Source organism: Nipponia nippon, unplaced genomic scaffold (assembly GCF_047370975.1).
Source record: "Nipponia nippon isolate SJK-2023a ecotype South Korea unplaced genomic scaffold, ASM4737097v1 scaffold_34, whole genome shotgun sequence".
Classification (NCBI taxonomy): domain Eukaryota; kingdom Metazoa; phylum Chordata; class Aves; order Pelecaniformes; family Threskiornithidae; genus Nipponia; species Nipponia nippon.
This window is the reverse complement of record NW_028262352.1, coordinates 2,681,906-2,803,801: the sequence shown is the minus strand read 5'-3', so window position 1 is coordinate 2,803,801 and position 121,896 is coordinate 2,681,906. Positions and strand designations below refer to the sequence as shown.

Genomic DNA, 121,896 nt, shown 5'->3' with positions numbered 1-121,896 from the left:
CATCAATACAGGCTGGGGGACGAATGGATTGAGAGCAGCCACGCAGAGAAGGACTTGGGGATACTGGTGGACACAAAATCGGACATGAGCCGGCAATGTGCACTTGCAGCCCAGAAAGCCAATCGCATCCTGGGCTGCATCAGAAGAAGCGTGGCCGGCAGGTCGAGGGAGGTGATTCTGCCCCTCTACTCTGCTCTCGTGAGACCCCACCTGGAGTATTGCATCCAGCTCTGGGCTCCCCAGCACAAGAAAGACATGGACCTGTTAGAGTGGGTCCAGAGGAGGGCCACGAAAGCATTCAGAGGGCTGGAACACCTCTCCCATGAGGAAAGGCGGAGAGAGTTGGGGTTGTTCAGCCTGGGGAAGAGAAGGCTCTGGGGAGACCTTATTGTGGCCTTTCAATACTTAAAGGGGGCTTCTAAGAAAGATGGAGAGAGACTTTTCACCAGGGCCTGTAATGACAGGACAAGGGGCAACGGTTTTAAACTGAAAGAGGGTAGATTTAGATATTGGACATAAGGAAGAAATTCTTTACGATGAGGGTGGTGAAACACTGGAACAGGTTGCCCAGAGAAGTTGTGGATGCCCCATCCCTGGAAGTGTTCCAGGTCAGGTTGGATGGGGCTTTGAGCAACCTGATCTAGTGAAAGATGTCCCTGCTCATGGCAGGGGGGGGTTGGACTATATGATCTCTGAAGGTCCCTTCCAACCCAAACCATTCTATGATTCTATGATTCTATAATTCTATGACTTTTACATGTAGCTCAGTGCTGCCAAACAAGTTCAGCAACCGTAACTTTGAGTAATAATGCAAAGCAAAAGAGCCCTGACAGACAAGCAATTCATTATGTTTTAAAACTAGATGTCTTCAATCAGTATTTATTTATGTCGTGGTTTAACCCCAGCCGGCAACTAAGCACCACACAGCTGCTCACTCACTCCCCCCTCAGTGGGATGGGGGAGAGAATTGGAAGGGTATTTTTATTGCTGAGCATGACATCATATGGTATGGAATAGCCCTTTGGTCAGTTGGGGTCAGCTGTCCCAGCTGTGTCCCCTCCCAGCTTCTTGCTGTCACGGATGAGTGGTTAGGTCGCTTAAATAATCACCACCAAAGATATTTGCAAAAAGTGATTTTAATAGAAACTTATAAAAGTGTGATTTAACAAAGTTCGATGGCAAGGTTCACTCTATCACTTATTAAATGAATGGAATATATGGGCGGGGGGGGGGGGAGATTGAGATAGAAGGAAATACAAGGGGGGTAAAGGAGGCCCTCCCATTGAGTCACGAGGTTCAGAATGGACCCCCTTTCTTTCTAAACTCCTTCTCAGAGAGGAGCCTAGGTGCGGCTGGATCCAATCCTAGTCTCAGACTTGGTCAACGGTTTATGGCTAAGGATTATATGTATTTAGCAGCAATTTAGGGTTTGTTCACACTAAGGAGAGAATCACAAGAATTTAGCAGTGACTAATCATTGGTTACTCTAGCATCTACAAAGTGATTAAATAAAGTTTACTACAATATTTGAATCGATTCTCACACACACAATCATACGATAGGCCTAATAAAGGCACCTCTTAGAATCTCTCGAGAGTCTGGTATGCGCAGATAAAGGTACCCATCAAAAATTCCCCTGGAGTTCAGTGAAATACTCACTTCAAATGATTGTCTCAACGGGCGAAGATCGAGCCTCAAGGAGTGAAGGGCACCGGAGATCAGCCCATGTCCTGTTGCCAGGCCTCCGTATGCAAACTTAAGAGTTCGCAGCTCTGAGAAGCATCCCACTCAGAGGGAGATACTGGCGCAGCCCGCTGCGGCCCAGGAGAGCTCAAAGGGTCTCCCGTGGTACCGCTGTTCATAGAGTTCTGAGTTGATTGACTTTAGGCATCAGTAAATTTCCATCCTGGCCACAGCTCCGGTCGGTAATTGCTGAGTTCTCATTAATCTCAGCAAGACAGGTACGATCCTCCCGTGCCAATCCGCCCGAGTTATGATCCACAATGATATGTCCCCAAGCTGTCAAGGGGTGACTGATTATGCCAGGTGGGATCAAGGCATTCTTGTTCCCCAGCTCAGCCATGCAAGAGTGCCTGGTACGACCAAGGGGCACCTAATCGCCAGCTTGACTAACCTGATCTCCTTCTATGACAAGGTGACCCGCTTAGTGGATGAGGGAAAGGCTGTGGATGTTGTCTACCTGGACTTTAGTAAGGCCTTTGACACCGTTTCCCACAGCATTCTCCTGGAGAAACTGGCTGCTCGTGGCTTGGATGGGCAGATGCTTTGCTGAGTAAAAAACTGTCTGGATGGCTGGGCCCAAAGAGGTGTGGTGAATGGAGGTAAATCCAGTTGGCAGCCGGTCACAAGTGGTGTTCCCCAGGGCTCAGTGTTGGGGCCGGTCCTGTTTAATATCTTTATCAATGATCTGGACGAGGGGATCGAGTGCACCCTCAGGAAGTTTGCAGACGACACCAAGGTGGCCGGGAGTGTTGATCTGCTGGAGGGTAGGGAGGCCCTACAGAGGGATCTGGACAGGCTGGATCGATGGGCCGAGGCCAGTTGTATGAGATTCAACAAGGCTCAGTGCCGGGTCCTGCACTTGGGTCACAACAACCCCATGCAACGCTACAGGCTTGGGGAGGAGTGGCTGGAGAGCTGCCCGGCGGAAAAGGACCTGGGGGTGTTGGTTGACAGCCAGCTGAATATGAGCCGGCAGTGTGCCCAGGTGGCCAAGAAGGCCAATAGCATCCTGGCTTGTGTCAGGAATAGTGTGGCCAGCAGGACCAGGGAGGTGATCATCCCCCTGTACTCGGTACTGGTGAGGCCGCACCTCGAATGCTGTGTTCACTTTTGGGCCCCTCACTTCCAGAAGGACACTGAGGTGCTCGAGCGTGTCCAAAGAAGGGCAATTCTTTACGATGAGGGTTCCACCCTTGGTATGACATTGGAACAGGTTGCCCAGAGGAGTCGTGGATGCCCCATCCCTGGAAGTGTTCCAGGTCAGGTTGGATGGGGCTTTGAGCAACCCCATCTAGTGAAAGATGTCCCTGCTCATCACAGGGAGGGTTGGACTAGATGATCTTTAAAGGTCCCTTCCAACCCAAACCATTCTATGATTCTATGACACAGAGAAGATGGATCCAGACTCTTCTTGGAGGTGTGCAGTGATAGGATGGGAGGCAATGGACACACATTGGAACACAGGAAATTTCAATTAGAGATTAAAAAAATTTTTTTTTATTAATCATGAGGATGGTTAAATACTGGAACAGGTTGTTGAGAGAGGTTGTGGAATCTCTGTACTTGGAGGTGTTCAAAACTCAGCTGGACAAGGCCCTGAGCAACCTGATCTAATTAGACCTCTTTTGAGCAGGAGTTTGACTAGATAACCTCTGGAGGTCCCTTCCAACCTAAATTATTATTTCTAATGTTTAATTATATACCTCTAAAAAAAAAAAAAACAACCTAAAAATAACAGTATAAATAAGCCCAGAAAGAAAGACTGTCTGCTTCCCATATACAAATTCCAAAATAGCAATTTATATTTTTAAGTTTAAGAAGGTAAAACTTATAATTTTTACATTTACTTAGTAGGCTTACGAGCCTACTAAGTTTTCTTATTCAGTTTTTCCTTTCCCTTTTTGTTTTAACGATAAGCTGTAATAGAGAAAATTCTTAACACGGTCACTGATATCACCTTGATATAGATGCTTGCAAGTCCAACACTTTCTTCATTTACAGGTTTAATGGAGCATGTTGTTCTTCCTTGTAATGCTATGTCCCCTTCACATGTGAGCTTCCTCTGTAAGAAAAGTCAAATATTAAATTGAAACAAGCTATGCCTCAAAGACATAATAGTTATTCAGATTCACATTTCTTACTCAGTTTTGTTTTGTACATATACCAGACATTCACCTAAACATTGCCAAAAGTGAAACTAACCACCTAGAATACGATTTTGTAGTACATTCATAACATGTTTAGTCATATGATCCTAAAACTATATGTATGCTTATCATAAATGCTTATGAAAACATGCAAGCAAAATAAGATAATGAACAGTATATTATAACTGTCAATGTGTTTTGCAATATTTTTATTTTAGTGTATGCATACTAAAGTAATGAAAAGCATATTCAGTGAAATAGTGTAATTAATGGAACTGTTCATATAAGTTCAACACATACTTAGCCAATCTTAAAAACATGAAGATTCCATTTTTTTCAAGTGGATAATGAAAAAAAAGAGCCTCTTCAATTCATTCTTTGCCAAACAGCATTATAGATATTTTAGGTAGAAAAATGCTTCAGTGCTTTTTGTAGGATCAATGTTTATACTACTAATTACGCACCACATATCCCAAAAGATAGGTATGCATTATAGTAAGTCATAAAAGAAGTAAAAAGAATAGATTTTCCATGGCAAATTAACAATAAAACAAGAACCAGCAAGAAAACAGAGGACTGCTCACAGATTCTCTTTCTCTAAGCAGACCATCACATTTAGCATCTTAAAGATGCAGAAAACTGCCGATATAATTTTTTCTCATTTGAAATTTTACATAAAACTTAATGAAATGCAATTATTTTAAACTTCAGTACAGGATCATTACAATTTCCCCTATTTTCCTAGTTTCCTTGGCTACCAGAGGTATAATTATTTTGGTTAATGACAATATTTTTGTAGAAAAGGGACCTATGATCACCAGCATTGTAAAAATCATATAATCTGGTGTTGAGTACAACAATATACTAATAATCAAAGCAAAGGTTGCATGACAAAAGCATTGCAGACTGTGGTGGGTTAACCCTGGTAGGCAGCTAAGCACCACACAGCCGCTTGCTCACTCTGCTCTCCCACAGAGAGATGGAGGAGAGAATTGGAAGGGCAAAAGCAAGAAAAATTCATGGGTTGAGATAAAGACAGATTAATAAGTGAAGGAAAAAAAACAAAACCAAAACAAGTTATGCACAAGCAATCACTCACCAGCAACATACTGATGCCTAGCTAGTTCCCAAGCAACAGCTACTTTGGAACCCACCCCCCCAGTTTTATTGCTGAGCATGGCATTACATGGTGTGGAATATCTCTTTGGTCAGTTCAGGTCAGCTGTCCTGGCTGTGTCCCCTCCCAACCTCTTGCCCACTCCTAGCCCACTCCCTGGGAGGTGGGCAGAGGGAGTAACAAAAGTCCTTGATGCTATGCAAGCACTGTTCAGTAACAGCCAAAACACTGGTGTGTTATCAACACTGTTTTGGTCACCAATCCAAAACACAGCGCGATGTGGGCTGCTATGAAGAAAATTAACTCCATCCCAGCCAGACCCACTACACAGACAATTGGAGTTAAAAGCTAAGCCTAGCCTCATTATTCAGAAACAATAGATATGTACACATATAAAAGTCATTTTTATCTGGACTCTTAACGGCTAAAACATTTCTTTGCTTTTTCAATAGAATAGCCAATGCAACTGCTTAAGACATACTTAAGACAAGTCAAAATGACCTTTGATATGCTAGATTTAGCAGAAGGAACTAGTAAGATCTTTCCAGAACAAAACTATGGTGGCCATGAAGGATTTTAGCAAAAATGAGAACAATTACTGTGATGACAATTAATTCATTGCTCACAGATGGTACACCTGATTAAAATGTTTGTTTTGCACTTCAAAAGAAAACTACAAGGGAGTTGGGGAAAGGATAGATCTTTATGGAGGCTAGCTATCATGGAGTGACAGAAGATCTGAGACTAAAAAAAAGGCTCATTAGTTAACACTAGGGTGGGGTGGGTTTTTGTTTTGTTTTTATTAAGTTGTAAGAGACTGTACTTCTTTAAGTCAATGAAGCCAAATCCACCTGATTGGTCCTGTCACCTTTTCAATCTAGGAACTTCCTACAGAAACAAAAGAAATGCCATACAGGATTAATTCCTTCAAGACTTACACCTCTCAATGTCATTATGTGCAATGCATTATCCTGAGGGGAGGGGAAGGGGACAACAAACAATTAAAAAATACCCAAAATACCACAGGTGTTTGGAGACTTGTACCTTTCAAGGCATGAGGACACAAGATTTTTTTTTTTTTTGGTCCAATGGCACATGAGAAGCCCACTGACTCTGGATTGTCATCATGCTGAACAAGTAGCTCTCCGGTAATATCATCAATGCCCTATTAGTGTTTAAAAGCAAACATGGGTTTCTATATCTATTTAAAGAGCTGTTGTGTTATTTTCTACTGAAATTACAATCAATTACTGAAATTACAATCAATGGGAGACTTCAACTTCCCAGGCATCAACTGGGAATATCATACTGCTGTGACGAGCAGGTCTTGGAAATTCTTGAAGTTTGTGGGAGATAACTTCTTGTCACAAGTACTCTATGAGCCAACTAGGAAAGAGGCCCTCCTAGGCTTGTTGTTTGTGAATAGAGAAGGACTCGTGGGAGATGTGATGGTAGGTGGCTGTCTTGGCCACAGTGATCACAAAATGGTTGAGCTTAAAATTTTCAGTGTAATGAGAAAAAAGGACAGCAGAGTTGCTACCCTGGACTTCAAGAGAGCAAACTTTAAGCTATTCGGGGAGCTACTTAGCAGAGTCCCCTGGGAATCTGCTTTTGAGGGCTTAGGAGTCCACGAGTGCTGGTCAGTTTTTAAGAACCACCTTTTAGAAGCACAGGAGCAGGCAATTCCAGTGTGTCAGAAGTCAAGCAAGCGGGGCAGAAGACCAACTTGGCTGAAGAGGGAACTCCTCGAGGAGCTCAAGAGGAAAAAGAAATTGTATGATCTCTGGAAGCAAGGACAGGCTTCGCAGGAAGATTCCAGAGCCATGGTTCATATATGCAGGGAGAAGGCACGGAAGGCCAAAGCTCAACTAGAGTTGAAACTGGCCAGTGTTGTGTCAGACAACAAGAAGGGATTTTTACGTACCCTAATAGCAAGAGGAGGTCTAAGGAAAACATTGGACCGATACTTGTTGAAGATGGTCAGCTGACTAATAGGGATGAAGAAAAAGCAGAGGCATTCAATACTTTTTTCCCCTCAGTCTTTAATAATACTGATAGACCTTGGGCTGCCTGGTCCTCTGAGTCAGACGACCACGACTGCTGGAGCAGTGACTTTCCATTTGAGGACACTGAAATTGTAAGGTACCAGCTGTATCAGCTGAATGGTCACAAGTCCACGGGGCCTGATGGGATTCATCCCAGAGTACTGAAGGAGACAGAGGATGTTACGGCAGGGCCCCTCGATCATCTACCAGAGATCGTGGCACAGTTCAGCCAAGAGGTGAGATTACCAGGCAAGTTTGTGGTGATGAAGCGGGTCCAAGGTCAAGGCAGGAAGCCAATCCACAAGTCAGGATCAGCTCAAATGATTGCTGTGCAGGTCCATGGTGACAAGTCAGGTCAGACCTGGAAGTCAGGTCTCCAGTGTAGTAGGGGCCTCCTCCAGTGTAGTAGGGGCCTCCCAGTGTAGGCCCAGGACTGATTTTAAATGGGCTCCTGGGCCCAAGGGCAGAAGATGTGGGTGGAGGCCCGAGTTGAGGCAGGTTGGAACTATGTAGACAGAACCTTCATACATGAAGGAACAGAAGGGTGTCTAAAATTGTTCCAGTGGGTTCATGAATACTGGCAGGTGAGTAAGAGATTGACCTGACCTTTGTATGACAAAACTGAAATGGGGAATAGAACTTGATGAACATTTGGTTGGAAGTTAGGCTGTGGAAGAGATATCATACAGTGGCAACTGCACACAAAAAAATTACATAAAAGCCAACAGAAGAGTTTTTTCATGACTGAACAAATAAAGGTAGGATCCTAACATGGCAGCTATGGCAACTCTAACTGCACCTTTCAATTCCAATTTGTTAGAAATGCCTAACATGATTACTGAGCTTGAAATTGTTGAAACAGCAATGATGTCCCAAGAAATGGTTTATTGCTGGCATAGCAGAAGTCATTAAAACTCAGTTCAGTAGCAATCAGTGGAATGAAATTTTGCTCTTGCTTAGACCCACTCCGCTCATTCGAGTCATTGTGCAAATAACAGAATTTGGCCGACCAGTGTCATAAGGGACTCTTGGTTACTTCATACATATTAATCAAAAACTTGTATGTGTATTAATGCACATTGATAAGATCACACACACACCCCTCCCCGAACTTTCTCAAGGCTAAACAGTCCCAGTTCTCTTAGCCTCTCCTTGTATGAGAGTTGCTCCAGTCCCTTAATCATCTTCATGGCCTTTTGCTGGACTCACCCCAGGATGTCCATGTCTTTCTTGTAGTGGGAGCCAAGAACTGGACACAGTACTCCAGATGTGGTATCATCAGTACTGAACAGAAGGGAAGAATCACCTTCCTCAACCTGCTGGCTATGTTCTTCCTGATGCAGCCCAAGATGCTGTTGACCTTCTTTGCTGCAAGGGCACAGTGCTGGGTCATGTTCAACTTGCTGTCCACCAGGATCCCCAGGTCCTTCTCTGCAAAGCTGCTTTCCAGCTGGTTGGCATCAAACTTGTTCTGGTGCATGGGGTTCCTCCCCAGGGGCAGGACTTGGAATTTCCCTTTGTTGAACTGCATGAGGTTCCTGTCAGCCTATTTCTCCAGCCTGTTGAGGTCCCTTTGAATCACAGCACAACCATTAGGTGCATCCACCACTCTTTCCAGTGCTCCCAGGCCTCTGGCTGCTGAGAGTGCCTTGGGCGTCTGCCTGGGACCAGGGACAGTGGTGACCTCACATGTAAGAGATGTGCTCTGGTTGAGGCGCTGAGTTGCCAGGTAAAGGAGCTACAGGAAGAGGTAAGCAGGATGCACACCATCAGGGAAAATGAAGAGATTGACAGAGTCTTTGCAGAAAGATCTTCCTTTCACCTCCTAGCAAGGGAGATGAAGGTCAGCAAGAAAGATTTCTCTCACTGGGAGGAGTGGCTGATACACCAGAGGGTCATGCTGCCATCCAGAGGGACCTTGACGGGCTGGAGAAATGGGCTGACGAGAACGTCATAGAATCATAGAATCATAGAATGCTTTGGGATGGAAGGGACCTTTAAAGGTCATCTAGTCCATCCCCCCTGCAATTGGCAGGGACATCTACAACTAGATCAGGTTGCTCAGAGCCCCATCCAGCCCGACCTTGAGTGTTTCCAAGGACGGGGCATCTACCACCTCTCTGGGCAACCCAGTCCAGTGTTTCACCACCCTCATCGTAAAAAATGTCTTCCTTATCTCTAGTCTGAATCTACCCTCTTTTAGTTTAAAACTATTACCCCTTGTCCTATTGCTACTGGCCCTGCTAAAAAGTCTGTCCTCATCTTTCTTATAAGCCCCCTTTAAGTATTGAAAGGCCGCAATAAGGTCTCCCTGGAGCCTTCTCTTCTCCAGGCTGAACAACCCCAGCTCTTTCAGCCTTTCCTCATAAGAGAGGTGTTCCAGCCCTCTGATCATTTTTGTGGCCCTCCTCTGGACCCTCTCCAACTGGTCTATGTCCTTCTTGTACTGAGGACCCCGGAGCTGGATGCAGTACTCCAGGTGGGGTCTTGCCAGAGCAGAGTAAAGGGGCAGAATCACCTCCCTCGACCTGCTGGCCATTCTTCTTTTGATGCAGCCCAGGATACGGTTGGCCTTCTGGGCTGCAAGAGCACATTGCCGGCTCATGTCCAGCTTTTCGTCTATCATCAGTACCCCCAAGTCCTTCTCTGCGTGGCTGCTCTCAATCCCTTCATCCACCAGCCTGTATTGATACCAGGGATTGCCCCGACCCAAGTGCAGGACCCTGCACTTGGCCTTGTTGAATCTCATGAGGTTCACACAGGCCCATTTCTCCAGCCTGTCCAGGTCCCTCTGGATGGCATCCCATCCCTCAGGCGTGTCGACTGCACCACTCAGCTTGGTGTCGTCTGCAAACTTGCTGAGGGTGCACTCGATCCCGCTGTCTGTGTCATTGATGAAGATATTCAACAGCACTGGCCCCAATACGGACCCCTGAGGGACACCACTCATCACTGTTCTCCATCTGGACATTGAGCCATTGAACACTACCCTCTGGATGCGACCATCCAGCCAATTCCTTATCCACCAAACAGTCCGCCCATCAAATCCATATCCTTCCAATTTAGAGAGGAGGATATTGTGGGGGACCGTGTCAAAGGCCTTACTTCATGAAGTTCAACAAGGGGAAGTGCCAAGTCCTGCCCCTGGGAAGGAACAACCCCATGCACTTGTACATGCTGGTGGCCACCCAGCTGGAAAGCAGCTTGGCAGAATAGGCCCTGGGGGTTCTGGTGGACACCAAGTTGAACATGAGCCAGCAGTGTGCCCTTGCCGCAAAGGCGGGTAATGGTATCCCGGGCTGCATCAGGAGGAATGTTGCCAGCAAGTTGAGGGAGGTGATCCTCCCCCTCTCCTCAGCACTAGTGAGGCCACACCTGTGTCTAGTTCTGGGTTCCCAAATAGAAGAGAGATATGGAGCTACTGGAGAGAGTACAGAGAAGCCCCACAAAGATGATTAAGGGACAGGTGCATCTCTCATATGAGGAGCGGCTGAGAGACCTGGGACTGTTTAGCCTAGAGAAGAGATGAGTGTTACCTTTTCTTTTTGTCCATCATAGCATATCCAGCTGCATGTATCTAGGAACTATATCTGGGAACAGTACACGTTCAGGTCATTCCAGCATGTTCTCTGGCATTGTTACATACATAGAGCTATACAGCAGTCACTCATGCTGACATCTGGGTTACTAGGCCTAATATGGCTGACATGGCTTGCCCAAGATCACTAACTCCTCAAATAAAGTATCTTCTTCAAGATTCCCAATACACAGTTAGACTATGTTTTTTTGTCATGTTATCCCATTTGAAAACAGACAGGATTTTTAAGTGGTATGTCTCTCCAATTATTGAGTCTTTGTCGTCAATGGAAACAATAACGCAGAAGCTTCCATAAATGGGAATAATACAGGGTGGATGCCGAATCCTGAGTTGGCAATAAGTGACAATTGTATTGGAAGTACTGTCAATACTTCTCCCACTATAAATTAAATGGGTGGATTCTGTTTTGCTTTCAGACTCTTGAGTATGCAACAGAATGAGAGAGAAAGGCTAGTCTCCTTGGGAGTAGCATTTGCCTGTATTTTGTTTGGTGTGATTACAGGGAATTCACTTAATCTCCCTTTATCTCCTTTGTTTATCTAGAAACAGTACGGTCCTAATGCACAACAGGAGGGATGACTCTGGCTTGCTACGGTGAGAGAGACTATATCAGTAGATAAGACAAGATGGATGTACCATGCTTTTTTGCATCTGTAAAATATAGGACATGGTTGTCTCTATCCTCAGGCCTTTGTATGTTGCTGTTATAAAAATCAGTGCTATGATATACATTATGAAATGAGAATATCTTCATGCTAATGGTAAAAAACCATTTGAACTGCCTATAAGCATAGCAAGTCCTGTAGTTGGAGTACTTGTTACTCAAACTCTCATTTGCTCCTTCAATGAGTTTCAGACTTCCTGATGCATCTGGTAATAGTAACTATTGCTCCAGATCATACCTACAAATTTTGCGATTATCTTGTTCATTCAAGACAAAGTAAGATTTTATCAGCCCTATAGAGGGCACTGTGTTGAATGCTTGAACCAGTATGGTAGGTTCATACAGTTAAAACCAGAAGAGCTGCTGTTAGAGACAGGAATGTTAATAGGAATTAGATTACAGTGGAACTGTTATGTAGAGAAGGTGTCTCCTTCATTGCGATGTATCCTGTGTTACATGGAGTGCTGAGTTTATTTTAGAAGGACACAATTGAGAATTTTGATACCAAAGTGATATCACATTGAAAATTAAGCTTTCAGTAACTCTTCTTGGAAAGTTTCTCCTTTCTCCTCTCTCCGTCTCAGTAAATGCACTCAGCATTGTTGTCCCATCGTTGTGGTTTTTTTCTTGTGTTTTTTAATGTATTTCTGTATTGGCTTTACGTGGCAAGGTTTTGGTACTGGGGGGGCTGCAGGGGTGGCCTCTGTGAGAAGAGACCAGGGGCTGCCCCTGTGCCAGACAGAGCCAGTACCAACTGGCTCAGTAACGGACCCATCGCAGGCGAAAGCTGAGCCAGTCAGTAAAGTTAGTGGCACCTCTGTGAAAACATATTTAAGAAAGGATAAAACCGCTGCACAGCAGTGTGTGTGAGAGAAGAGCGAGGGAAAAAAAAAAAAGTGAGAGGAACAACTATGCAGACACCAAGGTCAGTGAAAAAGGAGGGGAAGGAGGTGCTCTGGACACCAGAGCAGAGATTCTCCTGCAGCCTGGGGAGAGGCTATGCTGGAGCAGGTTTTCTGGCAGGAACTGTGGCCTGTGGGGGACCCACAATGGAGCAGTCTTATCCTGAAGGACTGCAGCCTGTGGAGAGGACCCATGCTGGAGCAGGGGAAAAGTGTGAGGAGGAAGGAGCGGCAGAGATGAAGTGTTATGAACTGACCATCACCCTCCATTCCGGGGGGGGGGGGGGGGGGGGCAGGGGCCAGGGGGAGGAAGTAGAGGAGTTGGGAATGAAGGAGTGAAGTTGAGCCTGGAAAAAGCAGGGGAGGGGAAGATGTGGTTTTAATTTTGTCTTTGTTTCTCCCTACCCAAATCTATTTTAATAGTCAATAAATGAAAATATTTTTCCAAGTTGAGTCTGTTTTGCCCGTGATGGTAATTAGTCAGTGATCTCCCTGTCCTTATCTCGACCTATGAGCTCTTTCATCATATTTTCCCTCCCTGTCTTGTTGAAGAGGGGTAGTGAGAGAGCTTCTTTGGTGGGTGTCTTGCAGCCAGCCAAGGTCAACCCACCACAATGAGTCAGTTTCACTATTTCAGTTGCTTTGAACCTTAAGCCAAGGTATACTGCTGATAGAAGCAGGAAAGAATGTTTGCTCGTGTGTCAGCAATGACTGCCTGCTACATTTCTGTTGAAATTTTAAGCAACTCAGTGTTTCACAACTGAGAGGAATGACCACATTCCACACTGACAAAAAAGCATGCATCTGAAATAAATATTTTTATTTCAACTGCATTTGCATTAATATATATATGTAAAAATTCTTTCAAGAAGTGACTTTGCGCTGGTGGATGGAAATTATATAAGTCAAATAATCAAAGATCCTTTGTACGTTATTGCAAATTTTAGGTCTTAACTAGCTTATATAACTGAAGACCTGTCAGCAGCAAAACTCAATTTTAGAATAACTTATTTTATAAATTGAATTTGAAGATGTTGTCCTAAAACATAACTAAAAGTGGGAATAAATCTCTTCAGGCTTTGAATTGAGAAAAATTCTCATTACATGTGTGATCCAAAGAAAACCCTGATGCGAAAACTTTTTTGTGATATGGTAAAATACAAGCTTTTTAGGGGAAAAGTTTCAGATGTTTTATAAATTTCCTATTCCATGTGTCATAGGTGTGTATTGGGTTTACGTGGCAAGGATTTGGTAGCGGGGGGGCTACAGGGGTGGCTTCTGTGAGAAGACACCAGAAGCTTCCACAATGTCCAATAGAGCCAGTTCCAGCCTGCTCCAAGACAGACCCGCTGCTAGCCAAAGCTGAGCCAATCAGCGATGTTGGTAGTGCCTCTGTGATAACATGTTTAAGAAAGGGTAAAAACTGCTGCACAACAGCAGCTGGAGAGAGGAGTGAGAATATGTGAGAGAAACAACTATGCAGACACCAAGGTCAGTGAAGAAGGAGGGGGAGGAGGTGCTCCAGGTGCCGGAGCAGAGATTCCCCTGCAGACCCTGGTGAAAACTATGGTGAAGCAGGTTGTCCCCCTGCAGGTTAACGGTGGAGCAGATATCCACCTGCAGCCTGTGGAGGACCCCACGCTGGAGCACATGGATATGCCCTGAAGGAGGCTGTGACCCCGTGGAGACCCCATGCTGGAGCAGACTCCTGTCAGGACCTGTCACCCTGTGGAGAGGAGCCCATGCTGGAGCAGGTTTTCTAGCAGGACCTGCGGGGGACTCACACTGGAGCAGTCTGTTCCTGAAGGACTGCGCCCTGTGGAAAGGACTCACACTGGAGCAGTTCTTGAAGAACTGCAGCCCATGGGAAGGACTCACGTTGGAGAAGGTCATGAAAGACTGTATCCCATGGGTGGGACCCCATGCTGGAGCAGGGGAAGAGTATGAGGAGGAAGGAGCGGCAGAGACAACACGTTATGAACTAACCACAATCCCCATTCCCCATCCCCCTGCTCTGCTCGAGGGGAGGAGGTAGAGAAATTGGGAGTGAAGTTGAGCCCAGGAAGAAGGGAGGGGTGGAGGGAAGGTGTTTTCAAGATTGTTCTTATTTCTCATTATCCTGCTCTGTTTAATTGGCAATAAATTAAATTAATTTCCCTGAGTTGAGTCTGTTTTGCCTGTGATGGTAATTGATTGCTGAGTGATCTCCCTGTCCTTCCTTATCTCGACCCATGAGCCTTTCGTTATATTTTCTCTTCCCTGTCCCGTTGAGGAGGGGGAGTGATTGATAGTGCAGCTTGGTGGGTACCTGGCAGCTAGCCAAGGTCAACCCACCACATTTATAGACTTCCTTGAGTTGTTCAGCTTATTGGAAAGTTACACTGTTGAATAAAAGTTTACTCCAAATTTACTTTGCATCAAAAACACTTCAAGTTAATTAAATATACACTTCATCAATTGCTGTTGTGTAGGTGATGATTATTATTATTATATATTATTATTATTTAAAGATCAAAACCTTTGGACATGCTAACTTAATTCTACTGAATCAAAAGTATTGTAATTTAAATAGGCTGGGAGTGGACACAACCAGGCAGATGACCCAAACTAACCAAAGAGATATTCCGTAACATAATGTCATGCTCAGCAATAAAAGGAAAAATAGGGCGCTTTAGAAGGGTTAGCCATTTTTTGCTTGGGAACTGGCTGGGCATCAGTCTACCTGTGGGCGGTGGTGAGTGACCGCCTTTGCATCACTTGTTTTATTTTCTTCTCACTTCTTCCACTTTTCCTTCACTTATTGAATTTTTTGGGTTTTTTTTTTTGTTTTGTTTTATCTTGACCCCCAAGTTTTCTTACTATTATTCACCCTTTCCTCTTCCCCTGTCCCATGGGGGGTGGGGGGGAAGTGAGCAAGTGGCTGTGTGGTGCTTAGCTGCCCACCAGGGTTAACCCACAACACCTGGAAATGGCTAAACGCCTGCCTGCTGATGGGAAGTATTGAATGAATTCCTTATTTTGCTTTGCTTGCATGTATAGCTTTTCCTTTAGCTATTAAACTGTCTTTATCTCAACCCATGAGTTTTCTCACTTTTACCCTTCCGATTCTCTCCCCCATCCCACTGGAGGGGGAGTGAGCGAGCAGCTGTGCGGTACCTAGCTGCCTACCAGAGTTAAACCTCAGCAATCTGGAAAAATCCTCCTGCCAACAAGGCAGATATCATGGTGGTAGTCTGTTATAGACCACCCAACCAAGATGAGGAAACAGATGAAGCATTCTACAAGCGGCTGGCTGAAGTCTCACGATCTCTAGCCCTTGTTCTCGTGGGAGACTTCAACTTACCAGATCTCTGCTGGAAATACAGTACAGCGGAGAGGAAACAGTCTAGGAGGTTCCTGGAGTGTGTGGAAGATGATAGATAACTTCCTGATGCAGCTGGTAAGCGAGCCAAACAGGGGAGGTGCCCCGCTGGACCTGCTGTTTACGAACAGAGAAGGCTTGGTGGGTGATGTGGTGGTCAGAGGCTGTCTTGGGCACAGTGACCATGAAATGATAGAGTTTTCAATTCTTGGAGAAGTAAGGAGGGGGGTCAGCAAAACCACTACCCTGAACTTTAGAAAGGCAGACTTTGGCCTGTTCAGGAGCCTGGTTGAGGGAGTCCCTTGGGAGGCAGTCCTGAAGGGCAAAGGAATCCAGGAAGGCTGGACATTCTTCAAGAAGGAAATCTTAAAGGAGCAGGAGCAGGCTGTCCCCATGTGCCGAAAGACGAGCAGGCGGGGAAGAAGAACACCCTGGCTGAACAGGGAGCTTTTGCTGGGACTCAGGAAAAAAAAAGACAGTTTACTGTCTTTGGAAGAAAGGGCAGGCAACTCAGGAAGACTACAAGGATATTGTTAGGTTATGCAGGGAGAAAATTAGAAAGGCAAAGGCCCAGCTAGAACTTAAACTGGCCACTGCAGTTAAAAATAACAAAAAGTGTTTTTACAAATATGTCAGCAACAAAAGGAGAGCCAAGGAGAATCTCCATCCTTTGTTGGATGCGGAGGGAAACATTGCCACAAAGGATGAGGAGAAGGCTGAGGTACTTAATGCCTTCTTTGCCTCAGTCTTTAATAGTCAGACTGGTTATTCTCAGGGTATTCAGCCCCCTGAGCTCGGAGACGGAGATGGGAAGCAGAATAAAGCCCCAATAATCCAAGAGGTAACAGTTAGCGACCTGCTTCTCCACCTGGATGCCCACAAATCTATGGGGCCGGATGGGATCCACCCATGGATCCTGAGGGAGCTGGCAGAGGAGCTCGCCAAGCCACTTTCCATCATTTACCAGCAGTCCTGGTCAACTGGGAAGGTCCCAGCTGACTGGAAGTTAGCTAATGTGCTGTCCATTTACAAGAAGGGCTGGAAGGAGGATCCGGGGAACTACAGGCCTGTCAGCCTGACCTCGGTGCTGGGGAAGGTCATGGAACAGATCATCTTGAGTGCCATCATGCGGCACGTGCAGGACAATCAGGGGATCAGGCCCAGCCAGCATGGGTTCATGAAGGGCAGGTCCTGCTTGACCAACCTGATCTCCTTCTGCGACAAGGTGACCTGCTTGGTGGATGAGGGGAAGGCTGTGGATGTTGTCTACCTGGACTTTAGTAAGGCCTTTGAAACTGTTTCCCACAGCATTCTGCTGGAGAAACTGACCACTCATGGCTTAGATAAGTGCACTCTGCGCTGGGTAAAAAAACTGGCTGAATGGCTGAACCCAGAGAGTGGTGGTGAATGGAGTCAAATCCAGTTGGCAACCGGTCACGAGTGGTGTTCCCCAGGGCTCAGTGTTGGGGCTGGTTCTGTTCAATATCTTTATCAATGATCTGGATGAGGGGACCGAGTGCACCCTCAGGAAGTTTGCAGGTGACACCAAGTTGCTTGGGAGTGATGACCTGCTGGAGGGTAGGAAGGCCCTACAGAGGGACCTGGACAGGCTGGATCGATGGGCCGAGGCCAAGTGTATGAGGTTCAACAAGTCTCAGTGCCGGGTCCTGCACTTGGGTCACAACAACCCCATGCAATGCTACAGGCTTGGGGAGGAGTGGCTGGAGAGCTGCCTGGCGGAAAAGGACCTAGGGGTGTTGGTTGACAGCCAGCTGAACATGAGCCAGCAGTGTGCCCAGGTGGCCAAGAGGGCCAATAGCATCCTGGCTTGTGTCAGGAATAGTGTGGCCAGCAGGACCAGGGAGGTGATCATCCCCCTGTACTCGGTACTGGTGAGGCCGCACCTCGAATGCTGTGTTCACTTTTGGGCCCCTCACTACAAGAAGGACATTGAGATGCTGGAGTGTGTCCAAAGAAGGACAACGAAGCTGGTGAAGGGTCTAGAGAACAAGTCTTATGAGGAGCGGCTGAGGGAGCTGGGGTTGTTTAGTTTGGAAAAGAGGCTCAGGGGAGACCTTATTGCTCTCTACAACTACCTGAAAGGAGGTTGTAGTAAGGTGGGGGTCGGTCTCTTCTCCCAAGTAGCAAGCAATAGGACGAGAGGAAATGGGTTCAAGTTGTGCCAGGGGAGATTTAGATTAGATATTAGGAAAAATTTCTTCATGGAGAGAATGGTTAGGCATTGGAACAGTCTGCCCAGGGAAGTGGTGCAATCACAGTCCCTGAAAGTGTTCAGAAAACATGTGGATGTAGTGCTTAGGGACATGGTTTAGAGGTGGACCTGGCAGTTAGGTTAACAGTTGGACTCGATGATCTCAGAGGTCTTTTCCAACCTTAATGATTCTATGAGTCTATGCTATATTACTGTTTATTGTAGTTGTTTTACTTGTACTGCTGTTGGTTATTCTGTCCAAACCCTGATTTTGAATATGCTGTGGATGCTGTTCTTAGAGACAGTCCACCAGGGCCTTGCTGGTTGGGATTCTAACTTGTTAATTCGCACATCTCGGGTGCTGGCGAATGTCAGAAAGGGAACTGACTGTTGGATTTGTACACAACATCCTGCATCTGGGCACCAAGGGGTTCCCATGGTGGGAATGCCAGTATCAGTGGAATTGTGGGGCCATGCACCTAAATCTTTAGTCAAATATTACTCTATTTGGGCTAATCTCTCAACCACCACCTACTCATTGCTGCCTTGGTGAAGAACAGATCAGAATTCTACATTCTCCAGAACTTTATGGGCTATGACCTGTTCCATGACCAACTACAAACCATGCAGCAGGGGCCATCCTACACCATGCAAACCTACAGTGCCAATATTGACAATTGCCTGAGAGGCACTACTCACTTCCGTTACCTTAGCACAATAGATGCACCTGGCCTATAATGGCTGTGTGGCAACCATGCCATGAAAAACCTCACATGGAGGTGGGAGGAGACCTGTACACTCAGACAAATAGTGCCTGGGATGCATGTTGAAGAAAACTTCTACGGAACTCATGTCCGCAATTACCCTGATGCCCTGCAACACTGGCATGGTATTAACCCTTTGGTAGAATGAGGATCTGGATTTCACCAGTTTTCCTGGACCCTCCCTCCTTGGCTAGGAGGTCTTCGAGCTGGAGAAAGCGAGCGTCAATCTCTCTGCTATCCTGGAAAATATAGGAAACACAACAACCGATGCCATCCAAGCACTGCAGCAAGAAGTTACTCAAGTATGACAGACTACCATGCAGAACTGTCTAGCCTTAGACTACTTGCTGGCCATGCAAGGTGGCATTTGCACATTAGTGCATAGTGTGTCTATGTCAACTAAGATCTACGTGTTGAGACCAACCTTAAGAAAACCTGGGAACAACTAAAGCCCTTGCATCAGGCGGCAATCAAAAATACCAATTGGGGAATTGCCAAATTGTGGTCATGACTTACCTCTTGGTTCCCAGATATCAGGGTAGCTGTCAAAAGATTTTTGCTGTACTTTTTGGAATTATCTTGTTTATTGTAATTGTTTATGTTTTGTTTCGTATCAGCAGATGGGGTTGTAGATTGTGTTGTAAAGCATTTTCCCAGTCATGGTCAAGCCACTCCCTGACACAGGTTGGGGGCCACTAGATATAAGCGGATGCTAATCCTGAACTGTAATCTCTTTCACAGCCTCTCTCATAGTGATTGGGAAGATGCTGTAGTAATCACCTCCCGGATACCTGTGCAACTGATACTTGATAGAGGTCATTCTATGGTACCCTTCTCGTGATGCACCAGCTTTCAACCTCTGACTATGTAACTTATAACCTGCAGGTGTCAAAACACCAATCTCGCCTAGCTTATTATATAGCTAATGACCTGCCAAACTAACACCCTAGCCTATAACTCCATGTCAAGTGATGATTTGAGAGAATCAAGGGGTGGAAGTGATACCCTGCCCACTGACACCCTGCCCATTGACCAACATCAGCAGCGTAGGCAGGGTGCTGCCCACATTCCATATAAGGTATGATTCTCTCAAATCACACTACCACTGGTAGAGCCAAGGGGCAGCATGAATCTTACCCACATTCAAAAGACATTTGCACAGTTGGCTGTTGCTGCCAGATGACACGGACACTAAGTGTCCTTGGTAGTCCGCTGGAGCAATGGCATCACTTATGATCCTGTGTTGGTTATCAGTGATCAGGTGAATCACTGTATGGGTGCATTGTTGCTCATCTTTCCCACTGCCTCAATAAAGCTTTGTTTCATAACATGTTGTCAGACTCCATTACTGTTCGGACCACAGTCACATGCATAAGCCATTGAATATAGGGGGGTGAATATCTCTTTTTCTGCCAGTGATAGCCATCTGGAGGGAAGAGTGTTAGATTTAAGGAATATAAACTGGTATGTGGACATGCAAGTAGGGGCCAGCATAGTATGCTGAAAGGGATCTATACAGTGCTAAACCTTCACCTTTTCATCACCCTCTTTCTTATAGAATGTGTGACAGGTCATCACCATAATTTCATTCCTGTATGATCGGCAGGCCTCCCTCAGAATTTTTGCATCTTGTTGGCAATAATAACTCAGTTCTTTTTGCAAGTCAAAAATCTTCTCCTGATTAGCTGAGTGCCATGCCAAGAACTGCTTTTTCTCTTCAAGCATCATGCTGTCCCCCCTGCATTATATTCCAGTGGTGGAAAAGGGCCCACATAAATTTGATTTTCAGCAGTGTTTAAAAAATGGGGGAAATAACCTTTGAAGTCCTTGATACCTAAAGCTTGGGGAAGGCTGCTTAGTTTCATGGATAAAAAATGTAGAGTGCTTATGAAATGTATACTCAGGCTGGGTACTTCTACATGAGTTTACCACCTTGGGTGATTAATTGCACATCCATTTTTTTCCTTCAGAAGCTGACTAACAAAAAAATAGCCATCATAGCCTTTAGCATTATGCACTAGGAAAGTGCAGCCCTGAAACTTTGTGTCCATAAACAACTGAATAAAGTCCATGAGACCTGTGGCCCCTTTAAACTCACATTCTCGTTCAGTTTTCCTTTCTGCCCCTTCTTCTTCATCCCAAGGGGAATTTGGAGCTAACTCAATGGCAAAAATGTAGTTCAGGATATGTGTCCCAGTTTCCTGCATACATTCCATGTCATAAATAATATAACCCTGCCCTTCTTCTGGACTTTTGCTCACAGGCATGAAACACTGCTGCTGGTTTACATTACAGATCTATTTATAGCACATTCCGTACTTCCAGACTTTACATTTGTTCTGGTTTTCTACATAGGCCTTACACTTTTCACAGAAAATCATAGTCAAACAATCAATTTATTTTTTTAATACCCAGGGCCTTTTGCCTCTGTAAGCATGCCTCAGACCTGCACAGCAGCCTGCAGCTGGGGCACCTTATCCTTGTCCTCAAGTTAATTGCACAGTCATGAGACTAGCAGAGCCAGCAATAATATTTACAGCTATGGCCATGGTTGTACGATGTATGACAAAGCTCACAAAAGTTTCTCGCCTCAAATACCTTCCTGACATCCTTAACACCATAATAACATTCATCATGTAAAAATAAGAAACAGATCTTGGAATATCTAAGATTGTCATTTGGCCTAAAAATCCCCCAACCCTTTTCCCCTGCAGAGAGGAGGATGGTGTATATATTAATATGTAGCAGATCCTCAAAGAAGGGGATGCCACTCAGCATGACCTTCCTGTGCAGAGACCACCCCAGTTTGTCATGTAGCTCTTATGCTCTGCTTAACTATTCTGCATGTCAGATCCCTCACTGCTGTAAGTGCTGTGAGACTCCCAGCAAAACAGAGATTATTGTTGTTGATATTTAGATCAATTAAACAGTGCTTCTTTTTATCTATAATTTTGGAATGGGGGACAGACTGTAGGGTTCTGTGAACCCCACCCCCAACAGCCTTTAGAATAATGATAGTCAAGTGGAAAGTCTAATCAAAACACAGCACTCTTACTTTGCAGATGAGTGATGACTCAATCTAAAAACTTCTCTGCATCCATATTGCTTAAATTAATAGTGGGAGGCTGTAAAGAGTTGTGCATGCTGACAGCTTCAAGGTGGAATTGAGTGTAATCACCAGGTCCAAACAGGTGGCATAAATGGTCAAAAATTTGCTCTGCTCTCAGAACAAATGTTTCATATGTTTCATGTAGTGATACCTGATCTAAATGTGTCTATATATCACCTAGCCCCAAACCTCTGGATCAGCCATTCCCACTGCCACACATGCTCCATCAAAGTCACAGAATGGTCTGCCGCCACCTCTACCTCCTCTGCTAAATTTGAGGGTGGGGATAAAGCTGGGCTTTCAAATGTACCCACGGGGTTTGGGAGTGTGGCCAGTGGCCCCTCCTGGGAGACATCCTCATTGTGGACTTGCTGGGGCACAGCTTCTTGCAGGGGGCTGCAGTAACCAGGAAGTCCCTTCCAGGGGGTCATCTTCTGCCCTAGCAGGAGACATTCACTGCCCCATCAGGTTCAGAAAAACAGTTTGCATTGAAGGGCTCTTGTGGTCCTTGTAATCCCTTGACAACAAGATGCTTGCAGCAATGCAAAATTCATTTATCTTCCCCAATTAGCACTCTTTGTTCTAAGTTGTTTCTGTTTCACTAGCCTGTAAGCCAAGGCCCCAGAACTAACAAACAGCATCACTAGCCCATTTATTAACTCCATCCTGCCTGCTACTCCTCTGTGTCCAAAAATAATCATGGTCTTTCTGCTCTGCAACACCCCCATTGCTCTTACTGATCCACTTGTTCTTTCTGCAGTAGCTGTGATCTCTAAGAGCATGGGGCTGCAGAATGTGTCTCAAAGCCCAGGTCTTGCTGCTTCTGCAGCAGTCATGGCCTAACAAGGCTGTCTTTATTGCATGCTCTGTCTTCTGTCTCTTATTTGCAGCATTGCCCTAGGGATAAGGAAACACATTTAGCACAAGCCCACACCCCATAATGGTCTTACAGGTAAGACCCCCTAAACACTACCATGGGCAAAGAAAGGGAGCTCCCCACCATCACCCACCCTCTCTATGTGACACTTACTTACTTACTTACCTCAAAATTCAGTTTCCAATTCACGGGCCCATTGACCAGTTCTTCTGGTTTGCATGGTCTTTTTCAGAAAACCCTTTGGGACTTTTTCTTATTGTCCCCACACATATGTTCTTCTGATGCTGGAATTTTGTTCTAGTTTTCCATTTTTGCAGGCAGTGTTGCAGCACTGTGCAAAGCCCAAAGTCTGCCCCAGTAATACTGCATGGTCATCTTGTTGGACTGGACCCAGATGCAGGGGCCTCTCAGTATGGCTTACAGGATTGGTCTCTTTGCACAAGGCTGGGGATTGCGGGGGGGGGGGACGGGGGACGACACACGACGGACGACACACGACTTGATGGGCTTCCTAGGAGGAGTCCATAGCCCTCAGGAGTGTTCTAACTTGTTCATGTCTCCCACCTTTTTGAAGCCACTCCACCCTCTTGACCTTACCTCCCCCTAGACATGTTAAGACTTTTTCAACAGACTTGTGAAGGGAGGGGGATAAACCTGCTTTTTATTTTGTTTAATTCCTTTCTATTTACATTTAAACTTTAATTATTCCTTTCATTAGCTCTTATTAAAGAATGTTGTCTACATTTTATACCTACACCATTATGAACACGCATATATATTCAATTTATATATCTTTACATATATATGATATATATGCAGGTATATAAATAAATATATATTTTAAACATATAGAAAAATATATAGGTTTATATATTTGTACACTCCTTTATATTTATATATGTATGTAAATGTATATATTTTTATATATGAATACTTCCTGGCCCAAAGGAAAAGGGCAGCCAATCAGAGGGTGCTCTTAGATCATGTGCACATGATGGTTTAAAAAAAAAAGGAAACCAACCAATCACAAAGCAGTATGAAAACACATGGGGAATGACACTGTCAAAAATGGCAGCCTCTGTCTATGTATTGGGTGGTGGCTTCCTTTTCTGACATACTTCCAGGTAAAATGGATGGTGGCAGCTGGTCCTGGCAGCCAATCCCAGGGCAGTATGAAAACATGTGGGTCATGACATTGTCAAAAATGGCAGCTACCTGCCATAAAATGGAGGCTGAAATAAAATGGTGGCCCCTGTGTATTCAGTGGGAGGGGGCTTCCTGCTTTGACATCCTTCTGGGGTAAACAGGAAGGGGTGGCTGATCCTGCCAGCCAATCACAGAGGTGCCTGAAAATACGTGGGTTATGACTGTGTCAAAAACAGCAGTCAGCCAATCACAAAGCAGTATGAAAACAAGTGGGGTATGACATTTTACAAAATGGTGTCTCCCTGCTATCAAATGGTGGCTGAAATAAGATGGCGGCGCCCATTTATGTAGTAGGGAGGGACATTCTAGTCCTTACACTGGAAGAGAGGAGGGACTTCCGGGGCAAGTGGAGCACGTGGCTGCCTGCAGGGGGTGGGGATTTTGCCAGAAGCTGCAGGTGGGGCATCTGTCAGTTCTTATCTTGGACATCAGTGGTCCTTATATGACTGGCCACATTTTTCTTAAAAATGAGGCATGGGGTGTGCCTTGAAAAGTATACATCTAATTGAGCTAGGCTTTTTGCATATATGTAGGGAGAGAACCAACATTGCTCACATCACATGCACCCTGATACTTCAGAAATATGCATCCACTTTTCATAAAGATCGTATGTGAAAACTGAAGTAAGACAGACAACAATTTCTCATAAGAAGTCCATTGTTTTGATGTTATGGGCTGGTTATATTTAGGCTGTGAACTCTATAAATCACTTTTTTGAGCTAGCAATTTACTTTGAGGAGCAAGAGCGGAAAACACAGAATTATGAATCTGCATTAATATTTGATTTCTGAACTCTTCTTGCCCCACAACTTCAGTAAAAAATCTCAGCACCGAGGTTCAGATTTTTCAAAACTACTTCAGACAAATTTCATTCAAATCAGCAGAAAATATGTGTCAACCACTAAGACTACTTTGAAATTCTCACCCTAGTGCCACACCTTAATGCATACTTGAACACAACTGGAAGGTCATTATATGATATCTGCGAAGTGCGTTTTCTAATGTAGAAATACAAGGGCTGTAGGAAAAGATAAAATCTCTTATTTGACCAACAGATACTGTTGGAAAAGATAAAAAGGTTTTGGGCTCAGAGTCCTTTCCTCAGATACAACAAAAAGCAGAAATAGCCATTGTTGCACAATTTTCTGCAGTCAAGTCAAAATGAAGGCAGGAATGATAAAAGTAAGTATTAAAAAGTATAGTGGTGGAAACCTCCTGAAAAATACCTTAATAAAGACAGTATTAATGGGAAACAATACTGTAGACAGTAGCCAAGTCAGAGCCACCTTCCAACGTTTCACATTTTGCATGGACCCTGTAAAACAGAACAAAATAACGTCCATTCTCCATAGGAAAAAAAACATATCCTGATATGGACAAGCAGTTAGCAAACAGAAAATTGAAGGAATAGTTACAAAGTAAGAGGATAGCAAGAACAAAGGCCACATTTCTGTTAGTTCAGAATCTGCTTCTGAAAATTTACAGATATCTGCAGATATCTAGTGGTGTCAGAGAGAAAAGAACTGAGGAGGGTGTAGTCAGCAGACATCCTTGAATTTTGTAAAGTGATAGTAGCTTTGGAGGACAATTTCAGTACAGAGGAAATATTTCAAATTCAGACCAGAAAGTAGTGAAGAAGCAGTGAGGAATGAGGCAATCAAGATATTGACACTAGGCAATTGGTCAAGGAGCATGGAGACAAAACAAGGGAGGATGATAGTGTGACAGAGAGAGAAATTAACTCTGTTCAGCTATTAGGAGATTTGGGACAGTAGCATGTTTGAATGCTAAGAGTAGAGAGCTCACCAAAAGAGGGGTCAGTATAAGACAGGGAAGACTTTAAGAGAAAACAGGGAAGAAGAAACAAGACATTAGTGAGTGGGCCAAATGGACAAGTCAAGGAACCTGAATTAGAGAGAACTTTGGAAATCTCAAAGTCCAGCAGAGGTTGAAATCAGAAAGAGAAAGGGCAATAAAACAAAGAGGGAGACAACAGGCAGAGAGCTCCTTTCAGATGCTGTCAATCTGTTTTTCAGGGAGTTAATAAAATCCCAAGCAAAATAAGAGAGACACAGAGGTGAAGAAGAAGGTAGAAGAGGAGAGATGAGATTTTAAAGTAAAAGGTCAGATGTGGCAAAGAGCTTTTACAGATTAGAAATCTCCAACCAGATAAGAGAAGAGAAATAGAATGGCCTGGTCAGGGAGGAGACAGAGCCAAAAGGAGAAAAGGTCAAATTCACAGTAGAGTGAGCAATGTCAGAAAGACAGACATCTCCCTGATATCCTTAGCACAGCAAGAACAAGGGCCATCTGAAAGCTGAGGAAAAAAACCACATTTATTGATATTATGGTAGCACTGGTTCCTGCTCTTCTTCTCCACTACTTTGATATTCCTCGGGTCTTTGTGAGGACTTGGATTAATCCATTTTTCTTTCCAAACCTGTCCTCTCAATTTGGCAGTGTCAGCAATGACAAAAATATATTGAATATTGTCTCCTGCAAGCTGTACAGAAGATTGATGAAAAGGAGCCAATGAAGCTCACATGGGGAGCAAAAGATTTTGAACTGTGAGGATATATATCTATGTCTCTTCTGAACTACCCAGGGACAGCAAATATCACTGCCCACTAATCTGAAACAATTGGCATCACTAGTCATGAATGAGAGCACACAAAGAAGCAAGTGTGCAATAATAGGGGCATGGAGCCAGGGCTGCTGCAGAAGATAGGGATATTCAAAAAGACTCCTGTTGAGGCATGGCATAAGGTTCTCCCCCCAGCCTTTAAAAATATCTGCTTCTGAAGGTGTGGATGGGGAACAAACCTTAGTAATTTCCTATAGGCCCTCACTTAAACTGTAACATAATGAAGAAAACTGCAGAAAGTAGCCACACATACGAAAAGCCCTCTGAATCTTGCAACTGTTAATTCTGTACTTGGAGAAATGTTGTTTTGATATCAGAACTGGAAACAGTCTGAAAAATAACAGGACTTGAATATCACTTCTTCATCCTGTTGGATCAGAATACAATAAAGAGGTTGTGCATTTAAGAGATAACATAAAGTGTCATATTTTTAATAATTGCTGTAATGGGTTTTACTGTTGGAGAGATGAGCCCTTAGGCATTGATATCCACATTCTTGAGTTGATATTAGAGTGAAAAGATACATTTCAATTTTTTATATGTTATTCACTTGGGATACTGTGGTGGTGCATCCCCCCGCATTTTCCTCTGGATCACTTTACGATCACAAGGACTCCTGTCAATGCTTGGCCTCGAGCAAGGAGTCTGGCGATTAGGCGCCCCTTGGTCATACCAGGCACTCTTGCATGGCTGAGCTGGGGAACAAGAATGCCTTGATCCCACCTGGCATAATCAGTCACCCCTTGACAGCTTGGGGACATATCATTGTGGATCATAACTCAGGCGGATTGGCACGGGAGGATCGTACCTGTCTTGCTGAGATTAATGAGAACTCAGCAATTACCGACCGGAGCTGTGGCCAGGATGGAAATTTACTGATGCCTAAAGTCAATCAACTCAGAACTCTATAAACAGCGGTACCACGGGAGACCCTTTGAGCTCTCCTGGGCCGCAGCGGGCTGCGCCAGTATCTCCCTCTGAGTGGGATGCTTCTCAGAGCTGCGAACTCTTAAGTTTGCATACGGAGGCCTGGCAACAGGACATGGGCTGATCTCCGGTGCCCTTCACTCCTTGAGGCTCGATCTTCGCCCGTTGAGACAATCATTTGAAGCGAGTATTTCACTGAACTCCAGGGGAATTTTTGATGGGTACCTTTGTCTGCACATATTTCAATAGTGTAGCGGTTTAACCCCAGCCAGCAACTATGCACCACACAGCTGCTTGCTCACTCCCCCCCCGGTGGGATGGGGGAGAGAATCGGAAGAGTAAAAGCGAGAAAACTCATGGGTTGAGATAAAGACAGTTTAATAGGTACAGCAAAAGCCGCGCGCACAAGCGAAGCAAAGCAAGGAATTCATTCACTACTTCCCATAGGCAGGCAGGTGTTCAGCCATCCTCAGGAAAGCAGGGCTCTGTCACGCGTAATGGTTACTTGGGAAGACAAACGCCATCACTCCGAACGTCCCCCCCTTCCTCCTTCTTCCCCCAGCTTATATGCTGAGCATGATGTCATATGGTATGGAATAGCCCTTTGGCCAGTCTGGGTCAGCTGTCCTAGCTATGCTCCCTCCCAGCTTCTTATGCACCTGGCAGAGCACGAGAAGCTGAAAAGTCCTTGACTAGTGTAAACTCTGCTCAGCAAGAACCAAAACATCGTTGTGTTATCAACATTATTCTCATCCTAACTCCAAAACACAGCACTACCAGCTACTAAGAAGAAAATTAACTCTGTCCCAGCTGAAACCAGGACAAATAGGTACCTTCATCTGCGCATATAATGAGTATTTAGGCCTATTGTGTGTGTGCGTATCAATAAAAATATTGTAGTAAACCTCATTTAATCACTTTGTAAATGCTGAATTAACCTATGATTAATTATTGCTAAATTCTTGTGATTCTCTCCTTGCTGCAAACAAACCATAAACTACTGCTAAACATATATAATCCTTAGCCATAAACTGTTGACCAAGTCTGGGACTAGGATTGGATCCAGCCGCACCTAGGCTCCTCCCTGTGGAGGAGTTTAGAAAGCAAGGGGGTCCATTCTGAACCTCGTGACTCAACGGGAGGGCTCCCCTTTTTCCTCCTTGTATTTTCTTTAATGTCAATTTCCTCTTCCTTTCTCTTTATATATATCTTTTCCATTCATTTAATAAGAGATAGAGTGAACCTTGCCATTGAACTCTGTTAAATCACCCTTTTATGAATTTCTATTAAAATCACTATTTGCAAATATCTTTGGCGGTGATTCTTTGAGTGGCCTAACCACTCATCCGTGACAATATTCTGTAACAAAAGATAAGGAAATGTCTCAAGACACAGACAAAAAGGGTGCCTGGAGGCTGAGGGAGCAAATCAGAAGAAGAGAAGACCCCAGACATTGCAAACAGGATTAGATGAGCATAAGTGCCATCAGGAAAACAAGCGACCTATAGAGACTATAAAATCCGATAACAATCGACAGGTGGGGTCCCTCTTTGGAGGCACCCAGCTCGAGCTGTAACTACTATTGCATATTAAACATAGTAGAAGAAGGAACTCATAGCTGAATGGTGCACCATTAGGAAGTTTGCTGATGATACCAAACTGAGAGGAGCTGTTGACTCTATTGAGGGACAAGATACCTTGCAGACAGTATTATGATTAATAGCATGAAATTTAACAAGAACAAATGCCGGATTCTGCACCTAGGATGGAGTAATGCCGGGCACAAGTATAAATTGGGAGAGGAGTAGTTGGAGAGCAGTCCTGCAGAAAGGGATGTCCTATGTAACAATAGGACTTGCTTTTCAAGGCCCAGGATAGTGTTCTGGGCGGTGGCATGGGGCATGGGATATGTTTCCAGCCATCCAGTGGTTGCTTCCACCATTGTAAGCACATGGCGCTTGCCTTGGCGGGTCTGTGGCAGTGTGATATAATCAATCTGCCAGGCCTCCCCGTATTGATATTTCAGCCATCGTCCTCCATACCAGAAAGGCTTGAACCGCTCGGCTTGCTTGATTGCAGCGCATGTTTCGCATTCATGGATAACCTGTGCAATAGTGTCCATGGTCAAGTCCACCCCTCGATCACGAGCCCATCTATATGTTGCATCTCTTCCTTGATGGCCTGAGGTGTCATGGGCCCGCAGAGCTAGAAATAATTCACCCTTATGTTGCCAGTCCAGATCCACCTGAGCCACTTCAATCTTAGCAGCCTGATCCACCTGCTGGTTGTTTTGATGTTCTTCAGTGGCCCGACTCTTGGGTACGTGAGCATCTACGTGACGTACTTTTACAACCAGGTTCTCCATCCAGGCAGCAATATCTTGCCAGAACAGAATCATAGAATCATAGAATCGTTAAGGTTGGAAAAGACCCTTAAGATCATCGAGTCCAACCGTTAACCTAGCACTGCCAAGTCCGCCACTAAACCATGTCCTCGAGCACCACGTCTACCCTTCTTTTAAATACCTCCAGGGATGGAGACTCAACCACTTCCCTGGGCAGCCTGTTCCAATGCCTGACTACCCTTTCGGTGAAGAAGTTTTTCCTAATATCCAACCTAAACTTCCCCTGGCGCAGCTTGAGGCCGTTTCCTCTCGTCCTATCGCTTGTTACTAGGGAGAAGAGGCCGACCCCCACCTCGCTACAACCTCCTTTCAGGTAGTTGTAGAGAGCAGCAGCCCAGATGGGTTTGCAGCCCAGATGGGTTTGCCTCTGCGCTGCCAGTTGCTCTGCTTCCATTGCTGTAACCACCCCCACAGGGCATTTGCCACCATCCATGAGTCAGTACAGAGATAGAGCATTGGCCACTTTTCTCGTTCAGCAATATCCAAAGCCAGCTGGATGGCTTTCACCTCTGCAAACTGACTCCATTCACCTGCTCCTTCAGCAGTTTCTGCGACTTATCGTAAAGGACTCCAGACAGCAGCTTTCCACCTCCGATGCTTCCCCACAAGACGACAAGACCCATCAGTGAACAGGGCATATTGCTTCATATTATCGGGTAGTTTATTATACAGTGGGGCCTCCTCAGCACGCATCACCTCCTCCTCTGGCGATATTCTGAAATCTTTGCCTTCTGGCCAGTCCACAATCACTTCCAAGATTCCTGGGTGACTGGGGTTTCCTATTCGAGCCCGTTGTGTGATCAGTGCGACCCACTTGCTCCACGTAGCATCAGTTGCATGATGTGTACAGGGGATCCTCCCTTTGAACATCCAGCCCAGCATCAGCAGTCGGGGTGCCAGGAGGAGCTGTGCTTCAGTACAAACCACTTCCGAAGCAGATCGAACCCCTTCATATGCTGCCGATATCTCTTTTTCAGTTGGAGTATAGCGGGCTTCGGATCCTCTGTATCCCCGACTGCAAAACCCTAGGGGTCGACCTCGAGTCTCCCCTGGTGCTTTCTGCCAGAGGCTCCAGGTAGGGCTGTTCTCCCCGGCTGCAGTGTAGAGCACATTTTTCACATCTTGCCCTGCCCGGACTGGCCCAAGGGCTACTGCATGAACCATTTACTTTGTTCAAAGGCTTGTCGTTGCTCAGGGCCCCATTTGAAATCGTTCTTCTTCCGGGTCGCTTGATAGAGAGGGCTTACGATCAGACTGTAATTTGGAATATGCATTCTCCAAAAACCCACAACACCCAAGAAAGCTTGTGTTTCCTTCTTGCTGGTTGGTGGAGACATGGCTGTTATTTTGTTGATCACATCCATTGGGATCTGACGACGTCCATCTTGCCATTTTATTCCTAAAAACTGGATCTCCTGTGCAGGTCCCTTGACCTTACTTTGGTTTATGGCAAAGCCGGCCTCCAGAAGGATTTGGACTATTTTCTTCCCTTTCTCAAAAACCTCTTCTGCTGTGTTGCCCCACATGATGATGTCATCAATGTATTGCAGGTGTTCCAGAGCCCCACCCTGTTCCAATGCAGTCTGGATCAGTCCATGGCAAATGGTGGGGCTGTGTTTCCACTCCTGGAGCAGTCGATTCCAGGTGTACTGGACGCCCCTCCAAGTGAAAGCAAACTGTGGCCTGCACTCTGCTGCCAAAGGGATTGAGAAAAATGCATTAGCGATATCAGTTGTGGCATACCACTTGGCTGCCTTTGGCTCCAAGTTCTAGCATGTCCAGCACGGCAGCGCTCAGTGGCAGTGTGACTTTGTTCAGGCCACGACAGTCTACTATTAGTCTCCACTCGCCATTAGACTTTTGCACTGGCCATATGGGACTGTTAAAGGGTGAGCGAGTCTTGCTGATCACTCCTTGGCTCTCCAGTCGATGAATCAGCTTATGGATAGGAATCAGGGAGTCTCGGTTGGTGCAATGTTGCTGCTGGTGCACCGTTGGGGTAGCGACTGGCACCTGTTCTTCTGAGACCCTCAGCAGCCCCACAACAGAAGGGTCCTTTGAGAGACCGGGCAGGGTAGACAGCTGTTTAATTTCCTCCGTCTCCAAGGCAGCTATACCAAAAGCCCACCGGTACCCTTTTGGGTCCTTGAAACACCCTCTCCTGAGGTAGTCTATGCCAAGGATGCACGGGGCCTCTGGGCCAGTCACAATGGGGTGCTTCTGCCACTCCTTCCCAGTTAAGCTCACTTCAGCCTCCAATATAGTCAGCTGTTGGGATCCCCCTCTTACTCCAGAAATACAGATGGGTTCTGCCCCTTTATAGCTTGATGGATGGCATTAGGGTACACTGTGCACCGGTGTCCACTAGAGCCTTATACTCCTGTGGGGCTGATGTGCCAGGCCGTTGAATCCACAGTCCATTAAACCCGGTTGTCCCTTTCCTCCACCTGGCTGGAGGCAGGGCCCCTCTAGTCCTGGTCATAGCATTCATTACTCACTTCTTGTAAATGCGAATCAAAAACCCCTTTATTGAGATCGGAAGCAAAATCAGCCCTTCTACTCTGTCTGGGGAACTGCTCACTGGAAACTGGAGCAGCAATTTTCCTGGAAGAACCCCCTTTTGCAATTGTTTTTCCTTGCAACTCACGTACCCGTGCCTCTAGGGTCGAGGTCGATTTTCCATCCCACTTCCTCATGTCCTCTCCGTGGTCACGCAGGTAAAACCACAGGGTGGCCCGTGGTGTGTATCCACTATATCTTCTCTCTTGAGCAGACGGATGCTTACTCCTGATGCCTGAGATACTAGTCCGTACAGGTGAGGAGTAGGACATATCCTCTTTGAATCGCTGGAACTCCTGGGACAGTTTTTCAGACAGTTACTCCACAGCTGAGACGCAGGTCCGTAGGGAGGAAGAGAGACTTTCTTCGTATTGTCGGAGTTGGCCAGCCATTTCATCCACCGTTGGTCCCTCGTCATCTTTCCAGGTCATTATTGCCAATGAATTTGCATGCGATGATGGTGCACTCTGTACAAACTTCCGCCACATGGGTCGACTGCACCTGACTTGATCTGGATCTTTGGATAACTGCTTGTTGTCCAGGTCACCATAAATCACCTCCAGCATGGCTAATTCCCTCAGGTACTGGATACCTCTCTCCATGGTGGTCCACTTGCCTGGGTGACATATAACATCTTCCTTGAAGGGATACCTTTCCTTCACGCCTGACAGGAGTCGCCTCCAGAGGCTGAGGGCTTGTGCCCCTTTTGCAATCGCTTTGTCAATGCCCCCTTCCCTAGAAAGGGATCCCAGCTGCTTGGCTTCCCTACCCTCTAATTCCAGGCTACTGGCCCCATTATCCCAGCATTGGAGCAGCCAGGTGACGATGCGCTCGCCTGGACGACAATTGAAATCTTTTTGCATATCTCGCAGCTCACTCAGGGACAGGGATCGGGTGGTTACCATCTCATTTGTGGGTTCTGCCTCTTCCTCCTCTTGTTCTCATGATGACCCTGGTTCATCATCAGCCCTTACTAAATGAGTTGATTTTCTTGTGTATTTTTTCTTCTATATAGGGGCGACTGATACTGGCATGGTTTGGTACTCTGGTTCAGCCGCAGCGCCTGTCGTGGGGGCTGGCGTATCTGCAGCGCCTGTTGCTGGGGCTGGCGTAGCCACAGTGCCTGTCGTTTTGTCATCAGATCCAGAGACCTTCTCTTCCCCTTGAGGGTTCTGAATAGTGTTGAATAGGGCTCGGTAGGCATGGGCCAGGCCCCAGCACATTGCGGTGATTTGTGTCTCCCTAGAATTGCCAGGGTGACAGCATACTTTTTCCAAATATTCTACTAATTCTGCAGGATTCTGCACTTGTTCAGGGGTGAAATTCCAAAACACTGGAGGGGCCCACCGTCCTAGGCATTTGCCCATGCTCTCCCACACACCCTGCCACTCATAACTATCCAGCCTTGGAACAGAGCTCTGGATGATATTCTTAAACTGCTTATTCACCTTAGACAAAACCAAAACAATATTCCCAAGAACTACCAATAGATGTATCTTAACTACCCAAGGATGTTCAAGATACTGAAAAGTTGTTGTAATGAAGGAGGAAACATCATAGAAGAAGGCAGTGAAGGTGCCATTCTGTATTTCCTCCATAAAAAGCCTCTCAGAGGAAGAGGTATAATTGCTAATTGTCTCCATGAGGTGGTACCCGAAGTACAGTAATGGCTTCAGTACAGAACCCAAATACCAGATAGCGCTCAAGGTCAGTGTTTGAATAATAAGTCTCCAAAGCAAAACATCACTAATCACTGCAGAGCACAGCAAACTGCAAAACCCAACACCTATCTTTAACACGTACTGCGAAAACAGGAGCATGGTGCAGATCAGGTAGACTAATACTGAGAACAGATGAATCAATATTATGACCGGCAACTGTTAACAGATACAAATTCCTTAATAAACTCTGGTTAATCTGTTATTATCTCAAACCCTTTGTGCCCCATGTTGGGTGCCAAAAAGGACTGTCATGGTTTAACCCCAGCCAGCAATTAAGCACCACACAGCTGCTCGCTCACTCCCCCCCCCCCCCCCCCGGTGGGATGGGGGAGAGAATTGGAAGGGTGAAAGTCAGAAAACTCGTGGGTTGAGATAAAGACAGTTTAATAGTTGAAATAAACCAAAGTAAAACAGTAGTAGTAGTAGTAGTAGTAGTAGTAGTAGTAGTAGTAGTAGTAATAATAATAATAATAATAATAATAATAATAATAATAATAATAATAATAATAATATACAAAGCAAGTGATGCACAATGCAATTGCCGACTGATGCCCAGCCCATCCCCGAGCAGCGATTGCTGCCCCCCGGACAACTCCCCCAGCTTATATAGTGAGCATGACTCAAGTGGTATGGAATAGCCCTTTGGCCAGTCTGGGTCAGCTGTCCCGGCTGTGCCCCCTCCCAGCTTCTTGTGCACCTGGCAGAACATGGGAAGCTGAAAAGTCCTTGACTAGTATAAACACTACTTAGCAACAACTAAAACATTGTGACAGGAACCTCATGCAGTTCAACAAGAGGAGGTGCAAAGTCCTGCACCTAGGGAGGAACAACCTCTTCTACCTCCTCCCCCATGAGCAGCACAGGGGAGGTGGAGAACTGGGGTTGCAGTCAGTTCATACCACTTTGTCGCTCCTTCCTCCTCACACTCTTCTGCTCCAACGCATGGTCCCTCCCACGCGAGACAGTCCTTCACGACCTTCTCCAGTGTGAGTCACTTCCAGGGGGTGCAGTCCTTCAGGAACAGACTGCTCAATTGTGGGTCCCCCATGGGGTCAGTGGTCCTGCTATAAAACATGTTCCTTCATGGGCTCCTCTCTGCATGCCACAGTTCCTACCAGGAGCCTGCTCCAGCACAGGCTCTCCACGGCCTGCAACTTCCTTCAGGGCATATCCACCTGCTCCGGTGTGGGATCCTCCATGGGCTGCAGTATGGATATCTGCACTGACATGGTCCTCCATGGGCTGTAGGGGGACAACCTGATTCATAGAATCATAGAATCGTTAAGGTTGGAAAAGACCCTTAAGATCATCGAGTCCAACCGTCAACCTATCACTGCCAAGTCCATCTATACCATGTCCTCGAGCACCGTATCTATCCGTTCTTTAAATACCTCCAGGGATGGAGACTCAACCACTTTGCTGGGCAACCTGTTCCAATGCTTGACCACCCTTTCAGTGAAGAGGTTTTTCCTAATGTCTAACCTAAACCTCCCCTGGCGCAGCTTGAGGCTGTTTCCTCTCGTCCTATCACTCATTACTAGGGAGAAGAGGCCGACCCCCACCTCACTACAACCTCCTTTCAGGTAGCTGTAGAGAGCAAAAAGGTCTCCCCTCAGCCTCCTCTTCTCCAGGCTAAACAACCCCTGTTCCCTCAGCCGCTCCTCATATGTGCTCTAGACCCTTCACCAACTTCGTTGCCCTCCTCTGGACACGCTCCAGCACCTCAATGTCCTTCTTGTAGTGAGGGGCCCAAAAGTGAACACAGTACTCGAGGTGCGGCCTCACCAGTGCCGAGTACAGGGGCACTATCACCTCCTTGGACCTGCTGGCCGCACTATTCTTGATACAGGCCAGGATGCCATTGGCCCTCTTGGCCACCTGAGCACACTGCTGGCTCATGTTCAGCCGGCTGTCAACCAACACCCCCAAGTCCTTTTCCGCCAGGCAGCTCTCCAGCCACTCCTCCCCAAGCCTGTAGCATTGCATGGGGTTGTTGTGACCCAAGTGCAGGACCTGGTACTTAGCCTTGTTGAATCTCATGCAGTTGGCCCCGGCCCATCGATCCAGCCTGTCCAGGTCCCTCTGCAGGGCCTTCCTATCCTCCAGCAGATCGACACTTCCACCCAACTTGGTGTCATCTGCAAACTTACTGAGGGTGCACTCAATCCACTCATCCAGATCATCAATGAAGATATTGAACGGGACTGGCCCCAGTACTGAGCCCTGGGGAACACCACTTGTGACCGGCCGCCAACTGGATTTGACTCCATTCACCACCACTCTCTGGGCTCGGCCGTCCAGCCAGTTTTTAATCCAGCGTAGAGTTCACCCATCCAAGCCGTGTGCAGCCAGCTTCTCCAGAACAATGCTGTGGGAGACAGTGTCAAAGGCCTTACTAAAGTCCAGGTAGACAACATCCACAGCCTTTCCCTCATCCACTAAGCGGGTCACCTTGTCATAGAAGGAGACCAGGTTAGTGAAACAGGATCTCCCTTTCATAAACCCATGCTGGCTGGGCCTGATCCCCCGATTGTCCCGCACTTGCTGCATAATGGCACTCAAGATGAACTGCTCCATGACCTTCCCCGGCACTGAGGTCAGGCTGACAGGCCTGTAGTTCCCCGGATCCTCCTTCCGACCCTTCTTGTAGAGGGGCGTCACATTTGCTAGCTTCCAGTCATTTGGGACCTCCCCGGTTGACCAGGACTGCTGATAAATAATGGAGAGTGGCCTGGCCAGCTCCTCTGCCAGCTCCCTCATTATCCTCGGGTGGATCCCATCTGGCCCCATGGACTTGTGCGCATCCAGGTGGAGGAGCAGGTCAGTGACTGCCACCTCTTTGACAAGTGGGGCTTCACTCTGTGTCCTATCTCCATCTCCCAGCTCAGGGGCCTGAAAAACCCGAGGATGACTAGCTTGACTATTAAAGACTGAGGCAAAGAAGGCATTAAGTACCTCTGCCTTCTCCTCATCCTTCGTGGCCAGGTTACCTTCTGCATCCAACAGAGGAGGGAGATTCTCCCTGGCCCTCCTTTTGTCACTAACATATTTATAAAAACTTCTTTTGTTGTCTTTAACGGCGGTGGCCAGTTTAAGTTCCAGCTGGGCCTTCGCCTTTCTGATCTTCTCCCTGCATATCCTCACAACATCCTTGTAGTCCCCCTGAGTCGCCTGCCCCTTCTTCCAAAGGCGGTAGGCTCTCCTTTTTTTCCTGAGTTCTAGCCAAAGCTCTCCGTCCAGCCAGGCCGGTCTTCTCCCCCGCTTGCTCGACTTGTTGCACATGGGGACAGCCTGCTCCTGCGCCTTTAAGATTTCCTCCTTGAATAACGTCCAGCCTTCTTGGACTCCTTTGCCCTTCAGGGCTGCCTCCCAAGGGACTCTGTTAACCAGACTCCTGAACAGCCCAAAGTCCGCCCTTCTAAAGTTCAGGGTAGCGGTCTTGCTGACCCCCTTCCTTACCTCTCCTAGAATTGAAAACTCTATCATTTCATGGTCGCTGAGCCCAAGACAGCCTCCGACCACCACATCGCCCACCAGGCCCTCTCTGTTCGTGAACAGCAGGTCCAGCGGGGCACCTCCCCTGGTTGGCTCGCTTACCAGCTGCGTCAGGAAGTTATCTCCCACACACTCCAGGAACCTCCTAGACTGCTTCCTCTCTGCTGTGTTGTATTTCCAGCAGATATCTGGTAAGTTGAAGTCCCCCACGAGAACAAGGGCTAGGGATTGTGAGACTTCAGCCAACCTCTTGTAGAATGCTTCATCTGTTTCCTCGTCCTGGTTGGGTGGTCTGTAACAGACTCCCACCACGATATCTGCCTTGTTAGCCTTCCCCCTGATCTTTACCCATAAGCACTCAACCTTATCATTACTGTTGTTAAGCTCTAGACAGTCAAAACGATCCCTAACACAGGGCTACCCCTCCCCCTCTCTTTCCTTGCCTGTCCCTTCTAAAGAGCTTGTAGCCATCCATTGCAGCACTCCAGTTGTGTGAGTCATCCCACCACGTTTCCGTGATGGCGACCACATCATAGTTTTCCTGCCACACAGTGGCTTCCAGCTCCTCCTGTTTATTGCCCATGCTGCGTGCATTGGTGTAAATTCACTTCAGTTGGGCTATAGATCTCTTCTCCAACACAGGCATGCCACCCCTAGGCTCATCCCTAGCAAGCCTGGTTTTATCCCCTTCCCCCTTCGCACCTAGTTTAAAGCCCTCTCAACTAGGCCAGCTAACTCCTGGGCCAGGATCCTTTTCCCCCTTTGCGACAGGTGAACCCCATCTGTCTCCAGCAGGCCTGGTGCCATGTAAACCACCCCATGGTCGAAAAACCCAAAATTCCGTCGCTGGCACCAGCCCCCGAGCCACGTGTTGATGAGGTGGGTCTTCCTGTTCCTTTCCATATGCCTCCTGGCTACTGATGGGATGGAGGAAAACACCACCTGTGCTCCTGATCCTTCAAGCAATTGCCCTAGCTCTCTAAAGTCCCTTTTGATTGTCTTGATGCCACTATCAGCTACCTCATCACTGCCGACTTGAACAACCACTAGTGGATAATAATCGGAAGCTTTTACCAGCCTGGGGAGCTTCCTGGTAACATTTCTTATCCTTGCCCCAGGGAGGCAGCAGACTTCCCTATGGGATTGGTCCGGTCGGCATATCAGGCCCTCGGTTCCCCTCAGAAGGGAGTCACCTATGACAATTACCCTTCTTTTTTTTTTGCCGATGGCCGTTGTAATGCACGGGGCTGACTGGTTCCCCCCAGTCAACCCTTTGGATGGATCCCTGTCTGTATCTTCATCCTCCTGGCCCTCAGGTTCCAGAGCCTCATACCTGTTGTGTAAGGGCACCTGGAAGGGTGAGGTTGGCTGGGAGAGGATTTGCCTGCTGCACCAAGCTGGGATCCGCATCCATCCTTCTCCTTCTCTTGGGTCCCCTCCCTCTGCCTGACGGCATGAGGGCAGGGGAGCCTCTCCCTCACTTGATGCTTCCATCTGGCATGGTCGTCTCAGGGATGGTAGGGAGTGGCTTCACCAGTCTATCTCCCTCTCGCACTCCCTGATACTCCTCAGTCTTGCAACTTCTTTCAGCTCTGCCACCATGCTAAGCAGATCCTCCACCTGCTCGCACCTCACGCAGGTGTTGTCTCGGCAGTACCCCGTCACCAGAGCAAGACTCTGGCACTCCCTGCAGCCAGAGACCTGGGTGGCTGCATGTTTGAGTGGGAGCTCTGTCTGTGTCGCCACATCCCTTCTGGCGATGGCTCTTGTCCGAGCGGAAACCATGGCTACGTCTCTTCTGGGAGGATGTAGACCACAAGGAGAGCTCACCAGCTGCCTGCTCGCCAGCTGCCTGCACAAACTGCTGCGCAAACTGCCGTGCCACGCCCTTTCTGACGCACCACGCCCTGTTTGCCCATCCTGTTCGCCGCGCTCCTGGTCGCTCGCACTCCCTAGGGGCCCATTTAAATCTCCCGCGGTTGCCCCAGCAACGCCCAAGCCCCGCCTGCCTCGCTCGCGAGAGCAGCCGGTTCCCTTTGGCGCAAGGACCATGGTCTTCACCACAGGCTGCAGGGGAATCTCTCCTCTGGCACCTGGAGCATCTCCTCCCCTTCCTTCTTCACTGACCTTGGTGTCTGCAAGGCTTTTTCTCTCACATATTCTCCCTCCTCTCTCCCAGCTGCTCTTGTGCAGCATTTTTTACCCTTTCTTAAATATGTTATCACAGAGGTGCTACCAACGTCACTGATTGGCTCAGCTTCGGCCAGCGGCAGGTCCGTCTTGGAGCCGGCTGGAATTGTCTCTGTTTGACATGGGGGCAGCTTCTGGCATCTTCTCACAGAAGCCACCCCTGCAGCCCCCTGGCTACCAGAACTTTGCCATGTAAACCCAATACACATGGGTTCACCAAAGGGAAGTCATGCTTGACCAACTTGATAAACTTCTACGATGAAATGTCTGGCCTGGTAGATGAGGGGAGAGCAATGGCTGTTGTCTACCTGGACTTCAGGAAGGCTTTCAGCATTGTCTCCCATAAGATCTGCACAGAGAAGCTGATGAAGTATGGGCTGGATGAGCAGACAGTGAAGTGGATTGAAAACTGGCTGAATGGCCAGGTTCAGAGTGTGGTGATCAGTGGCACGAAGTCTAGCTGAAGGCCAGTAACTAGTGGTGTACCCCAGGGGTCAATACTAGGTCCAGTCCTGTTCAGTATCTTCGTTAATGATCTGGATGATGAGGCAAGTTTGCTGATAACACAAAACTGGGAGGAGTGGCTGATAGGCCAGAGGGTCATGCTGCCATCCAGAGGGACCTGGACAGGATGGAGAAATGGGCTGACAGGAACCTCATGCAGTTCAACAAGAGGAAGTGCCAAGTCCTGCACCTGGGGAGGAACCACTGCATTCACCAAAATACACTAGGGGCCACCCAGCTGGAAAGCAGCTTGGCAGAAAAGGCCCTGGGGGTCCTGGTGGACACCAGATTGAACACGAGCCAGCAGTGTGCCCTTGCGACAAAGAAGTTTAATGGTATCCTGGGCTGCATCAGGAGGAATGTTGCCAGCAGGTCAAGGGAGGTGATCCTCCCCCTCTACTCAGCACTGGTGAGGCCACACCTGGAGTCCTGTGTCTAGTTCTGGGCTCCCAAGTACAAGAGAGACATGGACATACTGGAGAGAGACCAGCAAAGGGCCACAAAGATGATTAAGGGACTGGAGCATCTCTCCTATGAGGAAAGGCTGAGAGAGCTGGGACTGTTTAGCCTCAAGAAGAGAAGGCTCGGGGGGATCTTATAAATGTGTCTAAATACCTGAAGGGAGGGTGCAAAGAGGACAGAGCCAGGCTCTTTTCAGTGGTGCCCAGTGACAGGACAAGAAGCAATGGGCACAAACTGAAACACAGGATTTACCATCTGAGCGTAAGGAAACACTGATTTGTACTGCGAGGGTTACCAAGCACTAGAACAGGTTGCCCAGAGAAGTTGTGGAGTCTTTATCTTTGGAGATATTCAAAAGCCATCTGGACAAGGTCCTGGGCAACCTGCTCTAGGTGACCGTTCTTTGAGCAGGAGGGTTGGACAAGATGATCTCCAGAGGTCCCATCCAACTTCTACCATTCTACAATTCTATGAAAGCCAAATGGGCAAACTATAGTAAACAGTTTTACTATACGCAAGTGCAAATTACTTATATTAGGATTGGTTGAGATCAAACTAATGTGCAGAAAGTCTTGATTATTTTAGACACATGAAAAAAGAAGCTAATAATATTCAAGAATAGTATCTTGAGTTTGTGGATGTATAAGTAAAAGTCACTATGTTGCTACCACAATGTTTTGCATTTAGTACTGGAAAGAAATTTGCCATCCTAGATCTGCTATATCCACTTCTCTAAGTAGCCTAGGGACTTGCTGATGGATTTTACAGAGGGGAGGACAATTATAGATGTAGGGAATAGTATTTCACATAAACATTTAGATCCTTGACTTAGCCTCATTGGGATAGTTGAGGGAATCCACTTTTTGTACTGTTGGGCATACATTAAAAACCTGGAGCACTTGCACAAGGTAGAGGATGGGACATTTTATAAGCATACATATTATTAACAGTAAAAGGATATTAAAAATTAAGGGAATAAATAAAGACCCAAAGGATGACAAAATCATAAGCAGTTAAATATCAAATAAATCCTGCTAGACCAACTGAACTACCATAAGAGCATTACACAGACTAAGAATGAGCTGAAGGATCCAAATAAGAAACAGAAATATATTTCCATTTGTGATAGTAGAAGCAGTTTCAGGGGTGTTTGTGGAGAGCAACAAGGATTTATACTTGAAGCCATCTTACTGCAATCTCTGTGATCTCACTAGAAAGATAAATCAATCATTTTTGCCTCTGTAATCTACCCACACAACTTATTAATGTACCTCTACTAGACATCCTTGAGGGCCTCTTTGAAATGGAGATCTGCATCAGCATCCAGAAGGTGGTTGCTTTTGAACATTCAATATCCACTATTCATTGTGTTTCAGAATAGCTCCCATTTTCTCCACCTCTTCTGTAGAACATGCCGAGTCACATGGAGATCATTGTACACTACTATCTAAACATGCCTGCGCATAGCAGCATCTTACTTTCAGTTGGCTAAAGGCATATTTTCTTTAAGAAGAAAGCCACTTCAGAAGTACAATCACCATCCTTCTGTTACAACTTCTTAGGGGCATGGCAAAGAAACACTGCACCATAAAAACCCCAGCAGCTGCTGGTTCTAGATACTAGGACAATTAGAACCCATTCTTAAGGGGTTCTTGACATTTCAACAGCAATTCGGAACATGTCAAAAAATTAATTTCCCTGACCAACTCCCCCCCAAACCCCAACTTTTCTGACAACGTTGCATGATTATGAAAGCAGAGCTGCATTGAATTGTAGTATTATAAACCACAGGATCACACATCTAGAAAACCAACATGTCTCCGCATAAGAGCTTCAATAAAGATGAGACCCCAACAGGCCTAACAGCGTTAGTATCACTTATTGGGATAATGTGCATACTTTCCTCTTTTTTTAATTGGGTTCATTGCCTTTATGACTTCAATCCTGGCCAAGGCTGACACAGCCATCTGAATTACAATGCTCCTCTTCAAAAAAGTCATTTTTTGCCAACGGAATGCACCAATTTGCATAAAATCTCAAGTACCGTGGAAAACTTCCCTGGTAAGAAGTGAGCGAAAAAGATGCTTCTTGTTCCCTTAAAAGTTTTATACTCAACATTCCCATTTCAAACTGTACAAGCTATATGTTTTAATATTTTTATTATTTTTAATATCAAGTATATACTTTATTCATTTGAACTTACAGGAATAAAGGAGTACCTAACCTAGAAGAACTCTATGTTATAGAATCATAGAATCGTTTAGGTTGGAAAAGACCCTTAAGATCATCGAGTCCAACTGTTAACCTAGCACTGCCAAGTCCACCACTAAACCATGTCCCTAAGAACCACATCTACACGTCTTTTAAATACTTCCAGGGATGGAAACTCAATCACTTTGCTGGGCAGCCTGTTCCAATGCTTGACAACGCTTTCAGTGAAGACATTTTTCCTAATATCCAATCTAAACCTCCCCTGGCACAACTTGAGGCCGTTTCCTCCAGTCCTATTGCTTGCTCCTTGGGAGAAGAGACTGACCCCCACCTCACTACAACCTCCTTTCAGGTAGTTGTAGAGAGCAATAAGGTCTCCCCTCAGCCTCCTCTTCTCCAGACTAAACAACCCCAGCTCCCTCAGCCGCTCCTCATAAGACTTGTTCTCTAGACCCTTCACCAGCTTTGTTGCCCTTCTTTGGACACGCTCCAGCATCTCAATGTCCTTCTTGTAGTGAGGGGCCCAAAAGTGAACACAGCATTCGAGGTGCGGCCTCACCAGTACCGAGTACGGGGGATGATCACCTCCCTAGTCCTGCTGGCCGCACTATTCCTGACACAAGCCAGGATGCTATTGGCCTTCTTGGCCACCTGGGCACACTGCTGGCTCATGTTCAGCTGGCTGTCAACCAACACCCCCAGGTCCTTTTCCTCTGGGCAGCTCTCCAGCCACTCTTCCCCAAGCCTGTATCATTGCCAGGGGTTGTTGTGACCCAAGTGCAGGACCTGGCACTTAGCCTTGTTGAACCTCATACACTTGGCCTTGGCCCATCAATCCAGCCTGTCCAGATCCTTCTGTAGAGCCTTTCTATCCTCAAGCAGATTGACACTCCTGCCCAACTTGGTGTCATCTGCAAACTTACTGAGGCTTCCTGAATCAGAACTTAAACGTAATGATCCAAAAGAACTTAGTGAAAAGCTCTCCCACAATGTTGACATTACCAAAGATTTCCTAAGAAGCTACTTCAACAAAGAAACATGGAAATTCAGAATATCTTTGCTTTGATTGCTGAAACTCCTTTCTCTATGCTTCCACAAACCCCAAAGGTTTCCTTCCTTCAACTTTCTCACATGTCAAAAAAGGCACAACCTTATCAACCTCCTCATGAACCGATTAAACCGATTCCCCATTCAATGAAGGATCTAATTCCAAAAATGCTATCAGTATTAATATCCTCACATAAAATATATTTGTACCACTGCTTACTGAGGGAAGGAACGTACTTTGCTTCTTTCTCAATGATTTCATAAAAATGTTAGTGATGCATATAGTAAAAATAACATTGGTTCAGCAGTCTGTTTCTCAGACCTGTCCCAATATGTCTTGTGGAGACATTCTTCTATTTATCCTACCCTCATCTACATATCCTCTCACCTGCAGTTGCCCTCTCTGATTGTTACACCCTTCTGCAGTGGCATGCAGTCCATCTTGCTAAGCAATCAGACCACTGCTACTTCCATTGCTTATCGACAAGCAGTATGAATCTCATATCATCAGCAACAGGCTATTTACATTGTTTCACTCTTTTCTCCATCTCACTTCAACTTTCAGGTAAAAAGATATAATTTTTCTCTTCCCTCTTTGCGCTCTCTTGCTATTATTTTTCACTATTACTGAATTGTTTAACTGTTACTGGTTTAACTTTTTCCATTGTCACTTTGTTGTTTAACTTCAAATGCACAAAATAAATCTTTTTTTGCCTTATATATGTTTTAGGATAGGAATGGATTGAAAGGATTATTTTTTTAAACAGAAAATGTTATTAACTACATTAATACAGCTCTGTACTCTAGACAATACATGGCTTTCATTTGTTACCACCATGTTGTGGTTTAACCCCAGCTGGCAACTAAGCACCACACAGCTGCTCGCTCACTCTCCCCAAAGTGGGATGGGGAAGAGAATCGAAAGGCCAAAAGCGAGAAAACTCATGGGCTGACATAAAGACAATTTAATAAGTAAAAAAAAAAAAAACCACAAAACAAAAAACCCAACAACAAACAAAAACAAAACCAAGAAAAAACAGTGATGCAAAAAAAAAACCCAAACAATTGCTCACCACCAGCCGACTGATGTCCAGCCAGTCCCCAAGCAATGGCAGCCCTGGCAAACTCCCCCCCCCCAGCTTTTATTGCTGAGCAGGACATCATATGGTATGGAATATTCCTTTGGTCAGTTGGGGTCAGCTGTCCCAGCTGTGTCCCCTCCCAGCTTCTTGCACACTCCCAGCCTACTCGCTTGTGGAGCAGCATGAGAAGCTGAAAAGGCCTTGACGTTGTGTCAGCACTGCTCAGCAATAACTAAAACATCCCTCTGTTATCAACACTGTTTTAATCACAAATCCAAAACATAGCACCATATGAGCTATTATGAAGAAAATTAACTCTATCCCAGCCAAAACCAGTACACAACATTAAGCAATCCAAGCTAACACAACTAAGTCTTCTGCTGCAATTCTGCTGTCATATCTCCAAATATACAGAAAGAATTTTAGAATCATAGAATTGTTAAGGTTGGAAAAGACCCTTAAGATCATCGAGTCCAACCGTCAACCTATCACTGCCAAGTCCACCACTAAACCATGTCCTCGAGCACCATGCCTACCCGTCTTTTAAATACCTCCAGGGATGGGGACTCAACCACTTCCCTGGGCAGCCTGTTCCAATGCCTGACCACCCTTTCGGTGAAGAAGTTTTTCCTAATATCCAACCTAAACTTCCCCTGGCGCAGCTTGAGGCTGTTTCCTCTCGTCCTATCACTCATTACTAGGGAGAAGAGGCCGACCCCCACCTCACTACAACCTCCTTTCAGGTGGTTGTAGAGAGCAATAAGGTCTCCCCTCAGCCTCCTCTTCTCCAAACTAAACAACCCCAGCTCCCTCAGCCACTCCTCATAAGACTTGTTCTCCAGACCCTTCACCAACTTCGTTGCCCTCCTCTGGACACGCTCCAGCACCTCGATGTCCTTCTTGTAGTGAGGGGCCCAAAACTGAACACAGTACTCAAGGTGCAGCCTCACCAGTGCCGAGTACAGGGGCACTATCACCTCCCTGGTCCTGCTGGCCACACTATTCTTGATACAAGCCAGGATGCCATTGGCCCTCTTGGCCACCTGGGCACACTGCTGGCTCATGTTCAGCCGGCTGTCAACCAACACCCCCAGGTCCTTTTCCGCCAGGCAGCTCTCCAGCCACTCCTCCCCCAGCTTCTCCCCTAGCTTATCTTTAGAAGGAGAGAATTTTCAGAGAAGGGCAAAAAATTCTACCTGTCCTGGACTGTGCTCCTCATGGGAAAACCAAATGTGAAATTACCCAGACTTCCTTTGGGGGAAGAAAGTGAAAAGCAGGATCACGAGCCTGGACTTCAGGAGAGCAAACTTAGGCATCTTCAGGGCTCTGCTTGGAAGAATCCCATGGGATATGGCCCTGGAGTAAAGAGGGGTCCAGGAAAGCTGGTTGATTTTCAGTGATCACCTCCTCCAAGCTTAAGAATAGTCCATCTTGATGAGCCAGAAATCAAGCAAAGATGGCAGGAAGCCTGCATGGATGAACAAGAAGCTCCTGCCTGAAGTCAAACATAAAAAGGAAGCGTACAACAGGTGGAAGCAGAGTCAGGTGACCTGGGAGGAATATCGAGACACTGTCCAATCATGCCAAGTTTGTAATAGGAAAGCCAAAGCCCATCTGGAATTGAATCTAGTGAGGGACATGAAAGAATGGCTCAGGAAAGTCTTCTAGATGTTTATTGGTAACAAAAGGAAGCTTGGGAAAATGTGAGCCTGCTGCCGAATAGGGCAGGGGACTCAGTGACAGGGGATGCAGAAAAGTCCAAGGTACTGAATGACTTCTTTGCATTGGTTTTCAATGGTAACATTTGCCGTCAGGAATCCCAGGCCCCCCCTGAGACCAGAGAGGAACTCTGGAGCAAGGAAGACTTGCACTTGGTGGAGGAGGATTAGGTTGGGGAACATTTAAACAAACTGGACATACATGAGTCTATGGGACCTGATGGGATGCATCCATGAGTGCTGAGGGAAGAAGGTGGATCTAGGGAACTACAGGCCAATCAGCAACACCTCAATCCCTGGGAAGGTGATAGAGAAAACCCTCCTGGAAGCCATTTCCAAATATATTAAGGACAAGGCACTAGGGAATAGTCAGGTTGGATTTATGAAGGGGAAATCATGTCTGACCAACCTGATTAATGACCTGGATGATGGAACAGAGTGTACCCTCAGCAAATTTGCTGATGACACAAAACTGGGAGGAGTGGCTGATACACCAGAGGGTCATGCTGCCATCCAGAGGGACCTTGACAGGCTGGAGAAATGGGCTGACAGGAACCTCATGCAGTTCAATAAGGGTAAGTGCCAAGTCCTGCACCAGGGGAGGAGCCACGCCAGGCACCAATACATGCTGGGGTCTGACTAGATGGAAAGGAGCTCAGCAGAAAAGGTCCTGGGGGACACCAGATTGAACATGAGCCAGCAGTGTGCCCTTGCAGCAAAAAAAAAAGGCCAACAATATCCTGGGCTGCATCAGGAGGGGTGTTGCCAGCAGGGCAAAGGAAGTGATCTTTCCCTTCTACTCAGCACTGGTGAGGCCACACCTGGAATGCCATGTCTGGTTCTGGGCTCCCCAGTACAAGTGAGACATGGACATACTGGAGAGAGTCCAATGAAGGGCCGTGAAGATGATTAAGGGACTAGAGCATCTCTCCTATGAGGAAAGGCTGAGAGAGCTAGGACTGTTCAGCCTAGAAAAGAGAAGGCTGAAGTGGGATCTCATCAATGTATACAAATACCTGAAGGGAGGGTGCAAAGAGGACAGAACCAGGCTCTTTTCAGTGGTGCCCAGTGACAGGACCAGAGGCAATGGGCACAAACTGAAACACAGGATGTTCCGTCTGAACATAAGGAAACACTTTTTTTACCATGAGGGTGACTAAGCACTGGAACAGGTGGCCCACAGAGGTTGTGGAGTCTTCATCCTTGGAGATACTCAAAACCCGACTAGACAAGGCCCTGAACAACCTGCTCTGGCTGATCCTGCTTTGAGCAGGCAGGTAGGACCAGATGACCTCCAGTGGTCCCTTCCAACCTCAATCATTCTATGATTTTATATTTCTTATAAAAGCTAAACAAGCCTGCAGCTGGTAGGAGATTAATAACAAGTAAAAGAAAGTACACAGGGAAATATATATGTTCTTCTTCCAGAGGAACCCAGACTATGGCACTGGTAGGATTTAAGAAGTAAATGGAGCCCCTGTTTTCACACTTAATTTTTTTTATTATTAAAACATTAAGTTCATTACATAATAGGATTCCCCACATTTTGTTTCATCATTTTAGGAAATGAAACTAGGTATATTTTTGGTAACAGGATTTTAGTTCTGACTAGAGCAATTTTTTATCCATGGGTTAGTACTACGCTTGAATTCAGCTATCAGGACTGAGTATGGAACGTGGTTCAACAAGGGCATTTCAGCTCCTTGAATGCAAAGCAGTGGCATAACGAGTTATGAGTAATTCTGAGAAGGGCCTTAATTTTCCAGTTGTAAAGTATGAGAAGTTGTAAACTTTGTAAAATAACAGTCATGAAGTTGTAAAGTATATAAAGAAAATTGCTTCCAAAGCCAGTGGAAGCATCAGGGTAAAAAGTACTGAAAACGCACGCATTCTGACTGCTATACAAACATATATACTTTTGCCCAAACTCATCAATGGGACTGATGTTGATGAGATTATATCAGATTTAATTTTGAATATTTTATGCTCAAATTCTGCCTTCCACATTAAGCACAGTATTTCATAGATAAAACAAACATGATAAAGTGAAAAGAAATTATATCATGTGAAAGACATCTGGTAGCTGCTCTTCCAGAAAGAATATTATTTTGCTTATTTGTTTCATCTGTCATTGTCATATTAGTTTATATTCCCAGCACAGAGAAAACTTTTAAAAAATGTAACTCAGAACACAGTTTGACAAGCAGCTATACTGTATCTGTGCCCTGCCAGTTCATCTGATAGAACAAATATGAACCCTGTTCAACACGTGCAATTGCAAATGGTGTGGACTTGGCAGGATTTGACCCTCAGGGTCACAGTGGAGTCTAATCTTATATACTAAGATAATTCTGTTTGCCTGATGCCTCTTTCCTCTTCTGTGAAAACAAAGGGGAGAAGTTGGCAGAAGAACAGAATACGTGCCCTTTCTGTAAGTGTGTGGGAGCAGGGGAAACAGATTTCTTCATAACAGTTCTTCTTGCCTAATAGTTTTGTCTACTTTTTCTCTCACCTTCACTATGACTGTTCAGTAAACCCCTAGAACGGAAGAAAGCTGTAAGGAGCTAGGCAAGGGCTATGTCATAGCTCACAAAGCTTATGAAAGAATGTAGGAAGTGACTGACCACAGCTGTTGCAAAGGAAGATGAACTTAAAATAAAGGGGACCAAAGGGTGGCCAGCTTTGTAACTATTTGCTCCTGAGTTAATCAGGAGTGCAAATTTCTTCCTGTGTTAGCCAGCCCAACACAGAGTATAAACACTGAATAACCAACAAAAAGAAGTTTGAAGAGCGCAACAGACTTGAGCTGGTTTCAACCCACATATTCCTTTACAGCAACTGGGGATGCTCAGTGTTTTGATGGTAAGCATATTATAGAGACCAATAAGGAGAATCATGTTTGTATTGTAATTCAGCTGTATATTGCAATTGCTATACTCTAAGTGTAATTTGTATCTGTGCTGTGATTTAAGTACACTGCTGTATCGCTCTGCGAAATCAAATATTTTACTGGGGGAGGGTGGTCAAACACTGGAACAGGGGCCCAGAGATTGTGGGATCTCCATTGTTAGAGATATTCAAACCTCAACTGGACACGGCCTGGAGCAACCTGCTCTAGCTGACCCTGCTTTGAGCAGGAGGTTGAACTAGAAACCTCCAGAGGTCCTTTCCAACCTGAATTGTTCTGTGATTCTAAATTTCAGCAGCTAGTTCTAGCATATCAACAGACTATGATCAAGAATACTAAATATAACATTCGTTTAAGGCTGATTAAGGCTGTTAGGTATTTGGGACATTAGGCCAGTGCAACTTGATCATGAATTGCTATAGTAACACAACCAAAGTTTAGCACTATAGTAGATTTAGCCACTGTCAAGAAATTGTCCCCTATTGGTTTCAGGGAAAAGTTTTTCCTGAAATAAATAACAATTGAGTACACTGAGGTTTCATATCTCTACCATCTAGCTTTTGTGGGAGCCAGGGGAAAGATGACATGAAGTAGAAAATGAATGATGATATGGAAGTAGGTACTATTCCACACACAAATCTTAGAGATTTGGATTTTTCAGAAAAGCCACTGGTAGTCCTAACATCAGGCCATTGACAAATCAAAGTAAGGGAGCAAAAAAAGAAACAAGAAAAATGAAACACATTTTATTTTAAAAACATGTGAATAGGAATGTAATAAATAATTTTAATCTTCATATTTATAACACAGGAAGGTATGAACCTAGCAAAATGTAACCAATCACTAGCTTAAGAAATGGAATCAAGAAGAATTTTTCTCAAGCATCTGTTAAGTAACCACATGAGTGTGTATTTAATGTCATAGAAATGGGAAGGTTCCCTATCTTCTCTTTCCAATGTGGGGACCTGAATAAAACAGCAGTCCAAATCAAGAGCTGATCTTCCCGAAGATTCAAAAAGTTGCATTGTCCCCAAATGGTGGATCAGAAGAGTGACCAGCAGTATTCAAGTAGTGACAGCTATATCACCAAAAGAACTTCAGAGTAAAAGATTACATAGCCAGTGAGTAGTTGTATTGGGTCTGGCTGAGATGGAGTTAACTTTCCCCATAGCAGCCCTCATAGTGCTGTGCTTTGTATTTGTAGCTAGAAAGGTATTGATAATACACCAGTGTTTTGGCTACTGCTGAGCAGTGCTCCCACAGCATCAAGGCTGTCTCTCCAACATTCCCCCCCTCACCCCCAAAGGCCAGTAGGCTTGAGGTGGGCAAGATCTTGGGAGGGTACATAGACAGGACAGCTGACCCAAACTGACCAAAGGGATATTCCATACTACATGATGCTGTGCTCAGCAATAAAAGCTAAGAGAAAGGAGGAGGAGGATTCGTTACTACATTTGTCTTCCAGAGCAACTGTTGCACGTACTGAAGCCCTACTTCCAGGGAAGTGGCTGGACAACGCCTGCTGATGGGAAGTAGAGAATAAATCTTTTGTTTTCCTTTGCTTTGGTGTGCGGACTTTGCTTTTGCTTTATTAAACTGTCTTTATCTTGACCCATGAGGTTTTTTTCCATCTTATTTTCTCCCCCCTATCCTGCTGAGAAGGGTGAGTGATACAGTGGTTTGGTGGGCACCTGGCATGCAGCCAAGGTCAACCCACCACAGTCCTTTTTGGCACCCAATGTGGGGCATGAGACAACAGCAGTTCTGAATTAAGCATGCTATAGCTATAGTAGTTATTAAGTGGCAAGCTTCTGTGTAGCTCACAGAGTTTCCTGGCTGCACCGCTTTCCTCTTTATTTTGCTGAGCTTGGGAACATGTTAATACAAGCAATGGCTACGTGCTTTGCCCTGGCATTGATGGCCTTACTGTGCTGGGGGAGCTATCTTGTGGAGAGGATGAGGGAATACATCTCCCTCTTCCTATCTGGGATTGATTTGGGTGGTTTTATTATGCAGGCTCCTGACGTCCTTGTTCACCCTTATGTGAGCTGTTTCATACTACTAATTAACATTATTGGCATATTGTGGGGTTTGTGGAATCTGGTGTCATCCTGGCATAAGAGGAGACAACTGAAATGTGCCCTGAGGCAGATGGTCTCTAAGTGGCAGGGTGTGCGGAAAGATTTGGGCAGGTGCCCAGGGTGGTTATCACCTCCCATAGCCTGGGATTTTACACCTGAACAGGCAAGTAGTCCTGGTAAACTGACATGCCACCTGATAGAAGGGTGCCTTGCCTACCCCAATGAAAACCAGCAGCTTCTAGCACTGTACTGGGGCTTGGCCTGTGCCTACCAAGCCACAATTCAGTACTATCAGAGGACTGTGGTTAAGGCAGGGACCCAAACCACCTCTGAGAATACCTTGACTGAGACAGGGGTGCAAACTACATCTGAGGACATGATAGTACAGATAGGAACCCAAACTGCATCTGAGGACACCATGATTGAGATAGGGACCCAAAGAACAACAACTACAGTAATTGCCCCAGTAGTGGAAAAGAAACAGTGGACAAGGAGGTCAATGGGTCCATATCATCGATTAGCAAGGGAGGAGGAAGAAGAGGAAGGGTTTGATCAAGAAGCCAGTCCTTTGGCAAAGAAATTGGAGGAAGGAGTAAGAGAATTCAGACAGGAAGCAGAAACTACCTGGTCCCTGACCTCAAAAGAACTTCAAGACATGCGAAAAGATTATAGCCACCAGCCAGGTGAGTGGATTGCTGCCTGGCTGCTCTAATGCTGGGATAACAGGGCCAACAGTCAGCAATTGGAAGGTAAGGAAGCCCAACAGCTGGGATCCCTTGCTAGAAACCAGGGAATTGAGAGAGGAATTGGAAAAGAGGCAGCAATTTGCAGTCTCTGGAGATGGCTCCTTTCAAATGCAAGGGCAAGATATCCATTCAAGGAAGATCTTGCAAACTACCAAGGAAAGTGGACTACCGCGGACAAAGGCATCCAGTACCTGAGAGAATTAGCGGTGCTGGAAGTCATCTACAGTGATCTAGACAACGATGAGGTCTCCAAAGATCCAGAGGATGTCCTGTGCACACGGGCCATGTGGAGGAAGGTGATTCAAAATGCCCCAGCATTATATTCTAACAGCTTGGTAGCGATGTATTGCCCCCATACGGATACACCAACTGTGGAGAGAGCATCTTCTTGGCTCCAAAACTTTGAAGAAAATCTCTGTCCCTCCTCATCCCCATGGGCCAGCGCCTCGGCTGTCAGGGGCACCCCACAGTGTCAGTCCCCTCCTGCCCCAACCAGAGGGAAAGAGAGCCCCAGGTGCATGCCGCATGGTGCATTCTGGTTCTTCCTGCATGACCAGGGGGAGGGCATGCGGAAGAGGGATGGTGAACCCACCTTTAAACTGGAACTACCTGTATGTGAACTGAGAGGGAAGACAGCTGTTAAGAAGGGGCCACTCAAGAAGGCTGTCAGCTTAGTTGCTGTAGACACACAAGAAGGCAATCAGTGATATCCCAGACACAGAAGAAGGACTGAGATCACCTCCCTTGATCCTGGTGAGGGGACTTCTGGTCTGGCCCTGAAAGGGTCAGACAGTGAATACTCCAACCAGGAACAGGAATAGAGGGTCCCTGCCTTTGGCCAGGAGGAGGAAAGGGATGACCGGGTATATTGGACTGTGTGGATGCGATGGCCTGACACATCAGACCCACAGAAGTATAAGGCTTCGGTAGACACTGGAGCACAGTGTATGCCAGTGCCATAGGGGTATAGGGGCACAGAACCCATCTGGATCTCTGGAGTGACGGGGGATGCCAGGAACTGTCTGTATTGGTGGTGGAGGTGAGCTTAACAGGGGACAAGTGGCAAAAGCACTCCATTGTGACCAGCCCAGAGGCCCCTTGTACCCTTGGCATAGACTACCTCAGGAGAGGGTGCAGCCACTGTGAACACAGAGAAGATCAAACAGTTATATACCCTGCCTGGCCTCTCGAAAGATCCATTCACTGTGGGATTGCTGCAAGACGAAGAACAGCAGGTGCCAATTGCTACTAGGACAGTGCACAGGCGGCAATACTGCATGAACCGAGATCCCCTGGCTCCCATCCATGAGCTGATTCATCAACTGAAGAGCCAAGGAGTGATCAGCAAGACTCACTCACCATTTAATAGTCTCATGTGGCCAGTGCAAAAGTCTGATGGAGGGTGGAGGTTACCAGTAGACAATTGGGGCCTAAACGAAGTCACAGCACCACCGAGTGCTGCTGTACCAGACATGTTAGAGCTCCAATATGAACTGGAGTCAAAGGCAGCCAAATGGTATGCTACAACTGACATTGCCAATGCTTTTTTTTTTTTTTTTTCAGTTCCTTTGGCATCAGAGTGCAGGCCACAGTTTGCTTTCACGTGGAGGGGTGTCTGATACACCTGGAATCAACTGCCCCAAGGGTGGAATCCTGGAATCAAAGAATAGTTTGGATTGGAAGGGACCTTTAAAGGTCATCTAGTCCAACCCCCCCCTGCAATGAGCAAGGACATCTTCAACTAGATCAGGTTGCTCAGAGCCCCATCCAGCCTGTCCTTGAATGTTTCCAGGGAGGGGGCGTCTACCACCTCTATGGGCAACCTGTTCTAGTGTTTCACCACCCTCATTGTAAAAAATTTCTTCCTTATATCTAGTCTGAATCTACCCTCTTTTAGTTTAAAACCATTGCCCCTTGTCCTATCGCTATTGGCCCTGCTAAAAAGTCTGTCCCCATCTTTCTTAGAAGCCCCCTTTAAGTATTGAAAGGCTGCAATAAGGTCTCCCTGGAGCCTTCTCTTCTCCAGGCTAGACAATCCCAACTCTCTCAGCCTTTCCTCATAGGAGAGGTGTTCCAGCCCTCTGATCATTTTTGTGGTCCTCCTCTGGACCCACTCTTACAGGTCCATGTCTTTCCTGTGCTGAGGACCTGAGAGCTGGATGCAGTACTCCAGGTGGGGTCTTGCCAGAGCAAAGGGGCAGAATCACCTCCCTCGACCTGCTGGCCATTCTTCTTTTGATGCAGCCCAGGATACGGTTGGCCTTCTGGGCTGCGAGCACGTATTGCTGGCTCATGTCCAGCTTTTCATCCACCAGTATCCCCAAGTCCTTCTCCTCAGGGCTGCTCTCAATCCCTTCATCCACCAGCCTGTATTGATACCAGGGGTTGCCCCAACCCAGGTGCAAGACCTTGCACTTGGCCTTGTTGAACCTCATGAGGTTCACACAGGCCCACTTCTCTAGCTTGTCTAGGTCCCTCTGGATGGCATCCCATACCTCAGGCGTGTCGACTGCACCACTTAGCTTGGTGACATCTGCAAACTTGCTGAGGGTGCACTTGATCCCACTATGTCATTGATGAAGATATTCAACAGCACTGGCCCCAGTACGGACCCCTGAGGGACACCACTTGTCACTGATCTCCATCTGGACATTGAGCCATTGACCACTACCCTCTGGATGCGACCATCCAGCCAATTCCTCATCCACCGAACAGTCCACCCATCAATTCCATCTCTCTCCAATTTAGAGAGAAGGATATTGTGGGGGACTGTGTCAAAGGCCTTAGAGAAGTCCAGATAGGAATGCTTACACTTTTTAGCTTCCCGTGCTCTGCCAGGTGCACAAGAAGCTGGGAGGGGGCACAGCCAGGACAGCTGACCCAGACTGGTCAAAGGGCTATTCCATACCATGTGACATCATGCTCAGTATATAAGCTGGGGGAGTTGGCTGGGGGGCAACGATCGCTGCTCGGGGACGTGCTGGGCATCGGTCAGTGGGTGGTGAGCAACTGTAGAGTGTATCACTTGCTTTGTATATTATTATTATATAATAATAATATTATTGTTGTTGTTGTTGTTGTTATTACTATTGCTACTATTCTATTTTATTTTACTTCAGTTATTAAACTGTTCTTATCTCAACCCATGAGTTTTCTCACTTTCACCCTTCCAATTCTCTCCCCCATCCCACCAGGGCCGGGGGGGAGTGAGTGAGTGGCTGTGTGGTGCTTAGTTGCTGGCTAGGGTTAAACCAAGACAATAGTTCAATAGACTGACTTAAAACAAGGTAGAGCTTTCATTTGTTTATTATATGTTTATCTTTTAAAAAGGTATGTTTTTAATATTGTGGGAGTTGAGAATAAAAATTAAATTGGATGCTGGGATTTTACATGGGCGGGGAGGGAAAGGGTTGAATTTTTTGATAGGTTTTTTTCAAGCAAGCGTGTGAAAAGTAAGAAGAAATTGGCTCAATATGATATATACTTTATGTGTTACATTCTTACCTTTCACCCTCTATCTCTCGGTAAATTTGTTAGTTCAGGAACTGCCTTCATTTGTACTTCAAATTACCTAATGACTGCTTCAATTTAAATACTGATAATTAATATCATTCGTGTTGTTTTGTTTATAGATGCTGGTCTTTGGGTGTAGTAAGAATAAATATCCATCTTGCTGCTTGATTAAGGCTATAAATTAAACCATACACATCTGTGGCAAATTAAACTGCCCTCATTTTAAAAAACTGTAAACACGTAATACAGCCCCTGAGGCAATTCAGCCTTATAAATTTATCTCAGAAAAATGAGTTTTATAATTGTTCTATCTATGTATCAGTACAGAGCCTGCTTATTAAACATTTTAGAAATGCACGATTCTCTTGTATGCATCATAGTGTGGTAAACCAAGTTTGTTCATGCCCTGAGGTTGGCTGCTATGTTAATGTGTTATCTTTTGGGCTCAATTTTTTTGTTTTTTTGTTGTTTGGTTGGTTTTGGTTTTGTTTTTTTTTAAGGGACATTTAGATGGTCTTTAGATGGCAAATTTCCTTCTTTATGTAAAAAAATTAGAAGAAAAGGATGTTTTGCAAATAAAGTAAAACTAAAAATACATCTGTGAAACATTCCTGTTAAAATATTATTTCCAAAATGAGCGTGAAAAGTAGTTCCCCCAATTTGATTTTACAGTAATTGAACCTATTCTGAGCATTTTTAGAATTTACTTTAAATGTTTCATCTTAGAGTCCTCTTCCATATGCCTTATCTTCTTCACTTGGTATGGCTCCATAGCAGTTCTATTGCAATAATGTTTTCTTATACTTGGTGTGCAGTGTATAAAGGTGTTCCTTAAGCGTTTGGGTTTTTTTTTTTTAATACTATTTTAATCCAGTTAATATTTCAAAGAAAATAACTGTTTACACACTACAGGTTTTAAAAGAATGCCTGTGTAACTGAAGCGATGTATACCTCAGTGGTTTAACTTGAATCACAGGAAAAACCCTGTATTGTTGAAGTAATATGTATTTAATTAGTTGAAGGCTTGAGAAAATGTGTTAGGATAATGAATGAATGAAACATGCTCTACAACAGAGTAGTTTCATAACTTACTACCAGCACTATTGTGAGCACAGAAAGGAGCAGAGTCATGAGAGACTTCTGTTTCTTGCAGTTGAAAGATTTATGGAAGCACCAGTCTCAATTGGTTATGATAGCAGCCTTGTTAGACTTGGAGAGCCCATCTCCCTCCCCCCTCCTTTCTCAAACATTGAAGGATTCAGCAGCAGTGCAGGTCAAAAAGAATCAGGGTTAATTAATAATTCCAATTTGGAAGTCCGGGGAAATCTTAAAATCTGGTTGTGGGCTAATATTTTAAGTATATGTGCTTATTTTAGTCATAAGGAACAATTCCATGAAGCAAGAAAAAGTTCAGTGGAAAGAGAGATTAAGCTAATTTGTAGGTTAAAAAAAAAAAAAAATCAGCCTCAACTTTTAAAAATATATTTTTTACAAATTGTGTTCATAACAGATCTTATTAAGATTAGAGGAATAAAATACTTAAAGCACAACGCTTGAATGACTGAACATTGCTCTAACTTACCCAAGCCCAAACCAGTATGAAATCAGCAGTGTAGAATTTTTTTCACTGACAGTTAAGTAGTTTAGTCAGTTTTCCTTTCTGTTCTTAACCAGGATTATAGAAAATAAATATTCATTATCAAATTTTCCTTTTAGATAAACGAATTGGTGGATGCCTGTGATGTCAGCATTGGAGCCTGGTTTGAAGCTCATATAGAAAATGTTACTCGAGCAACGAAAGGACATAAGAATGGTAAAGCTCAAGTAAAGAGTGGCAATTCTTACAAAAGGACTAATGGAAACTTAAGTCAAGATCATTCTAGAGAGAATGCAAATTATTTGGACAGTACACCATCCACATCTTACTCAGACTGCATGGACACTGATGAAGAAGCTATTTATCATATCAAGTATGATGAGTAAGTGCTTCTGATATTATTTTGAGGACATCATATGTTATGATTTGGTGTGTATAAACAAAGAACTTTGTTGAAGAAACTTGGAATCAAAGAGAGTAAGTTCAATATTGCAACCAAGGAAAGAAATATTAAAAAGCCATGATGTCTTTCAGTCAGATATAATGACTATCCTGAGAGTAATGAGGTTTGTTTTCTTTTATTCACAAGTTCCTGTGAAGTATTAACTTTATCTTGACTTTATGAAACTCAGAATCCCTATCTCTAAGGAAAGGAAACTATGCATTGGATTTTTCTGTACTTGTTTTTCTATGTAAAATATAAGTTAATATTTTCTTTAAAAACTACTCTGCTCATATTCAGGTCCTTCCATTGAAGTTTAAATGAGTGTTTCATGGGAGCAAATTCTGGTGCTTGAATTGTTTAAATTTTGTTTTAAAAGTAATATTTATGCATGAGATGACAGGTCTGCACTTCATGTAGAGGTTTCTCGTAGAGAATCTGATGACTGGGAACATAAAATCAGTTCTGAGCTGGAGCGAGGGTACAAAGGGATTTTTTTATTTTTTAAATCTGTGGTACAAGCAAATTTCAGAACCTACAACAGACGTGCTAGAGTAGAGGCTTTGTGCCATAAACTCAGTGGGATTTGCAGGGATTTCTCATCACCAGCTTTTGCACTGATGCATTCACATAAATTGGATCCTAGATTTTTTAATGATGCCTTAATTTGCTGAAGTAGCTAACTAAGCTTCTAAACCAATGGCATCAATGAGAATTTTTTATTACAGAGAACAACAAAAATATTGCACTGTGGCATGTGAGATTAAAGGTAAAGGAACATACGTTTACTTTACACAGAAGCATATTCAGTATTAGTCTTGTTGAGGATAAATTCAATTCAAGTTTTCAAAATATTTTTTTAGGTATCGATTTCAAGTTTTGTTGTTTTTAATAATTACAATTTAAACCAGTTTTGCTAGGGAAAAACCAAGAATGTTGAAGACCTAAGCTGAACATCTTTTAGCTGCTCTTGGCAATACTAGATACAACTTTTCTTTATATACTTACCTTGGAGGATAATATAGCTTTTTGTCTGAACATGGTGTTCAAATGCAGTTTTATATCTGCAGCCATCAATTTTTTTAACTGCAGATATGTTTGTCCACACAACAACAACAAAAAAAAAAGATAGCTACTGTGTTGAAAGCAAAAATGCACTTAAAAAAATATTGAAATACTTAAATTCAGAACTTTCTCACAACTTTAGTCACCCAGTATCATTACAGTTGGACTAGATGATCGTCGCAGGTCCCTTTCAACTGAACTATTCTAAAAAAAAAAATTGTCTCTAAAACGATAAATATGCATCATGGCATGCTTTCAAAGGCCTGGTTCTAAGATTGGTTAATTGTGTAACATCACAGAAGTATTTAATTGAGCAAAGGACAAAAATTTGAGAGAGTGTGTTTGTAATTATTGGAGTTAAATTATGTTCCTCTTTTGTAGATAGTGTCATTTTATGTGAGTTAGAGATTCGAGGGAGAAGCCACCTGTGAAGTAGAAAGTATAGTCAGGCTGATCTGACTTGCATAGGTGTACCTATGCTTACAAAACATCAATTTTACTTCATGTGTACCTTAAGATCTAGCATTTCCAGTAGATGCAGACAGTCGTCTTAGTCTTCCTATAACACAATCTTTCACAGGTTTGTGTTCTTAGCCAGTGACCATCTTAAAACATTATGTCTAATTTTGCTTATGTCATGGGCATTTACTTGATTGACCTGAAATGTTAAAAGTTTGAGCTTTTGGGGAGAAAAGTTATTTTAAAACTTTCTAGCAAGCAAGATCTATGCATTTATCAGCTAATAGAGACTTCGGTAAAAGTTAACAGCCTACATACGACAAAACACAAGGCATCATTTGTGACACTTTGTATTTACCTTTCAACATCCCACTTCTTTGTTCTTTGAGCGGTAGTTAACATGCACATTCACACGGTGGGTGGTTGTGCATGCACTCATAACACTGGCTTCAGACATTAGTCTTTTCGCCTTTTTGGTATCCGTAGAGCACACATATCAAACACAAGGGAGGAAGAATACATGGATAAATAGGGTAGCGTGTACTGTGCGTCCTTCAGTTCTCAGTTCCAGGTGTTCTTATCCTATTTGCCATCTCTTTGTGCTTGTTCTTTGAGGGTCATATTCTACTATTAGTTCCTATTTCTTCTGTGCATGGTTGCTGTTCCTGGATGCTTAGATTTGGGCTAGGCTGTGTGACACCAATCCACCTTGACAGCCTTTTCTTACTGTGTTCTTCATTGAAGTAGCTCATTTCTCCTTCCTTCTGCCTCCTACAGCAGATGATTTCACCCTGGCTGAAGGGCTTTAAGCTCCTTGCCCACAACAGGAGCGTTCCTGCCAGAGATGGAAGCAGTTGCTTTTTCTGCTTTGGGAAACTGCATGTCTCTGACAAGCAACCTGCAGATGGAGACCATAAGCCTGGTGCCCATAAAGCCATCAAAACGTCTTTCTTACATTATGGAGAAGACTATGTGCCCCTGACACAGATTGACAGCTGCTCAGATCCTCACTCAGTATCTAGACTGGTTCTCCTTCACTGCTTGTTTTGTTATCCAGTCAAGAAAAACTGTCCACCAAGAAGGCTACAGCTGAAGGACAAGTCTGTTGTAATGTTTTGAGATGGGGTTGGGAACGTGGAGTAGACCTACGCTTTGTTTCTGAGACTTCGTGTTACGGCAAAGATTGTTTGATACCCAGCTGTTGTGGCAGGTCCAGTCTGACAATGCATACACACAAAAGGGGGGTATATCAAACATTCATTTTCTTTCTGTTTACATCTGGAACTGACTACTCAGTGATGTTTATTCAGAAGATAGCTATTCACCCTTGATCTCAACATGAAGCCCTCCACTGTCATAGATCTAGTTCTTTGGACCAAGCTTCCTAGTACAGGTCTATTTCTCCTAGCTGTCTTCAAACCCCAAATATGCCACAGGTCTCCACTTAAATGGAGATCTAGAGCTGTTTTGGGGGGTTTTTGTGGGCTTGGTTTGTTTTGGTTTTTTTCCCCAGTTGTCCCATTAGTATTGACACTGGTCAATTCAAGAGCAAGTCGAATGTTGACCTAATATATCTTGCACCTCTGTAGTCGAGAACCTTAATCAGCTTTATTTATACTGGAGCATGATTGTGTTTTTCTTGGGGGCGGGGGGAGAAGACCATGCTAAGATGTCCTCCAACCTCCTTGTAGGTATTGAAAGGCTGCTATTAGCTGCCACCACCACCATCCCCCCACCAAGCTTTTCCTTCACCTGACTGAACAAGCCTAGTCCCCCAGCCTCTCCTCACAGAGCACATCTTGACAGCCATCTTGCCAGCCCTCCACTGGGCTAACGCCAGCTTGTCAGCATCTTCCTTGCATTGAGGGACCTAAACCAGGCATAATATTCTAGATATGATCTAACAAGTGCTGAGTAAAGGGAAATAGTCACTTCCCTCAATCTATTGCCTATGCTCCTGTTGACACAGCCCAAGATGCTGTTGGCCTTCTTTGCTGCCAGGGCACACTGCTGGCTCATGTTCAGCTTGCTGTCTACCAGGACCCCCAGGCCCTTTTCTGCAGAGCTGCTACCCAGCCAGTCATTCCGCAGCCTGTATTGTCACAGGGGGTATAGTGGGTTGACCCTGGCCAGCAGCCAAGTACCCACACAGCCGCTCGCTCACTCCCCTCTCCTGCAGGACAGGGAGAAAGCAGAAGGAAGATGAGAAAACGTGTGCATCAAGATACAGTTTAAAAGGTGAAGCAAAAGCTGTGCGTGCAATCCAAGCAAAAAGAGGAATTCATTCACTAATTCCCATCAACAGGCAGGTATCCAGCCACTTCTTGGAAAGCAGGGCCTCAGCACACATAACGGTTGCTTGGGAAGACAAACGTCATAACCACAAACATCCCCCCCCCCTTCCTCCTCTTTCCCTGAGCTTTTATTGCTGAGCACAACGTCACATGGCATGGAATATCCCTTTGGTCAGTTTGGTCAGTTCGGGTCAGCTGTCCCAGCAGTGTCTCCTCCCAACTGCTTGCACACACCCAGCCTACTTGCTGTGGGGGCAGAGTGAGAAACAGAAGGCCTTGATGCTGTGCAATTTCTGCTCAGCAAGAGCCAAAACACTAGTGTTTTATCAACACTGTTTTGGTCACAAATCCAAAGCACAGTACCATACCAGCCTGCTATGAAGAAAGCACAATACATTGCTTTCTGTTCACCTCCCCTTTAGTTACAACACATGTGCATCTCTTATCACATCCCTGAGGCTGTTACAGCAGTGGTTTACATATTGCTCTGCTAATATTTCCTCTACATCCAGTTTTAATTGGGGGGGGGGGACTCTTCTCAGTTTCCCCTTCTAGTTACCAGTACCACGAGATCAGCTGCTGGATCAACCAAACCAAATCATCAAGGAAGCTTTAGAACTCATTATGAAGGTTACAAAAAAAAAAAAAAAAACACACCAAAAAAAACACCCACACCACACAAAAAAGAAATTAAGTAGTTACATAACGAGTGAAACTTAATGAAGACTCTACAACTCTAGCTTCACTGATGATCCCAACTGTGCCCTAAACTATCACCCATCCGTGTGGACAAGTTCAGCTATAAGAATTTAAAAAGTAGAATAACAAGATAAGACACGCCATACTAACATAATGGCTGAAATACAGATACTCTAATTAGTTTGACCTCTGACAGACTATTTTGAGAATCACAACTCAGTACAGGCTCATTTTCTCTGCTTCTCAGATAAACTGTTTTCCACAAATAGCCAGAGCAGAAGCCTGGTGCACTCACAGAAGTAGAAGCACACTAAGCAGGATTTAATTAGTATCAGCTTGTTTTAAACTCAAACATAAGCACAGTGATATAGCATAACTGGTAAACTTATAAGCATTTTTGTGCCCAGAAAGAACAGTATTGCATTGGTAGTAACAGACCACATGTCTTATGTTAACTGTGCAAGATCACACAGTTAGGCTTGTTATCAACTTGGTATAAGAACCAGCTGTGTGAACCAGAGCTTGGCATTAGGTGTCTACTACTGAGAAAGCTGTCCCTGCCCTGTGCAATATGTAGTCCAGGGACAGAGGCCAAAGGCTAAGAACTGTCTGTCTAGAAACTCAAATATCCCACAGAAGTACAAGATCTGAAATTGGGGGGTGGGGGGGAAGAGACAGACAAGTCACCTACTTCTGTTCCAGCTTTCCTTGTCAGAGCTCTGGAGCCTGATCACCTCATGACTAAGACCACTGAGGACTAACTACATGCTGTCAACTTCATGGTAGTGCACACTCACAACTGACTTATATGTACGATATGAGTGTTAAGAACTGCCTGCTTTGAATATGTAGTAATAAGTAAAAAGTTAGACATTACCACAAGATGTGTTGTTAATGTACGTCAACCTAGTCAAATTTTGTTTTAAACTGACTTATCAGTCTTCTAAACACTCCCATTACTGATCTGTGATGAGATCCTTAAAAATACACATAAACACATACATATGCTGACTCAGACATAACACAAAAGTAAACAAGTTATTCAACTTCAAGACTGATGCTGTTTGCATCTGGCTTTGTCAGAGCAGCATAGGTTTGTCTGCAGCCATCTGCTTCGACGTGCCCTCACAAAACCTGGCTCCCATCTATCTTGTGGGGCAGTAACAAGATTGCTCAAAACACAGACAGCATAACACAAAACCTATTTGTTTCCTTTTGGTTTTAAGTACATTTCAGACTGCAAGTTCACACTCTAGTTGTGAATGATCACCTCTTGGTGATAGTAAGCTGTCATTTCTCATGTTTGTTCCTGTTCATACAGGTATATGCTTCATCTGTTACAGGACAGAAATCTTGCCCCATCTTACATTGCTCAGCTTAAGCTAGGATTGCCATGCTCATTTGCAGTAACAAGTCCCATCTTAAGAGTCAAGCTCCCTAAAAATACAACACATCTGATACTCCTTCTTTTCCCCTCATGTAACATTTATGCCTCACTCTAATACTCAAGCACTGTACATACCTCATTTATGTAAAGCACCTTAAAAGAAGTTACCACTTTCATCAGCAAAAATACAGCCTGAGACAATCTCTTTATCCAAAGATGTGCCCCACGCTGATGAGGGGAGAAAATATCAACTCACAGGAAAACTTTTAACCAGTTGTCATGGTTTAACCCCAGCCAGCAACTAAGCACCACACAGCTGCTCGCTCACTCCCCCCACCCCAGTGGGATGGGGGAGAGAATTGGAAGGGTGAAAGTCAGAAAATTCATGGGTTGAGATAAGAACAGTTTAATAATTGAAGTAAAATGAAATAGAATAGTAGTAATAGTAATAATAATACAATAATAATACACAAAGCAAGTGATACATGATACAATTGCTCACCACCCGCCAACTGATGTCCAGCACTTCCCCGAGCAGCGATCACTGCCCCCCGGCCAACTCCCCCAGCTTATATACTGAGCATAATGTCATACGGTATGGAATAGCCCTTTGGCCAGTCTGGGTCAGCTGTCCCGGCTGTGCCCCCTCCTAGCTTCTTGTGCACCTGGCAGAGCAGGGGAAGCTGAAAAGTCCTTCACTAGTGTAAGCACTGCTTAGCAACAACTAAAACATCCGTGTGTTATCAACATTATTCTCATCCTAAATCCAAAACACAGCACTATACCAGCTACTAGGAAGAAAATTCAACTCTATCCCAGCTGAAACCAGGACACCAGTGGTCCCCAATACCATTGGAACCAGGTGCAGATTAAGCACTTCTTGAGATATCAGCTACAACTGACATCCTTCTCTGTAAAAAGCTGTTTGCAGCACCTAAAAGGACTAGGACGCTAAACTCGCACGCAGCTTCAATACAAGGGGGCCAGGGAGTGCGAGGAGATGCCGCTGCGGGCCCCCCCCCCCCCATAGTCGCATACCCACCTCCAGGAAGGATTCTAAGGAGTCCTCTGTCTCTGGTGGATAGAAGGAGTTCAGAGTCCACAGTCCCCGAAAACCCTTAGTCTGTGGTGTGGCACCTAAGCCTTGGAAACCACTTGCAGTGCACACACAGAAAATGTTTTCCTTATACCCAGATGGGGAACCGAAAGGGCAGAAAAAGTAAAAGTAAAGCAGGGGATTTCCTCCCCCTCACACCCCACTGTCTGCTCTGTCACTTAGGTGCGATAAGCTGAAGGAGTCTCCCTCGGTTTGGGTGAAAAAAAGAAGAAAAACACCAAAAGACCTCATTAGTACCCGCTCACTACTGCGGGGGGTGGGGAGGAAAAGTATAGAAAGAAACCAGAGTTGGGCCCAGAGCCTTTTGTCATGCCGGGCAGCTTGTCTTCCCTCCTTGCCCCTCACCACCTCCTAAGCTCAGTGAGAGGAGAGAAAACAAAAGCCAGAGATCCCAGTATGGGAGGGGACGAGGAGCTTTGCATCCAGTCACAGAGAGCAGAACATAAGAAGGGGAAGATGTGATAAAAGAGAAGCTCCCCTCCACCCCTACCCACCAGGTCTCCACCTCACCTGCTTGCCCCGGTAGAAGAGGCGCTGGCGGTCGGGGCTCACACAGAAGGTCTTCTGGATCTTCTCCCGCAAACATTCAATCTTGGTGAGACGGCTCAGATCATCAATAGTATGGGTCTCAGTGCCGTCTATGGTACGAACTTGGATCCACATGGTGTGCGCCTTCCGCTAGCTCAGCCACCCGCGGTGAAGGGGAGGTCTTGTTCTCCGAGTGCGTGATAACGGAAGACAGAACAGGCGTTTCCCTCACTTCTTTGTTCAGCTCAATGGAAGCAGGTTTTTTGAATCCCGCCGAACAGGCACGAGCCTCCCCACCCGCAGGCCTCGCTCAGAAGGGCGCGGAGAGGTAAAGGAGACCTGACCCAATCCTCGTCTACTCCCCAAGTGTACCCCGTAATCACACAAACAGAACCGTAAGCTCTCCAAGCCAGCACAACAGGAGGCAAAGTCTGGCGAGAATCGCCACAGGCAGGTCTAACGAACACCACCAGGAGCCATCACCAACCCTCAGAGAGTGTTTACTAGCCGCTCCCGTACAGAGGTCACGGCGCCAATAGTGTTCTCGCGAGAGCCCTCAGCCGTAAAGAGACAACATGGGGAAGTGGGGGGAGGATAGATAGCATCATCACCTCTCCTTTCGCATTCGCCTTTACACAAAGTCACGCCCAGCCCAGCCCAGCCCCGCCCCGCCCTTTGAGCATTCTCTGGCCGGCATCTTTTTTCCTCCTGCTCGGTAGTTTTATCAAGGACTTGGCGAGGGGGATGGTTTAGTGCGCGCGTAGAGAAGCGGCCATTATCGTTCCTATAGGAGCCAAGCGGGAACGTCTTCTCGTTCCCTCACAGGGCAAATCATCTCTAGTCTCAGCCTACAAATTATACCGATGACATAGGAAGTGACTCTGTGCTTCCGCCTTTCCCTTTCAGACACACACAGAGTCAGGACTCAGTATGTCAGGACCCAGCATGTCAGGTGTCACAGTGACACAAAAGCATGAACCTGACATGGCATTAAATAAAAAGCAAGTAAAACTGCTTTGAATCCACTGATGAAATCTAGGCCCCAATGTTTCCCAGTACAAAAGTGCCATCAAAACCTCAATTCGGCCAGATTTAGCTCTGCCTAATAAATCCAGAATAGATCTGTCTGCTCTCATCATATTAGAAAAACGCAGATGTGGGCCAGGACAAAAACATCAAGCCTCCTTTTTTAACATAGATCAGATGTGTGGGTTTTATTTGCTACATTTTTGCTCAAGACTGAGTAACACTGAAAAAGTCTGGACTTTTCATGTATACTGGTAAAATGGTACTGTAAAAACATATCTGATGCAGTACCCAGTGAGATTCAGCTTATGGATATAGGTCTCTGTGCTGCTATTATACCTGGGAGCATTGAAGCCTACATTTTTGGGCAGAGTTTGCAGCAGCTTTGTTGCCTGAGTAGTAAAACTTTAGAGACTGAGATAACAAAATGACAGGTTCCCGATGAGAGAGATGTGTTTTTGTGACTTTTTTGTATCAGGATGATATCAAAGATCCCTGTATATTAATTTCAGATCTGATATAATTCCCATTGTGGCCTTGGTTGAGTTACTTTTAAGGCCTGATTTATGAGTATTAAGCACTCGCAAAGGCAGCTGAAATAAATGAGAGTTGCTTAATCCTTCTGGAAATCTGTTCCTTGCCTTTTTATCTCCATTGTTCCATCTCTGTTGTTGAGATAACACACACCTTCCTGTAACTATACCTACTACAGCACGACACCAGAGTGTCAAAGACACAAGTTCAGAGCTTGGTTTATAGCTTGGTGGTGGTGTTACAAGCTCCAATTCAAGTAATGTAGTGCACGTGATCTAGTCAAATCTTTGTGTGCCAGCCTTCTTGGCTTCCCTGAAACATTCAAAGATAATTAATGCAGAGGAATACAGTAGGAATGTGGGTTAATAGTCATAACTAAAAAGAGATAAATCAAGGTGTCTTCAGCTTTGTCCTAGTTCCACTCTACCGACACAGTAAAGGGAACCAGAGTCCCAATATAATCCCTTTGCAGTGTCTTCTGTTTTGCAGATCACAATCTTTCTCTTGAAGCTACTGCTAACAACAGAATGTGTCTCTCTTCTGGAGTGGGGAGAAAAAAGTTCTGGAGGGACTCTGAAATGGGGTCAGTTTTAATGGGTTAGAGGAAATAGAATCAGTATTTTGTGGGAGCCTATGCAGAAAGCACAGAATCAGCTTTCTGGAATAGGAAACACCTTTTGCTAGAGAGAGAGCGACTGAAAGAGGATCAACCTGCTACAAAACCATATCTGGAAATCCATTACCTGGTTGGGGTTGTAAAGAAACAGAGATCAGGTTGCTGGCACAGGGGTTACTGATTAGAAAGATCACATTGTTATGGATTGATTGTAGGTGGCCTGTTTTGTAACATGCAAAGTGGAATTAAAGACTAGAATATAAAGGGAAAGAAAGCATGTAGAAAATATTTGACTGGTAGTCTGTGAGAGGATGTGAAAAGGGGAGGTTATTGGGGAGGTTAGAGGAAAAGTGAGCTAGTTACTTAGCAGGTGATAATGTCCTGATTGGGTATGCTAGTGAGAAAATTATGTACTGATAAAAGAGAAAATAATTGAGCAGCATAGTATGCATTATGGACTGGAATAAGGGTAGCAGAGACTAATTTCTCAGCAGAGAAATTACAGGATGGGCAGATCAGATGGCTGAGCCATCTGATGTATTAAGCAATAATGGCAGTTAGGTGGCAGCAAAGATAAGGTTTGAGACAGTAGAAATGGTTAATAGAGTTGTTTTCTTGCAAGAAAATCCTATAATAGCTTGCATGACTGAAGGGGGGGGACCCTCTTCTGCGGATGGGGTCTGCATGGCATGCTGCGCATGGGTCAGAGTCCTGTTCGATGCTGCACATATAGCTAATGGCTTGGGTTATCTGGCTCTTACAACAAGGGCCCGAATTATGTCAGGCAGTGTCTGAGAAAAGCATTACCCTCTTCGGCTTACATTTCCTTCTTAGGCACTGGCCAGTTTTACCGTTGGTTCCTAATATGATATTGCCTTAACTATATTATAATGAATATATGTATGTATGGCTGTGCATTTGCATATACCACATAATTTTCGGTCCTTAGAAACATCAGTATCTTCTGTATCTGTATCATAACACTAGATTTCTATTCGCAAACTGCTCATGTTATATACAAATGCAACTTTCATTTCTGTTTATAAATTAGCAATACCGATGCTTTCTGTTTTCAGCATTTTATTTCTTCCCATGTTAGAAATACTTCAAAAGAAAAAAACCTCACACTTCAATACCTTAGTTTCCAGTATACTTGTCATAATTTTTACTCTATTAAATTTTGAATAATATTAATTTAGTTCATAAATATATAAAAACCCTTTAATGTATTAGCTAAAGGATATATGCATTTTTATTCCTTAAAAAAGTTCAGTTTCTATAAGAAAATAAAGTTTTGATAAGCAAGTAACAATCATAGAGTTTCAACTTTTCCCCACATTTCAGTTTTAAAGAAAAAATATTTGTTTTCTTTTTTTCCCCCTACTTACACATTTCTGGAAAAGGTATATCTAGACTAAGTTCAGTCATCATTAGTTGCATTTTCTCTGTCTAACATATATCTGCAAACAACTGTTTCAGGGATGCTAGTTGTGGTATAATTTTTTGGTAGAGATCAGAGTAGCCCATCTGAGGTAGGCAAAGACCTCCATAATAAACAAAATACCCCCAAAAAACCTGTAATTCTCTCTCTTTTTATTTCTTTATTTCTCTCTCCTTATTTCTTCCTCTTTATTTCTTCTTACTTCTTAAATTTGTTTTCCCTCTTTTTATAGGCAAAGAATGTAGACATCTCATTAACTCAAATGGAAGTGAACAAAGATTATCTCCTTTTCAAGTATGTAACATACCTCCTCTAAGCTGAAAATATTTTTTATTATATTGCTATCAACATTTCATAAAGGTGCAATAAAATGTTATCTCTAGTGACTGATAAACAGAAAGCATAGGAGTACATTCAACAAGTGTTCTATAATATTACTTATGTAGATGCGGTTTTGATATAAAAAGTAAACCATACCTTCATGGGACTGTGAATCCTTGGTTGATATTTCATGATGGCCATCTTCATCTAAGTCAAAATGAATTGGGTTTGAGTGTTCTGTCAGTATACAAAATTTCATTGTTGCTCACAGACTAAAAGTTAATTGTAAATGAATTTTAGTTAGTTTCACTAATAGTAGTAAAAAATATAAAATTCCCTACTAATAAATCAAGTGTATTCTTATAGCAACCTTTGCCTGATAATCTCTATGTACTTCACCAAAACTAAATGTGCCTTAGAACAGTACAGGCAACATTGCAATGAAAAACATACAGTGGACATCATAGGCAGCTGTGTTTTTGGATTCGGTGGTGGTGTCAAAAAAGAAGAGTTCTGTGCTTGAATGTTTATGTCAATGAAGAGAACAAATGTATGCTGAGCCTTGGAGAGTTAAGGTATGTTAAAGCTCACAGCTTGAGAAAGTGGCTTCCAACTCAAGAAGAAGGGAGTTAAGTCTGAGGGAAAAGTGTATGAAGGGGGACTCGAGCTTATAGATGGCTGTGTTGGAAGAGACTGATGGGGCTGGGGGACTGAGCCACAGAGTGGGCCTGAATTAGCAGTTAGTTGGTGAATGGTGAGACAGAGGAAGCACATACAGTGCGGGAGACACCATTGTGTGGAGATAGATAGAATAAGAGATGGATTGCACAGAGAAGCTTGTACTTGGAGAGAAGAGCAAAAGACCTTGAGAGAAAAGTTCCAGGCTTTTTCATTCTCGGGGGAAGGGGGAAGAGGTGAAATAGGAAAAAAAATAAAAATGCATCTTACTGTTTCCAGACTAGATTCCTCTATTTCATAACTAACTACTTGCATATTTCCCAATTTTGTACTTTTAGATTTGTCTATAGGGAAGGATTTTAGGGTGCATATGGCTACCTACAATACCAGCATTTATTTTGGAGGCCAGTCATCTCTCATAGAGAAAACAAATCTTCTTGAGTAAATGCTGTCAGAAAAAGAAACTATAAGAAACATTAGGAGAAACCCCAGCTCCTGAGCTATACATATATACTGACTCTTGGGCAGTATACAAGGGATCAACTGCATGGGTTAATAAGTGGCAAACAGACAACTGGACAAAGAGATGTGTGAACTTAAACCTGTGGGTTCGACATGTTGATATTTGTGTCACCTGGAGTGTCGGGGAAGAGAGGGAGCACAATGCCACAGTTGATCACTTAGCTCAAATTAATAGCACTACTTTACTTCCTGATCCCCTGTCCCTTGATGCTCTATCTCCTGATGAGGAAGCCCTTGCTAAATGGGCCCATGAAAAATCTGGGCACCTGGGTGTCGATGGCATACATAGACTCGAAGCCAGGGAATCCCGTGTACCTGAGAAGCCATTCAGGAACTAGTACAGCAGTGTGCAGTCTGTAAGCTTAAAAGTTGCCTCAGCAGCTTTATGGGCAGATTCAACGAGGCCCTGTTCCTGGCCATACCTGGCAAATAGATTACATTGGGCTCTTACCAAAAGCAGTTACAGTACATTAAAAACAAAACAAAACTTTCTTAGCTGAACAGTTTACTGATATAATCTGTAACTTATAATATCTTTGGGAAAGGTAAACTGTATGTGAATCAAGGGGTGGAATGTAGTGATCCTGACCAGAAGACCATTGTATATTGAGGAGTTAGTGATCCACAGTACAGTTAACCTGAGTAGGCCCAGGTCTGTGCTGTGCTGTGCTGTGCTGCGCTGCGCTGTGCTGTGCCGTGCCGTGCCGTGCCGCGCCATGCTACACATACAGCATGGCCTTCAGGCCTGTGCTGTGCTGCACAAATCCCTTGGCCGCAGGATAAACTTAGCCAGCTCATTGTAACAGAGGAGCCTGCAGGCAGCTCCCACTTGGTACTGGTGATTACACCACCTGTGTGGCCTTGCCTTTATCTAACGGCGCAGCAAGAAGTTCTCATGAGAACTTCTTTTTGTTTGACAGTAGAAACGATAAAGAGAGTTGTTTTCTTGCAAGAAAATCCTATAACAGATTGAATGACAGAAAGGAGAGAATCTCTTCTATGGATGGGGTCTGTCCAGCATGCTGTGCGTGGGTTGGAGGCCCGTTCAATGCTACACTGCTCGGGGTTCCCAGCATCTAAAGGGACGTAAGAGTGTCTGTGCTATTCTCTCCTTATAGTGTTAGCTCTAATAAATCACATTCTGAAATGATACCTTACAGAGTCTGAGTGCCTTTCTTACTGGGATCATAACGGACCAGCACCTCCTGGTGCAAAACACTGAAGTATCAGAGATACAGCATGTAAGACAGAGTACAGAAATAGCACTGAAATTGCTCAGAAGCACGTCAGTTTGCAATAAGTGTCCATTATTTCACTAGCTTCCTTGTTGCTTCTTTCATCATTGACTAGGAAGCCTGGTAAAGGCTGAGGGACTTGCATATGACCAGAAGATGGGAAGGGAGGGGAGGAGAGACTGTCCATACAGAGCAACGCGTGGTAAGACTGAAAGACGTGCATGTAGGAATGTATTAATGTCTGACATTCCAAGTGCCTAGGATGTTGATTAAGGAGAGCAGTACTGACAAGGAGACAGACAGAATTTATTGGAAATGCTGAAGCAGTCCTGGTCATCCAAGCTCAACAAATTTTGAAATACTGTTTTCAGTATTAAAACAAGTAATAAAACTGTAAATTGAGAAAAGTAAAAAGCAAGGACAGAAAGCATTTGCCTTAAACCACTTCTGTGTGGTGTCAGCTGCTACTAGACACAACTCTACAGTTTCTTGATAGGACCTAGGTCTTGTCCAGTATGGTAGATTGAGCAGTGCCTTCCTGGAATAAATTTGCTACTTTCAAATTCAGTACAAACCCTATACGTTTCTGAGCCAATGCAGACCTATAAAGTAAACAAGTACTATAAGAAAATTTGACCTTTATTGGCCAGAAAACTTAGGCTAGTGAAATAACAGAATGCACTAGCAGCAACACAATGTTCTAAGAATGCTGGGCCTGATCAATCACTTCTTTATTCCCGTTTTACGTTGATGACGTTCTGAAATATCTGGGGTTTAGCAGTTGGTTTTGGGAGGCTTTCTTTCCATCCTCTCTGTTCAGGGTGAGCAGAAACTCTGTACATAAAGTGAACAATGTTAAGGTATGCAGGCAGATGACTAGGCCCTGGCTTGAGGTTCAGCTAACTGAACAGGACATGGAAAAATAATGTGACATGAGAAATTGCTGGACGTGACAGATAACAGTGCGAGAAGTTTGCTGCCTACCAGGAGCTCGCATTCACGATGTCACTCAGATGCTGCCGAGCCTGGTGAACCCTACAGATTATCATCCGCTCCTACTGTTCCAAGTAGGGACTAATGATACTGCGACGAGGCAACTTAGAACCATCAAAAAAGACTATATGTTCCTCAGAGCAATGTTAAAAGGATCTGGAGTACAGGTGGTGTTCTCCTCTATCCTCCCAGTCAGAGGAAGGGTTCAGGAAGGAGGAGAAGAATTGAACAGGTGAATGCCTGGCTGTGTGGCTGGTACCATACTCAAGGTTTTGGCTTCTATGATCATGGATCTACCTTTGAGAAGCTGACTCTGTTGGGAGCTCATGGGATTCACCTGACCAAGTGGGGCAAGAAGGTCTTTGCCAATAAGCTGGCCAGATTTATAAGGAGAGCTTTAAACTAGATTTAGCGGGGGAAGGGGATGCAGTTTTGACCAACAGAGAAGAGCCAGGGGCTGCTGATGTATTAGGAACCAAGAGGGAAACACCTGTGAAATGCCTCAAAGGAATTAGGGCTTGTCCCTCTATAAAGGTGACAAGGTAGGTAGCCCAGCTGAAGTGCTTCAATACCAATGTGTGCAGTATGGGTAACAAGCAGGAGGAGCTGGAAGCCACTGTGCAGCTAGAAAGCTACGATCTGATCGTTATCACTGAAATGCGGCGGGATGAATCGCACGACTGGAGCACTGGAATTGATGGCTGTTCAGAAGGGATAGGCAAGGAAGCAGGGGTGGCGGGGGGAGTTGCCCTCTATGTAAAAGAATGGATTGACTGCACAGAGCTGTCTTTGAAAAACAGTGATGAACAACTTGAGAGCTTATGGGTAAAAATTAGGGGCCAAGCCAACAAAGGAAGCCTCGTGGCTGGTGTTTACTACAGGTGTCCTGGTTTCAGCTGGGCTAGAGTTAATTTTCTTTTTGGTAGCCGGTATGGGGCTGTGTTTTGGGTTTAGGATGAGAACAATGTCGATAACAGACTGATGTTTTGGTTCTTGCTAAGTAGTGCTAAGTTGTTGCTAAATAGTTGCTAAGTAGTGCTTACACTAGTCAAGGACTTTTCAGCTTCCCATGCTCTGCCAGGTGCACAAGAAGCTGGGAGGGGGCACAGCCAGGACAACTGACCCAGACTGGCCAAAGGGCTATTCCATACCATATGTCATCATGCTCAGTATATAAGCTGGGGGAAGAAGAAGGAAGGAAGGGGGGGACGTTCAGCATAATGGCGTTTGTCTTCCCAAGTAACCATTACGCGTGATGGAGCCCTGCTTTCCTGAGGATGGCTGAACACCTGCCTGCCGATGGGAAGTAGTGAATGAATTCCTTGCTTTGCTTTGTTTGCGTGCGCAGCTTTTGCTTTACCTATTTAACTGTTCTATTTTATTTTACTTCAGTTATTAAACTGTCTTTATCTCAAGTTATTCAACTGTCTTTATCCCTTCTGATTCTCTCCCCCATCCCACTGGGGTGGGGGGAGTGAGCGAGCGGCTGTGTGGTGCTTAGTTGGTAGCTGGAGTTAAACCATGACAACAGGCCACCCGATCAAGGGGAGCCTGTTGACAAAGAGTTCTTACTTCAGCTGCAGGAAGCATCACACTTGCAGGCTCTGATCCTGCTGGGGGACTTCGACCACCCTGACGTCTGCTGGAAGAGCAGCACAGCCAGCTGTAAGCAGTCCAGGAGACTCTTGGAGTACATTGAGGATAATTTCTTAATCCAGGCGATAGACAGCCTGACCAGAGGAGAAGCGTTACTGGACCTGTTGCTTACCAACACAGATGATTTAATTGGAGAGGTCAAGACTGGTGGCACCCAGGGCTGCAGTAATCATGCCCTGGTGGAATTCATGAACTTGAGGGATATGGGCCAGGTGAAGGGTAGAGTCAGGACCCTGAATTTTAGGAGAGCAAATGTTCAGTTGTTTAAGGAATTAGTGGATGGGACCCCCTGGGAAACTGCCCTCAGGGATAAAGGAGCTGAACAGAGCTGGCAGCTATTTAAGGACATTTTTCTTAGAGCACAAGAACTATCGATTCCCACATGTAAGAAATCAGGCAAGGAAGGCAGGAGACCAGCATGGCTGAGTAAGGACCTCCTGGTCAAACTAAAGTGCAAAAAGGAAATGCACAGGCAGTGGAACCAGGGATGTGTATCCTGGGAAGAATATAGGGACGCTGCCCGGATGCCTAGGGATGGGATCAGGAAAGCAAGGGCTTCTACATTGGCCAGAAAAGGAAGATTAAAGAAAATGTACAACACACCCCCTCGATAAATAGGACAGGAGAGCTGGTGACAACTGACATGGAGAAGGCTGAGGTACTCAACAATTTTTTCCCTTCAGTTTTCAATGGTAATCTCTCTTCCCATATCTCTCAAGCCCCTGAACCTCAAGGCAGGCACTGGGGGAACGAAGTGCCTCCCAGTTGGAACCCATCTGAATTTTTGGAGTGACAGGGGGATCCCAGCAGCTGTCTGTGTTGAAGGCCAAGGAGAGCCGAACAGGGGACAAATGGCAGAAGCATCCTGTTCTGACCGGCCCGGAGGCTCTAAGCATCCTTGGCATAGACTACCTCAGGAGACGGTACTTCAGGGACCCAAAAGTCTACCAGTGGGCCTTTCATGTAGCTGCTGTGGATACAGAGAAGACTAGACAGCTGTCTTCCTTGCCCAGACTCTCAGAGTATCCTTCCGTTGTGGGGTTGCTGCATGCTGATTGCTACCATGACGGTGCACCAGCGGCAATATCGCACCGACCAAGGAGTGATCAGCAAGACCCGCTCACCCTTTAGTACTCCCATATAGCCAGTACAAAAGTCTGATGGAGGGTGGAGGCTAACAGTAGACTACCATGGTCTGAACAAAGTCATGCCGACGCTGAGTGCTGTCGTACCGGACATGCTGTAAGTCCAGTATGAACTGGAGTCAAAGGCAGCCAAGCGGTATGCTAAAATGGGATGGGATCCACCCAAGGGTGCTGAGGGAGCTGGTGGAAGTGCTCACCAAGCTGCTTTCCATCATCTATCAGCAGTCCTGACTACCGGGGAGGTCAGAGTCAACTGGAAGTTAGCAAATGTGACACCCATCTACAAGAAGGGCTGGAAGGAGGATCCAGGGAATTACAGGCCTGTCAGCCTGTCACGAGTGAGTGATTAGGTCACTTAAATAATCACTGCCAAAGATATTTGCAAATAGTGATTTTAATAGAAATTCATAAAAGGGCGATTTAACAGAGTTCAATGACAAGGTTCACTCTATCACTTATTAAATGAATGGCATATGTGGAGAGAGAGAGAAAGGGAAAGATTGAGACAGAAGGAAATACAAGGAGGGTAAAGGAAGCCCTCCTGTTGAGTCACAAGGTTCAGAATGGACCCCCTTTCTTTCTAAACTCCTCCTCAGAGAGGAGCCTAGGTGTGGCTGGATCCAATCCTAGTCTCAGACTTGGTCAACAGTTTATGGCTAAGGATTATATATGTTTAGCAGTAGTTTATAGTTTGTTTGCAGCAAGGAGAGAATCACAAGAATTTAGCAATAATTAATCATTGGTTAATTCAGCATTTACAAAGTGATTAAATGAGGTTTACTACAATATTTGTACTGATATGCACACACACAATAGGCCTAAATACTCATTATATGCGCAGATGAAGGTACCTATTGAAATATGTGCAGACAAAGGTACCCATCAAAAATTCCCCTGGAGTTCAGTGAAATACTCGCTTCAAATGATTGTCTCAACTGGCAAAGACTGAGCCTCAAGGAGCGAAGGGCACCGAAGATCAGCCCAGGTCCTGTTGCCAGGCCTCCGTATGCAAACTTAAGAGTTCGCAGCTCTGAGAAGCATCCCACTCAGAGGGAGATACTGGCGCAGCCCGCTGCGGCCCAGGAGAGCTCAAAGGGTCTCCCGTGGTACCGCTGTTTATAGAGTTCTGAGTTGATTGACTTTAGGCATCAGTAAATTTCCATCCTGGCCACAGCTCCGGTCGGTAATTGCTGAGTTCTCATTAATCTCAGCAAGACAGGTACGATCCTCCCGTGCCAATCCGCCTGAGTTATGATCCACAATGATATGTCCCCAAGCTGTCAAGGGGTGACTGATTATGCCAGGTGGGATCAAGGCATTCTTGTTCCCCAGCTCAGCCATGCAAGAGTGCCTGGTACTGTGGGAATAAATGAGACAGTGTTTTACTTTGACGAGATGCAGCTGTGCCCTTGAGGCTTGTTACAAACAGGTTCACAGGAATGCAGCTGTGGCCTTGAGGCTTGTTACAAACAAGTTTGTGAAACTTAGAGGCAGAAAAATAAGGATGAGATTGGATACATCCCTGAAAGAGGAATTTGCGTGCACCAACTTGAAGAACCAATAAGTAACGCTGAAGAGACGCGTGGACACAAGACAGTAGCCAATGAAATGGGTTTTGCTTGCTCGTGAACACTAGATCATATTATAAAAGGGATAGATTGTAAAAATAAAGTGTCGTTGTCGTCGTCGTTATCATTGCCATTGTCATTGTCGCTGTTGTCATCGTCTTCGCTTGTCTTCTTCGCTTGTCTTCGCCTGGACTCATACGCGGAGTCCGTGATTAATTGCCACAAATGGTGACCCCGACGTGATTCGATCCTATGACGTGATTTGATCCTAAGAACCGTGGACGAGAGAGCGGACGGTGGCAAGCCCAGCTGAACTCTACTGCAGCGGACCAGAGAGCTGCTTGTCGACAATTAATCGCCTCGGGAAAAAGAGGTGAGCAGCTGGGGACGGGAAAATGGGGGTGCAAATGTCCTCAGAAGAAAAATCTATTTTGCGTATATTTTTGCGAATTCTTGCAAAAAGGGGCATAAATTATGATGAAGGAAAGATTCGGTTGTTGTTAACTTGGTTGCCAAAAAACGGGCAACAAGCGAACGCAGTGACCGCGTTCCAGGTGGAGACTTGGGAGGAGGCAGGAAAAGTGTTATGGGAAGCGGCCACCAGGGGGGACAGTAATGCCACAAGTGTTTTGACGACATGGCGTTTACTGAAAGACACTTTAGAACAATTAGAGTCAGACCGAAAGGCTATGGTGGCTGCAGCCTCTGCTACTGCTCCGGAGCTAACCCCGCAGGGCACGCCAGAAACACCGACATCGGGTTCGTCCTCCGACATGCCCTTGCTCGCGGGTGCTCAGGCTGCACAACCCTCCACCCCCCACGCACCGCCGCTACCCTCTGCACCATTTTCTCCTTCACCTGCTCCTATGGCTTCAACACCTCTGCTAGACCTCCCGATCCCTGCAACCAGTACTCCACTTCCCTGCCCGCCCGCCCCGGCCTCTGCTGCGTCGGCAGTCGACACCAAGCATTGCAAGCAGGGGATACAGCTTTTTGTTCAGCGATAGCGTGTCCTGTCATACGCAGCAATGGAAATGTCCCCGATGAGCATGAACCTTTTGGCTATAATGTTTTAAAAGATCTACGACAAACAGTTGCCGCGCATGGACTGGGTTCTCCTTTTACACAATCCCTGCTACGGGGAATATTTACAAATTAAATAGAACCATTTGATATATGCACGCTTACTAATCTTATATTGACCCCAACGCAAAGGGTGATCTTTGAAAGCACCTGGCGTACCGCCTGCCAAAACGCCACAATTATCAATATGCAGCGACAACAAGGCGACCCTTTACAAGGGGCAGGACTCCCACAACTTATGGGGGATCCGCCGCTAAATCATCCAATGTTACAGGCACGATTATGACCAGAGATATTAGCACAAGGCAGAGACCTTGCTTTACAGGCATTACTAAAAGTGCCGGATGTCGGAAGAGCGACAAAATCATTTTCATTAATAAAGCAAGGGACAGGAGAGGGATATATCTCATTCTTAGATCGCCTTAAAGAGGCTTTGGAAAAACAAGTCGAAAATGCAGAAGCAAGAGAGGTCCTACTCTTAAAATTAGCCTTTGAAAATGCAAATATGGACTGTAAAAAAGTGCTTTTGCCTCTAAAAAAATCCCTCCTTAATGGACATGATAGAAGCTACCCAGAAGGTGGGGTCAATGTCCCATAATATGGAAAGATTAGCTACAGCTTTTGCCACCGCAATGAAAGTACAGAAATCATGTTTCTCCTGTGGTAAAACTGGACATTTTAAAAGAGATTGCCCACAACTAAGAAAAAGAGATACGACGAGCTCTAAACAGATATGGACTTGAAATAGCCCCTGAAAAAGTGCAAAAAACTGAGCCTTGTAAATATCTGGGCTGGAAAATCTTGCAACAAACAATTGAACCTGCAAAAACAAAAAGGGGGACTGCCAGGAGCCACTCCAGCAGACAGACTAAGCAAAGCCGTGTATGTGTTAAACTACCTGAATATGTCTGAAAATAATATTCCTGTTATTATCTCTCATTTTCTGTCATTTCAATCAAAAGATTTAACAGCCACACCACAGAAGGCCCGAGTTTTTACAAAATCGCTACAAACAGGTAATTGGGAAGGTCCTTTTGATCTACTAACCTGGGGCAGAGGGTATGCTTGTGTCTCAACAGATGTAGGACCTAAGTGGGTACCTGCAAGGTGCGTAAGACCGGCTCTTGCATCGGATAACAAGAACGAGCAGCAGAAGACACTGAACTCCGAGAAGGCTGATGGGGAATGACTTATCAGATAACTCCAAATTAATCCATAAAGCAATCAAAGATTTGAAGTTAGCAAATTACAAGTCAGTAATGGATTTGGTTGGCTGAATCACTTACTAACAAGTTGGGGAATTGGCGGGTGGATAATGTCTCTAATCAAAATGGGTTTTTTCTTGTTACTAATATTTTGCACTATAATAATGATAGTTTCTTGTCTAGTGTCTTGGGTATAGAAAATGCTATAGAATATGATTAAACAAGCTTTTGTGGTAGAAAAACAAAAAGGGGGAATTGTGGGAATAAATGAGACAGTGTTTTACTTTGACGAGATGCAGCTGTGCCCTTGAGGCTTGTTACAAACAGGTTCACAGGAATGCAGCTGTGGCCTTGAGGCTTGTTACAAACAAGTTTGTGAAACTTAGAGGCAGAAAAATAAGGATGAGATTGGATACATCCCTGAAAGAGGAATTTGCGTGCACCAACTTGAAGAACCAGTAAGTAACGCTGAAGAGACGCGTGGACACAAGACAGTAGCCAATGAAATGGGTTTTGCTTGCTCGTGAACACTAGATCATATTATAAAAGGGATAGATTGTAAAAATAAAGTGTCGTTGTCGTCGTTATCATTGCCATTGTCATTGTCGTTGTTGTCGTCGTCTTCGCTTGTCTTCTTCACTTGTCTTCGCCTGGACTCATACGCGGAGTCCGTGATTAATTGCCACATGGTACGACCAAGGGGCGCCTAATCGCCAGACTCATTGCTCAAAGGCCAAGCCTTGACAGGAGTCCCTGTGATCGTAAGGTGGTCCAGAGGAAGGTGGGGGGGATGCACCACCACAATCCACCCCATGACTAAAGTCAATCTATCTCTTTTCCACAGAGTGGCGGTGTGGTCACCTCTTGCCTCTGTGCTTATAAACAGAGTAATGTTGCCTATTGTAATTTTGAGGGAAATCTTTGGTTGGTTTCCTTTGATTATTGAGTTTTTATCAAATGTGATTAAGCAGTTTTATATATGCAAGGAAGGTTTTGTAATAATGCTATTTGTCTAGCTATTCCCCACAACCTAGCATATAGGAAAACGTTCAATAACAAACATAGTATAACAAGAGTTAACAAAATCACGATAGGGTGTAACATCTTGTTCAGTATCCCGGTAGCTGTTGGGGACCGTCCGAATAAGGTATCCCACCAGTGATGTTCTCCATCCTTCTTCACTCTTTCCAAGACACGATGTATCTTTTCTGCATCATGATGGATGGTGATCAGGGTCTTTTGTCCATTGTCCCGAATTCATTTTAGCAACTGACTCAGGTCCTCATGTTGCAACAGTTCTTTTACCAATGTCAGATTCATTCCAATGGGGGCAGGCGATAAATCTTGATATGATGTTTATTTGGATTGCAGCAATTGATGGGTCATGATAGGAGCTGAATAGTTGAAGTCACAACCTATGAGTTTGGTAAAATTACAAATACAGGTATTTGAGTGATTATATATGTTTATAGTGGTGTTGTCTATAGATACAAAATCACAGAGGGTTCTCATGCAAATACATCCGTTTCCAACATATATAAGTATAGTTTTAGGGGTTTCATCAGGACGTATTTCAAAATGACAAACATTTTATTCAGTGTCAAGACAAATGTCTTGGGCCTTAATGGTATTACTTTCACAAATAAATCCCTGTTGTTCCCGCACAACACATGCATCAACATCAACGGTCTGCCATTTGTTCTCATTTTGTTGGGCCCATACTCTATGTTCTAACGGACAGAGTACAGTTCCATTGTGATTTAATCCCAGCACAATGGTTGGGTCCACCCACAGGGTTCTCAGCATAGGCCCCGTGAGATGACTAATATGAGTAAGACTAGCAAGATTTTTAGTCAACACTTCAGCTCAGGCTTGTATTTATATTTCTCTAACTTATTTCAGATGTGACTTCTTGATCAGAAGGTAAATAAGGAGTTTTCTTGAATTTCTGAATGTGAGATTTTTGCTGATTACTCTGTAAGGTAGAACTATCTCTATGGAAGCTTGAAAAAAAACCCACAAAACCCCTACTTCTACTGAAAGAGGTATAGTCTGTTTTATTTGGTACATAGAAACTGGTGCTTTGCTGGATGAGATATTGGTCTGCAGAGTGTGTTTTGTGTGTGGGTGCTGGCAGCACAGAGTTGTATTGAATCAGACTTTAAAGTCTGGTATCTTGTTTCTGACAAGCAGCAATACCTGACTGATGCTGGAGGGGGTGGGAGTGATAGCTCCCTCCCTTCACTTTGAACCTCTCTGGTTATGCAGTACTGAAGAAAGGTGGAGATGCCCGATTTTTCATTGATAAAGTCTCAATGCTCATGTATTACTCGGAGTACAAAGTGAACAGCTGATTTGATCTGATAAAGTAGTTCCTAGGTTTCTTTCTACTGGGTTATCCAGTACTAGTGATGGGAGCAGCCATAAAGATGACCTGGTTATAAGGGGAAAAATACTGAACAGAAGATGTTTGCTGAAATACCGACAGAGAAAATGCCTGCCAGCCTGGGAAATGCTAGCCTGGGAACTAGGCCTGTGAACCAGAAGCATCCTTGAGAAGCACAACTGGCATCTTTGAAGTGCAGCTGGGTACCTAGAAACCTGAGACATCCTGAGGTACCATCAATAAGCATAAAACCAAGAAACTGTAACAGCAACTTATTGTCTGGAAAAGAGGGAAAACATCTGGAAAAAGAAGGAATCGGTAACTGCCATTGGCTGTTCTAACTGCAAGAACAGGAAAACAGTCTGGAAAAATAAAAATTGGTCTGAGAGATTAGGAGAACATCATTACTTATTGACCATCCCAGGTGAAAAATAGAAATTAGCAACATCTATTGGCTGCTCCAGGTGGTGGTGTCTTACGCCCCCTTATGTCTTTGTGATATAAAAATGACTTGCTTTCTACCCAAAATGGAGCCTTTGTCTTTGAGAACTCCCCATGCATGAGATCTCCTAGACAGATTGGCCACTCGTGGGGGACGCCTGGCTGACTTCAGACTCCATGACGCAGATCACCTTTGAAGTAAGACTTTGTCCATTGTTGATCAGCCCTTGCTTCTGGGAGCGATTTCAATTGACTCCACTTCTGGGATCGTTTTGATAAATAAATATTTTGTCTCTTTTCTCATGGATACAGGAGCCTCAATATCAATGATTAAAGCTGAGGACATCCCTGGATTAATTCAGAAAAGTTGAGAAAGGATTTCTATAACGGGGATTGCTGGAAAAGAACAAGAGCTCCCTGTAGCCAGGATAAAATTGACTCTGCCCAATGGAGCCGTCCCATCTATTACAAATCTTATTTTTGCTACAGGACAAGTGGCCCATCCTTGGATGGCTGCCCTGGATATAAAAGATATGATTTTCATGGTCCCATTACAACCTGAGGATCAAGAGAGATTTGCCTTTACCTGTGGTGGAATGCAGTATACTTTTACTCGAGTACCCCAAATATTCAAACATAGCCCTATGTTGTCACATCAGGCTTTAGCTAAGGAATTAGAACAAGTCCCACAGGAACCAGGGGTGATAGTATATTAATATATAGATAACATTTTAATCAGAGGGGATTCCCCTGATAAGGTACAAAAAATGTGTGATCATATCCTAGTCCATCTGGAAAATAAGGGGATTACTATCCCTGAAGCTAAATGACAGGGTCCTAGTCAAATGGTTCCATTTTTAGACATAACTTGGCAAGGTGGCAGATGGTGTATTCCTTCTGATACCTTACAGCAAATATCTGAGTTAGATTCACCCTCCAATAAGAACAAGCTCTGACAAGTCCTAGGAACTTTAGGATTCTGGCGAGCACATATTCCAGGGTTTAGTATATTTGCTTGACCCTTATACAATCTTTTAAAGAAGTATGCTACCCAGGAATGGACAGTTATTAATGAAGAAGCATTTCATTTATTAATACATAATGTTTCAGAATATCAGGCTATGTGCCCAATAATACCAGTGGTATTTTTTTTTTTTTTTTAAGAAAGTACAAATAATTCTTGATTAGACAAGTATAGGTAGGTCATTCTAAGACAAATGACCCTCATTTCAGTTATGCAGTGACTATTACATGCTCAAGCATGAATATATATGTATACCTTTGTCTCTTCTGGCTTTGTATGTGCTTTGTCCTAGTGTCATTAATACCTATCCATAAACTTGTGTTGCTTGTTTATGAATCCCTTCTACTTCTCTGTTTTTTCTGTGAAATAGGAAAAAAGACACTATTCCAAGTGAAACTAGAATGTTTTCAATCCCATTCTTTATTCATCTGAATGTTCTGTTTCTTGCTTTATGCCTTGGCAGAGATTCTGTGGAACTACATACTCAGTTGTGTGGATGTTTTGTTTAACTGCTTATGATTAAACTTAAAATACGATGTGTGAATAGCTGCAAATTATTCTTTAAAAAGTTTATTATGTTGTATTTATTAACATAAAATGGTGTTTGCCACTATGTTTCTTACTCCACTAGCTCTGTTGGAATTTCCTAGTCTTGTTCTAGTCTCAAGTTAACCAATTAACCAACCAAAGTTGTTTCTAGTTCTGTTCTGTACATTTCCAGGAAGAATATATTAAATGCCAGATTTAGAAATACTGCTGAAGCATTTTATTGTAAACATGTTAGGCTGAAAATTGACTATTTGGGTTGGGACTCTGCTTATATGCATGTATAAATATGTACAGGATTGAAAATTTATTCCTTGCTCTGTGTGCTGCCTCATATAGTTACTAGTTCTATTACTTTTATCTCATTTCCTGAACTATTAGCTATTCTCAATGAGGTTTTGGGGGGGGTTGGACAGGTATTTTAGCTGGTTCCCCTTTATTCACTATCTTGCTTATGTGCTCAAAGGATTTCAGGGGGTAAGAATTACTTCTACAAGTAACAGTAATTAAGCTTATATTGCACCAATGTTTATATGTGCAAATTCAGAGACATGAGTCAAACTCTTTGCATGTATAAGTTAAAAATAGCTTTCCTAATTATTCCCATTAAATGCTACATAAATAAACCATTACAAGTAATTAAGTCACAAAAATTTTGTTTTTTTATTTTTAAGAGAGCAGTTGGTGAGATGATATTTTTCTTTTGTAAGGTATAATTTATCCTGTTCCTAAAAAACAGCATGAAATGTTACTAAGGGTTTTGTTGGTGATTTTTTGTTGTGTGAATATTTTGAGAGGGACATGGCTAAAACTTTTGAGTTTAGCATGGACATGGTTTATATACTTTACATGAGTATTTTTAGTTGTTGTTCTCTATTAATCTTGGCTAATTAGACTGGTTAATTCCTGTTTACTATAAGTTTTGCTCATAATCTCTATTAATTTATTGTGTTGCTGTCTGGGTTTCTAGCACTGCAAGATGATTTTTTTTACAGTAGGAAAAAAAAGTTCTTTTAAATATATAATCTGGCTACATACAGAAAACTTACTGTTTATGCACCTGTATTACTCAAGCAAACTTTGGAGGCCTTAGCTGTGCAACTGCATCTAGGTTGGCAGCCCTACTGATTTCAGAACAAAACTGGGATTGCTTGCATGGATCCAATTACGTGAACAGGACCTTGGTTGTATCTTATTTCATTGAGTGTATCAGTAAAGTTTGACTAAGCAATTAATAGAAGAGCATTTCAAGACAGGCTGCTGGAAAACAACCATTTGTGATGAAAAAAAGTAGGGTTTTTTTTGTGAGTTAAAGATGCTATAGAGAGCTATTATGAGAATCAAATAAACATAGGTGGCTTTGACTATATAAAGAGAAAAGGCTCTTACAGCTCCAGCTTTCAAGTGAGGATTCAGAATCACAGAATGGTTGAGGTTGGAAGGGACCTCTGCAGGCCATCTGGTTCAAACCCCCTACTCAAGCAGGGCCACCTAGAGCCGGTTGCCCAGGACCATGTCCAGACAGCTTTTGAATATCTCCAAGGATGAAGACTCCACAACCTCTCTGGGCAACCTGTTCCAATACTCTGCCACCCTCACGGGAAAAAAAAGTGTTTCCTGAGGTTCAGAGGGAACCTCCTGTGTTTCAGTTTGTGCCCATTGCCTCTGGTCCTGTCACTGGGCACCACTGAAAAGAGCCTGGCTCTGTCCTCTTTGCACCCTCCCTTCAGACACATTTATAAGATCCCCCCGAGCCTTCTCTTCTTGAGGCTAAACAGTCCCAGCTCTCTCAGCCTTTCCTCATAGGAGAGATGCTCCAGTCCCTTAATCATCTTTGTGGCCCTTTGCTGGTCTCTCTCCAGTATGTCCATGTCTCTCTTGTACTTGGGAGCCCAGAACTAGACACAGGACTCCAGGTGTGGCCTCACCAGTGCTGAGTAGAGGGGGAGGATCACCTCCCTTGACCTGCTGGCAACATTCCTCCTGATGCAGCCCAGGATACCATTACCTGCCTTTGCAGCAAGGGCACACTGCTGGCTCGTGTTCAATCTGGTGTCCACCAGGACCCCCAGGGCCTTTTCTGCCAAGCTGCTTTCCAGCTGGGTGGCCCCTAGTGTATTTTGGTGAATGCAGTGGTTCCTCCCCAGGTGCAGGACTTGGCACTTCCTTTTGTTGAACTGCATGAGGTTCCTGTCAGCCCACTTCTCCATCCTGTCCAGGTCCCTCTGGATGGCAGCATGACCCTCTGGCCTATCAGCCGCTCCTCCCAGTTTTGTGTCATCAGCAAACTTGCTGAGGGCACACTCTGCCCCATCATCCAGATCATTAACGAAGATATTGAACAGGACTTGAACCAGTAGTGACTGCTGGGGTACACCACTATTTACTGGCCTTCAACTAGACTTTGTGCCACTGATCACCACCCTCTGGGCCCAGCCATTCAGTCAATTTTCAATTCACCTTACTGTTTGCTTATCCAGCCCATACTTCATCAGCTTCTCTATGCAGATCTTATGGGAGACAGTGTCAAAACCCTTCCTGAAATCTAGGTAGACAATAGTGACTGCTCCCCCCTCATCTACCAAGCCAGTCATTTCATCGTAGAAGTTTATCAAGTTGGTCAAGCATGACTTCCCCTTGATGAAGCCATGCTGACTACTCCAATGATTTTCTCATCCTTAATGTTCCTGGAAATGGTTTCCAGGACTAGCTGCTCCATCACATTTACAGGAATCGAGGTGAGGCTGACTGGCCTGTAGTTCCCTGGGTCCTTCTCCTTGTACTTCTTGAAGATAGGAGTGTTGGATGCATGGGGGCAAGTTGGTCCAAGACGACCAAAATTTTCTGATGTGTGTGACATAATTGGTGACTGAAAGCTTTAAAATAGATACTGTGAAATTACAATAACTGCAAGCCTGTAAAAAGTTCTTTCTTTTGCAGCATTTTTCATTTCTGGAGAATTCTGACACTGACATTTAGTGCTGGTTCTGCAAAATGTGTTAGTGCTGTACTATGGTTCTTTATTAACTAAATATAATACAATTGCAAGACAGCAATTTCTTAACTCTCTCTCCATGCTTATCTGTGAAGCATGGAAACAAAAGGCTCCCAAAATTCAGAGATGGGGAATGAGGCCACTCTTACATGTTTGCTGCAGCCTATCTATATGAAGGAATATCCCTATGTGCTGGGAGTTAGGACCAAGCAGCAACTGGTTTGTATGATGTGGGGTCCCCTCTGTCTCCAGCAGAATTCTAAAAATTCTCATTCCAGTCTTCTGGGCTATTTACAAAAATAAATGAGGATTTAGCATGGAGACTTAGTATTGAGGCAATAAAGCTCTGGGCACTGGTATGGTGGACTCTCAGGATACTGTGAGTATTCTGAAAGGGCAGATATACACAGTAATCAAAGACAAAGATGGGGAATATAAGTCATCCAAACCCTAAGGTGATTGTTTTACTATGATGTCTGATCTCAATCAGAAGCCAGAAATTAATCACGTACAGCAATACCATTGATATGTTTATATAAGGTATGATCATCAATTGATGTGTCTATGTGAAAAGCCCTGAGGTTCAACAGATACATATGCTTCTTTTTTGCACCAGGAGGTGCTGGTCCACGATGATCCCACTAAGAAAGGCACTCGGACTCTGTAAGTTATCATTTAAAATGCTATTTATTAGAGCTAACACTATAAAAAGAGAATAGTATAGATAATCTTACGTACCTTTAGGTGCTGGGAACCCTGAGTTGTGCAGTATCTAATGGGCCTCCACTCCACACGCAGCACACCACACAGATCTCGTCTGTAGAAAGGGTTACCCCATTTTGGTCATTCGAGCTATTATAGGATTTTCTTACAAGGAAACAACTCTATTAATCATTTCTGCTGTCAAATATAACGGATGTTCTCATGAGAACTTCTTGCTGCACTGTTAGATAAAGGCAAGGCCAAGCAGGTGATGTAATCACCACTACTAAGTGGGAGCTGCCTGCAGGCTCCTCTGTAACAATTATCTGGCTGAGTTTATCCTGCGGCCAAGGGATATGCACAGCACAACACAGCCTGAAGGACAAGTTGTATACGTGCAGCATAGCACAGCACAGCACAGGCCTGGGCCTACTCAGGTTAACTGTTATGTGGATCACTAACTCGTTGGTGTACAATGGTCTTTTGGTCAGGATCACTACAGCTTCCCACTGAGGTTTTATTAGGTTAGAAAGAGTGTTTTAATTCACCAAAGTTTGATAATTCACTGATATTTTAGCCAAGCCTTGAGCAATAGAGAATTGACTGCCTTCTTGGGCAACTGGTAGCTATACCTAGCCATGCCCAAGGGACACAAATGTTTCTAAAGCTGGAAGGGGCAGACAGAGTTCTGAAGAGAGAAAGAGTTTTGGCTTTCCTGTCCTGGGGTAGACTAAGAAATCCCAGAGAAGTAAAAAGAGACTTTTTTGAATCTGAGACTGTAGTTTTGTGATATGTTTCCTTGTGTGTCAGAGCTGGCTTAGGAAGTTTCTTTCCTCAGCCTCTTGCAGACACTGGAATTTGCTCCACCCTCAGTTTTCAACATAGCAGTTTGTAAGGCTGTGCTGTAAACTGGATAACTGAAATGACTTAAGTTAAAATAAAACTTTTTGGAATAAGTGGCAAGGGGAATGGACAGAACAACTTCTTAAGCTGGCTTCACTGCCAAAGAAGACATATTGTGTAACCTCATCCTGAACAATCCCAAGGATAGATCTAAGCTATAAAAGAAAGTGTGTGTCCCCGGTGAAATCTGAGAACGTGGGGTTGTATAAGAAACAGACCCTCAACTATGGACTATAAAGCATGTATCAGTCCATCAGCTGGGTTCTATCAGTTGAGGCTTTGGATTTGTTCTAAGAACTAAGTAGTTAGGTACAGGGTTAATTGCTCTATACTCGTGTCTTTATAAGCCTTTACAACTATTTTATTATTTCAAGATAACTGGCTAACATTAGGGCATTCCATTCCCATGTATGTGGGAATCCTTAAAACTGGAGCCCAGTACACAAAAATATGGTTCTCTGGGTATTGAAAGGATAATGGAGTGTCACAGAGCTACATGAGTAACTTGGGAGCTGGTATGCAGAAGTTAGGAAGAAGCATATCAGACTTCCAAGATGGCTTGTGACAATGTGCAACTTCTCTTAGACCTAATGAGCTCATTGTGTTGTAGACCTCTTCAAGGTAAGTGTAAAAGATGAGCTGGATTCTTCACTGTTTGTCATTGCATAGTTACTGGCATAAAAGCAGTAGGACGAAGTGGAGAACTGGGGCAAAATGGAGAAGAAATAAACTGGGAGAAGTTAGACTAAGGTTAATGAAATTACACTGGTATAAATGAGAGTCAAATCAATTTGAGGCTATTTTTTACAATACAGTTGGAAATGTGAGTGTAACATACAAAGATGTACCTGAGCTTAGTTAATGGCTCAGTGGGTGGGAAGCCTCAGCAGTGTGAACTGTAGTGGGTACTTCACAAATTTAATGTTGCTTTTGGTACCCAAGCTGGCTCAGGTATACTATGTGTGTTTACAGTGATATCTTCTGACAGCAGCAGACTTAAACATTACTACAGTTCTCTTGGACATCAGTACTTCTCCAAGCCTGTTTTCTAAGCCAGTGGCAGAGCTCTTGGACAGATAGCTTATTGTTAATGTTATTTGTGAATGAACTAACTTTGTAAAATGTAAGAGACAATTCTGGTTTTTTTCCTGAAGATTGTAATATAAAGCAGTTGTATGGTTGTTTTGTGAGTTCTGGTACAAAAAATATGCTTTTTTTCTTCTTGGAATTAAGTTAAAAGTGTTTGAATAGGCTAAAAAATTACATTTAAGATTTTCTGCAGTGATTAAAATAATGTTTCAGGTAGCACTTTTTATGGTCAGATTCTTTTAAAGAACATTGAAAATTTCTATTACTTGTTACTACAGCAGCAGTTAGCAACATACAATGATAGATATTGACTTCCTGGAAAAAAAAATTGCAACTGACTTGTTTTCAAATATTTATTCTACTGCGTTTTGAAGGTTAGTCTCCAAATAACTGCATCTTGCTGAGTTACTCTGCTGCCATGCAAGGCCTGCCCAGTAACTGCTATAAAGCAATTATAAAACTATAAAATTAGGCTAGTTGAAGGTAGTTCTTGCAGTATGGAAAAGCTTTACTTTCAAACTGCATGTAACCCACACTTGCCACTTTGTGTTCGTGTCAAATTCTTTTTTCTCTTTCTTCTACATCTAAAGTCTGTTTGGGATAGGAAAGCCTGCATTTTTTTGATTTTTTCACAGTATAACTGAAGTTTCTGACTGAGAATGCCCAAGAAGTGGCCTCAAGTGTCCTTCATAATACTGTTAAAAGACTAGGTTAAGTATGTGTGGCAATATCTTTCTCCACTCAGTGGATCTGCAGAAGGAAGAAGAGCAGAGTTTCTGATTTTGGATACAAGGATGCTGTGGAAGACCATGTCAGAAGCCTTGTTAAACTCAAGGTAAATGACATTCACAGCTCTCCTCTCATCCACATATATAGTAATTTCATCATAGAAGGAAATCAGGTTGGACAAGCATATTTTTTCCTTGGTAAATCCATGGTGGCTCTTACCAATCACCTTCTCCTCCATGTGCCCAGAAATGGTTTCCAAGAGGACTTACTCCATGATTTCCCCAAGGACTGAACTGAAGTGAAGCTGACTGGCCTGTAGTTCCCCAAACAGTCTTTCTTGCCCTTTTTGAAGATGGATGCAACGTTTTCTTTCTCCAGCCATGCAGGACCTCTCCTGATATCCATGACCTTTCAAAGGTGATGGAGAGTGGCCTCACAAGGACATCAGCCAGCTCTCTCAGCACCTTCGGATGTATTGTGTAAGGTCCTATAGACTTGTATATGTCCAATTTGTAGAGATGGTCCCTAAATCAACCCTCTTCTACTATTGGTTGTTTGCCATTTGCTTCCTCATTGCTTTGTGGCAATAAATTATGGGGAGAACATAAGTCCTTATTGCTTCCAAATGACTACATTCATTATGGTCTGTTCTCTATGAAAGGAATCTTCTTCCTTTCCCACAAGTGCAAAAACATTGTTTCTTTCCTTCCTGGCACTAGTGAAAGAATAGATCAGTTTATAGCCAGAAGCAGGTATTCAACGGGACCTGAAAAGGAAATTATGTAAGGTGTATTGGGTTTGCGTGGCAAGGTTTTGGTAGTGAGGGGGCTACAGGGGTGGCTTCTGTGAGAAGCTGCTAGAAGCTTCCCCTGTGTCCGATAGAGCGAACGCCAGCTGGCTCCAAGATGGACCTGCCTCTTGCCAAGGCCAAGCCAATCAGCAACAGTGATAGTGCCTCTGTGATAACATATTTAAGAAGGGGGGAAAAAAAACCCCTGAGCAACAGCAGCCAGAGAGAGGAGTGAGAATATGTGAGAGGAACAACTATGCAGACACCAAGGTCAGTGAAGAAGGAGGGGGAGGAGGTGCTCCAGGCGCCGGAGCAGAGATTCCCCTGCAGCCCATGGAGAAGACCATGGTGAAGCAGGTTGTCCCCCTGCAGCCCATGGAGGTTAATGGAGGAGCAGATATCCACCTGCAGCCTGTGGAGGACCCCACGACAGAACAGGTGGATGCCCAAAGGAGGCTGTGACCCTGTGGGAAGCCCACACTGGAGCAGGCTCCTGGCAGGACCTGTGGACCCGTGGAGAGAGAGGAGCTCACGCTGGAGCAGGTTTGCTGGCAGGACTTGTGACCCCGTGGGGGACTCATGCTGGAGCAGTCTGTTCCTGAAGGACTGCACCCCATGGAAAGGACCCACGCTGGAGCAGTTCGTGTAAAACTGTAGCCCGTGGGAAGGACCCATGTTGGAGAAGTTCGTGGAGGACTGTCTCCCATGGGAGGGACCCCACACTGGAGCAGGGGAAGAGTGTGAGGAGTCCTCCCCCTGAGGAGGAAGGAGTGGCAGAGACAACGTGTGATGAACTGACCACAACCCCCATTACCCGTCTCCCTGCTCTGCTCGAGGGGAGGAGGTAGAGAAATTGGGAGTGAAGTTAAACCTGGGAAGAAGGGAGGGGTGGGGGGAAGGTGTTTTTAAGATTTGGATTTATTTCTCATTACCTTACTCTGGTTTGATTGGTAATAAATTAAACTAATTTCCCCAAGTCAAGTCTGTGTTGCCTGTGATGGTAATTGCTGAGTGATATCTCCCTGTCCTCATCTCGACCCACGAGCCTTTCGCTATATTTTCTCTCCCCTGTCCAGTTGAGGAGGGGGAGTGATGGAGCGGCTTTGGTGGGCACCTGGCATCCAGCCAGGGTCAACGCACCAAATAAGGTAAGGAGGGAGCAAGTTCATAATCAGACTTTTTCCCTTTATCTTGCCAGCTGCCCCTCTGTTTCCTGCCTTCTTGCCACCTTTTTACTGTCCCTTTTCAGAACTCTAGTTTTTGTTGTGTTCAGTCATATCTCTCCTGTTGTGCCTTCATTGCACTTAAGAGATTCTCCTACAATCCTTTTTTTCCATTAATAGAGGAGCCATTAACTGCACAGTTGCTCCCAGGTTCAAGTAGTTTTTAAGACTGACTGCTATCAAGATTTGAAAGGTAAGGTCTGACCTACCTGGGAGCAAGCTTTGGGACCCACATCCAGCCAAACTACTTAGGCTTTCAGCTTCCATTGATGAAATACTTGTGTTTCTGGGTCCTTGTTCTCCTCCAGATTATCATCCACTATGTGGAACAAAGGACTCTGTTCCTAGATCGCAAGTCTGTAGCCAAGTGGTGAGGGCATCTGGATGGGGAAAATAGGAAGAAAGAAATAAAAACAAAGCATATTACATAAGAGGAATATTCTGCTCAAGAAATTTCTGGATTTGTCAAAAAATTTGTATTTGCGAGCTGTGCTAAACTATACGATGTTAAGTCTGAAATGGAGGGGAGGAGGAGGAAGGTGAAAATGTATTATGAATGTATTATTTCGAGGACATAGTTTAGTGGTGGACTTGGCAGTGACAGGTTAACGGTTAGACTTGATGATCTTAAGGGTCTTTTCCAACCTTAACGATTCTATGATTCTATGAATGAGGGAAAAGAACAAATGAGGTGGGGACAGAGACAGAAAAAAGTAAAGTGTGGGTGGATGACTGATTTCTTCTGTTCTGAAAGTGCAAAGTGTGAGTCACTGTCCTGCATTAGTGTGGCTTTTTTTTTTTTTTTTTTTTTGATCTTAACTGTTCATGTATGCGGAAGTAAAATAGTTAATGCCTCATAGGCCTTTGCAGGCCTCACTAGATAAGAAATATTTGCAGGTTGACTTAATGGTCTTGCCAAGTCATTGCAATTTAATTAACAAAGGACTGAATTATGTACTGTCTAGAGCTTCCTTATCTGGAGAATTCCAATTGCTGTTGTTATTTACCACATCCTGCTTACCTGACACAGTTTGGTAAAGAACGGGTTGCATAACCTAAAGTATATAAACTCTGTAACTACCCCATTTGGGAAGAATTCAGAACAGCAGTCTGTCACACTGCTGCTCTGTGTTCTCTCCTATAGCCATAGTAATAAACTGCTGTTCTGACCCAATCAAAATTGCATTCCGGTTATTCTGTGACATGTACACATTTGATTATTCAAACAATTATTATAATTGTTGGAGAGTACTGTATAACTTCAAATCTGAATGGGGCTGAGATGTTAAGGATGGAATTCTGTGCTGTGAAAACAATATGAATAAATCTAGAAAATTATCTAGAAAATCACTGGAGTAGGTCTTTGATGCCATTTGCTCTGAGTATCTAGCACAGTTTTGATTCAGCTTAACTGAAGGCTAACCACTCTGGCTATATGTGAATATTAAAGAATCCATAATCTAAAGCAAATTATTTCTAAGAAGATGAACAATAAGTTATTCCAGAAAATACTATTTTGCACAGAAACAGCTTATTTTTCTTTTACCAACAGCATTTCATTTTCTTAAATGCAGAATGAGCAGAAACATTTATATCAGATTGTAGTCCTTTCATTGTCTAGCTCATGTAATAAAATTAGTTAACCTAATATTGCTTTTTGTCTTATTGAATCTCTGTTTTACTTTAATGGTTAATGTATAGGTTTAGTTTTGCAATCACTTCTTGTGATCTCCTCTTTGCTGTTTGTTCCTACAGACTTTTTATTTCCTTTTCCTTATCTGTGTAATGGGGGAAGTCCTTTTGTGTGTGTGTGTGGGGCGTAATTAATACATCTGGTGTTAGTACTAATGCTGTATAAATAATACTTTAACACTATTGATATAAAATGGGGTTTGTAATTAGGAAATACATCATTGCATATATGATGTTTACAGTAGAAGGGTATGCAGTTTCACTGTTTTTTATAAAAGCTTGAATTTTCAGCAGAATATCAATGTTTATATATAGGTTTGTATTTGCATATATAAAATTGTAATATGACTCTTTTTTCATTTATGGGTTATTGGCTTTAATGTACATCACAGAACTGCACATGCTTCCAAAATTTGAATAGAGTATGAGGGGGAAAGCCCAGGTAAAAGTGGACTCATCCAGTGGGTCAAGACCTGGCTGTGACCTGGCGTCACAGGCAGGGCTTTGGCTTCTATGGCCATGGGACCCTCTTTGAAGAGCAAGGACTACTGAGCAAGGGTGGGATACATCTGACAAAGTGGGGCAAGAGTGTTTTTGCAAACAGGCTTGCTAACAAAGTGAGGTGAGCTTTAAGCTAGGTATGCCAGGGGAGGGTTACCATAGCCTCAAGAGCAGTGAAGGCACAAGGGGCAGAGCAAACTTATCTGGGGGACAGCATGACAGGGGAGGCTCTCACACTTGCCCTGTAAAAGCAGCATGACTTGGGGCCCATCTCAAATGCCTGAACAGAAATGTTCAGGTCACAGGGAACAAGCAGGGGGAATTAAAAATCCACACACAGTTGCAGAGCTATGACCTCATTGGGATTATGGAGACATGGTGGGAAAGCTCTCCAATCACGAGTGTTCCAATGGAGGGATACAGGCTCTTCAGAAAAGATTGGGTAAGCAGGAAAGGAGGAGGGGTTATGCTCTACGTGAGTGGCTTGAAGGCATGCAGCTTTGCCTTGGGACAGATGACAAAGCAGTTGAGGGCTTGTGGGTTAAGGATTAGAAGCCAGACCAGCACAGGTGATGCTGTACTAGGTGTCTGCTACAGACCTCCTGATCAAGAAGAAGAGGTAGATGAAGCCTTCTTTAGGCAGCTGGAGAAACCTTCACAGTCACAGGCCCTGGTACTCATGTGGGACTTTAACCACCCCAGTATCTGCTGGAAGGACAATACAGCAGGGTGCAAGCAATCCAGGAGGCTTCTGGAGAGTATAGAAGATTATTTCTTGATGCACGTGACTGATGATAAACCAAATAAGAGAAATACACTGTTGGACCTGCTACTCACAAACAAGGAAGAACCGGTTGATGGTGTGAAGGTTGAGGGCAGCGTTGGCTGCAGCGACCATGAGACTGTGGAGTTTAAGATCCTGAGAGGTGTGATCAAGACAAACAACAGAATTACAGCCCTGGACTTCAGAATAGCAGATTTCGGCCTGTTCAGAGACCAGCTTGGCAGGATCCCATGGGAAACTGCCCTGGAAGGCAAGCGTACTCAGGAGAGCAGGTTGATCTTCAAGGGCAAACTCTTCAGAACACAAGAATGGTGCATTGCAATGTGCAAGAAGTCAAGCAAGCCTTGCAGAAGGCCAGTATGAATGAATAGGGAGCTCCTGACTGCGCTCAAACAAAAAAAGGAAATACACAGAAGGTGGAAGCAGGGACAGGCTACTTGGGAGGGATATAAAGACACTGTGTGTGCAAGTAGCAATGCAGTCAGGAAAGCCAAAGCTCAGCTGGAGTTGAACCTAGCAAGGGAGGTGAAGGGCAACAAGGAAGTACATCATTAGAAAAACAAAGGCAAAGGAAAGAGAGTGTGGGCTCATTGTTCAATGGGGCGGGGAACCTAGTGACAAGCAACAGGGAAAAGGCTGAGGTATTCAATGCTTTTTTTTGCCTCAGTTTTCACTGGTAAGGTTTGTCCTCAGGCTTCCCAGGTCCCTGAGCCACCTAGAAGAGTCTGGGGGAGTGAAGCGATAGCCACAGTAGAGGAAGAAAGAGTTAGGAATCATTTAACCCACTTGGACATACACAAGCCCATGGGACCAGATGGGATGCATCCAAGGGTGCTGAGCAACCTGTCTGATGTTATTGAGAGGCTACTCTATTATCTTCAAAAGATGTGAGGTTTCTGATTAATAGAAAAAGATAGACATCACTCCTGTCATCAAGAAGGGCAAGAAGGAGGATCCAGGGAACTATGGGACAGTCAGCCTGTTGTGGTTTAACCCCAGCTGGCAACTAAGCACCACACAGCCACTCGCTCACTTGCCCCCAGTGGGATGGGGGAGAGAATCAGAAGAGTAAAAGTGAGAAAATTTGTGGGTTGAGATAAAGACAGTTTAATAGGTAAAGCAAAAGCCACACACGTAAGCAAAGCAAAACAAGGAATTCATTCACTACTTCCCATTGGCGAGCAGGTGTTCAGCCATCTCCAGGAAAGCAGGGCTCCATCACATGTAATGGTTACTTGGGAAGACAAACGCCATCACTCCAAACATTCCCCCTTCCTTCTTCTTTCCCTAGCTTTTTATTGCTGAGCATGACGTCATATGGTATGGAATAACCCTTTAGTCAGTTGGGGTCAGCTGTCCCAGCTGTGTCCCCTCCCAACTTCTTGCCCACACCCAGCCTACTTGTTACCAAGGCAGTGTGAGAAGCAGAAAAGGCCTTGACTCTGTGTAAGCACTGCTCAGCAATAACAAAAACATCCCTGTATTATCAACACTGTTTCCAGCACAAATCCAAAACATAGCCCCATACAGGCTACTATGGAGAAAATTAGCTCTATCCCAGTCAAAATCAGCACACAGCCTCACCTCAGTCTCTGGAAACAAGCAAAATCTTATTATTAACTCATGCCTGACCAACCTGATTGCTTTCTATAATGAAGTGACTTGGGCTGCAGACAAGGGGCAGGCAGTGGATGTTGCATACATTGCCTGTAGCAAGCTTCTCAACATAGTCTCCCGTAGTCTCCTTGTCACCAAACTGGTGAGATATAGGCTGGATAAATGGGTAGTCTGATGGGACAGAGTGCACTCTCGGCAAGTTTGTGGATGATGCCAAAGGACAGAGGCAGCCAGTCAATATGCTTGAGGGCAGGGCTGCTCTTAAGGGGTACCTGGACAGGGTGAAGAAATGGGTTGATAGGAACCTCTTAAAGTTCAACAACAACAAATGCCAACTTCTGTACCTGGGCTGGAATAATCCCATGCAACAGTACAGGCTAGGGGCTGACTGCTTAGGAAGCAGCTCTGCAGAAAAAGCCCTAAGGGGTTCTGGTGGGCCACGAGTTGGACATGTGGGCTCTTGCAGCAAAGGCCAACAGCACTTTGGGCTGTATTAGCAAGACTGTAGCCAGCAGTTCAGGGAAGTGATCCTTTCCCTCTCTTTGGCACTTTTGAGACTGTATCTGGAGTAATGATGTGTCCAGTTCTGGGCTCCCCAGTGTAAGAAGGACATTGACATCGGGGGCTGGAGCACATGACATACAAGGAGAGACTGAGAGAACTGGGTTTGTTCAGCCTGGGAAGAGAAAGCTCAAGGGTGACGTCTACAACTACCTGACTGGAGGTTACAACTACCTGACTGGAGGTTACAGAGAAGACGAAGTCAGATTCTTCTCTGAGGTGCACAGCGATAGGACAAGGGGCAAACAGCCACAAGTTGGAACATGGGAAGTTCCAATGAGATGTAAGGAAAACCTTTTTGTCAAGGAGGGTGGTCAACACTGGAACAGGTGCCCAGAGAGGTTGTGAAGTCTCCATCTTTCGAGACACTCAAAATGGACTGGACAAGGTCCTGAGCAATTTGCTCTAAGTGACCCTGCTTTGAGCAGGGGATTGATCTAGAGACCTCCAGACATCCCTTCCAACCTCAATTATTCTATAATTCTATGAACAATATACTTTGTATTAGCTAATTTTACTCCTTATGGTGAGACATTCAAAACATCTGAAAAGTATTCACAGTAATTAGTGAGCAGATCATCTAAAGACCATTACTGCAGTAGACCATACAAAGACTGGCTTTAGTAAATATCATATGATTATAGCCGTATTTAAAGTGTTGAATGATTTATACAAGTAATGAGAGAAGTGGCAGGTCAACTGTGAATTACAGACTTGTGTGTGGGTGTCTTTGCCTGTCTTTCATCTTTTGCTCTTGTATTCTGGATGTCATGGTCAAATAAAGAACACCACCACTCATGTTTACTGTCAAGAATACAATAATAATTAGAGTCTTTCCTTGGAACAAATGAATGATATTTAGATTTAATAGTAATAAAACATTATGTGAGATCTGCAGCTGTGTGTTCTTTTTACACAGGAAGTAGAGGACTAAATTTACATGTGTGGTCTTGACTCTGTCATCATGCTGGAACTAATAGAAGCAATAACACTATGCTTTAAAAACTTGAGAGAAAGTGAGTTATATTTCAAGGGAATTGCTAGAAAATCTGACAGTACTGTCTTCAATGCAAACACAAAAATGAGTTTCCTATAACCTTTAAAAATATGTGAGGTTTATATACATTTCTGAGGTAATCTGTTCCCTCATTAGAAATCAATCTGATTACAGCCTAATTGTTATAGACCATCATGTCTTAAGTTTCACGGTCATGTACAAACAGTTTTATCAATAAATTCTGCTTTTAATGGATGGTCTCTAATTAGAGTGACATGCTAACTATTTCACAATTAAACATTGCCAGTTATCAGCTCCAAAAGCAGCTTGTAGCATAAAAAAAAAAAAGGAAAACAGGCCCTTTTGAGCAACCCTGCTGTTAGGAAATTAGTTAAAAGGAAAATGGGAAATATCTAAAATAAACAAAAGAAGAGAAATAAAAAGTGGGGAAGGCTTGACAAGATACACAATAGAGTAGGGATACAGATGAAAGTAGAAAGGACAGCAGAGGTTGTTTCTTCTTTTTTTTTCAAGTAGTGAAGTGTAAAAAAAAAAAAAAAGATGAAAGAATATAAAACTAGAGTAAAAGGTTGAATGAAATGCCTCTATACCAGTGCATGCAGCATGGGTAACAAGCAGGAGGAGCTGGAAGCCACTGTGCAGCTAGAAAGCTATGATCTAATTGCTATCGCTGAAATGTGATGGGACGAATTGCATGACTGGAGCGCTGCAGTCGATGGCTATAAACTGTTCAGAAGGGACAGGCAAGGAAGGAGGTGCGGGGGGGCGTTGCCCTCTATGTAAAAGAAGAGACTGACTGCACAGAGCTGTCTTTGAAAAACAGCAATGAACAGATTGAGAGCTTATGAGTAAAAATTAGGGGTCAAGCCAACAAAGGAAACCTCATGACTGGTGTTTACTACAGGCCACCTGATAAAGGGGAGTGTTCTTACTTCAACTACAGGAAGCATCACACTTGCAGGCCCTGATCCAGCTGGGGGACTTCAATTACCCTGACATCTGCTGGAAAACCAGCACAGCAAGCTGTAAGCAGTCCAGGACTCTTGGAGTGTGCTGAGGATAATTTCTTAATCCAGGTGACAGATAGCCCAAACAGAGGAGATGTGTTACTAGACCTGTTTCTTACCAACACAGATGAACTAATTAGGGATGTCAAGACTGGTGGCAGCCTGGGCTGCAGTGATCATGCCCTGGTGGAATTCATGAACTTGAGGGATATGGGCCAGGTGAAGGGTAGAGTCAGGACCCTGAATTTTAGGAGAGCAAATGTTCAGTTGTTTAAGGAATTAGTGGATGGGACCCCCTGGGAAACTGCCCTCAGGGATAAAGGAGCTGAACAGAGCTGGCAGCTATTTAAGGACATTTTTCTTAGAGCACAAGAACTATCGATTCCCACTGTCATGGTTTAACCCCAGCCAGCAACTAAGCACCACGCAGCCGCTCGCTCACTCCCCCCCGGTGGGATGGGGGAGAGAATCGGAAGAGTAAAAGTGAGAAAACTCATGGGTTGAGATAAAGACAGTTTAATGGGTAAAGCAAAAGCCGCGCGCGCAAGCAAAGCAAAGCAAGGAATTCATTCACGACTTCCCATCGGCAGGCAGGTGTTCAGCCATCCTCAGGAAAGCAGGGCTCCATCACACGTAACGGTTACTTGGGAAGACAAACGCCATCACGCCAAACATCCCCCCCTTCCTTCTTCTTCCCCCAGCTTATATACTGAGCATGACATCATATGGTATGGAATAGCCCTTTGGCCAGTCTGGGTCAGCTGTCCTAGCTATGCTCCCTCCCAGCTTCTTGTGCACCTGGCAGAGCAGGGGAAGCTGAAAAGTCCTTGACTAGTGTAAACTCTGCTCAGCAAGAACCAAAACATCAGTGCGTTATATCAACACTATTCTCATCCTAAATCCAAAACACAGCACTCTACCAGCTACTAAGAAGAAAACTAACTCTATCCCAGCTGAAACCAGGACAGTATCCACCCCTTATTCCATACCATTTATGTCATGCTCAGGTCCCACATTATCCAATACATCCTCATTAACCACCACCCCACTTATTTTATGGACCACCCCTGTAAAATGTCTGTAAAATGTCCATAAACATCCACAAATGTCCACATAATGTCCATTGAGTTCATTTAGTCCGTGACTTTGGGCTCCATCTGTGATGGTGGTCACTCAGGACAGGAGAGGTGGTGTGTTGCGTGGAGTTATTGGGCACCAAAGCCAGCTCAGGTTGGGTCACTGCTGCACTTGCACTGCTTCTTGTAAGGCTTCTTCTCCATTGGTTCAGGTGGTTCCTGGTATGGTAATTCCTATAACATGCAACTCAGATCATGGGTTACAACAATTTAAAGGTATTTCCATTACAATCTCCACCCCTGGCCCCTTTGGGCCAGGATTAACATTGCAAGGAACTCCTCCCCTTGCTCCTAGCCTGGCTAGCAATAAGGGGTTCTTGCTATAGTAATTCCCATAACATGCAACTCAAATCCCAGGTTACAACAATTTAAAGGTATTTCCATTACAATCTCCACCCCTGGCCCCTTTGGACCAGACCATTGGGCTTAACACTGCAATGGACTCCTCCCCTTGCCCCTGCTCCGGCTTGGACTTATCCACAGACTGCAGTCCCTTAGGGGTTTACCTGCTCCAAGCGGAGCCTTGTCTATGAGCCACAGTCTCTCCAGGGATATACCTGCTGCGGCATGGATTTATCCACAGCCACAGTCACTTAGAGGTGCACCTGTTCCCGCATGACCTTCTCCATGGGCCACAATGCTTTCGGAGATATACCTGCTCCAGCGTGGTCTTGCCCGCAGCCACAGTCTCTTCAGAAGTAAGCTTGTTCCACCATGGCCTTACCCATGGCCACACGCTTTGAGGTGCTCCAGCATGACCTCATGCACAGCCACTGATGCCTAAAGGTGTACCTGCTGCAGCATGGACTTATCCACAGCCACAGATGCTTCGAGGTGTACCTTCTCCAGCGTGGACTTATCCTTGGGCCACAATCCCTTCAAGAGGTATATCTGCTGCAGCACAGACATAACCATGGCCACAGATGCTTCGAGACATACCTGCTCTGGCATGGGTTTATCCACGTCCACAGACGCTTCGGGGTGTCCTGCTCCCGCATGGACTCATCCACAGGTCACAGTCCCTTCGACTCGAGTTCACACTGGAGTTCCAGCCTGTCCAGTACAGCAGCACAGAAACAGCAGCGATGCCCTGGTCATCTGCCAGCCCAGGCGCATGGCCATTGCTGTTATCAAAATGTTCCCAGGCACAGCAGAGTAAGATGATAAGCAGTTCAGCAAGCAGCAAAAGCAAAAAGCAGCCACTAACGAGCACTAGACTCTAATATACAGTAAGGCAAGCAAGCCCCATGGCAAGTACAGAAGCCTGCCGATTAATACCTAAACAGCACTAACAGCTATAAATTCGATCTAGCACATTCCAATTAAATCTGTGATTATCTCGAACCCTTCGAGCCCCACGTTGGGCGCCAAAAAGGACTGGCATGGTTTAACCCCAGCTAGCAACTAAGCACCACGCAGCCGCTCGCTCACTCCCCCCCGGTGGGATGGGGGAGAGAATCGGAAGAGTAAAAGTGAGAAAACTCATGGGTTGAGATAAAGACAGTTTAATGGGTAAAGCAAAAGCCGCGTGCGCAAGCAAAGCAAAGCAAGGAATTCATTCACGACTTCCCATCGGCAGGCAGGTGTTCAGCCATCCTCAGGAAAGCAGGGCTCCATCACGCGTAACGGTTACTTGGGAAGACAAACGCCATCACGCCGAACATCCCCCCCTTCCTTCTTCTTCCCCCAGCTTATATACTGAGCATGACATCATATGGTATGGAATAGCCCTTTGGCCAGTCTGGGTCAGCTGTCCTAGCTATGCTCCCTCCCAGCTTCTTGTGCACCTGGCAGAGCAGGGGAAGCTGAAAAGTCCTTGACTAGTGTAAACTCTGCTCAGCAAGAACCAAAACATCAGTGCGTTATATCAACACTATTCTCATCCTAAATCCAAAACACAGCACTCTACCAGCTACTAAGAAGAAAACTAACTCTATCCCAGCTGAAACCAGGACACCCACATGTAAGAAATCAGGCAAGGAAGGCAGGAGACCAGCATGGCTGAGTAAGGACCTCCTGGTCAAACTAAAGTGCAAAAAGGAAATGCACAGGCAGTGGAACCAGGGATGTGTATCCTGGGAAGAATATGGGGATGCTTCCTAGAGGTGTAGGGATGGGACCAGGAAAGCTAAGGCAGAGTTGGAACTGAATTTGGCAAGGGATGCGAAGAATAATAAGAAGGGCTTCTACAGGTACATTGGTCAGAAAAGGAAGACAAAAGAAAATGTACCCCCCTCCCCCCTGATAAATAGGACAGGAGAACTGGTGACAACTGACATGGAGAAGGCTGAAGTACTCAACAGATTTTTCCCTTCAGTTTTCAATGGTAATCACTCTTCCCACATCTCTCTTGAAACTCAAGGCAGGGACTGGGGGAATGAAGTCCCACCCATCGTAGGAGAAGATCAGGTTTGAGACCACCTGAGGAACCTGAACGTACACAAGTCCATGGGACGCGATGAGATGCATCCCAGGGCCCTGAGGGAATTGGTTGATGTACTTGCCAAGACACTCCATTATATTCAAAAAGTCATGGCAGTCAAGCGAAGTCCGCAGTGACTGGAAAAAGGGAAACATCATTCATACCCATTTTTAAAAAGGGTAAAAAGGAGGACCCTGGAAACTACGAAGCAGTCAACCTCAACTCTGTGCCCAGTAAGATCATGGAACAGATCCTCCTGGAAGGTATGTCGAAGCATATGGAAGACAGGGAGGTGATTAGAGACAGCCAACATGGCTTTACCATAGGCGTATCATGAACTAATCTAGTGGCCTTCTACGATGGAGTGACTGCATCAGTGGACAAGGAAAGAGCTATGGATGTCAACTACCTGGACTTCTGTAAGGCCTTTGATACAGTCCCCCCCAACATTTCTGCCTCTAAATTGGAGATATATGGGTTTGATGGATGGACTGTTAGAGGGATAAGAAACTGGCTGGATGGCCATGTCTGAAGAGTTACAGTCAACAGCTCAGTGTCCAAGTGGATACCAGTGATGACTATTGTCCCTCAGGGGTCTATACTGGGAAGAATACTATTTAAGATTTTCATCAGTGACACCGAAAGTGGGATTGAGTGCACCCTCAGCAAGTTTGCGGACGACACCAAGCTGAGTGGTGCGGTTGATTCCCTAGAGGGAAGGGACGGCATCCAGAGGGACCTGGACAGGCTTGAGGAGTAGGCCCATACGAACGTCATGAAGTTCAACAAGGCCAAGTGCAAGGTCCTGCACCTGGGTCGGGGCAACCCCTGGTATCAATACAGGCTGGGGCACGAATGGATTGAGCCCTGCAGAGAAGGACTTGGGGATACTGGTGGATGAAAAATTGGACATGAGCTGGCAACGTGCGCTTGCGGCCCAGAAAGCCAGTTGTATCCTGGGCTGCATCAGAAGAAGCGTGGCCAGCAGGTCGAGGGAGGTGATTCTGCCCCTCTACTCCGCTCTCGTGAGACCCCACCTGGAGTATTGCGTCCAGCTCTGGGCTCCCCAGCACAAGAAAGACATGGACCTGTTAGAGTGGGACCAGAGGAGGGCCATGAAAATGATCAGAGGGCTGGAACACCTCTCCTATGAGGAAAGGTTGAGAGAGTTGGGGTTGTTCAGCCTGGAGAAGAGAAGGCTGCAGGGAGACCTTATTGTGGCCTTTCAATACTTAAAGGGGGCTTCTAAGAAAGATGGAGAGAGACTTTTCACCAGGGCCTGTAGTGACAGGACAAGGGGCAGAGGTTTTAAACTGAAAGAAGGTGGATTTGGATTGGACATAAGGAAGAAATGCTTTACGATGAGGGTGGTGAGACTCTGGAACAGGTTGGCCAGAGAAGTTGTGGATGCCCCAATTACTGGAAGTTGTCGTGGTTTAACCCCAGTCAGCAATTAAGCACCACACAGCCACTTGCTCACCCTCCCCCCTCCCCCAGTGGGATGGGGGAGAGAATTGGAAAAAAAAAGTAAAACCCATGGGTTGAGATAAAGACAGTGTAACAGGACAGCAGAGGAAGAAAAATTATAATAATAATAATGATGATGATGATGGTGATAAAAGAATATACAAAGCAAGTGATGGACAATACAGTTGCTCACCACCCGCTGACTGATGCCCATCCCATCCCCGAGCAGCCCCCCCGGCCAACTCCCCCATCTGAGCATGACATCATACAGCATGGAATAGCCCTTTGGCCAGTCTGGGTTAGCTGTCCTGGCTGTGCCCACTCCGAGCTTCTTGTACACCTGGCAGAGCATGGGAAGCTGAAAAGTCCTTGACTAGTGTAAGCACTACTTAGCAACAACTAAACCATCAGTGTGTTATCATCAGCATTATTCTCATCCTAAATCCAAAATAGCACTATACCAGCTACTAGGAAGAAAATTAACTCTCTCCCAGCCAAAAAGTCATATGACATGTAATACTTCCTGCCATTTGCCTGAAAAACTATAAGCTGTGGTAGTTAATAGTATTTAGGAGCAGTTGCATGGAATATTTTAGGCTTATAAAGTTATTCCAAGGTTGGATACTGTAGTAGGAAATGCAAATAAAGTGGCTTACAGCAAAAAGGTTACACTGTTTAAGGATTCAGCCTTCTTATTTTTAAAATGTGCTCTTTATATACCTATGAGAACAGTAACATTTTAAAATATTTGCCAAGTTCTGAGGAACATAAAAGGCTTTATTAGCTAATAGTTACTGAAGTATCCTTGAGCTTCATAGGAACTGAGACTGGCTGCCAGCTGGCTCTGAAATAATTTTAATTTTATATAATACTTTTCATTCCCAACCACTCTACAAGCTCCGGTCCAAATTCTACTTTTAGAGTGTTTTTCTGAAAAAAATTGATTCATATTTACATCCCCAGTATTATTATATAAAGTAATTATTATAAATATAAATATAAATATAAATATAAATATAAATATAAATATAAATATAAATATAAATATAAATATAAATAATATATATATTATATATTATGTATATTATGTCCTGGTTTCAGCTGGGCTAGAGTTAATTTTCTTCTTGGTAGCAGGTATGGGGCTGTGTTTTGGGTTTAGGATGAGAACAATGTCGATGATACACTGATGTTTTGGTTCTTGCTAAGTAGTGCTAAGTGGCGCTCACACCAGTCAAGGACTTTTCAGCTTCCCCTGCTCTGCCAGGTGCACAAGAAGGTGGGAGGGGACACAGCCAGGACAGCTGACCCAGACTGGCCAAGGGGCTATTCCATACCACATGACGTCATGCCCAGTATATGAGCGGGGGGAGTTGGCCGGGGGAGGGGCAACGATTGCTGCTTAGGGGATGTGCTGGGCATTGATCGGCGGGTGGTGAGCAATTGTAGAGTGTATCACTTGCTTTGTATTACTATTGTACTATTATTACTTGTTATTATTATTGTTATTATTACTACTGTTCTATTTTTATTTTACTTTAGTTATTAAACTGTTCTTATCTCAACCCACGAGTTTTCCCCTTTTGCCCTTCCGATTCTCTTCCCCATCCCACCGGTGGGGGAGTGAGTGAGCGGCTGCGTAGTGCTTAGTTGCTAGCTGGGGTTAAACCACGACAACAGCGAATGATGGTGGACTATAGGAACCTTAATCACAGAATTACAGAATCGTTGAGGTTGGAAGGGACCTCTGCAGGCCATCTGGTCCAAAACCCCTGTTCAAGCAGGGCTACCTAGAGTCAGTTGCCCAGGAGCATGTCCAGGCAGCTTTTAAGTATCTCCAAGGAGGGAGACTCCACAACCTCTCTGGGCAACCTGTTCCAGTGCTTGGCCACCCTCACAGGAAAAAAAGTGTTTCCTGAGGTTCAGACGGAACCTCCTGTGTTTCTGTTTGTGCCCATTGCCTCTGGTCCTGTCACTGGGCACCACTGAAAAGAACCTGGCTCTGTCTTCTTTACACCCTCCCTTCAGGTATTTGTATACATTGATGAGATCCCCCCTGAGCCTTGTCTTCCCTTATCTAGGCAGTTCTAGCTCTGTCAGCCTTTCCTCATAGGAGAGATGCTCCAGTCCCTTAATCATCTTTGTGGCCCTTTGCTGGACTCTCTCCAGTATGTCCTACGTGAAGTCACAGGGGCTCCCTGTATGCATATATTATCAATAAACTAATAGCCATCTAACCCTTGTTGTGGTCTTACATTTCACCTGACAGTATCGAACTGCACAATTATTTCTGAGAACCTTTTTGTCTAGAATGGGATGGAGTTCATTCGGCAGTGCGCCTATTCTGGAGTGGGTCCTCCATGGGTGGCAGTCCCTTCAGGAAAGTACTTTTTATGGCCTGGGTTTATCCATGAGCCGCAGTCCCTTTCAGGACTGTACCTGCTTTGGCATGGGCTTATCCACAGGTGACTTTTCCTTTAGGACTGTATCTGTTTCAGCGTGGGTCCTCCCCAGGCAGCAATCCTTTCAGAGAATTACCTACTTGCGTTGGCTTATTAAAGGGCCGCAGTCCCTTCAGGGGAGTTCTTACTTCAGCGTTGTGGTGTGTTAACCTTGGCTAAGGGCCAGATGCCCACCCATCCTCTCTCTCACTCCCCCTCCTCAACAGGGCAGAGTGAGAAAATAGAATGAAAAAGTTTATGGGTTGAGATAAAGACAGGGAGATTGCTTATCAGTTACCGTCATGGGCAAAACAGACGCGACTTGGGGAAATTAATTTAATTTATTGCCAATTAAAATAGATTTGGATAGTGAGAAAAGAAAAAGCAAACATTACAACACCTCCCCCTCTGCTTTTCCCGTGGTCAGCTTCACTCCTTCATTCCCAACTACTCTGTCCACATACCCTCAAGCAGCACAGGGGGAATGGGGGGGTTGCAGTCAGTTCATAACAGTTCCTCTCTGCCTCCTCTTCTTCCTCGCAATTTTCCCCTGCACCAGCATGGGTCCTTCCATGGGCTACAGTTCTTCACGAAAAATCTGCTCCATCGTGGAGTCTCCATGGGCTGCAGTTCAATCAGGCTAATCTGCTCCAGTGTGAGTTCTCCATGGGCCACAATTCCTTCAGGAACTATCCAGCTGCTCTGGTGTGGGCTTCTCCACAGGCTGCAGCGTGAATATCTGCTCTGGTGTGGTCTTTTCCATGGACTGCAGGGGACTATGTGCTCCTGCACCATGGAGCACCTCCTCCTCTTCCTTCTTCTCTGACTTTGGTGTCTGACTTTCTTAAACATGTTTTCACAGAGTTGCCACGAGCTTTGCTGATTTGCTCAGCTTTGGCCTGAGGTGGGTCAGTTTCTGAGCTAGTTGGAACTGTCTGTATCATTGGGTACAGGGCAGTCCCTTACCTCTTATCACAGAGGCCACCTCTGCAACCCCCTGCCACTACTAAAACCTTGCCACATACACCCAATGCAGGCGGGGACTTATCCAAGGTCTGCAGTCCCTATAGGGTGTACCTTTTCCAGCCTTGGTCATACACAGGCCACAGTCCCTTCAGGGGTGTAGTGATCCAGACTGGAAGACCATTGTACATCGAGGAGTTAGTGATCCATATAATAATTAACCTGAGTAGGCCCAGGCCTGTGCTGTGCTATGCTGCACATACAGCATGGCCTTCAAGTCTGTGTTGCGCTGCACAAATTCTGGCTAATTGTTACAGAGGAGCCTGCAGGCAGCTCCCACTTGGTACCAGTGATTACACCACCTGTGTGTCCTTGCCTTTATCGGACAGCGCAGCAAGAAGTTCTTGTGAGAACTTCTTTTTGTTTGACAGCAGAAATGATGACTAGAGTTGCTTTATTGCAAGAAAATCCTATAATAGCTTGAATGACCAAAATGGGGGAAACTCTCTTGTACAGATGGGGTCTGCACGGTGTGCTGTGCGTGGGTCGGAGTCCTGTACAGTGCTACACCACTCGAGGTTCCTGGCATCTGAAGGGATGTAAGAATATCTATGCTATTCTCTTTTTATAGTATTAGCTATAATAAATAGGATTGTGAATGACATCTTACAGAGTCTGAGTGCCTTTCTTACTGGGATCACAATGAACCAGCGCTTCCTGGTGCAAAACAGCTTGCTGTGGGGTAAAGGAGCAGCTTTTTGTAGCAGGTTAACAGAGATATGTCAATACAAGGTAAACTATGGGGTGTCCCTATTTCCCATTTTCCCTGCAAGTCCACCCACGACTGACCCTTACATACATACCTAATATATTACAGGGTAATAAGACCTATAAGTAAAGTCGGGCAGACTGTCTGTCCATTAGACAGAATTAGTTTAGTCCTGACCAGTGGGTAGGTAGTGATTTGCCCATTAATGCCTACAATAGAAACTAACTGCTTGCTAAGTGGAGGCCCTCTTTTGTAAGCGTCCTTATCTACCATCGATATTTGGTCTCCCGTCTCAATGAGGAATGTTGTAAAGTAGCAATCATTAGCCCCGACCATCATCTCAGGACTTGGATCCTTAGCAGGGGGAGTAGCAGCCACAGGTACTTCCACTGAATCTAGCCCTGACCCTAGTTTCTGTCATATTTGCTGCCTAGGTTCAGTGCTGATTGATAGATTCAGGTATCCCCCTGAGCTCCCAACCCTAACATCCTCTGGCTCCCTAGTCATTATCTTTTTTAATTGTACAGCATCACCCCCATCTCCTGATACAGATCCTATTGGACTATCATGAAGAGTTAATGAGGGAAACCCAGCCACTTGCCGTAAAATGGGAGCTGGTAGCCCATTTAATTGACAAAAAGACCCCTTTATCTAAACACATTTTCAATAATCTCTTATGCACAGTAGTAACTGAGGGTGGTTCCCAATTTCCTCTTTTTGCTTTTGTGTTTTGCATGAAGACAGGCTGTCTCTTTTCTATTACATGTACTTTATCTGAGGTTCTCCCCTGGTTTTTATCTTGTGGGGCATATAGTGGTAAATCTGCTAGCATACATTGAAGGATCTCTTGGAAAGTAATGCCATTTAAGCCTTTCTTAATGGCTAAGGCTAATGATTACAGTGCTCCCTCAGCTCCCTTTACTATGGGGCAGAGGTGTTCTGGCTCACAAATCCCTCTCAGGGATTTGGTTCTACAGAAGGGGGTTGTCCGGTACCTGAGGCAAGTGCTTGTCCTTCCAATTCAGCTGAAATAGCTGTTTTCAGCAAGGCAGACTACAGGTTGGCTGCCAAGTTCCAGGGCCATGTGCTTTTCCCCTCACAATCAGTAGGATGTATAGTGCATCCTCAGTGCAAAGCACAAGTCCATAAGGGGCTGGTAATATTTGGCCCTGCGGTATCTAACAATATTCCTGGACCTAATGCTAACAATCGAGCTTCAGCTGGGGTAAGGTGCAGCTGGTTGGCTCTGGCTATCCAGATTCCTGCTAGTCCATGGGTGTTTCCCCTGGGTTAGCTTGATATCTCCCCTCTGGATCTCTTAATTTTATGGCAGTAAACCCGCTAGTAGTTGTGGAGGGAGGTTTTGTGCCCCTGTGGGTGTGCTCTGTTGTTCAGTCTTGATTTCTGGTGCCAAGAGGACAGGGGGGCCTGAGGGGAGGGGATCAGCATCTGGCTATTTCCAGATATCCCCATCCCAATTGTCATCATACATGGCACAATAGACTTCAGCTGGGTCTACTGTAGTGGTTTCCAGCAACCTCCTCCTGTGCCCTTCAGCTTCTGCAATTATCTGGGGCTGACATTTTGACTTGAGCAATCTATTTTGCATTTCTAATTGTCTGCACTTTACTTCCCAAGTATTCCTTCCATTTTCCTTTTCCTCATTTTCCTTTTTCAATTGTACAATCTCCCCCTTCAACTCATCAATCCTATCCATTGTGGCTCTACGACAACTGCCTAGTAGCCAGCACATAGCATCTACTCCTTTTCCCTTCCTTAATTTACAAGAAGCCCTCCACCTGTCAAACTCATGCCAAATATTATCAGCATCTGTGTAGTGGCTCTCGACCCAGGACAAATCCTACTTTGGGTTTCACCTTCCCTCTTTCTCCAATTTACCTCCCAGTTGTTGCCACTTAGTGTTTAGTTTTTCATTCCTCACCATGAAACACACACACACACTCTGCACTCACTCTTAAACAATTGCCTCAATTGGCATGGCAAAGCAACTTGTTCCTGCCAACAGAACATGTCCAAGAGAGATTCCAGTTCTGACACCAATAAAATGTAACAGTCAGTTTGGATGTCTCAAATTCACAAGACAACATACTCTCTAAATTTACAGAGAAACTTTTTTTTTAAATATTATTAGGAAAAAAACCCCCAAACGCATCAAACAAAGGCTCAATCCCCTTTGTATACAGGCTAGTCTAACACGTGACTTCACTAATTCATTACTTCATTAATTCATGAATTCTCTAACTCACAAATTCTCTAATTTCTAACTTCTAACTTGTGTGCCTATGAACAAAACAGTTACCTAGCCGACAGTGAGAGTGTTCATTCTTCCTCCTCTGTCATGTTGCGGGTGTCCCATGTCACATCCGGAAGCATAAGAGTCTCAGAAGTCTGTCTGCTGTTAGATCCACTTCAAAATCTTATTGGGTAAGCTGACATAGTTATACCTTCCAGCTTGGAATTTTGGTCTATGCCATTTCCATAAGTTAGTGGGTTTTGAAGAAACTGCCAGATAGTCGCTTTGCAAAAATGCAGGAGATGATGGCTGCAGGAGACAGCAAGCTGCAGATGATAATGACTGCAGAATGGCCCTTATCTCTTCCTGTCCATTGTGTCCTGCTTACATGTTGCTCTTGCTTTGACCAAGCTTGCAGGGCCAGAACCAACACACTCAGCACCTTACTCTGCCTGACCTCTGACAACTGCCACTCCTGTCAGCAAGGAAAGGGGAAGTAGAGATAAACACTTTTCTGTAGCTTTGTAGTGTTCTATACATTAATAATCACTCTTTCACAGAGGCAATAAATATGAAAACTCCTTCAGACAGATCCAGTTATTGTGTAGTAATTAACATGTTTGTTTAGTCTGTCCTGACCTAAACCACAAAAAATCAGTTATCACCACTATCATTCTAGAAATGGAATATTTCCGGAATTGCCCATTTAAAAGAAGCTAGAATAGCTAGAATAGCTCACATGAGTGTCAGTAAGAAGGGGCTGCTCAGAAGTCAGTTAAGATACACCTGCCTTATACAAGCTTATCTCACAAGAGATTTGGGCTTTAAAATTCAATTAATAAAAATCAGAGAAGGATGAGATGTTACACTCCATAGTATTCTAGCGTGGCTTTTTAATCCAAAACACTATCCAAGTTGTTACAAGCATTGCACCAATGTTGTCCCAAAAACTTGGGTCCATTACCCGGTGTGCATTGCTCAATTCACACACAGAGTCGAGGTATTTTCCTTTATTACGTAAATGCGCAAATACAGGTGCGTGGTACAAACCAGCACACCGTTGATGTAAACTAACAGTTATTTATACAATCATCTAATACATATTCCTTGTCCTTTATTAAATGATTAGTTAAAATTCTTCGCCTGCCATGTCAATTACTATGCATGCTCACTATGATTCTCGAGACCTTTACTTCCTTAATCTTTTGGGTCGGTGGGTTTCTTGAGGGGGTGGTCCTTGAGTCAGTGGTCGTGATCTCCCCCTGCCGGAATTACCTTTCCCCTAAGTTCACTTAACTTCGGGAACACTAAGCAGTCCTTTACGGACCTTTAGTGAAGCACACTATCATTCACTTTGGGGTTCTGAGACAGATATCCTGTTTCATGATGCCATAGTATTGTTAGGGTAAAATGAGCAAGGTTAATCTTTACCGACATCACCAATGTTATGCTAGGTACAAAGGAAACAGATATTCAGGAGAAGGAATGGGCTTCCTTTTACACTCACAGACTGTTTTCTCTTAACTTGGAGGACTGCCTTAAAGGACTAAGCATTTAGGTGATTGCCTTTAGGAAAACCATAATCATCTTTTGTCCACAGCTGCATCCTGTGCCTACAGGTAGTGAAACAACCTTGTTTCAGAAAGAGGTTTGGAAAATGAAGAACATTACATTGATACCACAAATTTCTATGCATCTGTCTGCAGATAACTTGAAAAGTTCCTTCATGTATTTTATTTTGATTCCATAGTATCATAGAGAAGATTGTCAGAGGAAAGTATAAATGCTACTAGTCATTTTAAATACCAGGATCCATCCAAATAGTTTTACAGTGTAAGAAGAATATTCTTTTCAGTCCTTCAAGGCAGAGTTTAAAAGGAGTTGATTTGCACATATTTTCTAGCATAACAACCTTTTGAGGCCAAAGGCCTAATTCTGATTTCACTAATACTAACCTATATCAAACTAGTTCCAGTGACTTCATTGAAACTTCTGCTGAATGATATTGCCATTATTAACCAAATCAAAATGTGAACAGTCTCAACTCAAAAAGAAAAGTAAAAAATCCTGTGAGCTGATTTAAAGAAATCTTCTAAACTTTAGCGATAGTTTTCCTAGTACTGCTCCACTCAGTTTCCAGTTTTAGAGAAGAAGAAAATTGATGCTTCATGCTAGCAATATGCATAGTTACCTTATTAAGTATCCAAATCCTTTTTTCAGCACAACCTTTCAAATAGCAATAAAGCATGAATTCAAAACCAGTTTAATTCTTCTTAGTATAAACACAGAAGTATTTCCATGGGGGGAAAAAAGGAATTACACCATTGTAAAATTGGGCTAAGTGAGATCAAAATCAGGGCCAGCCTGGTTCCAAAGAGAGGAAGAGAGCAAACAAAATTAGCATTGGTGAGCAGGATTCAGGCCCAAGAGAGTAACTAAATTTAGGAAAGATCACATACCAATTAAATGAGGCACACAGAATATTTCAGGAACTATGGCACCATTTCTTGCAATCCTATGACTCAGCAAGGTTATTTGGGTTGGCATAAGACTAGATTTAAAAAAATATTTTTGAAGGTTCTGTGCAACTGCAACATGCTACCATGGTTGTTACTCTGAAACAGATAGGTATTTTGTCACCAGTTTTGTTAATGTATGCATTTTTCCTTTCTTTTTGTTAAGTAATTATACTGGTTTTGGCTGGGATAGAGTTGATTTTCTTCATAGTAGCTAGTATGGGGCTACATTTCGGATTTGTGATCAAAACAGTGTTGATGATAATACATGGATGCTTTAGCTATTGCTGAGGAGTGCTTACACAGAGTCAAGGCCTTTTCTGCTTCTCACACCACCCAGCCAGCAAGTATGCTGGGGGTGCACAAGAAGTTGGGAGGGGACACAGCTGGGACAGCTGACCCCAACTGACCAAAGGGATATTCCATACCACATGACGTCATGCTCAGCAATAAAAAACTGGGGGAAGAAGAAGGAAGCAGGGGGATGTTATGGGGTTTGTCTTCCCAAGTATCCATTGCACATGATGGAGCCCTGCTTTCCTGGAGATGGCTGAACACCTGCCTGCCGATGGGAAGTAGTGAATGAATTCCTTGCTTTGCTTTGCTTGCATGCACGGCTTTTGCTTTACCTATTAAACTGTCTTTATCTCAACCCACGAGTTTTCTCACTTTTACCCTTTTGGTTCTCTCCCCCATCCCACCGGGGGATAGTGAGCGAGCGGCTGTGTGGTGCTTAGTTGCCGACTGGGGTTAAGCCATGACACCCGGGTAGGGTGCATGAACTATCTCCCGTTTAATTTGCTCAAAGGCTTGTTGCTTCTCCGGGCCCCATTTGGAACTGTTCTTCTTCCGGGTTACTCGATAGAGAGGGCTTATTATCAGACTGTAACCTGGAATATGCATTCTCCAGAAACCCACGACACCTAAGAAAGCTTGTGTTTCTTTTTTGTTAGTTGGTGGAGACATAGCTGTTATTTTATTGATTACATCCATTGAGATATGATGATGCCTGTCTTGCCATTTTATTCCTAAAAACTGGAAGGTCCTTTGACCTTGCTTTGTTTTGTGGCAAAACCAGCTTTCAGAAGAATTTGGATTATTCTTTTCCCTTTCTCAAACTCTTCCTCCGCTGTGTTGCCCCACACAATGATGTCATAAATGTACTGCAGGTGTTCATGGGCATCACCCTATTCCAGTGCAGTCTGGATCAGTCCATGGCAAATGGTAGGGCTCTGTTTCCACCCCTGGGGCAGTCGATTCCAGGTGTACTGGACGCCCCGCCAAGTGAAAGCAAACTGTGGTCTGCACTCTGCTGCCAAAGGGATCGAGAAAAACGTGTTAGCGATATCAGTTGTTGCATACCACTTGGCTGCCTTTGATTCTAGTTAGTATCGGAGCTCTAACGTGTCCAGTATGGCAGCACTCAGAGGTGGCATGACTTTGTTCAGGCCATGATAGTCTACTGTTAACCTCTACTAACATCAGACTTTTGCACTTTTGCCATATGGGACTACTAAAGGGTGAATGAGTCTTACTGATCACTCCTTGGCTCTCCAGTCGACTAATCAACTTATGGATGGGATCCAGGGAGTCTTGATTGGTGCGATAGTGCCGCCGGTGCACCGTTGTGGTAGCAATTGGCACCTGCTGTTCTTTAACCCGCAGCAACCCCACCGCAGATGGCTCCTCTGAGAGACCAGGCAAGCTAGACAGCTGTTTAATCTTCTCTGTACTCAAGGCAGCTATACCAAAGGCCCACCGGTACCCTTTTGGGTCCTTGAAATACCCTCTCCTGAGGTAGTCTATGCCAAGGATGCACAGAGCCTCTGGGCCAGTCACAGTGGGGTGCTTTTGCCACTCATTTCCAGTTAGGCTTACCTCAGCCTCCAATACAGACAGTTCTTGGGATCCCCCTGTCGCTCCAGGAATACAGATGGGTTCCACCCCTTTGTACTGTGATGGCATTAGTGTACACTGTGCACTGGTGTCCACCAGAACCTTATACTCCCGTGGGGCTGATGTGCCAGGCCATCGAACCCACACAGTCCAGTAAACCCACTTGTCCCTTTCCTCCACCTGGCTGGAGGCAGGGCCCCTCTAGTCCTGGTTGCCAGAGTTGTCTGGCCAATCCATTCACAGGTTGTGTCTCCATGTCTGTCTAGCTCATTATCACCAGTGTGCTGGCGCTTGACATCGGTGCACTCAGTACAAACTTATACCACATGGACCGCATGCCCTGGATTTCATCTGGGTCTTTGGATGCCTGGTTGTTGTCCAGGTTGCTGTAGATTACTTCCACCACCGCTAATTCCCTCAGATACTGGATACCTCCCTCAGTGGTGGTCCTCTTGCCTCAGTAATTTACAAGATCTTCCTTGAAGGGTTACTCTTGACAGGAGCTGCCTCCAGAGGCTGAGGACTGTTGCCCCTTTTACCAGTCCCTTTGTCGATGGCCTTATCCTTAGCAAGGGATCCCAGCTGCCAGGCTTCCTTACCCTCTAATTCCTGACTATTGGCCCCAATATCCCAGCATTGGAGCAACCAGCTGAGAATTAGCTCTCCTGGATGATGGCTGAAATCTTTTCACATATCTTGCAGCTCACTTTAGGGATAGGGTGGTTTCTGTCTCATTTATGATTTCAGTCTCTTCCTCCTCCTGCTCTTGTGACTGCTCTGCTGCAGAACAGGCTGCCTCTTCTGATTCTTCCTCTCCTGCTCCCCCTCAGGAGAAGCTTCTTCCTCCCTTACTAAATGAGTTGACCTCCAATTCCATTGTTTCTTCTTGACTGTCAGGGTGACTGATATAGTTGAGGGTTGGGTCTCTGGTTTAGCCGGTGTCCGTTTGTATGTCTTCAGATCCAGAGACCCTCTCTTCCCCTTGAGGGCGCTGAATTGTGCCGAATAGTGCTCGGTAGGCATAGACCAGGCCCCAAGACACAAGCAAGAACTTGTGTCTCTTTGGCATAGCTACGGCCAGGGCATCCTTTTATCACACATTCTATCACTTCATCAGGATCCCGCACTTGTTCGGGGGTGAAGTCCCAGACCATCGGAGGTGACAACCATTCTAGGTACCTGCCCATATTCTCCCACATGCCTTGCCACCCAGAACCACACTGCCTTGGGGCATATCCCTGGGGGATATCCCTAAACAGCTGGCTAACCTTAGAAAAAGGTGAAAATAGATTCTTGAGACATCCCAATAGGAGCATTTTACTTACCCAAGGATGTTCAAGATTCTGAAGAGTTCTTGTAATGAGGGAGAAAACATCTACCACACAGGACAAGAAGGGGAAGGTGCCATTCTGTGCTTGCTCCACCAAACGGCTCTCGGAGGAGAAAAGGGAAAAAGTGTAATTTTTAATTGTCTCCATGAGATGGTTCCTGAAGTACAAGGATGGCATCAATGCAGGGCCCAAATACCTGATTAGGCTCAAGGCCAGTGTTTTTATCATAATTCTACCAGGCAAAACACCACCAAATGCTACACAGCACAGCAAACTGCAAAAGCCAAAAACAGCCTTTAACAAGCTCTGAAATTTGATGGACAGCAAAAAAAGGGAATGTGGCACAGATCACAAAAACCAATGTTGAGAACAGATAAGTCAATAACACAATGAGCAACTGTTAAACAGATATAATAATTTAAGTTCCCTCTAATATGCTCTAGTCAAATCTATCGTTATCTCAAACACTTCGAGTCCCTGTTCAGGCACCAAAAAGGACTGTTGTGGTTTAACCCCGGTAGGCAGCTAAGCACCACACAGCCGCTTGCTCACTTCCCCCACAGTGGGATGGAGGGAGAATCGGAAGGGTAAACGTGCGAGAACTCGTGGGTTGAGATAATGACAGTTTAATAAGGAAAAAAAGAAAAAAAAACAACAAAGAAAAACAAAACCAAGAAAACAGGTAATGGAAAAAACCCCGCAATTGCTCACCACCAGCCAACCAATGCCCAGTGAGTCCTCGAGCAACGGCAGCCCTGGCAAACTTCCCTCCGCCCCAGTTTTTATTGCTGGGCACGACATCATATGGTATGGAATATCCCTTTGGTCAGTTGGGATCAGCTGTCCCAGCTGTGTCCCCTCCCAACTTCTTGTGCACCCCCAGCCTACTCGCTGGTGGGGCAGCGTGAGAAGCAGAAAAAGCCTTGACACTGTGTAAGCACTGCTCAGCAATAACTAAAACATCCCTGTGTTATCAACACTGTTTTCAGCACAAATCCAAAACATAGCTCCATACAAGCTACTATGAAGAAAATTAACTCCATCCTAGCCAAAACCAGTACACGGTGCTTGATCCCTTTCTTGCTGTACAACAAACTCCAGGAATTGTTAATGACTGTTTTCAATTTTTTCTGTTTGTTGTGTTGTTTATCACTTTGTTTTGTTTTGCCTGGGACAGCTATGATAAAAGCATTGGCCTTGAGCCAAATCTGGTATTCTGGCCCTGCATTGCTGCTGTCCCAGTACTCGGAGAACCATCTCATTGAGAAAATCAGCAACTACACCTTTCCACTTTTGTCCTCTGAGAGACACTTTGTGGAAAAAGGAAAGAATGGCACCTATCCCTTCCTCTCCTCCAGGATAGGTTTTTATAGCCTTGTTGCAATCACCTCTCAGTTACTTGAATATCCTTGTGTAATCAGACTGTACGTACTACTGTGTGTTGTGAGCCTGATTTTGATTTTGATTATTGTTCATAAGGTTAAACAACTAATTGGGATTGACACATAGGAACATGCTCTAAGGAGAATGATTCCTAGATGTTGGGGTGTATGGGAGGAGTTGGGCAGGTGTGTAGGGCTGTTAACACCTCCAATAGCTTTTGATTTCATGCCTGAACAGGCATGTAATCCCATCAAATTAATACACCATTTGAAAGAGGAGAGCCTTACCTACCCTAATGAAATGCAGCTACTTCTAATGCTGTGTTGGGCCTGGCCCATGCCTATTGAGCTGCTGTCCAGCACCCTCAAAGGAGCAAGAGGGCCTCCTGATCTAAGAGCACACAAATGGAAACTGAGAAGAAGGTCTCTCGCTCTGAGGCCACACAAACAGACACTGAGACTAAAACATAGACCCAAACCTCAACTATAATAGTGTGGTGGGTTGACCTTGGCTGTCCGCCAGGTGCCCACTAAGCCACTCTACCACTCCCCCTCCACAACAGGACGGGGGAGAAAATAAGATGAAAAAGCTCGCGAGTCCAGATAAGGACAGGAGATCACTCACCAATTGCCATCATGGGCAAAACAGACTCGACTTGGGTAAAAGAATTTAATTTATTGCCAATTAATAACAGAGTAGGAGAGTGAGAAATAAAAACAAAACTAAAAACACCTTCCCCCCACTCCCCCTCCTTCTCAGTCTCAACTGCATTCATAAATCTTCTAGCTCTTCTCCCCCAGCGATGCAGGGGGGATGGGGAATGGGGGTTGCGGTCAGTTTATAACAATTCTTCTCTTCCACTCCTTCCTCCTCATGCTCTTCCCCTGCTCTGGCGTGGGGTCCTCCACGGGCTGCAGGGTGGATATCTGCTCTGTCGTGGTCCTCCACGGGCTGCAGGGGGACAACCTGCTTCAACATGGTCCTCTCCAGGGGCTTCAGGGGAATCTCTGCTCCGGCACCTTCTTCTCTGACCTCGGTGTCTGCAGGGTTGTTTCTTTCACATATTCTCACTCCTCTCTCGCACAGCTGCTGTGCAGCATTTTTTGCCTTTTCTTAAATATGTTATCACAGAAGCGTCACCAGCTTCACTGATTGGCTCAGCTTTGGCCAGCGGTGGGTCCGTTGGGTGTGTCCCGATATACCTCCCATGATACGATAGACAAGAGACAATACATCACACAGCTCACAACAAAGGAGATGGATTTTTCCAGTCCAAAGACCACTTTTTTCCCAGTGGATTGTTAGGAAGACCAGCATAACAATACTCATACTGTTAGTAAAGTCTAACGGCACCCTCAACTTAATTCCATATTTAAACTGTATAAAGAAGATTGGATAGCAATTCTGTTTCTACCTTCTAGGGATTTTGTTTTAGCATGTTTTGAGCAAAGCTGACAAAGAAGATCTGAACGAATTGCTGAAATTCTTTCTTTTAGGTTAAAACGTAAACTTTGGTCCAAATTTAGGTTTGAATGTGCTTACATGGATATAAAACACAGGGCGACATCACTTATCTTGCTTATCTTTTTCTGCAAGCAGAGAAGGGCAAATCCGCCCTGTCATGTTTGTACAGTCTCCAAACAGGTAAAGAATTTTGTCTGCTTTGTCCCAGTCAGTTTAATGAGTTAAATTCTGATTCTATCACACTATTGTAAATCTATATCAACTCTACTGAAGTAAATCAAATAACTTAGCACATACACAACTAGCAGAGAACAGTGTAGCCTATTATCTTCAGGAAGCCTTCCTGAACAACAGAAGATGAATGATTTCATGGAAAAATCCTGTTTCGGGTCCTTTGTTTGCATAGGCCTTGGCATCATAGAGTATCCTAAAGACATTAAATAATAAATAATAGCAATAATGAATAAATTTTAGATTATGTTCTGTTCACTGGCTTGCCCCAGCTGCTTTAGCTTTGCAAAATAAACATGGCTCTCATAGGCCCAGTGTAAACCCAGATTAATCAGCTTCTTGAGGATCCTTTCTCTGGTGGAATTCTCAGGTGGTGCAGAGACAGCAAAGCAGCATATCTATGCAGGTAGCATCCTCAAGAAGAGGAGAGTGACTGTGGTCAACTTTGGTTAATCTCTACTTGTCATAGCAACCCTTCAGCCTTCAGAATGCTCTAATTTGTGTGACTAGTAGGCCCAATGTTTGCAAGCGCCAGGTTCAAAAGAACATGAAGAAGGCTTCTAGTCATAGCTTAAGATCTTTGTTTCTGTGCCTTCATCCTGTGTTTTAACAATGCTTTTTCATAGAGCCATAATTCAGACAGGGAAAGTACAAGACATCACAACTTCATTCAGAAAGGTAAGAAAAACTGACTAGAGCAAGTAGTTTGGCTTCAGCTTGTTCCTGAGTGATAAGTGTCCTGCCGGAATTCACATAATGATGTGAAAGCAGAACAAGGACTAATGAAATTGCCATGCTCAATCCTTTTTGCCCTTTGAACCTGTGCTGGTTTTGACTGGGATAGAGTTTATTTTCTTCATAGTAGCTAGTATGAGGCTACGTTTTGGATTTGTGCTGAAAACAGCGTTGATAATACAGGAATGTTTTAGTTATCACTGAGCAGTGCTTACACAGAGTCAAGGCCTTTTCTGCTTCTCACACCGCCCCGCCAGCGAGTAGGCTGGGGGTGCACAAAAAGTTGGGAGGGGACACAGTTGGGGCAGCTGAACCCAACTGACCAAAGGGATATTCCATACCATATGACATCATGCTCAGCAATAAAAACTAGGTGGGAGGTTGGCGGGGGGGCCGCTGCTTGGGGACTGGCTGGGCATCAGTCGTTTGGTGGTGAGCAATTGTTTTCATTTGCATCACTTGTCTTTGTTGGGTTTTATTTCTCTCTCTTTGTTATTTCCCTTTTCCTTTACAATTTACTTTTTTTTTTTTTCAATTATTAAACTGTTTTTATCTCAACCCATGAGTTTTCTCACTTTTACCCACCGGGGGGGGGGGGGGTGGGGGTGGGTGATGAGTGAACGGCTGTGTGGCGCTCAGTTGCCAGCCGGGGTTAAACCACAACAGTCCTCTTTGGCGCCCAACATGGGGCTCGAAGGGTTTGAGATAATAAGAGAATGACCAGAGCATATTAGAAGGGATTTATATCTGTTAACAGTTGCGGGTCACGATATTGATGCATCTGTTCTCAATATTAATCTGATCTGTGCCATACTCTTTTTTTAGAACCACAGAATCATAGAATAGTTTGGGTTGGAAGGGACCTTTAAAGGTCATCTAGTCCAAACCCCCCTGCAATGAGCAAGGACATCTTCAACTAGATCAGGTTGCTCAGAGCCCCATCCAGCCCGACCCTGAATGTTTCCAGGGAGGGGGCATCTACCAACTCTCTGGGCAACCCAGTCCAGTGTTTCACCACCCTCATCGTAAAAAATGTCTTCCTTATCTCTAGTCTGAATCTACCCTCCTTTAGTTTAAAACCATTACCCCTTGTCCTATTGCTACAGGCCCTGCTAAAAAGTCTTTCTTATAAGCTCCCTTTAAGTATTGAAAGGCCGCAATAAAGTCTCCCCGCAGCCTTCTCTTCTCCAGGCTGAACAACACCAACTCTCTCAGCCTTTCCTCATAGGAGAGGTGTTCCAGCCCTCTGATCATTTTTGTGGTCCTCCTCTGGACCCACTCCATCAGGTCCATGTCTTTCCTGTGCTGAGGGCTC

General features: G+C 44.6%; 1 protein-coding gene across 4 annotated transcripts; it reads right to left on the bottom strand.

Annotated features, from left to right (window-relative positions):
• Positions 1-3,264: 3,264 nt before the first annotated feature.
• On the bottom strand, positions 3,265-66,140 carry LOC148054100 (E3 ubiquitin-protein ligase UHRF1-like). 4 transcript variants are annotated; one of them, XM_087770946.1, is made up of 3 exons: positions 65,528-66,122; positions 8,262-8,790; positions 3,265-3,805 (listed from the first exon to the last, which is right to left on the bottom strand). In XM_087770946.1, exons 1-2 carry the CDS (start codon positions 65,678-65,680, stop codon positions 8,599-8,601), a joined length of 345 nt encoding a protein of 114 aa, XP_087627072.1. In that variant the 5' UTR covers positions 65,681-66,122; the 3' UTR covers positions 3,265-3,805; positions 8,262-8,598. The 4 variants fall into 4 exon arrangements, 1 of the variants encoding a protein (XP_087627072.1); XR_015707712.1 differs by lacking the exon at positions 8,262-8,790 and having other exon boundaries at positions 65,528-66,140; XR_015707710.1 differs by lacking the exons at positions 3,265-3,805; positions 8,262-8,790 and adding an exon at positions 23,462-25,060 and having other exon boundaries at positions 65,528-66,140.
• Between the last annotated feature and the right edge of the window lie 55,756 nt (positions 66,141-121,896).

Coding starts and splice junctions, on each gene's coding strand:
- LOC148054100 (XM_087770946.1), bottom strand. CDS start 65,680: ATGTGGATCCAAGTTCGTACCATAGACGGCACTGAGACCCATACTATT. Junction 8,791..65,527: donor TCTTCTACCGGGGCAAGCAG/GTGAGGTGGAGA, acceptor CTCTTCCTGTAG/CTCCTTTACCTGGCAACTCA.